At 44.2% G+C, this 144,179-nt stretch overlaps 2 protein-coding genes across 7 annotated transcripts; one reads left to right on the top strand and one right to left on the bottom strand.

The window, feature by feature from the left end:
• Positions 1–30,637: 30,637 nt before the first annotated feature.
• Positions 30,638–110,987, bottom strand: LOC147905786 (protein NPG1-like). 6 transcript variants are annotated; one of them, XM_087374603.1, is made up of 7 exons: positions 110,787–110,987; positions 110,578–110,717; positions 93,374–93,615; positions 85,050–85,302; positions 65,055–66,265; positions 46,078–46,225; positions 30,638–31,132 (listed from the first exon to the last, which is right to left on the bottom strand). In XM_087374603.1, exons 1-7 carry the CDS (start codon positions 110,855–110,857, stop codon positions 30,813–30,815), a joined length of 2,385 nt encoding a protein of 794 aa, XP_087230729.1. In that variant the 5' UTR covers positions 110,858–110,987; the 3' UTR covers positions 30,638–30,812. The 6 variants fall into 6 exon arrangements, with proteins under 6 accessions (XP_087230729.1, XP_087230738.1, XP_087230747.1 ...); XM_087374612.1 differs by having other exon boundaries at positions 85,050–85,299; XM_087374621.1 differs by having other exon boundaries at positions 110,578–110,858; positions 110,914–110,979.
• A 16,958-nt stretch (positions 110,988–127,945) lies between these two features.
• LOC147905785 (cyclin-L1-1-like) lies at positions 127,946–129,469 on the top strand. Its single transcript, XM_087374590.1, has 2 exons — positions 127,946–128,611; positions 129,054–129,469. The coding sequence occupies exons 1-2, from the start codon at positions 128,057–128,059 to the stop codon at positions 129,072–129,074; spliced, it is 576 nt and encodes a 191-aa protein (XP_087230716.1). The 5' UTR covers positions 127,946–128,056; the 3' UTR covers positions 129,075–129,469.
• Positions 129,470–144,179: the final 14,710 nt, after the last annotated feature.

Raw genomic sequence — 144,179 nt, 5'->3', positions numbered from 1 at the left:
TGGGGGATGCTAGAAACCCTAATTGTAGTAGCTTGAAAACCTCATGGGCTGGAATACAAAATAAAATATGAAACTATAGTGGAGGGTAACCCGGCCTGAATTGCGATGAGTTCCACTGAACGATCCTTTGAAATTGCTAGTAATTATGTAAGGATCCTTTCAAATTACTAGGATCCTTTCAAATTGCTAGGATCCTTTCAAATAAAATATGTAATTATATTATATGGTAAGTGGGGTTGATTTGCGATGAGATCAAGTGGAGGATCCTTCCAAATCGCTACTATCATTGCTCAAATGAAGGATTATTTGGATCATTGCCACCAAGAAAGTGGCAAGACTGCACTATGCAAGCAATTAGGAGCCTTGATAGGCTGATCGTAATCAAATCTGAAACCCTTGGGTCAAATCGCAGCAGTAGATTCTGGGCCTCTTGCTCAATTCATAGCAGTAGAAGGGTCTTGGTCTCTTGGGAACAATTTGTAGCAAAGTCGAGCACTGGGGGATGCTAGAAACCCTAATTGCAGCAGCTTGAAAACCTCATGGGCTGGAATACAAAATAAAATATGAAACTATAGTGGAGGGTAACCTGAACTATAGTGGAGGGTAACCCGGCCTGAATTGCGATGAGTTCCATTGAAGGATCCTTTGAAATTGCTAGTAATTATGTAAGGATCCTTTCAAATTGCTAGGATCCTTTCAAATTGCTAGGATCCTTTCAAATAAAATATGTAATTATATTATATGGTAAGTGGGGTTGATTTGCAATGAGATCAAGCGGAGGATCCTTCCAAATTGCTACTATCGTTGCTCAAATGAAGGATTATTTGGATCATTGCCACCAAGAAAGTGGCAAGACTGCACTATGCAAGCAATTAGGAGCCCTGATAGGCTGATCACAATTAAATCTGAAACCCTTGGGTCAAATCGTAGCAGTAGATTTTGGGCCTCTTGCTCAATTCGTAGCAGTAGAAGGGTCTTAGTCTCTTGGGAACAATTTGTAGCAAATTCGAGCACTGGGGGATGCTAGAAACCCTAATTACAGCAGCTTGAAGACCTCACGGGTTGGAATACAAAATAAAATATGAAACTATAGTGGAGGGTAACCTGAACTATAGTGGAGGGTAACCCGGCCTGAATTGCGATGAGTTCCACTGAAGGATCCTTTGAAATTGCTAGTGTACTGCCTCAAACGGAGGATTCCACCAACGCTAGTACAGAATCGCAATAACTAGAAGCCGTGGTAGGCTGATCGTAATCAAATATGAAACTCTTGGGTCAAATCATAGTAGATTTTGGGCCTCTTGATCAATTCAGAGCAGTGTCCTAGCTTCCTAGATCAAATTGCTACAAGTTTTGGAGCATTGGGCAATGCTGGAAACCCTAATTGGAATAACTTGGCAACCTTCTAGGGATGGAATACAAAAGAATAAAACACAAAATTATAGTATATGGTATCTCTTGCCGAATTGCAATGAGCTCAAGCGGAGGATACTTCAAAATCGTTAATGTCTTGGCTCAAACGGAGGACTCTTTGGATTGTTACTACCACAGAAAGTGGCTAGACTGTGCTCTGATACCACTAAAAACAAACTCCAAGCAGTGCAAAACTAACCCTGGGTTAAAATCGCACCAACAGAAGCCTTGGTAGGCTGCATCAAATCTGGAACCCCTGGGTCAAATCGCTGAAGATTCTGGGCCTCTTAATTGATTTGCAGTAGGATCCTAGTCTCTTGGATCAATTTGCTACAAGTTTTGGAGCATTAGAGGATGCTGAAAACCCTAATTAGCACCTATTTTATTAATTTTGGACTTTTTCTGTCGTTTTTGGAGAAGCCCAAAAATCCTTCCCAAATGAAAAGTTTACTTTGTGAAAATATCCTTCCCAAATCAAAACTTTACTTTCTGAAAATATTCTTCCCAAATCAAAAGTTCACTTTGTGGCACTATCATATTCACATAAAAATCTTGATTTTTCAATCTATACTTTTGCACCAACATGCAAGAATTTAAAATAATCCTATTTTAGAAATTCTAGCTATACCTAAGTTATTTGTTAATTTAATTATTTTTAATATTTTTCCTTGACGTGATAATTTATAAATCCATTTAAGGAGACTTAAATATTTCATGTAAATAACATTGTCACTCGCAATATGCACAAAATTTTTAAAACTTTTAATAAATAGAAAAAAGACATGATGCCATAAGACCAAGTTTTGTATTGAACCAAAGAATTATAATAGCAATTATAGCTATCATTATATGTTTACATTGAGAGACGTTGCTCTCAGCTGGAGTCTTTGTATGAAATGATATATATTGAACATATGTTTGCCTCAATTCGTGCCATCTGCATAATTTGACTCCCCATTGTCTTATTGCTCAATGTCACGATAGTCCCTTGCCAGGTGCCATCTGCATTAACTCCCACTTATCTTGCCAATCCTTGCCCCTTAGGTGCATTGACTCCCCATTGTCTTATTGCTCAATGTGACAGTCCCTTGCCAGGTGCCATCTGCATTAACTCCCTATTGTCTTGCCAAGCCTTGACCCTTGGGTGACATCCAATGCATATTTTGACTCTCATTTGACATAGGAGGTGATGACTCTGATTATAATTGTCAATTGGCTTCTTGCCTAGTATCCAAATAAAATCTTTCAATGGACTTCAATACAAAGCTTTAATCATGGACATTCTTCATTTGCATTGTCTCCTTCTACTTCCTCCATGGCGAGCATCCTTAAAAATTCGTGTATATGCAAAATACTTTGCTATGGTATTTTTATTTTTCCTTCTACCTCATATCCCATGCGCTTCTTTGATTTCTTTGCCCTTGAATGCCAAGACACTATGATTGTCTCCATCGAAACTTGTGAGACCGCTTCATCATTTGGGACCCACTCCATTATACAATTAGTATACAATGTGTTGTTATCCATATTCTCCTTCCTGCCCTTTGGCTCATACCGTATCGCTGTAAGTGTTGTAGCTCTCCCTTGGTCATCTCTTTGCACATCAACTACTTTTGCAACCCAAAACTTCACATTCTCATATTCATCATCCGATGGCCGAACCACAACAAAACAATCGACCTCTATATCTACTTGTGGCATAAACTCTCTCTTCTTCAGTCCACAATATGGATGTGGGAGTAATGATACAAATTCATTTTCAAAGAGTGGAGCTGGGCGCAAATCGTTATGAACATTTGGCCAAAAAATATTGCATTCTTCCTTGACATCCTTTGAGCCTCGCATTCTCTCAAGGTCCTTTATCAAATTTCGTGTCTTGTTAATTACAGTGGTAGTGTGTTCTCTCCAAGTAGGCTTCGAATCGGACATCTCTGGAGCATTTCCTCTTTGTATGTAATAAATGCTTTTAATCCTTCTATTTCATAGTTAGACCTCTCATTGAATTCTTGTATAGGAGCCCATGTTGGATACCTCTCCTTGCTGGGAATTAAAGTTAAGAGACTGTAAGGTTCTTCAAGTTCCCATTTTGTATCATGAGAATACTGTTACCATTGCATTACGGGTTTTTCATCTTTTAAAAAAAAACGAAAGTAGTGTGGATTGGTATGACCTGTCAATGCATCACCACCCATTTGTATGAAAGGTAGAATGAAGCTCTTCCAATCATACATTCTTTCGAGCCTCTCACATACTATACTTTCCTTACAACCACCAACTTGCCTGCCACATCTTCTTACCAAGTCATCTATTGTCTCCACATCTTGCATTTAAGCTGTTTTGAGACTGTGCTAAAAACTTGATCGATATCATCATGTGTATGCCCAACATACAAAAATCCACATTCGACCTCATTGAAGATTCGATGAGCAACTAGCATGGAGCAGAATGCAAACATGAGTACATTCTTATTTTCTCACCAGCAATTATCAGCTTGTATTCTCAAAGTCGGTGGTAGGTGTAAAGAATAAGGGAGAGAGATAGGAGACTCAAGTTCAGCTTTCTTCACAACACACAAAAGAGAGAGAGGACACAAGGTTGGAGGGTGAAGCCTTTCTTCACTTTTGCACACAACAACAATACAATAGAAGAGGGAAATACCCTATATGTCAAACCCTAGAATACGTGGTTCATATGTGAACCCAAACCAAAAACATACGTGGTAGTCTAACTACACCACGAGTACAACTAACATAGGCGGTGACATAAATGATAGTCATCCAAGAGATATATCGGGGGTAGAGCTTGATATCTCAACACTCCCCCTCAAGCTCAAATCCATCTCACGTACACCAAGCAAGCTCCTAAATCTGCGAAGCTTCTCGGTACCCAATGCCTTCGTAAAAATATCAGCCACCTGCTCCTCAGTGCTGACATAGACAAGATCAATCTCACCAGCTAGAACCTTCTCTCTCACAAAGTGATAATGCACCTTAATGTGCTTCGTTCTAGCATGATAAACTGGGTTATTAGCAAGCATGATGCTGCTAATGTTGTCACAATGAATGACAACTGCTGCATGAATTGTCTGTCCCATATCTGCAAGTAGCTTCCGTAACCAAGCTACCTCACATGCAGCCATTGCTGCACCCCTGTACTCAGCCTCTGTGCTCGACAAGGCAACTGTTGGCTGCTTCTTGCTGCTCCAACTGATGGCACCACTCCCAAGGGAAAACATAAAACCACTAGTAGATCTCCTGTCTGAGACACTACCAGCCCAGTCAGCATCTGTGTATCCATGTACCTGTAATGCACACCCAGCTTCATAAAACAGTCCATAATGCAATGTGGACTTCACATACCGCAGTATGCGCCTAGCCGCATCCAAATGTGGCTTCCTCGGTGCCTGCATAAACTGACTTACCAGCCCCACAGCATAGCTCAAATCTGGTCTGGTTATAGTCATGTAAATCAAGCTACCTACTATGCGCCTGTACATAGTAATATCTTCAAGAAGCTCACCTGTCTCTGCATTGAGCTTCACATTCTACTCCAATGGAACAGAAATAGGCTTACAGCCTGTCATCCCATATTTGGACAGCATGTCCAAACCGTATTGCCTTTGCAATAGCCATATCCCACTCGGGGATCTAATAACCTCAATGCCCAAGAAGTAACGCAGCTCTCCCAAATCCTTCATCTCAAATTTCTGCTTCAACAGCAGCTTCACTTCATTAATGTCTGCATCTGTAATAATCAAGTCATCAACATAGATGACTATAAGCACAATCCCTCTGTTTGTCTTTTTCACATAAAGTGAAAAATCTGAATTGGAAATCTGAAATCCAATAGTGACAAGATATTGCCCTATCTTGTCTGACCATGCCCTCAGCGCCTGTTTTAAGCCATACAAGGCTTTGCGCAACCTGCATACAAAATCGAGGTGTGAATTATCCTCATAACCTTCTGGCTGCATCATATAAGCCTCTTCCTGCAAATCACCATGCAAGAAGGCATTTTTCACATCCATCTGATGCAAAGACCATTCCTTTGCAGCAGCCATAGCAATTACTGCTCTCACGGTTGCCATCCTTGCAACTGGGCTGAAAGTTTCCTCATAGTCAATTCCATATGTCTGCGCAAAACCTTTGGCAACCAATCTTGCCTTGTACCTGCTAACAGACCCATCAGCATTGTGCTTTACTTTGTAAACCCACTTGTAGCCAATAGCCTTCTTATCATGAGGCAAAGGCATCAAATCCCAAGTGTGGTTTGCATCCAAGGCAGCCATCTCTTCATCCATAGCTGCTTCCCAATTTTTATGCCCTGCTGCATCCTCAAAACATGTGGGCTCTGGCTCCTCTAGAACCTTGACCATATAAGCATAGTGATGTGCTGTATACCCATCATATCTCAGCCTGTCAACTGGATACTTAATACGAGTGGACCTCCGTACAATTGGATCAGTTGCAGGAGTCTTTAAATCATGCCTGCTTTTCCTTGCACCAGGTGTAACAACAGACGGAATCCCAAGTTCCTCATCAAGGCTCATTTCAGAGCCGCTTGACTCTCCATCAACATGAGAGCTACCAGCAGACACATCAAACACTGGAGCATGGTCTACTTTTTCTTTTCCCTTATGTGATACCTGCACAACACTATCAGGACTGCCATGTGACGATTCACTAGATCTCAATCTCCCTGTCCATGCATTAGATCCACGAGTAGAGGACTCTCTGGGTCCACTCAAGGCTTGAGATTGCTGCTCTGGATTTATTGCAGCATTCCCATTTCCTGCATCTGCATCTCCTACCATAATAGTTGGTGCATACCAGCTGCTCATTTCATCAAAAACAACATCTCTGCTCACTTGCATTTTGCGGGTGGAAGGGTTATAACAGCGATACCCTTTCTGGTGCAGAGCATATCCAATAAAGATGCATTTTTCTGCCTTTGGATCCAGCTTTGTTCTCTTCTCATCAGGAACATGAACATAAGCTATGCAACCAAATACCTTCAAGTGAGAAATATCTGGTTTTTGGCCTGTATACATTTCTTCAGGCATCATGCCATGGACAGCTGCAGTGGGGGTTCTGTTCATAATATAAACAGCAGTTGCTACTGCTTCAGCCCAAAAATAATCAGGCATGTTTTTCTCATTTAGGATCGCCCGTCCTACTTCTGCAATATGCCTGTTCTTCCTTTCTGCAACCCCATTCTGCTGAGGGGTAGACCTGCATGAGTACTTCCTTTGAATTCCCTGTTCTTTCAGATATTCACAAAATTCTTCTGAAAAGTACTCTCCCCCTCCATCAGATCTTAGCACTTTAATATGCACACCTTTCTCTTTTTCAACCATGGCCTTAAAAGCCTTGAAATGGCTGAACACTTCACTTTTGTGCTTCATAAAATAAATCCACACCTTCCTAGTGTAGTCATCAATAAACGTCACATAATAATGGCATCCACCAATAGAAGCAGCTTTGGTTGTCCAAACATCTGAATGGATCACTTCCAAAGGTCTTCTGCTCACCTTAGCATTTTTGGGAAATGCATGTCTGGCCTGCTTACCCATTTGGCATGCTTCACATACCTTTTGCATTCCCTCAACTCTGAATTTAGGCAAACCTGCAACAATGTTTTTCGTTTGCATAGATTTCAGCCTTTGTATATTCACGTGCCCAATGCGCTTGTGCCATATCTCAATATCTGCAATGACACCTCTCCCATGCGCAAACATAGCAGCTTTCACCTCAGGCATATCAACATCCAAGGTGAACATTCTGCCATTTTTGTTGCCTTTTGCAACCAAGCGGCACTTATTTTTCAAGTCCTCAACAAAGCATCCATCAGGATTAAATCTAACCTGCAGACCTTGCTCAACCATCTGGCCAACTGAAACCAGGTTCTTAGTGATTTTTGGAACATGAAGTACATCTGCCAAGTACTTCGTTTTGCCATCCTGCATAGCCAATGGCACTTTACCAACCTGCGTAATTGGGTGCGCAGTATCATCACCTGTTTCAACATAACCTGGCTTATCCAAATTTCTAACATCATGAAACCACTCACCATGACTGGTCATGTGGTTAGAGGCACTTGAATCAACATACCAAACATCATTGCAAGCTGCAGCATCTCCTGACATGGAGTTAACCATATGCTGCATCACAAAAAGGTGCTCATTTCTGTCGTCACCATGCCCACTTGATGATGCATAGTTGCTTTGCTGCAACTTCCCACTTTTGATGTCATTCTGTTTTTTATAGCATGTATTCTCCTTGTGTCCAAGCTTTCCACAATAATAGCATTCTGTGCTGCTATTTACTTGCTGGTTCCTTTGCCATGAACCACGGCCTCTTTGGCTCCCTCTGCCTCTAGAACTACCACGTCCTCCTCCATAGGACTGGTTTTCCTGTTGTTGCTGTTGGTTCTGATTTCCTGCATGGCCACCAAAACGGCCTCTTCCTCTACCCCTGCCTCTAACTGTATTCGAGTAGATATGAGATGGGTGCTCCACTTTGGATTCAAGTCAATTCCACCTAGTTGAAGGTGTGTGCAAAGTATTATGCCCATCGGATATGCTTTGCATTGTCGATCAAGCATAAAACACAGTTTTTGCCTTAGTGTCATGCACAACCATAAAAAAACACGGTCCTAGGTGTGTTATTCAAACAAGTACTTAATGGATGGGGCCTCCACTTTGCACGTAAGTCCATTTCAACTAGGTTGAGGTGTGTGCAAAGTATTATCACCATCGGATATGCTTTGCATGGTCGATCACGCATCATACAACATTTTTCGTTAGTGATATGCACATCCGTAAAAAAACACACCCTTAGGTACGTTATCTGACCAAGTACTTATCGGATGGGTATGCCTCTTTGAGAATATTTCAATACCACCTAGGTTAAGGCATAGAAAAAAAAATTTTCCCATCGGATATGCTTTGCATGGTCGATCGAGCATTAAATACCATTTTTGCCTTAGTGTCATGCACATCCGGAAAAGAACACTCTACTAGGTGTGCTATCTGATCAGGTACTTATGCCATGGAAATGCCACTTTGCATGTAAGTCAATTCCACCTAGTTGAAGGTGTGTGAAAAGTATGGTGCCCATCGGATATGCTTTGCATTGTCGATCAAGCGTAAAATACCGTTTTTGCCTTAGTGTCATGCACAACCATAAAAAAACACGGTCCTAGGTGTGTTATTCAAACAAGTACTTCTCAAATAGGGACTCCACTTTACATGCAAGTCTCTTTCAACTAGATTGAGGTGCGTGCAAAGTATTGTGACCATCGGATATGCTTTGCATGGTCGGATAGGTGTGCCTCTTTGAGAACATTTCAATACCACCTAGGTTGAGGCGTAGGAAAAGTTTCGTGTCCATTGGATATCCTTTGCATGGTCGATCGAGCATTAAATACTATTTTTACTCTAGTGTCATGCACATCGGTAAAACAACACGTTGCTAGGTATGAAATCTAATCAAGTGCTTATGGGATGGGCGCACCACTTTGCATGTAAGTCAATTCCATCTAGTTGAAGGTTTTTGCAAAGTATTGTGCCCATCGGATATTCTTTGCATTGTCGATCAAGCATAAAACACGGTTTTTGCCTTAGTGTCATGCACAACTAAAAGAAAACATTGTCCTAGGTGTGTTATTCAAACAAGTACTTCTCAGATGGGAGCTCCACTTTGCACACAAGTCCATTTTAACTAGGTTGAGGTGCCTGCAAAGTACTGTCACCATTCGATATGCTTTGCATGGTCGATCATGCATTATACAACGTTTTTCCGATAGCTATATGTACATCCGCAAAAAAACATGCCCTTAGGTATGTTATCTGACCAAGTACTTATCAGATGGGTGTACCTCTTTGAGAATATTGTAATACCACCTATTTTTAGGTATAGGAAAATTATTATGCCCATCGGATATGCTTTGGATGGTCGATCGAGCATTAAATACCAATTTTTGCCTTAGTGTCATGCACATCCGTAAAAAAACACGCTGCTAGGTGTGTTATCCGATCAAGTACTTATGCGATGGGAATGCCACTTTGCATGTAAGTAAATTCCCTCTATTTGAAGGTGTGTGCAAAGTATTGTGTCCATCGGATATGCTTTACATTGTCGATCAAGCATAAAACGCCGTTTTTTGCCTTAGTGTCATGCACAACCATTTAAAAACACGGTCCTAGGTGTGTTATTCAAACAAGTACTTATCGGATGGGGGCTCCACTTTGCACGCAAGTCCCTTTCAACTAGGTTAAGGTGCGTGCAAAGTATTGTCACCATCAGATATCCTTTGCATGGTCGATCACGCATTATACAACGTTTTTCCTGTAGTGATATGCACATCCATAAAAAAACACGCCCTTAAGTATGTTATCTGATCAAGCACTTATGCGATGGGAATGGCACTTTGCATGTAAGTTAATTCCACCTATTTTAAGGTGTGTGCAAAGTACTATGCCCATCGGATATGCTTTACACCGTTTTTCCCCTAGTGATATGCACATCCGTAAAAAACACGCCCTTAGGTGTGTTATCTAACCAAGTACTTATCTGATCGGTGTGCCTCTTTGCCAACATGTCAATACCATCTAGGTTGAGTCATAGGAAAAGTATTGTGCCCATCGGATATCCTTTGCATTGTCGATCAAGCATTAAATACCATTTTTGCTCTAGTGTCACGCACATCCCTAAAAAAACACGCTGCTAAGTATGTTATACGATCAAGTACTTATGGGATGGACGCACCACTTTGCACGTAAGTTAATTCCACCTAGTTAAACATGTGTGCAAAGTATTGTGCCCATCGGACATGCTTTGCATTGATGATCAAGCATAAAACTCCATTTTTGTCTTAGTGTCATGCACCAACCATTAAAAAACACGGTCCTAGGTGTGTTATTTAAACAAGTACTTCTCAGATCGGGGCTCTACTTTGCACGAAAGTCTATTTCAACTAGGTTGAGGTGCGTGCAAAGTATTGTGACCATCAGATATTCTTTGCATGGTCGATCACGCATTATCCACCGTTTTTCCCGTAGTGATATGCACATCCACAAAAAAACACACCCTTAGGTTTGTTATTTGACCAAGTACTTATCGGATGGGTGTGCCTCTTTGAGAACATTTCAATACCACCTCGGTTGAGGCGTAGGAAAATTGTTATGCCCATCGGATATCCTTTGCATGGTCGATCGAGCATTAAATACTATTTTTGCTCTAGTGTCATGCACATCCATAAAACAACACACTGCTAGGTATGTTATCCGATCAAGTACTTATGGGATGGGTGCGCCACTTTGGATGTAAGTCAATTCCACCTAGTTGAAGGTGTGTGCAAAGTATTGTGCCCATCGGATATGCTTTGCATTGTCGATCAAGCATAAAACACCATTTTAGCCTTAGTGTCATGCACAAGCATAAAAAAACACAGTCCTAGGTGTGTTATTCAAACAAGTACTTATCAAATGGGGGCTCCACTTTTCACACAAGTCCGTTTCAACTAGGTTGAGGTGCGTGCAAAGTATTATCACCATTGGATATGCTTTGCATGGTCAATCACGGATTATACAAAATTTTTCCGGTAGTGATATGCACATCCGCAAAAAAACACGCCCTTAGGTATGTTATCTAACCATTTACTTATCGGATGGGTGTGCCTCTTTCAGAACATTTCAATACCACCTAGGTTAAGATGTAGGAAAAGTATTGTGCCCATATAATATGCTTTGCATGGTCCATTGAGCATTAAATACCATTTCTGTCTTAGTGTCATGCACATCCGTTAAAAAATATGCTGCTAGGTGTGTTATCCAATCAAGTACTTATGCGATGGGAATGCCAGTTTGCACGTAAGTCAATTCCACCTAGTTGAAGGTGTGTGCAAAGTATTGTGCCCATCGGATATGCTTTGCATTGTCGATCAAGCATACAACACCGTTTTTGCCTTAGTGTCATGCACAACCATAAAAAAACATAGTCCTAGGTTTGTTATTCAAACAAGTACTTCTCAGATAGGGGCTCCACTTTGCACGCAAGTTTGTTTCAACTAGGTTAAGGTCCTGCAGAGTATTGTGACCATAGGATATGCTTTGCATGGTCGATCACGCATTATCCACCGTTTTTTCCGTAGTGATATGCACATCCATAAAAAAGCACGCCCTTAGGTATGTAATTTGACCAAGTACTTATCGGATGGGTGTGCCTCTTTGAGAATATTTCAATAGCACCTAGGTTGAGGTGTAGGAAAAGTATTGTGCCCATCGGATATCCTTTACATGGTCGATCGAGCATTAAAAGCTATCTTCGCTCTAGTGTAATGCACATCCATAAAACAACACGCTGCTAGGTATGTTATCCGATCAAGTACTTATGGGATGGGCGCGCCACTTTACATGTAAGTCAATTTCACCTAGTTGAAGGTATGTGCAAAGTATTATGCCCATCGGATATGCTTTGCATTGTAGATCAAGCATAAAACACGGTTTTTGCCTTAGTGTCATGCACAACCATAAAAAAACATGGTCCTAGGTGTGTTATTCAAACAAGTACTTATCAGATGGGGGCTCCACTTTGCACGTAAGTCCCTTTCAACTAGGTTGAGGTGCTTGCAAAGTATTTTCACCATCGGATATGCTTTGCATGGTCGATCACACATTATACAACGTTTTTCCAGTAGTGATATGCACATCCGCAAAAAAACACGCCCTTAGGTATGTCATCTGACCAAGTACTTATCGGATGGGTGTGCCTCTTTGAAAACAATTCAATACCACCTAGGTTAAGGTGTAGGAAAAGTATTGTGCCCATCGGATATGCTTTGTATGGTCGATCGAGCATTAAATACCAATTTTTGCCTTAGTGTCATGCACATCCGTAAAAAAACATGCTGCTAGGTGTGTTATCCGATCAAGTACTTATGCGATGGGAATGCCACTTTTCATGTAAGTCAATTCCACCTAGTTGAAGGTGTGTGCAAAGTATTGTGCCCATCGGATATGCTTTGCATTGTCGATCAAGCATACAACACCGTTTTTTGCCTTAGTGTCATTCACAACCATAAAAGAACATGGTCCTAGGTGTGTTATTCAAACAAGTACTTATCGGATGGGGACTCCACTTTGCACGCAAGTCTGTTTTAACTAGGTTGAGGTTCGTGCAAAGTATTGTCAGCATCGGATATGCTTTGCATGGTCGATCAGGCATTATACAATGTTTTTCCTGTAGTGATATGCACATCCGCAAAAAAACACGCCCTTAGGTATGTTATTCGATCAAGTACTTATGCGATGGGAATGCCACTTTGCATGTAAGTCAATTCCACCTAGTTGAAGGTGTGTGCAAAGTATTGTGCCCATCGGATATGCTTTGCATTGTCGATCAAGCATAAAACACTGTTTTTGCCTTAGTGTCATGCACAACCATAAAAAAACACGGTCCTAGGTGTGTTATTCAAACAAGTACTTATCGGATGGGGACTCCACTTTGCACACAAGTCTGTTTCAACTAGGTTGAGGTGCGTGCAAAGTATTGTCAGCATTGGATATGCTTTGCATGGTCGATCACGCATTATACAACGTTTTTCCTGTAGTGATATGCACAACCGCAAAAAAACACGCCCTTAGGTATGTTATCTGACCAAGTACTTATCGGATGGGTGTGCCTCTTTGAGAACATTTCAATACCACCTAGGTTAAGGCTTAGGAAAAGTATTGTGCCCATCGGATATGCTTTGCATGGTCGATTGAGCATTAAATACCATTTTTGCTCTAGTGTCATGCACATCCGTAAAACAACACGCTGCTAGGTATGTAATCTAATCAAGTGCTTATGGGATGGGCGCGTCACTTTGCATGTAAGTCAATTCCATCTAGTTGAAGGTTTGTGCAAAGTATTGTGCCCATCGGATATCCTTTGCATTGTCGATCAAGCATAAAACACGGTTTTTGCCTGAGGATTACCAAAAAGCGAGCGAAGAAAAGCGAGCGAGGCCAAATAAGCGAGCGTGGACAAACAACAATGCAAGGTGTTATCTGTTTAATAACAACCACATCATATTCATCCAGGGCAGCCAATTACCACAATTTATGCTCCGAGAAAGCTTACCCACTCGCCTGCATCTTGGCTAGCATGTTTCCAAAAGTACATGTTCAAATCATGTTTCCTTTGTTGTGAAAAAGTAATGATAAAATAAAACATTGAATGCTTTCAATAATGAGAATAGTAACATATTACATTAACTGCTCTTCATGTTGTCAGAAGACACCTTTTTTCTAAAAGTTATTAACTCCATAGCACAAAAAGCATATGTCATACAAAAAAAAATTAATATAAAAATTTGATGCTTCAAAATATCTTCCAACCCTTGGAATGATTGTACAAAATGTTTTTTCGTGCATTGCCAAAACATGGAAGCACACCTATGTATATCATCCGCTTTCAAAGGAAATATAAAAAAGGGACATCTAGGCTGCCTACTAAATGCTTGATGGGTTTCGTCCACCTTCAAAAAATACAACTTAGTGCAGCTTCATGCAAGGAAGCACACCTACATATATTATCCGATTCTGAAGGAAATGCAAAAAAAGGGCATCCAAGCCATACACTAGATACCTGATGGGTTTCTTCTACCACCCAGAGCTTGAAACAATTCAACTTTTGTCAATGCAGCCTGATGCATAAACTGATGCACCATTTTAGTTAAGCCCAAGACAACAATAAACACGAAGTATATGTGCTTGCAAGGCATGTAGGGACTTTTTCTTGCTTCCCTTTCTGTGAAATCAAGGCATGTGCAACGTGGAAACTCTGAAATCAAGACACTATATGTTAGCCCCTTGGACATTGATCATGTTGTACGAACATGGAATACATGCACCTCATGTGGAATAATTATGTTCTCTCTCACCACCTCCCCATTTTCTGTAACTGCCTTGTGTATCCTTTCCTTGAAATCTTTATTCAACTTACTTCTCCATGAAACAAGCTTTCCATCACGATGAGAAGGGCGCACATGGCTAGGTGTATGGATCTGATGTGCATAAGGAGGTCCCATCACACCAATAGAATCATCACTATTAAATACAAACCCTGCCCTTACAAGGGCACCCCTCTCATCTACAGTCATTGATGTCCCACTTGCAACCTTCCATACACCTGGAGAGACCCCAGGAACACCTTGAATGGATTTATCCACATTCCATGTATGGGTGACAGAAGTATTACAAAACCATACAAACTGCTCTATCACTCCATGAGAATGTTGCCTTCTTCCCTTAAAACAAGGGGCTGGCACACCATAACTTGCACTTCTACCAAGTGAATTGATTAGTGCCCCACATCATCTCGGACTCTCTGCCAAGTAGCCAAAGCATGTGACAATGCTATGTGGTTCGGTTCTCCTGATCGCCCAATTGGCTTCATGAATATCTATCTCTCTACAAACCATGTCCTGTGATGGACTTTTAAAATCAATTTGTCTTCTTTTTCCTATCACTCTCCTTGTTGTCACTGTCATGTATTCTGGTCGATGACTATTATTTCCATGGACCGATGTTGAACATTTTGAGCCCCTCTTTCTTCTTATGCTCACCGGTTCTGTTATTGGCCTATTCATCTCAGGAGATTGTATCCCAGCCTCTTTAATCACTGTGTGTGATAAATCCACAAGCCTATTTCTGTCCCCTTTACCAGACCCACTACCATCAAGTATTTTTCGTCGGAGAGCATCCAAATTTGGTCCTGTACCCAAGTGTCTTCCATTCATAAAGGCATTGTAGTGGGCACTCTGAAGGACACTCATTGCAAGATCTACTGCACAAGCATCATACAATGTTATGTGTTTTGCATATCCATGTGCTGCTCTCATGCTAGAATGTTTTGTCTCTGAAAGGTTCACTGTAGGAACAAATCCAGAGTGCTCTTCTTGCCGCAAGAACATTCCTCCCCACTGGTTGACTCTAACATCCCACCAAGCAAGCCACGTATGCAATGTTGGTAGCTCACCCTCCTTCACATGAATCGGGGACCAATACAAATTCAATGTTTGTTTGCATTGGTCTGCAAAAGTTGAAGTTGTTGCCTCTCTCCACTTCCGACATAGAACTTTATTCTCCTCCTGAAATTGTGGCTTAATGCATCGTCTGGTGTGCTCAACCATGCTCATCTCCCAATGGAAAACATAAGTTCTTTTTCTACCATCCATCACATTTTCAGGTCCACCATTGTAAACAGTGCGGACAGCCAGCCAATTTGCTCCTGCTCCATCTGCCATGAATCCATGGAATTCAGGTTTTTTAAAACCATTCTTCTCCATTGTATTGTTCAGTAGCTCCCAGAATCAAACTTGAGCATGGTTATCCTCCACCTTGAATTCACATATTGCTATAGTTAATAGTTCCCTTATGAATGGGTCATACACATGAGCACCCATTGTTGACCATCCCCTCACTCGATGCACATGGTCAAAATGAACCCATTGTGATCCCAAGCTTCCACCAGGCCGCATGCGATTCACTAGATCAACTCCTGATCCTGGACCAATGGTCGACATTTTGAAGATATGTGGTTGTTGTTCATCTTGCAATTGTTCAGGAAATAGGATACTTTGTAGGTATGGATATTTGCATCTCCTCTTTAAATCAAGTATTGAATCCATTCCACCATCCCCTCCTCTAGCCTCACTTCTTGTGCTCTGCACCACTCTCTGAAGCCTCCTTCTGTGGGTAATTGGTGTAATGGTTTCAAGCACTTCTTCGAACTTTTGATCATCTAGCGGCTCCACAACAACCCCATCCTTTGCTAGCATCATCTCCATCACAAGGTCTTGTGCCACAGACACCTCGATATTTTTGCAAGAGGAATTTCCATTCAACCTAGCACGCATTGAAATGAGATCCTCTACTTGCATTTCCTTTGCTCGACTTCTACCTTTTTCAACTGGATGGTCATGGAAACCCACATGCACTGCGCATCTCGTTGTCTTCACTCGTTCATGGGGAAAGCAATAATATATAATAGCACTGCATAGGTAAACACACTCTGGTATTGCATCATAATGCTTGCACACAAGTGACCCCAAGGCTGGATCAATGGGACCAGGTAGAGGAGGTCTCCTAAGCTTTCCTTTCCATTGTGTATCATTTAAAATTCCCATTTGTTCAAGGAAAGGACAATCCAAATTACAACATCTCAAATAACCTGAACATCTACTCATTCTCACAACACCATTGAAGCAGTCTTGCGAACATGTGGAATATTTTGTCCAAACATGACCATCAGCATTCTGTTCCATTCCAGACATTAGTGAACCCTTAGGCATAGGTGGAAATTTGAAGACAATATATCCATCGTAAGTTAGAGGAAGCTCAGTAACCTTCTCCACCCGAATTGCAGATTTGAGCGCAACATGAAGAGAACTATTCAAAGGCATGCTCTCTATAAGTGAAACCACACTATTCAGTTCATGATTCATAAAGTCACCATGAGTACCTCTCTTATAGGACATGTGAACTCTTAAGGTTGATTGTTGGCCACCACTAATCTTGAACCCTTTCTGACCATCCTCTAAGTTCACCACTGGAAGTACAATGGCAAGCTCATCTATTCCGATTTCTTGATGCAGCTCAATGTCCTCGTTCTCAATGTGAAAGTGTTCCTTAAGCTCCACCAATGAAACCTCCAGGAAAGGAGTGTCAAAACGAATGGTCAATGATTCGTGTTCTCCAAAGCAAATGAAAACTGAGAAAGGCATGATTCAAATGCTAGAGCCAAGATGTAGCACTAGACGACACCAACCAAAGAACAAGAGAAAAGCTAGCTACACAAAGGGTCCGAAAGTAGGGAGGCAAAAGAAGAAATGGCATAGATGTGTTGGAGACCGAAGAGAATGGAGCAAAGAGAAGTGTTGAAAGAGCCACTGAGAGGGATTATGGGAGAGAAGCAAGTTCGTCTCTGTAAGTGTCAAATGCAAATGGATGTCACTATTAGCATCCAAGGTGGTCGTTTAACTGCAGGTCTTTATTGAACAATATGTGTTTATTTGTTTAGAATAATGGTAATCTTTGAACAAGATGCCTTCATGCATATAGTAACTTGAATGACGCCTCCATGCATTTCATTCAGTAAGGTATTGAATAAAAATGAATGAATAAAAAGAGAAGTAACTTTCAAATTTATATATTGGTATTGAAAGACTAAAATATCAAGAAAAAAATTAAAGATTTATAATTACTATATTTTACTAGCAATAGTTAGAATGAGTAGTATCTTCAAATCCATATGTAAAATGAAAACTATCGAAATGTGTTAGTTTACTTCACATTTGCATGAACGAGCAATATTACTATTTCCATCATGAGTCATTACATGGTGTTCTCCTCACTATTACAAGGTGTTAGTTATGCGGTCTTCTCCTACCGTCTAATAATGACCAGGCCTGCAAAATCCCTCAAAAATCGTTTCTCTAAAGGCTACGCCTGCAAAATCTGTCTAATAATGACCATCGCCTGCAAAATCATTACTACAAAATCGCGTGCAAAATCTGGAGATATTATGGCGTGGTGGGTTGGGTCAGATTCTATCTCTCTTTCTCTCCAGCCTTGAAGCGATTTTATCTCTCTTTCTCTCCAACCTTGAAGCTTCCCTCAAATGCTCCTCAAACTCCTCCAACACTCCCCACCCCCTTCCATTCTTGCCCTCTCATCTTCCCATAGTTCAAAAGTTTAGCGATGTCGACTCCTTCCTTTCCGAGGTGCTTGCCGTGACGTCGAGCTGCTTGTGGCTTTCAACAAACTTCAACGACATCAACCTCCTTGCGGCCTTCAACAAACATCAACGAGCAAAGAGCTTTTGAGGTAAGTACTCCTCTTTTCTCTTTTGAGGCAAGCGTAACGGTAAGAGTGCAAGCAAGAAAAAGATATGAAGCAAAGTGAGCCGAAAGAGATATGAAGCAAGGTGGCTCACTGTGGTGGCAGTTGGACTGCCTGGGGCAGCAAAAGAGCGAGCGCGCTCTTTTGCTGCCCCAGGCAGTCCAACTGCCACCACAGTGAGCCACCTTGCTTCATATCTCTTTCGGCTCACTTTGCTTCAAGTTAACGCGCTGCCTCTTTTGCTGCCCCAGGCAGTCCAAGAAGGAAGCTGGATAACCTTGCTCGTTGTGGTGGCAGTTGGACTGCCTGGGGCATTGCTGCCCCTGGCAGTTGGACTGCCTGGGGCATTGCTGCCCCAGGCAGTCCAGGAAGGAAGCTGGATAACCTTGCTCGCTGTGGTGGCAGTTGGACTGCCTGGGGCAGCAAAAGAGGCAGCATGTTAACTCGCTGCCTCTTTTGCTGCCCAAGGCAGTCCAGGAAGGAAGCTGGATAACCTTGCTCGCTGTGGTGGCAGTTGGATTGCCTGGGGCAGCAAAAGAGGCAGCGCGTCTCTTTTGCTGCCCCAGGCAGTCCAGGAAGGAAGTTGGATTGCCTTCCTTAGCAAGGTGGCTCGCTGTGGTTGCAGTCCGGAGCAAGGTGGCTCGCTACCCGCCTCTGTCCTCTTTCTCACTGAATACAACCTAATGAGTAACAACGAATCGATCGTGCAGTAATGAAATTTAGAACACAGGCGATCGTCGCGCTTCACTACAATGAACACGTGAAGCATGCTTCCAGCAATTCATCCGTGGGAAACTACCTTGCAATCTTCACAGACATCCTTGCGGAAAGAAGAGAATCTCTGGCCGATGGTGTAAAATGTTAGGAAAGGACTAGTACAAATACGTGCTAACAAATCGTTTTCAAAGCGAACGACGCAATCATAGCTGATGGCCAACAGAGCAATCGATGTCCCAGCTACATGTACATGAGTACGACTGGATGGGATAATGCAAAAGAGCAAAAGGGAAAAAAACCTTGAAATTTCTTCTAGTGCGGGGACAATACATGCTGACGATAATTAGGAGAGCATGTTCGTATAGATGCTTAGAAGAGAACGATAAGGAAGATGATCAATCACAGGCAGTCCAGAGCAAGGTGACTCGCTGTGGTGGCAGTTGGACTGCCTGGGGCAGCAAAAGAGGCAGCGCGTTAAGGAAGTTGGCCATCAGATATTCCAGTTGGCCCCAGGCAGTCCAGGAAGGAAGTAACCTTCCTCGAAACATCAGCCTCCCCTTCATGTGATCTTCGAATCCAGCTTTTGACCTGTAAGAAGGATGGAAGGTCCATGACTCGAAAAATGGGTGGAAGGCCAGGGATGGAGGTGATGAGACGCTGCTCGGAAAAGTCTGCGACAGGAGCACGAATGAAACTGCTCAAATTTGGAGGGAAAGATCCATATCAAAGATGTATTCCAAAAGCATCACAATTTCGATCCCAAAATGCAAAAGAAAGTCTGCGACAGGGGAACGAATGGCCAGAAAGATATACGTATATCAAGGATCTATATTTGCCAAAAGCATCACAATTTCGATCGCAAGATGCAAAAAGCGAGCAAATCAGGTACCGTGAATGGGGAGGTAGTCTTGGGAAGCGAGAAGGGGGATGTTGCAGTAGGCGGAGCAGCTGGAAGCAGCGGCGGTCCAGAGGGAAGCGGAGGGGAGGTTGAATTGGGCAGCGAGAGGATGAGTCCACGACAAGAGAGCATCAGAGAGGATACAGGAGACATGGGGAAGTAAGGAGAGGAGGACTTGGGAGAAACCATGGACGAGAAGCTCAGAAGCGAGCACGCGAGCGAGGGCAGATGAAGGGGAGGAGTTTTTGAGGATGGGCAACGAGTCAGGGATGAAGACGACGTTGAAGGGCAGATGGGGAGGGGGCTTGGGCAGAGTTGTGTTGGACCTTCCATCCTTCTTCCATGCTCCGGACTGCCACCACAGCGAGCCACCTTGCTCAGGAAGGCAGTCCAACTTCCTTCTTGGACTGCCTGGGGCAGCAAAAGAGGCAGCGCGTTAACGCGCTGCCTCTTTTGCTGCCCCAGGCAGTCCAGGAAGGAAGTTGGCCCCAGGCAGTCCAGAAGAAAGTAACCTTCCTCGAAACATCAGCCTCCCCTTCATGTGATCTTCGAATTGCTTTTCGTCGGGCGCCCTAGCCCATGGAGAGCTATTGACACGATAAGTTTGTAAGAGTAATATCCAATGCTAGTTCAGCTGCTGTGGCTTTCCTCGGTTTGGCAGCGAAAATGGAGTGTGTGTTACAACTAACAGCAGGTGTGTTTGGAGAGCTGCTTAAAATGACGATGCTAATCTTTAAGAGGGATTTATGAAATTTCAGAAATTGGAATGTAAACGTAGACCAACTTTGAACCATTACAGGGGATAATCTGTATCTAAGAGCGGCTTACAGGACATACTCTCATGGATTTATAGCATACTTGCGTTCAGGTTCATGAAATATATGAACCCATACGCTTAGTTTGTTTCTGATGGGAAGTATATACACGCATAATATTTTGCAATGCAATTACGAAGGGCTGATTTTTGAACCTTGCTGTTCTTCTTCTTCTGCAGGTCAGAAAGCTTTCGACAAGTTCGAGACCGATCCTTATTTTATTTCGGTAAGATTTGCGTTCAGCAATCGGTTTTTTGAGGGCTAATACCCTCTACATGATGAGGCAATTCAAACCTCTCTAACCTCACTTTCTCAATTCGAGCATAGTTGGTGAAGGGCATGTTTGGTGAGATGAGACGGCCGACGGGTTGGCCACTGGGAGAGCAAACTCGCTCGAGACGCTCACATGTTGATCGTCAAAGGGTTGTACCAGTAATTGTAAGTATATGCTATCGAAAGTGAAAAGGCGAGGGTTGTCACTTGCAGATCCAAGACTGGAGAAAAGCCGAACTCGTACAAAGCAGACTATTTCTCCCACAGTAGTCGTTGTTGCTGAGCACAGTAGTCTTTCCCAAAGCGCACTCCGTAATACACATCGTCTTCTCCAAGAAGCTGATAAACCCTGCACACAATGACGCTCGTAATCCCTCTGAACAAAACTAGAAAGAAAATGATAACCATTTTGAGCTTTGTGAAGGCGCTGAAGCAGCATTAGAGATCTTCTCGAAGCACCCACCTGAAGTTGAGGAACTGACCGACCAAGATGAGCAGCAAAGAATAGAATGGAGGCCAAGAGAGGGTGGACACAGGAAACAGAGCCGCAAATTGTCCAAGTTTAAGGAGGGTGGAGATGTGGGCCATACGATGGCAAGGATCGACGGAGGGGCCGCAGATTTGGGTCCAAGTCTGGGGGAAGTTCCAGAGGATACCCGTGAAGATGGGAAATCCAAGAAGGTGGATAGGGAGTTAGAATAAGAAAACTTTTGACGAGGGGCCTGTGATGCGGCCCGTCGTCACCTCTGAGCTAAGGCCGAGGCCGTGAGCGTTCAAGTGAGCCAACATGAGATCCAACCAATTAAAGCACCATTCAACAGCATGCAAGAAGAGATACAAACGAAAGCGAGGGGAGCAGCACGTTTGACAAGGTCGGCGGGATGGCCCCTGTCAGTGCGTTTGCCGAAAGGTAAAGCCTCTCCAGTGCATTCAGCAAGCCAAGCTCAGGCGGTATGATGCCAGAGAGCTGATTTAAGTGGAGATCAAACTGAAGTAGAGCAGAGCAGTTTGACAAGGTCGGCGGAATGTTCCCTACCAATAGATTTGCCGAAAGATCAAGCAGCTCCATCTTGCCCAAGAGTCTCAACTCGCTAGGGACCCGTCCTGTGAGATTGTTTTGAGAGAGATCGAGCGTTTGTAAAGCGCTGCAATTGGCGAGTTGAGGTGGAATGATACCAGTGAAACCGTTCATAGACAGATTGAGAGTGCGAAGGAATGGGAGTTGGGCAAGCGAGGGAGGGATGATGCCTTGAAGGGCAAGGTGGGAGAGGGAGAGACCGGTGACACGGTGATTTTGAGGGTGGCAAACGAGGCCAAACCAAGGTGGGCATGAAGAGTTGCGAGTTGAGGAGCAGGAGGAGGAGGTGTGATTGATGAGCCAGGTTGAGAGGCTGTGGGAGGGATCGAAAATGGAGTTCTTGAATTGAAGCAAAGTGCGAGCGTCTTGCTGTGTGGGCACGCAGCATAAGATGATATTATTCATGTGGAAGGGGCCGACTAAGAAGAAGAACATGAAGATGCACAAGGCATGAGGATTTTGCGTTTGCTTATCCTCGAGCTTGGTTAGTTTCCTTGCTCATAAAGCATCCGAGAGGTCGCCCTCGAAGCTCGAAGCGAGGGCAGGATGGCTCGGCAGATCTGTATTGCCCCCTTCTCTTCTTCTCTTCTCTCTTCTCTTCTTTTCTCTTTTCTTCTTCTTCTTCTTCTCTTCTTCTCCTCTTCTTCTCCTCTTTAAGATTCATAATTTTTCTTCTCTTCTTCTCCTCTCTTTCCACCACGTGTCCCTCTGCCCCTTCTAGTTTTTGATCCATGGGCATCACGGAGGGCATGGCAGATCCAAAACTGGATCTTGCTCAACTTGTTGCAGATCCAGGGTTGTCGCAAAGGAGGGGAAGAAGAGCCGAGACGAATCTGGAGACAGATTGATATTGAAGAAATTGAAGAATCTGACGTCTTCATTCCTTGCACGAATCTTTACTCAAAAGCTCAGCCTCGATCGCTCAGTAGCTGGTTCTCCTCTACCCTTCATCAAGTTTGGCGTCCTCTCCTCTAGCTTGCTGTGTCTTGTTACACAATTATAGAGGTTTGCTTTGGTCGTCTTTATGTTGCTCTTATTGGGAGGCTCTCCAGCGTGTTCATTTTGCGCAGTTTATATTTCTTGAAAGCTATTTACTGCTCTCTAGCATTTCTTGCGCTATCTTATCTCATGAGCATGCTGGCTGTGCATTGTCAAATCAGAGTGTCGAATTCTCTTGCATATGCGACCTACGTGCTTGTGCCTTCTCAGCTGCTTGCTCTCATCCTTGGTATAAATTCCTCCCGGTGCTACAAGCCTAGACAAGGACTATGCTGGCCATAGAAGTGGTTGCGGTTGTGCATTCTTTGGCACTCTCCATGCTTAACGCAAATCGGATCTAAGCTAGTGAGGTAGAGACAAGAGAGAAGTTGTGTCTTGTCTTAGCGATGTTTGATTTTCTCAAGTTTTACTTGTAATTGATTTGCTTTTGCATATAGGTGGAGAATCAATCTCGAGACTTGTGAAGCAATACGTGTTCCATCGATCACAGTCACCTGACATTTCCTTGGCCCCTGGCATCACACCTTTGTTTGCTTATACAGTTGGAGATTACATTGCAATGGGCAAAGACTTTGCTGACTCTAAAAGAAATGATAAGTATGCTATTTTGCATGAGTTTTTTATTACAGTGGCTAGTCGAGATCAGGACTACAAGAGGATGGGTAAGAAGGTGAAGTGGGCTTCAGATTTTATATTGCTTGATTTTCCATCTGGCTATCCACTTGATGAGAGAGGATCCACTCCTACTTGGAATGTCTTGCTCGAGGACCATGTGCGGCATGGGCTTGCAGTTGCATCAGCTTCTTTGTCTGATAGTGGTTGGTTGGCATGCATATGTCCTTTGGCAGGTAAGGCACAATACCACAATTGACATTTCACATTTTGTGTTTCCATTCTACTAGTTTTAAATAAAATTAATTGCTTGCAGGACAATGTATTGGTTGGATGGAACGGTTTGCATATGTCCAGGGCTTGGAGGTTGTCAGACGTGTGATCATTCATGACAAGTTTCCACATGGATTTTGTAGAGAACATGATAAAAGTGTTAAGGTAAGCTACCATTCCATGCATTCTATGTTTGCATTCCATGATGAATGTGTCTTTGACAACTGTCTCCTCATTAGTCCTATGCATGCTATGTTTGGAAGGATAAGTCCTATGCATGCTATGTTTGCCATCTTTCATGCTATAATGCTTGCTAGTTGAAGTCAGTATACTATACATGTTTTTCTCCATGTGGTTTCCAGATGCAATCTTCAGTATTAGCTCTAATACGTAGAGCAAAGAAGAATCCAACAGTTTTTTGGGAGGAGAGCTTTCCACTTTTCCAACAGCTTTTGATTGATCCCTGTGAAGATGTCTGGACTCATCACATACCTCCCTCTGCAAGGACAATTGTGCCGATGTCTTCTCAGCTAGCACGAGGTGGACTAGAGAGGAGTAGTTTTTTTGTAGGTTGCATTATGTCTCTTCTCTGTGTTCCTGGAGGGCTGGTTCTAGAGATGGGTTGTGATACAGCCCCTCTTATGCGTGCTTGTCAGGCCATTGGCAGGCCTTGTTTTTCATTTGATTCAGACAACGGTATTGTGGCTAGCATTGTTGAGCCACTTGTGGCAGATCATTCTGGAAAACGGATCAGGTCAGAGCATGATGAAGAGGGGAAGAAGAGAGAGTGGAACCTGTCACAAACCCCTTTGATGAGTAGTATGCTACTGGCCCTGAGTTTTTTTGTTAAATATTTTGAATGCTAAAATTGAGGACTTTGAAAGTGTTATTTAGCATCTTTATAATATGGTAGATAGTAAATATTTACGGGTGCCTTTGAATCAAAAAAGTACAAAATTTGATGCTTTGGATAGTGTTTGTAAGGCCTTGATCTAGCAATTGATTTTTTCTGCTTTTTGTTGGTACCAAATTGTCTTTTGTATAACGCATAAGGATGGCAAGTTCTTCTTATTGGAAATTATTTTCATTGTTCCACTTTGACTTACTTTCCTTTGAAATGTATGTTTTGTTGTAGTTTGTTACCATGCTATGCAGAAAAAATGGCAAGATTCATGACCGCTGACAAGAGATATGATGAGTGCCAATTAGATAAACCACATGCGCGCAACTACTTTCTTGATGATGAATGTCAGGGGGATTAGAAAATGGTTTAAAACACCATTTTGTTCATAGACTGATAATTGTTGAGGTGAACCATGGACACATTTGGAAAGTTTTGGTCTAGTGCATTTTGAAGGTGAAGTGGTATTTCAACAGTCATCTATGTTATGAGTTTGGTAATTAGTTTATGTTCTTCAAGTGAAAGATAGGGTGGATTGTAAGTCTGATTATTGGTATGCTTATTATGACAACATCTTGCTATAGTAAGTTTGGTTTCAAATTTGTTCTCATCGGAGGAATTGTAAAAAAATCGCTCGCTTCATTGGGCCCGCTCGCTTTTTCTCGCTCGCTCTATTGACTACCTCTTTTTGCCTTAGTGTCATGCACAACCAAAAAAAAACATGGTCCTAGGTGTGTTATTCAAACAAGTACTTCTCAGATGGGGGCTCCACTTTGCACGCAAGCCCATTTTAACTAGGTTGAGGTGCATGCAAAGTATTGTCACCATCCGATATGCTTTGCATGGTCGATCACGCATTATACAACGTTTTTCCGATAGTGATATGTACATCCGCAAAAAAAACACGCCCTTAGGTATGTTATCTGACCAAGTATTTATCAGATGGGTGTACCTCTTTGAGAACATTTTAATAACACCTATGTTAAGGTGTGGGAAAAGTATTGCGCCCATCGGATATGCTTTGGATGGTCGATTGAGCATTAAATACCAATTTTTGCCTTAGTGTCATGCACATCCGTAAAAAAACACGCTGCTAGGTGTGTTATCCGATCAAGTACTTATGCGATGGGAATGCCACTTTGCATGTAAGTCAATTCCCTCTATTGGAAGGTGTGTGCAAAGTATTGTGTCCATCGGATATGCTTTGCATTGTCGATCAAGCATAAAACACCGTTTTTTGCCTTAGTGTCATGCACTACCATAAAAAAACACGGTCCTAGGTGTGTTATTCAAACAAGTACTTATCGGATGGGGAGGTGTGAGTGGCTTTTGATTGTATGATTCAACCACTTGATTAGTTTGCAAGCAAGGTCCTGGCCTAGCTTGAGCTCATCACAATTAAGCTCGAGTTACCATATACTGTAATTTTGTATTGCATCCATTTGAGAATCCTTTGAAATCACTACTATCTTGGTTCAAATAGAGAATTATTTGGATCGTTGCAACCAAGTAAAGTGGCAAGATCGTGCTCTGATACTACTAAAAAAAAACTCCAGGCACTGCAAAGACAACCTTTGGTGTGAGATTACAGCAACAACTAGAAGCCCTAGTAGGTTGATCCCAATCAAATCTGGAACCACTGGACAAATCGTTGCAGATTCTAAGCCTCTTGATTAATTCGTAGCAGCGGGGTCTTCGCCTCCTGGAACAATTAATCCAAGAGTTCTAGTCTCTGAGAAAGATACCTCGATTTGAGCAATTGTTCAAGGAGATGATGCCTTAGCACGTTCCTTCTTCCCACAGAGAAAAAATTGGTCATAAATCTCCCTCAGTTTCTAAAGAATCTCCTAGGCAACATCATGCCTCTAGAACGCATTCCAAAGTTCCTGTTCAGCTCAAAGATATTCAAATTCAAAGAAAAGAGGAAGGACTCCAAAGCCTCATGGAAGACCAAGCAAAAAGCACCGACGGATATCTCCCAGCTCCAACCACCCTTCTTCTTCTTCTTCTTCTTCTTGTTCTTCTTCTTCCTACTCCTCTACATCCTGAGAGCATTCTTCTCATGGGCATAAAAGTAGAAAGACTAGAATAAGACGAAAGGACTTCAAAGTAGGCAAGTCCGTCAAATTCGCTACTTTTAACGAAAAGTATAGGGCAAGTGAGAAAGCTTTGGACTCCATCCGATAGTTTGAAATTGCTTTCCGGACAGGACACTATCATGAGAAATCACGATGGGGAGCTCTTCTAGTGGTGGATGAAGCAACCAAGAAGTGGAAAAGTTTTAAGAAGCGGTTTTTCGAGCAATTCTTGCCAAAAAAAATTTATGAAGATGTTCATACAACCTAGGAGAGTGTATCCATGACAACCACAAATACGTTCAAGATTTACAATTAGAAGTTCCTTTCAGCATACCTCCAACATACTCCCTTCAAGGAAATTTCAAAAAAGTCAAAGATGCAGAAGTACCAGTATTTGTTCCAATGTGAGCATTGAAAGCAAGACAAAGCTGTGAGATCTGATGCACTCAGCCCTAGTGGTTGAAGAAATGAAGAAAGATTTGCTACAGACAATGGCTGCCTCAAAAGACAAAGATGGAGACACCTTCAAAAGAAACATGACCATGACAGTTCAATGATGAAGGCAGCTCTAGTTTCAGAAGCCAAGGGGTCCATTGAAGCCTCATAAAGTAAAGTTGAAGTTTTCACCATGGAGGAGTCTCAGATATGTTGGGAAGAGCTTTAATCTAGAAGCTCGAGAACTTTTCCTCTCATGGGGTTAAATAAGAAACCAGAATTATGTGATCTTATTTGATCCAGGAGCTACATACAATTTCGCATAAAAAGACCTAGCTTTGAGGCTAGGAATCAAGACTGAAGAGTTGGGACCAGCTCTAGATGCAAAACGTGTTTTTGAAGGAAATCGACTTAAAGTAACTCCATTGATTGGAAAGCTCAGAATTCATATCCGGGACTATGTGGATCACGAGGAGTTCTATGTTTCACCCAACATGATGTCATTTTCAGTATGCCGTAGTTCCACAGAAAGGAAGTAAATCTTGACATCAAGGCAAGAACTTTACATTTCATGCACAGGAACAAGGAGCACAAGCTTTTGCCCAAAGGAAGAGGCATGACAATCCCAATTATATCTAGTATTTCTATTGCTAAATCAATAAAATCAGCTATTTCCGTGTACTTTGTTTCCGTACGAGAGAGAGAGAGAGAGAGAGAGAGAGGGTGAACCTCCAAGTGGAAGTGAATCCTGTTGAAAAATAAAAAATTTAGTTTCTTGATTCTTTCTAGGATTGTTTCTTAGATTCTCTTTCAGGAGAGCTTCCTCCTAAGTGACCGTAAGATCATATCATAGAGCTCATTCCAACAAGTGAGCCTCCGAATCAGTCACCTTATCGAGCAAGGGCAACACAGATTGAAGAAATCGTGGCACAGTACAAAATCTACTTTCTAAGGGACTCATCCGATCCAGTTCCTCTACTTTTTTCTCACCTGTGCTCCTCATTCAAAAGAAGGATGGCTCCTATCGCCCTCAACAAAATGACAGTCAAGAATAGGTTTCCAATCCCTCGCATAGACAATATATTGGACAAACTAAAAGGGGCCATGATCTTCAGCCGCAGTGATTTGAAATAAGGATCCATCCCACGATGTTCATAAGACAGCTTTCCAAACCACTTTTGGACAAAGTGAAAATGCCAATTCTACGGTATTAGATCTTATAAAGTGCTATGTGTCCAAACAAAAAGCTGAATGGAAAATGTATCTTCCTCTTGTGGTTTGCGTACAATAACACTATTCACAGCTCAACAAGAAAATCCCCATTTGAAGTTATTTATGAAAAGATGATTCTACCACCTATCCTCCTAACAAAGACCAAATATTTGCAACTAATTGGTGTGTTCGAGGCTTGGGCATAGGCTTTTTCTCAAGTTCAGGCAACAATTAAAAGATCTCAACAAAAGCGAAAGAAGGTTGTAGATAAGCAGAGGAGAGAGAGAGAGAGAGAGAGAGAGAGGAATGACCAAGGAGACTGGGCATTACTTAAGTTTGGAAGAGCACGTCTTTGGAAGATGAAGGGAAAAGAAAAGTATACCCTAAGTTCTCTCCTAGATATTATGGGCCCTTCCGAGTCATTGAGCCTAAAAATGAAGTCGCAAAACGCCTTGAGTTACCCGAGACCTAGAAGATTCACAATGCTTTTCATGTGAGCCTTCTCAAGAACTACCAAGGACCAAAGCCCACAAATCCAATTTAAGAAGAGACACTAGAGGTGGAAGAGATAAAGGAGATCCTCCAACAACAACAAATTGTCTATCACGCAGAAAAGAAAGGACCCAAAGGCAAGGTCACCCATTTGTCAAGTTTAAGAACTATTCGACACTTGATGGCGAGTGGGTAGATGAGGACTTGTTTACAAAATATCCTCAAGTTTTGCACTTTTTATTCAAATTGACTTCGATCAAAGAATGTTAACTTTGGTTAGCTAAGAATAAGTTTTATTGTTTTACTTTTGCTTTGCATTGGTAAAAGAGAACTGTGGGGACACTCACAAGCGACTAGGATTTGTCCAAGAATTACTAATGCATGCATTTTGCTAACCTTTAATGTGTGTAGGACTTGGAAGGGTACTAAAAGGCTCAAACATGATGGAACAAGTGGCGAAAAGCGGGTTTTATCTTTAGAAAAGCGAGTCTAGCCTACAGCTAGGCCAAGTCTATAAAAGAAGGGCCTCAAAGCTCCTAGATTCATTCAAGAGTTATACTCAACTTCACGCTCTTCACAAAGCCACTTGTACAAAGTTTATTTCTATTGCAATAAAGACCTTTGGGGCAGTCCATCCCTTACTTCTAGGCCCTAGTGTTGTGTATTGTCTTGATCTCTCTCTCCTAGTCGCCTTCTCTTGATATAAATCATTCTTTCTGTTCCTCCACGCCCTCCCTCTGTGGTGCGATTGATTTCAGCATGAGATTCCTCTCCAATTTGTATGTGTGAGCTGTCCACAGAGAGAACCTGTTGGGATTTGCATTCCAGCCCCAGAAGGTTGTCAAGCTGCTGCGATAAGGGTTTCCAGCATCCCCCAATGTTCCCGGAGGCCAAGACCCTGCTGCGAATTCATCAAGAGGTCCAGAATCTGCTGTGATTTGACCCAGGGGTTCCTAAAAAAAATTACAATCACCCTACCAGGTCTTCTAGTTGCTGAAATTTTATACCAGGGTTGGTTTTGAAGTGTTTGGAGTTTGTTTTTAGCATCTAAGCCATCTGGGCTTGTTGAACAACAAATTGGCAGACCAAACAAGCTGGTTGGCCTCATCAACCGACATTACTTCACATAATTTAGTTTACAGCTCTATCCTGGTTCCCTGGAACTTGAACAAGGGTATCTCTTGGTAGTCAATTTCGGAGAAATACAACCCACATTTGTATATGTCCTATGTGGCAGCTGGAGATCACATAATGGACACTCATGCCTCCAAAGGGCCCATATACCGACGACTACAATGCATGTGACAACGTGCTGGAACACAGTCTGCTATTATGTTCTACAGTGAACAATAAATCAACAACAAAAGGACCGGACTTTTGAATAAGCATTAACATGTTCACCTTACCCACAACAAAAGGACTAGAATTTTATTTCTCACCCAATATGTGGTTCAGATACTGGACTCGCTTCTATCCCACGCCCATAGATCAGGAGTTACAAAAGAAAAATGACAGTGCCATAAACTCAATATTTTGGACAAGAACCAAACATCTTGTCATAGCATATTTGAAAAGGGGATGATATATAGCCAACCATCCTAAAAAATTCCAATGTGCGTCAACTCAAGTAATTACATTGATGCAAAAAATAATGAGGCACAGGGAAGCCTATGTTGTTCTAACAAAGGCCTACTGCACCATTTCTTAACATGGGCAAGTGCAGGTACACTATGAAAGTGAGCTAAAGCTTTCCACAGGAGTTGACTGTTCCAGCATGAAAGCCGCTTGAAAACAATCTGCAGCATCAGAAGCCTTCCCTCCAATCTTGTGTACCATCCCTAGGTTGTACCAAGCAGTATGATTTGTTGGCTCCAGATGAAGCGCATCAGTCAAGAAACTTCTAGCAACAGGTAAGAAATTTCCACCACTTCGTCGATGTAATGCTCCTATTGAAACCTTGCTTGGAACATGGTCTGGGTCAACTGCAATTGCATTGTTATAAGCAACAGCAGCTTCCTTTACCTGGCCACGAGCTTCATGGAGAGCACCTGGTGGGAAAGAAAATAACAGTATCACAAAAAGGTATTATGCTCGAGTTTACTACAGAAAGGAATTAAACTCTGATTCATGAGTGAAGACCAGCCTCAAAATAGTAATCTCAAGTTTAAATGAGCACTCTATTGCCCAGTAAAAATGATGCTTTCAGATGGGAGACGAGGCACCCTTTCACGGTTAAACACACATGCATACATCCATCTCTCTCTCTCTCTCTCTCTCTCTCTATAAGGGCTATTGCTGCTTCCGACAGGCTGCCATATGGCCAGGCCTGTACCAAGCCCCCCCTAAGGGCTGCTGCTGCTCTGACTGCCTGCTGTACCAGGCCCCCATAAGGGCTGCTGCTGTCGACTGCCCAGGCCCCCCTTTAGGGGCTGATGCTATTGCGCAACGGGCCTCCAACACACATTGGAGCTTCCCTCCAACTTGGGCTGCGCAGCAAGCCCACAAGACACCCAGCCTCCTGAATCAAGAAAGACCTGCAATATCATCATTGGAGCTGTGAAAGACTAGCCAAATCTGAAGGAACAACAGGAGAAGTGACATGGGTATGCAGACTTCACACAAGCTCAGCATATTCAAATTTGAAATTTCAAATTTTGAATCCTGAAAGAGCGGCGAAAGAACCTGAGGTGAGTATTCAGATTTTCAGATCTTCAGAAGTTTGAAAATTCAGACTATACTACTATCACAGAGTCTATTCTAGCACAATATTCAAGAGGGGGAAACGCAGGGCTAAATGTCCAGTATGGATCGTTCACCTGACAGAAAAACAAAGGGAGAAAAGTACCATTTGGGCAAGCGCACAGAAAATAAGTGGGGAGCATGTCAAAACATGCATTGATCCCATGAGGGACATCTCCAAAATGCATGACGGTGATATTGAAAACTTACAGAAGATGCTTGGGGGCAGCAAAGGTAGATATTGATGGAAACACATTTATGATGACATCATGGAGTTCTCTAGACGGGGTGTCCTACTCTTAGGCGAATTCAATGCATATATAGTTGATAGGCAGGTGGGCTTGCTAGAATTTGAGATGGATTCTCTCAAAGTCCGAGAGATGGACCCACCAGATTTCAGAATAACGAGGCTCTCAGATGATGCACCACATGTGACAGGGTATGGGAGACACTTACTTGAGATGGGAACCATCCACGACCTGATTATATATAATGGCTTCCACAGATGGCCGTTATCCAGGGGACTTACCTGCTCCCCATATGGAGGTGGCAGTAGCACAGTGGACAAATTGTTGGGCTCTACAGCTTTTGTGAAGAGGGTACATGACCTCACAGTTCACCCCCTCCCACTCAGTGCAGACCACTCATACTTGTCCTTCAGTATCATGACCGCACTACCAAACATAGGGCATGATCCCTTGGCACCCCCCCAGATCCGAGTACACTTTGACCATGCTCTTGATGCAGTATACATGAGCCACCTGTAACACGAGCTAGCGACTCACTTCAGAGATGATGCAGACCTCACTCACTCTTCCGACACACTTGTTTCACTGGTTCAGGATGTAGCCATTAGATCCTTTCCCACGACCCACTCTACAGCACACCCCCCCACCGAGAAGATGCCACAAAACCCATGGTTTGATCATGAGTGCAGAGAGCTGACATCCCACCTCATGCAGGACTAGGCTTTGGGCCACATGACGAGATCGGAGGCACAACAGATCTCAAGGCATCTGACACGACGTAAGATTCCTTTCACATAGAATGGCTGAGGTAGTTCACTCTTTTCCAGGGGGAGATCCAACCATTGCATGGTAACTTCAGACTGAGGGGAATGTTGGGGTAAAGGCACATTGCCTACCCTTAATTAAAAGAATTAAAGATAGGACACCTATGACTATCTTAAGACAGTCATAGGGTAAACCTAATCCTAATAAAACATAAGTGAGTTTGTGGTGTGGCTCACTCTTCACTTCACACCCACACTAGTGTGTCTCTCTCTGACTCTCACTCTCTTGCTTCCTTCCTCCTCTCTTCCCCCTCTCAACTGGTATCAGAGCCATCGAGCTGTCTCTCACTCTCCCTCAACCTCACCCATACCGTACGGACGTACGGACAGTTCCGTACTGCCGTACGCCGTCCGTACGACTGTACGGACCAGGGCGATTTCGTACGGCGGCGCGTTTTCACGTGGATACGGCGGTCGCGGGCTGCAGGTCTTCTACGCGGTGCATTTTCGCGGTGTCACCTCTAGGTGTATCGCATTCGTACGGCAGATCTGCAGATTTTTGTCACGGGCGGAGCTGGTCGCTGATCGAAGATATTCGTGCACAAGAGCTGCTAGCTGCAGCTCGAGGCACCGCATCCAGCAGGCAGCCAGCTGCTTCATAGCAGCTGCTACTAGCTGCTAGGTCTTTGAGGAGAGCGTGGGCGTCGCCAGCCTGCTGCAGTACAGTAGCTCTTACATCAGCTGTACGGACTGTCCGTACAGTCGTACGGACAGCCGTACACAGGTACGGACGACAGACTGTCCCAGGTACGGACGACAGTCCGTCTGCAGATACACAGGGGTTGGCGTCGAACCAGCAGGGTACAGAAACAGCAGGACTTGGTTGTTTTTTGCTGCAAAGTCTCATTTTTTTTTTGGGGGGAAGCGCGTGCTGCAAGAAGGACAGCAGTACAGTAGGAGTTTCTATGCATTTACTGAGTGAAATTCTCAGTTTTGGGTGATCTTATCAAAGGGCTTTTGCCTGGATGTGTATGCAGTATATGCCTTGAGGCAGTGTGTAGCCAGGGAGCATACATTTGCTTTATTTCCGCAGTGCATTTGGTGACATTTGTTGCAGGTCACATTCTTTGTACGCACTTTGAAAATCTCAGTTGAGCCACGCTTGGTCAGGGCGCATCGAGTTTACTCGGTCCCTAACTGCCCATCGTTGACAGTGCTCAAAAGATTTTCTTCTTGGTGTCTGTACGTTGTGAGTTGTGTTGTTACCGAGTACACAGGGGCAGTCTATGCATTACACATTGTCAGGTACAAGTATCAGAGAGATTTCATTTTGCATGCTACCTCAGTGTTGAGGTGTTCTCCACTTGATTCAGGTGTCAGATCAAGGGGCTTTTGCCCAGACTTTGTTTGATAGCATTTGGGTTACCAACAGAGATCTTCAGATGCATTTTCTCCCCTTGGTATAAGGGTGATTGCTTGGGATTTATCCCATTTACTGTTGCAGGTTTTGTGACAGGCTGAAGGGTCATTTCCTGTTTTTGGGGTGTTTGTCAAGTGGTTTCTGCAATTTGAGTCAGTGACATACCTCATCTGAGGTGGGAGAAGTGATCAGTACAGCAGTGTTTACAGCAGTGTTGGTGGTTTTGTCAGATAATTATGCACTGTTAAGCTCTTGTTGAGCATCAGCAGCAGTCTGAAATTACTGTTTTTTTTATGCCTCCTTGAGCTCAGAACAGTTTGTCAGAAGGTACAGTATTTGCAGGGACATTTACTGTTTTGCTGCAGATTTTACTGACAGTAAAAACAGCACCTTTGAGAGTGCTTCTGGCTCTTGAATAGAGCAGGCTTTTCTGAGAAATCAGAACTTTTTATTCAGTCTTTTTTTTACTTCCAGGGAGTCAGGTACTTTCCTCATCTGATATGGCATCAGGAGGAGGTGATTCTTCAATTCTGAACATAAAGAAACTGGAAGGAGCACATAACTATGCATTATGGGCAGAACAGTGCTTGAATGTTCTTCTGTTAAAGAAGATTGCTAAGCCCATAAGGGTAAAGGGTGTCAAGCCATCTGATATGGCAGCTGATGACTGGGAAGAGCTTGATTTGTCCGCGAGGGCAGCTATCATGCTTACTATTTCAGACACTCTTGTGTTCAATGTACAGGCTGAAAAGACCTCTTATGGTCTATGGCAAAGACTAGAGGAATTATATGCCCAAAAGAGTTCAGCCAGTAAGGTCTATTGGTTGAAGAAGCTGGTTGATCTTCGCATGAAGGAAGGTACAGCTATGACCTCACACTTGAGTGAGTTCAATGCTATCTTTACACAGCTGATTGCACAGGGGTTGAACCTTGATGAGGAGTTCAAGGCTACTTTCTTGTTGTGTACTCTTCCTGAGAGTTGGGACACTTTCAAGACCACCCTGTCAAACTCAAATGCCACTCTTATTTATGCTGATATAGAGAGCTCTCTTCTTATGGAGGAGATGAGCAGGAAGAATAATGCGGGCAGCAAGTCTTCAAGTGCTTTGCAGGTACAGGACAGAGGCAGGACTCAGCAGAAGGGGAGATCTGCTAGTAAGTCCAAATCCCGTAGTCAGTCCCGTGGCAAAAAGGACATTGAATGCTTTTATTGTGGCAAGAAGGGACATGTGAAGTCTAAGTGCTTCAAGTTCATACGGGATCAGAAAGCCAAGAAGGCTGAAACAAAGGATGCAGGAAATGCAAGCAAAGGCAAAGGCAAGGCCAAGGCAGATGACTTGGATGCAGTGAATGTTGCAGCAAAGGACAGTGACAGTGACATACATGATGTTTTATGCTCTTCTGCTGTAATAGCACATGCTTTGGTTATTGATGGCCATGACATGCACACCTGGCTCTTGGATTCAGGTGCTTCTTTTCATGTTACACCTCATAGGGAGTGGTTTACTTCCTACACAGGTACTCATGGAGTTGTTCATCTTGGGAACAACTATGCATGTCAGGTTGCAGGGATTGGCAGTATACAGATAGTATTTCCTGATGGACAGTCATTTATGCTTGATGGTGTTCGCCATGTGCCGCAAATCAAGAAAAATCTGATTAGCACTGGCTTATTAGATGACAGTGGTTACCACACCACATTTGGGGATTCCAAATGGGTGATTACTGATGGCCAGACTGTAGTGGCTGAGGGTTTTAAGAGTGATACCTTGTACCCTCTTTATGTTTCCAGTGTGGGTAATCATGTTGTTGCCATAACCGAGCTGCCAAAGGTTTCATTGTGGCATAGCCGGTTGGGACACATGTCTGTTAAAGGATTGCAAGAACTGTCACGTTTGGGTTATCTGCCGCCTCTCTCTTTTTCAGATTTGCCTACTTGTGATCATTCTATTTTTGGCAAGCATTCTGTGACTCCTCATAAGAGGAGATCTCCCCAGAATAGAGCACCACTTGATCTAGTGCACACTGATTTGTGTGAGATGCCACAGTTATCACTAGGGGGTGCCAAATATTTTATTACTTTCATTGATGATGCCACACGTAAGGTGTGGGTCTATTTCTTGAAGCATAAGGGAGATGCCCTAGATGCTTTCAAGAGGTTTGTCGCTCAGGTTGAAAATCGGACAGGTCGTAGGCTGAAATGCCTCAGATCCGATAATGGGGGTGAGTATGTGTCACATGCTTTTGTGCAGTTTTGCCAAGCTAAGGGCATCAAACAGGAACTCACAGCCCCTCATAATGCATCTCAAAATGGTGCAAGTGAGCGGATGAATCGAACTATTCAGGAGAAGGTTCGATGTATGTTGTCTTATGCTGCATTACCCCATGGCTTTTAGCCAGAAGCCGTGCAAACAGCAGTTCACATTATTAACAGGTCACCAAATAAGGCTTTGGAGTTGAAAGTGCCAGAGGAGGTGTGGTCTGGCAAGCCACCCTCATATAAGCACTTACGGGTATTTGGCTGCGAGTGCTTTGCTCATGTACGCAAAGATCTACGCACCAAACTGGATCCAAAGTCTATCAGATGCATCTTTATGGGATATGGTGACGAAGGTGAAATGGGGTACAGGTTATGGGATCCCGTTAAACGGAAGATTATACGCAGCAATGATGTCATCTTTAAAGAAGATAGTGTACACAAGGAACCCGTGCAACCTGTGGAATACAGGAGGGTTATTTATGATGATGTTGGACAGCAAAGAATGCCCATTTATATGCAGCAGCAGCCTGCTGCAGATCACCCTGTTCAAGAGGGTATACAGGCTGGAAATCAGCCAAATAATTTTGCCAATGATGTACCACTGGATATGCCAGCAGATGGAGCTGTAGCACAGCCAGATATGGTGGTACAGCCACCTGTCATGCATGAAGAACAGGCTGGACAGCAGCCTAATCCGGAACATTTTGTTAGGAGGAGCTCCCGTGCACAACGGCCTCCTGCCAGGTTTGTTCCAGGAGCCAATAATGTGGCTGATTTTATCATGCTGACAGATTGTGGTGAGCCTTCCAGCTTCAAGGAAGCTATGGGAAGAGCAGAGAAAAAGAAGTGGGAGAAAGCAATGCAGTCAGAAATGGACTCCCTACTTCAGAATGATACATGGGACTTGGTGCAGTTACCTGCAGGCAGAAAGGTTTTGCCATGCAAGTGGGTTTACAAAGTCAAAGTGGATTCAAATGCTTTACCTCGGTATAAGGCCAGATTGGTTGCCAAGGGATTTAAGCAGGAGAAGGGCATTGACTTTGATGAGATTTTTTCCCCTGTAGTCAAGATGACTACTTTGAGAGCAGTGTTGGCTCTTGTTGCTCATGATGACATGGATTTATGTCAGATGGATGTGAAGACAGCTTTTCTTCACGGAGATCTCCATGATGAGATCTATATGAGTCAGCCAGAGGGATATGCTGTTAAAGGGAAAGAGCAGCTTGTGTGTAAGCTCAAAAGGAGCTTGTATGGACTCAAGCAGGCGCCAAGAGAATGGTACAAGAAGTTTGATGCCTTCATGCAGTCCCAAGGGTATCATCGGTGTGAGACAGATCATTGCTTATACACCAAACGGGCAAAAGATGGCAGTTTGATGCTACTCATTCTATATGTGGATGACATGCTTATTGCCAGTAAATCTCAGCATGAGATTTTGAAGAAACAACTGCATAAGTCTTTTGACATGAAAGACTTGGGTGATGCAAATCATATTCTTGGCATGCGTATTACTCGTGACAGGTCCAAGGGACTTTTGTTTCTGTCACAGAAAGAGTATATTGACAAAGTACTGCAGAGGTTTAAAATGGAGGGGGGAAAGTCCATTAGTACCCCGTTGCCTCCACATTTAAAACTCAGCAGTAAGGACAGCCCCAGATCAGATGATGATAAGGCTGAAATGGCCAAGGTTCCGTATGCATCTGCAGTTGGATCTTTGATGTATGCCATGGTTGCCACTCGTCCGGATATTGCTTTTGCGGTGGGAGTCATCAGCAGGTATATGGCAAATCCAGGCAAGCGGCATTGGGAAGCAGTGAAAGGTGTCTTGAGGTATCTCAAAGGTACCAAAGACTTGTGCATATGCTATGGTAGGAAGGATGCATTGGTGCATGGTTTTACAGATTCAGACTATGCAGGGAATGCAGATAACCGGAAGTCTACTACCGGTTATATTTTCACATTTGCAGGAGGTGCTATATCATGGGTGTCTCGGTTGCAGAAATGCGTTGCACTGTCAACCACAGAAGCTGAATATGTTGCAGCCACTGAGGCTTGCAAGGAAGCAATATGGCTTACTCGGCTGGTGGGAGATTTGGGCATTACAGGTGACATGCCAGTTTTGCATTGTGATAGTCAGAGTGCTATCATGTTGGCAAAGAATCCGGTCTTTCATCAGAAGACCAAGCACATAGAAGTGAAATATCATTTCATCAGGGAGGTGCTGGAAGACAAGCGTCTTGAGCTTGTGAAAGTACATACTGATGATAATCCTGCAGATTTGCTCACTAAGAGCTTGCCTACAGAGCGGTTTGCACATTGCCGCCACATCATGGGATTAGGATGAGACCATTCTTACTTTATGGTCTAGTATACAGTAACTGTATATTGCTGTAATTTTTATTCTTTTCTCCCCTTTAGGCACATTGGCCTTTAGGTGGGAGGTTGTTGGGGTAAAGGCACATTGCCTACCCTTAATTAAAAGAATTAAAGATAGGACACCTATGACTGTCTTAAGACAGTCATAGGGTAAACCTAATCCTAATAAAACATAAGTGAGTTTGTGGTGTGGCTCACTCTTCACTTCACACCCACACTAGTGTGTCTCTCTCTGACTCTCACTCTCTTGCTTCCTTCCTCCTCTCTTCCCCCTCTCAGGGAAGTCACCGATTCCCATCACAGATCCAGATAGATGGCACACATATGTGACATCACTGTATGATGCTCCAGCTCAGCCCCCACCAGATATGTCTTCCATCCCCAGGCCAGCCACCTGTATGTTGTTCACCACCTATAATGTGCAGGCAGCACTATGCCGGCTTCACGACCAGCGAGCCCAAGACCATAAGGGACTACGGACTGAGCACTTTGCACATGGGATGGACGTCTTGGCCCCCAATCCTTGCGCAACTGTTTAACCAAGCTGTTTGTCATGGGTTTCCCCCTGCCTGGAGCACTACCACCATTGTCCTGATACACAAATCAGCAGACCCCATGGATACTGGGAATTACCGCACACTCATGATGGACCACACATTGGCCATGATTTGTGATTCAATGTCGGAGAAAGAGATCAGCAACTTCACAAAGACACCTGGGCAGCAAGCTTTACAGCAAGCCGGGTTCAGGAGACAGCACTCTACTCTAGATCACATATTCACTCTACGGGCCATCATTGAGGAGGCGAGAGCCAGATCTCAAAAAGTCTACACTTGTTTCGTCGACTTTCAGAAGGCCTTTGATACTGACCCATGGGCTGGCTTGATCAAGAGGTTTCAGGAAATGTGGATTCCCGACATCATGATATGGGGGGTGATGAGTCTGTATGAGATAGTCAGAGGCAGAGTACGAGCCCCAAGAGGTCTATCTGATTGGGTGGAGAGTATGATTGGAGTGAAGCGGGGATGCCCCCTCTCACCAACACTCTTTGGGCTCTATATCGATGAGATCATTGCCTTCATTGCCTTCATTGACAACTTAGGAGGGGAGGGGTCACTACTTGATAAGCTAATGGTGCAGATATTGCTTTATGCCGATGACATAGTACTCATATCCTCCGCAGCAGCAGGTCTCCAAAAGCATCTACATGCCCTAAAGGTATTTTGTAGGGAGAGCTGCTTGTCAGACAACCTTGGAAGACCAAAGTTATGATTTTCAACACTTCATGGGCAGTGCTTCATCGACATAGTTTCAACTATCGAGATGAGCCCGTAGAGATTGCACAGTCCTACATACCCTGGAGCAATTTTCTCGGGCCCAGTCTTCAGGATTGGTCCACGCAGCTAGAGCTCAACTCACACGTTGGCAAGGGGCTCTAGCTCGTCTAGAGCGACAATGTTTTCAGGCACACTTCCAGGACCCTCATACAAAGGGATAGCTTTTTGATACACTCATGAGACCAACAGCCATGTATGCAGCACCCTTTTGGGGAGGTGACCTCTCAGCGATATACTGAAAGAGGTTTGAGCGACTACAGGTGATTATGGGCTCCTGGATGATCCGCAGTAAGCCCTCAGTCCCTCATATGATCATACAGGTAGAGTTCACTATCACACCTCTCTAGATTGATGCTATCTTCTAGACACTAACATATATTCACAGGATTTGGACTTCACCTAACTAGAGATTGCCGTGATTGGCATCACGACGACTTGCAGACCGTGGGGTCAGCACAGCTTGGTACACATGTATCTACAGATGGTTTGATAGCCAAGGGATCCAGATGGATCGTCTCCCACCATTTCAGTACAACCTAGATGCCCCATCTTCCCTTATCCCACGAGATGAGATCAACCGTATCATACCAATGGATCTACTACAGCTTCACACAACACGGACTTGGGGAGGGGACCAAGAGTTCCCCACCAAGATCCAGTTCTATCGAGACCCTTTCCTTCAGATCTCAAAGGATGGAGCGATCATTAGACATCTCACACTCCTTGAGGATTGCCATCGAGCAAATGAGAGTCTCATCCCACCAGCTGGTGATAGAGGCACGAAGAGCTGCCGTAAAATCAAGAGAGCAGCGAATATGCAAGCTTTGCACACTAGGGGAGGTGGAGACAGAGGAGCACTCTCTATATGTATGTCCAGCAAACTATGAGATTTGAGGACGGTACCACTGCCTATACCAAAAGGGACTGGGATTTGGACCACTCTCTCACTTGATCCATTTCCAATATCAAGACTGTGTCGGATGCACATGAGATGGCATACAGAGACTCTTATGAGACAGATTATGCAACCTATGGTCCTACCCGAACCAGAGATAGATGCATCCCAGAGACAGGTGACAGATTTAAATGTCTTTGAGTCAGCCCCATGACATAGCGGAGCTGAGGAGGACGAGATTGGTGAGATGAGGGCAGAGTGGACTAGTGGGAGGAGATGGCATGGAGCGGTAGAGCAAAGAGTAGCTAGACCGAGTAGTATGGATATCACGGCCTTTCTCACAAGCGAGCGCCAAAGCCGAGGGGTCACTCTTAACATGGCACGTTGGATACAAAGCTCTTGGTAACCACACCCCCCCTTGCAATTACGCGAGTCAACACGACAGACGCAGCTCCGAGATATCATCACATCTCACGGGAGAGCCACCATGGCACCTGGATATGCCTTTTGAGTATCTGAGTCTCCAATTATATTGTTTCTGAGTCGTATTTCCTTAGAGTTTTCCTTAGTACTCTGCAGGGGGCTTAGCGACCCCCTTGCATCAGCCCATAGCGGCTTGTATGAGTCACTTGTGATTGTACTTTGTTTCATAGGCCCGCGAGGCCTCTCTCTCTCTCTCTCTCTCTCTCTCTCTCTCTCTCTCTCTCTTACCCTTTGGTCCAACCCAAGTAGCTTCTCAGAGACGTACACAGGCAAAGACATCATCTTCTACACTGAGACACATGAGAGCCTAGAGAGAGGGCTGCCCACAGTGACAGGGTACATTTGAGAGTCAGCTCATAGGAAAGAACTGAGGAGAGATAGTGGAGTACGAGGCTCTGGAGGTGTGGCTTTCCTTTTCAAAACACACTTGAGACCACTCATATCTGTGGTACGAAGAGAGGAACATGTGCGTAATATGTGGATACGAGTACAGCTACTAGATGCCCGACCGATCTTCATTGCAATATGCTATTTCCCTCCAGACACGTCATCATACGCCCATGATGTCACTACAGGGAGACAGTCCTTATGGAACGATACATCATGATATCATAGAGTTCTCTATAGAAGGAGACATCCTCCTTCTAGGGGATTTCAATGCAAGGACGAGAGATAGGCAAGTGGGCTTACTTGACTTCACATATGAGAGAGACCCCCACATGATACCAGAGTTAGATGCAGCAGAGCTTGGAATTCAAAGACTTTCTACAAATACTTCACATGTGACAGCATATGGGCGACACCTGCTTGAGTTGGGAGATGTCCACGACCTCATCTACAATGGCCTTCAGAGATGGCCTCATCCAGGGGATTCACATGCTTTCCACATGGAGGCAGGACTAGCACAGTGGACTACCTACTAGGTCCATTGGCTTTTGTCTAACGGATACATGACCTCACTATACCCCCCCCCCCCCACTTGAGTCAATAAGAGGTCCTCTGCCCTGGGCAGTTCAAAGTAAGGGGGGATGACGAGTCAATAAGAGGTCAATAAGAGGTCCTCTACCCTGGGCAGTTCAGAGTAAAGGGGGATGACGAGTGATGGTTTGTCCTTGCCGGTCACAAGCTGACTAAGAAGTCAATATCACACGGGAGGTGTTGGATAGTTGGACTTGCTCTTTGCAGTATTGTGGTGGAGGGGGGATTGGTCTACTCTTGCATGTTGGGTCTCACACCTCTTTGCTCTAAAGGGGGGTGGAGATATCATAGTCAAAGAGTGTGTTAGTGTAGAGTACTAGGTGATCTAGTACTAGTTTATGTATGTTAGTCTTGTGTGAGTGCCACGTGTCATCATGGGACTTATCCCATATGCACTAGGTGCTAGAATGTGAGGGAATAGCCTACATAAGGCTTGTACTTCACTTGTCTTGTCATACTTCATGGATGAATAAAAGCCTTCTTCATGTCTTCATTGGAGCATTATTTTCTCACACCCTAACTCTCTCTCTCTCTCTCTCTCTCCTTCCACCATGTTTCTAACAAACTTGAGAGCAATTTACCTTTGACGGGGCACCAATGGCGATTGTTGCATCCTTTACATACTTAGGGGTTCTCTTCTCAAGCCTGATCTTCTCAATGCAACCAACCATGCTGGCTCGTTTAAGCAAAGGATATGCTGCACTAGCTAGACTCGAGCGTCAATGCTTTCACTCGCATTTCCAAGACCCTGGTACCTACTCTCTTCTCTTTGATTTGCTTGTCTGTCTAGCTGAAATGTACGACAGTCCCTTTTGGGAGCCAGACCTATCGGACACAAGTTGGCCAATAGAGAGACTACAGGATCTGCTCGGATGATCTGCAGCAAGCCATCGATCCCCCATCAAACCATACTAGCAGAGTTTGGTGGTACCCCTCTACAGCTCAATGCAGTCTTGCAAGTGGTTACTTAACTCCATAGAGTCACGGACTTTAGTATCACAATATCTAGACGGTGCCGATTGCCATGGCTAGCCTTGGCTTCATCTATGTCCTTGGAGGCAGAGGGAGATCAGAGAAGCTTGTACGGTCCGACACACAGATAGTTTGCAAGCCTGGGACTACAACTGGATAGGCTACTACCAATGCAATATAGCCTTGCAGCTCCATCCATTCTGGTCACCTACCATGAGGTGAGCCATGGTCATCAGAGAGGATCTATTGCAGCGCCACACATATAGGACTTGGCTAGCACCTACTAAGCTTTCAGTTGAGCTTAACTTCTATAGTGATCACTGCTTACAGACCTTAAGAGGAGGGGTTTACCCAACCGCTGGGCTACAACCAAATCCATATCCCACATGCATTGAGGATCTCGATCGAACAGTTTCTTCACATAGCCTATGGGTTGAGAGAGGCAAGAAGAGGGCATCCCACATGGGACAGATCTGCACTTACGTAATATGCAGGAGGCCGAGATAGAGAAGCACTCTGCATTCACATTCGCCATGTGCTATGAGATCCATGGACGGTATCACTATCTTTTCAGCAACGAATTTGGCCAACTCAAAGAGTTTCTGCCCCACCCTAATCAACATGTGGTGGTTTTTCTCCTCAAGGCCAGGAGATAAAGAGATCAGCTCATGCGAGTGCAAAGGAGAGCACAGAAGGGACCGTCAGAGCCCAGCCAGACGATGATCATGGACTTTTTCTCCGTCGACCTGAGCCAGCAATAGTAGAGGACCAGAGTGCCCGTATCTTCATACTCGACCTCAGGTAGACACTCACATGAGGACCGTAGACATTTCCTCGCTATTGTCTCACGTAAGGAGACAGATCATGGAAGTGACGGTAGCACTTTTCAAATGACAAGCTTTCTCTCGGAGGCTACAGAGAATGGAGTGCGGGCCCCAAACAATCTGTGCAGCAGCAAGCAATCACTGATTCTCTTCCTCGACGGCACCAACCCTCACTAGATCCATAGCCGCAGAAGTCAGACAAGCTCATTTTATCTACCCTCAAGTGACTGATGGAGTTGGTCCCACAGACAACATACACAGTAGACGATTTGTTGGCCGACAACCAGGGGCCTTCCATTGTTGCCCTTTACATTTTGGATTCTCTAGCACCAGCAACAGCAGCAACAGCGTGATGTATTTACTTTCTTGGTTTCTTGCTGCAAACACCAGCCTTTAGGGTAACGGTGCCTGTTTTTAGTGGCCCCACCCATTTGTCTTTACAAATCCGTCTTATGTTCTTTTGTCACCGTGCACACCCAGATCACCATTTCTATGTGCGTCTTCTAATGATCATGTTTGCTTGAAGTTGCCGCTTAGGGATTCTGTTGCAGAACTTCTTGCTTCAGATCTTCCTTCTTCAATCTTGAGTTATGGCTCAGATTTCCTTCAATCTGCCTACAAATGTTTTGCAGGTGTTCCTCTGCATAAATATAGGCTTTGTAGGATTTCCCTTACCTAGGATTTTCTATGTCTTCCATGCACACCCTTGTAGGGGATCTCCTCTCAATCTAAGGCTTTCAAGGGATCCTTCTAGGGGTTCCAAGAATTATGCTCAATGGTGCGTTACGCTTGCTAGAGACTGCCCAAACATTATTATCACGTCTAGCAAGCTATCAGTGTACTAATACCTTGAAAAAAACTGAGATGGGAGCCTTGTAGACAGAAGTACCCTCGACACACAAATACAAGTAGGATAGATGCACACAGGTGTGAATTGCTGTGGTGGAAATGCCAACACTTGCTAAATGATAGCATACGATTGGAAATGCAGGAACTTACTGCAAGCACATAATGAACCTCATCTCAGCAAAACCTAGCTGAGGCGAGGAGGTGAAAAGGCAGAGGGATAAGCTTACTGGTGCCTTCACACAAAAGCTAGGGTTTCAGCACCATCCTATGTGGAACACTGACATAGTGTGCCATATCAAAATGCATCAAGCATACACCATAGATGCAATAGCTGCACCTGATTGGCTGCCCTAAATTGAGTGACATGGTGAGTTCATGCTTGTGTGACACATGGCAAGGCCACATGAGATAGACCAATGGATTTCTGCCATGTGGCGGCCTCCATTCCCTTCATCCCTTATGGATGTATGTGGGGCCTTGACATATCATGTGGCCCCTTTAAAATCTCTAATCCTTGTCCATGACATAACATCATGGCCGTCCTAACCTACGACCTAAGGTCTACATACCACTCCTTTCACCTTTAATTAATCGTAACCCAAACTAACACCAAGGGTAATTTGGTGAACTGACTCCATAGTTCGTCAATTTTTCCCACAATCCAAGCAATTTTGTTTCCAGCAATCTTTCTCTCATTGCTTGTTTTGATTTAATCAACAATGTAAACAAAGTGGATTCAGCTCAGATTCTGGTATTACACGTAACCATCAACATAAGACTTTAAATCATAAACTAAACCAGAACCTTTCAATCAGTTTGAAATGTTAAACAAGCATATGAGAATATACCAACTGCATGCCATGTGGCAGCCGAATGAAGCTTCAATGCTTGAGCTTTCTCCAAGCATACTTCCGCATCATGCCACAAAGCTAAGCTCATGTAAATACCCGCCAAATCTTGCCAAACATCCACCTCTGACACTTTCACGTCCCTAACCTGGCAAAAGAAGTGAGGATTGAAACTCTCTCTCTCTCTCTCTCTCTCTCTCTCTCAAACCAAACCTTGAGGTACTTGTTTCCTTGTAATAAGATACAAGGGTTAGATCTTTTTAAATCAAAATAAGGCAAGCTTAATAAACATAAAAGAAATACTTATCTTTAAATGTCCCATAACATCTCAAAAGCCACTTTGCCCAAGGACAAGCTTCAACGAAGAGGTGGTGGTGACTTGAAACCTCTTTTCTTAAATTGTCTATCTCCTCACCATTATTTGTAGCGATCTAATCAAACGAGTTGGTTTACAATCAAACTGAAAACTGGAGCGAAAACTTGCTGAGAATACTTCGTGCTACGAATGCTCTCCCAAAGCTTGAGCAGGTCAAATCTCCCACAAAAGGGTTTTGCCACACCCAGGGCTGTCTTTGGGTGAATTCGACGAGCATATCGATGCTAGAAACTATGCGCCCAATCTTGGGATTTATGCTAGACATATGTACTTCATCTTTCAGCGCTTGATCTTTGAACACTTGCTCTCTCAGCACTTGAAGTACCTGCTGAACTCTCTCTTGCAGCAGGTTTATAAAAGTTACTTGCACTTGGGATCCTCATCAACATAGAAGTTGATGAAGCCACGCTCTGACACCACTATAACCAAACCTTAATATACTTGTAAATACTTTAGCAATAAAACCACTGCTATTATGACACTTTTGAGCAGATAGTAACACACAAAACAACTTCTAGAACGAGTCGCAATATGGCTCTACTCCTTGGAATAGCTTGTAGAGAATCCTGGGCACTCTTAGACCAAATCACAGCAGTGCTAGGCTCCTTGGAATCAATTCGCGGCAGCTCTGGGTGCTTTGGAGTCAATTAGCAGCATCTCTGGGAACCAGGTAGGGCTTGAAACCTCAATCGCAGCAAGTAGATGATCTTCTGGAAGGGCTGGGAACTGGATCGCTGCAACTGCACCTTTTCCAGGCACTTGTACGCGTCAGAGAGTCGAAGATATGATGCTGGAATGAATTGCAACTCAGCCTGGGAGGAGTAGAAGTGGCATCTGAGTCAGCTGCCGGTGAGGCTTAGGGAGAGGAGCTTGAGGAGATGAGAGCATCATGGATTAGCAGTGGGAGAGTCCACCATGATGCTACCAGACGAGGGACACACTCTCCACGTGCGACACGAATAGGGACCAGAGCACGCACGATTGAGGTTTGGTCTATCTCAGCCCTTCTTAGAGGTGACCGTCAAGCGCATCACACTTGACATAGCCCACCGGATCCAAAGATTGAGGAGGCCATGCCCTCCCCCACGTCGCGAGCATATACTCTTCTTGAATGCCATGAATCCACCCCTGGTATAATGGTAGAGATAGCAGACAAATTGCAAGCCCACATCTAGGCATCTCCAACCACATTTTCCTTCCCTTTTCTGTAAGGGAGAATCTGAGTGTCCTATGATCAGTTTTCACCTTAATTTTACTCCTATACAGATAGTGGTGTCATTTCTTGAAAGCATGCAAGATAGCCAACATCTCCTAATCGTAAACATGGTAATTAAGTTCTTTGGCATTAATTTATTGCTTTCAAATGCTATAACCCCGCGTTCCTGCCTCAGAACAGCCCCCAATCCTTTGCCACTGGCATCTGCCTCCACAATAAAAGGACGTGAAAAATCAATGTTAGAATTATAGATATAATTCAGCAGAGACCAATGTAACTTAATAAGCTAGTTAGGGGCACTTTTCCCTCTTTAAGAGGTTTTTCCCCCTAACCGCAGTTAATCCACTAACTATGGTTAGTGACTACTAAGGTTTTGTCACTAGGACAAAACCTTATCTCTCACTCTTTCAGTTGTAGCAACTAAGCTTTCAAGCTTTCAGCTCTCAGCTCTCTCTTGCTCTCTCTCTCTCTCCAAATCTTACATTTGGTATCAGAGCAGATCGTGCTCTTGGACCTGCTCTCTGCTCTTGGACTCTAGCTCCTGCGAGCTCCCTTTGCTGGCCGTACCTTCTATATGCTGCAGCTCGTCATCCCGTACAGTGCCGTACATTCCGTACAGGTCCGTATGGACCTGCTACTCCAGCTCGTACTTATCGTACCTGCGCATTCTGTACAACACGACTACAGCGCCGTACAGCACGTACTGCACAATCTGAGTTCGCCGTACGTACCTGCCGTACTTGCTTCCGTACCAATCGTACCTGCAATCTCATCGTCCGTACTAGCGCTCTATCTGTGCTATCAGCCTACGTCAACAGTACATCGTCGACCGTATGGCTGTACAGCTCGTCGCCGTACAACTTGCCGTCACCGTACATTCTGCAGCCCCGTCTGTACCTACGACCGTACAATCTGCTTGTCCGTACAATCAGTACCTGCTCATCCGCACGTGTGACAGATCTGTACCTGCTCATCTGTACTCTGTCGTACATCCGTACCTAGTCATCCGTACTCATTGTACCAACAGATCTGGTGGTATTTGTGCAGACAGTTGCAGTCTTTTGCAGTCATTTGGGTATTTTCGGGTTCATAGTTGCTTGTGAAGCAGACATTGCAGGCAGATTCAGAGGTTTAGCCCAAAAATTTGGGGCTTTCTGCTGAAATTGCAAAATTTGGGGCTTTCTGTGCTTTTGCCCCTTTCCAGTTGCAATTTCAACCTCGAAATTTGGGGCTTTCAGTTTTGCAGTACAATTTCTTGCAGAAATTTGGGGATTTTGTGATTACACTGCAATTTCGCAGTGAAATGTGGGGCTTTTGATCAATTTGCTCCTTTCTGGTTGCAATTTCAGGCCTATTTTGGGGCTTTTGTGTTGGGAGAGCAATTTTGGAGATTTCAGTTCATACTGCCTTTCTTGAAGTGTTTTGCAGCACTTTTGGCAGATTCTGGAGAGTTTTTGATGCTTGGACAGATTTCTGACAATGCAAGTGCAGAAATCTAAGTTGCATTTACAGCCAGTGCTTGGCTGTGTTTTTGGGAGTTGTGCATTTCATTCCCAGTAAGGGAATTCAGTTTTGTATCTGCTAAAATCTCTTTCTCAGATATGGCCCAGCAAAATCAGAATGATTTCCAGTTCGGTGGTCTTTCACAGGAAGACAAGTTGGATGGTACCAACTACTCCCTCTGGAGTTTTATGGTACGCAATATTCTGATTTCTCGCAATTTATGGGATTATGTGAATGGGGGTGAGATCCGACCAGCAAGTATAGCACCTAATACCCCTCCCCAGCAAGGAGGTGGAAGAGGTCATGCACAGGGTGCAGCTGCAGGACAAGTTGTTGGTGCAGCTATAGCCATACTCCATAGCAGAAGAGATGGGATTCACGCGATGCCTTAGCTTTGTCATGCATCTCTCTTTCAGTGAAAAGATTTATCATTCCGCATATCCGGTCGTGTAAGACCTCGAAGGCAGCGTGGGATATCTTAGAAAGCATGTATGCAGCCCGGAATGATGCAAGGGTATCTTTCTTGAAAAGAGAGTTAAGTAATACACATATGGAAGAGGGTGACTCCATGTCAGTCCACCTCACAAAGCTACAGGATCTCAGAGAGCAATTATTGAACATTGATGAGATTATTCCTGATTCAGAGATGATTACCACCACTCTGAATTCTTTCCTGAGTCTTATCTCAGCTTTCATACCTCGCTGAACTTATCATTGAGGGGGGGTGCAAATCCTCTCACTTTTCATGAGTTGATAGGACTTCTGCTTCAGGAAGAGCAGACCAGGAAAAACTTGGCTTCACGTGCAGGTGAACAAGCTATGCTCTCAAAGTTCAAGTCAAAAACAAAGGGACAGGCAAAGACATCAGTAAATCAGCCTTCCAGTGGGTCAGGACAGCCTTCACAAAAGGCTAAAAATGATGCAAGTAAGCCCAAGAAGAAGGGTTTTTGTCATTACTGCAAAAAGCCACGTCATCACATTGCAGAATGCAGGAAAAGGCTTGCAAAAGAGAAGAAAAACAGCTCCGGTATGGCTGTTTCAGATTCAGCTCCTCATGCATCTGACAGTGGGGATGCTGCAGCCAACTTTGTTAGACAGGTGCCTTTTTATCTTGCATTTCAGATTCTAGGCTGGCTGTTCCAGATGCTCAAGATAGTACAGCCACTTGTAATGATGATACATATGCCTTTTTGACTTGCAGTTATGATCCTTCCACGGATGCATCAGCTTTCAATGTCAATGAAACACTGAATACTTGGTATTTTGACAGCGGTGCCTCCAAACATATCACTTCTAGGAAGTGTCTCTTTACTTCCTTGCATCCACCTCCCGTTGGAAAAAAAGTCACTTGTGCCAACGACTCGTCATATTCAGTACGTGGTACAGGAGAAGTTGAGCTTACCGCCATTGATGGCTTAGTTTTCAGACTTTCAGATGTCTTATATGTGCCTGGTATCACCAAGAATCTCCTTTCAGTGTCCACTCTTAACAGGGCTGGATTTCAGGTCATCTTTGAAGATGACAAATGTGCTGTCCGAGACAGGGAAAATGATTATGCGTTGAGATTATCTGGTACTCTGCTGCGTGGGCTTTTTCAGCTTGATCTTTTTGAGAAAAGAGTAGCCCATGCTCTTGCAGTTTCTACTCCTACTGCTGCCATGCAGAATGCAGAGTTATGGCATGCCCGATATGGCCACATGCATTACAACAGCTTGATGACGCTTCAGAAGCACTATATGGTTGATGCATTGCCACCTCTTGAGATACCTCCTCCACATGCCTGTGAAGGGTGCATTTTAGGCAAGATGCATAGATTCCCCTTCAAAAAGAATGGTTCAGTTAAACCTGTCCGGAAATTACAGCTTATACACAGTGATGTCTGTGGTCCCATGAGGACTCCATCATTGGGTGGTCATCTCTACTTTGTTACTTTTATTGATGATTACTCCAATTTCACTTGGGTTTTTGGGCTGAAGTGCAAATCAGAAGTGTTCATGGTGTTTAAACACTTTTCAGCCATGGTTGAAAATGAAACCGGACTCAAGCTACAGACATTGCGCACAGATAGAGGTGGGGAATACTTATCTGCAGATTTTGATGCTTTTCTGAAAGGCAAGGGTATTGTGCATCAGCTCACAGTGAGGCTGACCCCTCAGCAAAATGGCAAAGCTGAGAGGAAAAATAGAACTCTTATGGAGATGGACAGATGTATGCTGAAAAGCAAACGCATGCCTCACAAATTCTGGCTTGAAGGTCTAATGTGTGCCAACTACATCTTAGATCGGGCTCCCACTAAGGCTTTGGAAACAAAAACTCCCTATGAGGTCTGGAATGGGAGAAAGCCTTCAGCCGATCATTTCCGAGTCTTTGGATGCCTTGCATATGCTCATGTGCCAGTTGAATTTCAGCATAAGTTGTCAGATAAGGCAAGTAAGTGCATATTTGTTGGGTACAGTGCAGAAAGCAAGGGGTACCGTCTCTATAATCTTGCTACACGCAAGATCATTGTCAGTAGAGATGTGATATTTGCAGAAAATTCAGCTCACACTCAGGCTGAATTTCATATGCCTTCTTCTTCAGACGATGTTTTTGAGGGATTGCTACCCATTGCCTTGGGTTCCCCTGCTGATATTTCTGATGCAAATCAGAATTTACAGCCACCTCCCGATGCTCCAGTTCAGCCACACGATGTCTTGCCACCTCCACAGGCAGTGGAATAGGTGGTTCAGCAAGAAATTGCAGACATACATGCAGCAAAAACAGTCCCAAACTGGCTGTTACAGACTCTCAGGGAGAGTAAGATTGATGCTCCATTACCTGGCAGGACTTGCAGTGCAGTATGGCACATGGAAGGTGCTAATTCAGTGGAATCAGCATATGCAAGTACTCTTCTCGATGAGGAGGAGCCTGCAACATTCGAAGAAGCAAAGGACAATGTGCATTGGATGAATGCCATGCACGATGAGTTGCAGTCCATTAAGAAAAATCAGACTTGGGATGTCGTAGACTTGCCACCAGGTAAACATGCCATTGGTACACGATGGGTTCTCAAGGTGAAACGGAAGCCAGATGGCTCCATTGACAGATACAAGGCAAGGCTGGTTGCTAAAGGCTATGCTCAGAAAAAGGGCATAGATTATGAGGAGACTTTTGCTCCTACATCCCGGATGACCACCATCCGATCTGTTATTGCAATAGCTGCACATTTTGAGTGGAATGTTCATCAGTTGGACATTAAAACAGCCTTCCTAAACGGAGACTTGTTGGAAGAGGTTTATGACAAACAACCTCCAGGCTTTGAAATTACAACAAATGCACTTCAGGTATGCTAGCTAAACAAAGCTTTGTATGGGCTGAAACAGGCCCCTCGTGCATAGTATGCCAAGATTCATGCCTTTTTGACCAGCAAGGGGCTGCACCATAGTCCCACTAAGAGCACCCTCTACATCAAGAAGGATGGGGGGGATATTTTAGTCATCATTCTTTATGTCGATGACTTACTGCTCACAGGGTCCAATGAAGATAATATTGCAGATTTCAAAGCTGATTTGCAGACCAACTTTGACATGTCAGATTTGGGGCTGCTTCACTTTTATTTGGGGATCCAGTTCTCTCAAGAGAGACGTGGCACTGTTATGTCTCAGTCTAAGTATGTGCAGAAACTCTTGGACAGATTTAGCATGCATGATTGTAAGCCCATAGCCACTCCCATGGAGCCGGGGCTGAAACTCACAATGCATGATGCAGGAGAATGAGTTGATGCCACATTTTACAATCAGGCTGTTGGATGCCTCATATATCTGTACAACACTAGACCTGATATTCAGTTTGCAGTATCTCAGGTGAGCAGGTATATGCACAGCCCAAAAACTATGCATTGGCAGGCAGTTAAGCGCATCTTCCGTTATTTGCAGGGCACGAAGTCTTTTCGCATGTTATTTCCCAGGGGGGTTGACTTGCAGATGCATGCCTACAGTGATTCAGATTGGGCTGGTGATTATGACACTAGGCAGTCCACTAGTGGCAATTATTTCTTTTTGGGTAAAGCTTGCATTTCCTGGCTGAGCAAGAAACAATCTACAGTGGCTACCTCATCATGTGAAGCTGAGTACAAGGCAGCTTTCACAGCAACAGTTGAATGTGTATGGCTGCGTCATCTATTTGCTGATCTTCATCTGTCATTGGAGGGTCCTTCTCCAATTCTCACTGATAGTCAAAGTGCCATTGCAGTGGCAAAGAATAAAGTGTTTCATGCTCGCACGAAGCACATTGAGGTTCGCTATCACTACGTCAGAGAGAAGTTGCATGCAAGTGAGATCAGTATGATCTTTGTGTCCACACATGACAATGTTGCAGATATTTTCACCAAAGCACTTCCACGTGAAAAGTTTGAGGCATTTCGCAGTGCCCTGAACTTTATCCGTTTGGTGACTAATCATCCTTGTACATGACATTGGCACTGCAGGGGGGTGTTAGAATTATAGATATAATTCAGCAGTGACCAATGTAACTTAATAAGCTAGTTAGGGGCACTTTTCCATCTTTAAGAGGTTTTTCCCCCTAACCGCAGTTAGTCCACTAACTATGGTTAGTGACTACTAAGGTTTTGTCACTAGGACAAAACCTTATCTCTCACTCTTTCAGTTGTACTCTTACACTCTTCTATTGCAACTAAGCTTTCAAGCTTTCAGCTCTCAGCTCACTCTCTTGCTCTCTCTCTCTCCAAATCTTACAATGAGGGCATACCAAGACACGTGCATGAGTGAGAGCAAATTTTAGGTCTTCAAAGCTGCCTTGTACTTCCTTTGACCACCGAAAAGCATCCTTCTTCAAGAGGTTAGTAAGAGGAGCTGCCAAATTTGCGAATAAAGCGCCTATAGAAGGAAGCAAGACCTAAAAACCCTCTCAACCGGGTGGGGTTTTGTGGTTGTGGCCAATCTTTGATGCATTTCACCTTTGCTGGATCCAGCCGAATGCCATTTTACAGGGATCTAAACAAGGCCACTATCAAGAAGAGGTTTCCAATCCCTAGGATAGATGACCTGTTGGATGAACTCAAGGGTGCTCAATTTTCCACGAAAATAGATTTGAGGTCTGGCTACCATCAAATCAAGGTGAAAGAAGAAGATGAGCACAAGACGGCCTTTTGCGCAAAACGGGGTTTGTATGAATTCAAGGTGATGCCTTTTGGATTGACTAATGCACTAGCCACCTTCCAGGCGCTGATGAACAAGATATTGCAATTCGCAGCCACTTCTTTTCAGATGCGTGCTGGTTTTCTTTGATGATATCCTCATTTACAGCAAGGATAGATAGGAGCACATTAAGCATGTGAAGCAGGTGTTGGAAATTTTGAGGATGCATCAGCTTTGTGCAAAAGCTAGCTAATCCACTTTTATGGCAAAGGAGGTTGAGTACCAGGGGCATATTGAATCCTTCTTTCTTCTTCACCAAAAGCACCGAGGAAGCGAAAGGAGAAGTGCTACGAGAGATGAAGTCCTTCTTAAGCAATTCCCGCACCTGTACTGCCACTTCCTCCCGCTCACCCATAGAAAGACGGTACGAGGCTTTGCTTATGGGCTTACTGCCAGGCTCTAGAACAATGGCATGATCCACATCCCTTTTGGGAGGCAACTGGGATGGCATATCAGCAAATACATAAGCAAACTTCGAGAGCAACTGCTGCATATCACAATCCTCAACGTGGGGAATGCTACCCCCTTGAGATACTAACACATTCAATGCATAGAAAGAAAGAAAGAAAGAAAGAAATTTTATTAGAGTCTTCGGAAGACCGATGGGTCTATGAGACTGAAAGAAAACCTGATACAAATCACAGTAAGGGTGAAGCTATTGAAACGAGCATCATCACCCATGCTGAATCCTAAGTCTGATCATACATAATCAAATACATCTGGACGTAACAATGAAAAGAAAAGGACTGGAGCGGAGCGGAATCCTCCGTATGTCATGTCCCCCTGGATGGTGCATAGCTGGTGATGGGACGGTGGTGCCCGTCAAGGGGTGCCGTGCGTCTCGGTCTCCTGGACGAGACTCGACGCAAGACCAGAGCCACCATGACTCCCGTGGGACGTATCCCGGGTCTAAACAATGACGGGAGGTCCCCCAGAGTGATCTGTGTCCCCTCCATGTCTCGTGTGTCGTGCTGCGATCGTCGGGTCGAGGTCTCTGTCACGTCGACGGCTAGAGACTGGACAATCAATGTCACTCAATAAGAAGAACTCTGTGATCCTGTTCTGAGAGGTGTCTGATGATGTGACCAAGCCTCGTCGCCTGAGTAAGTACTCTCTATGTCAGATTCCCTCGTGAATAAAGGCCGCGAGGCATCTCTGATCTGGGTAGGCGAGGAATCTGGAAAGGAGCCCGGAGCCGTCTCTGAAGAGGCAGTCGTAGCGACCTCAGATCTCGTAGTACACTGGGCACTTGAAAAGAAAATGCTCCTCCGACTCAACCTCCTGATAGTCGCACAGTATGCATAAGCGATGCTCCCTAGGAATCCCCTCTGCTCTGCCGCTCTCTATGCGGAGGCGGTGTGATGATACCCGAAACTGTCCGATGAAGATCCGTAGTGAGTGAGGCATATGAAGCTCAGTGTACCCCGGTGGTGTGATGAATCCCTCCTCCAAAATGCGAAGACAGTAATCTCTGTAGAAACTCAGCTTCACTGGAAGCTCCCTCGGCTCCAACCATGTCCTAAAGGTGTGTAGCTGCAGGAGATCCTCTCGAATGACCTAGTTGGTATGTGGCCCAATCGGGATGGTGGGTGGAAGTACCGAAGGGGCATCTAAACTGTACTGAAAAGAAGGTATCCTATCGATGTGGAACCCTAGTCTCACAAACCATCTGTGAGTCCGTGCATACCAGCATCGCTCGTCTCCCTCTGTTGCCAACCTCATGGAGGAATTGAGAGCCAACCATGGCAACCTCTGTCTCCCTGATGTGCAGTCCCCATATGATCTAACCCGGTGTAGATATGCGATGGTCTGAAAGGCTGCATCGAGCTGGAGTGGAGAAGCACCAAACTCGGCCTGAATGATGTGATGTGGTACAGACGGCTTCCCTTGGATCATCCGTGAGAGCATGAGGTTCTGCAAGCGCTCCACCCGTATCCACTCTATCTCTGACATGTCAGGCCCCCAACAAGGGCTGCCATACATACCAGCTGGTCGAACCAAGGAGTCAAAGAGAAGAGCCTTGGTCCGAGGGTCCTGGAAGTGGGAGTGAAAGCACTGTCTCTCTAGCCAAGCCAGTGAGGTGTATCCCTTGCTCAGTCTGGCCTGCATCGCTGGTCTCATCGTGAAGATCGGGCCGGAGAAGATGACCCCCAAGTAAGTGTATGAGGATACGATCTCAACTGGTGACCCACCCAAAGTAAAAGTAAACTGTTTCCGTTGCATGTTTACTCGAGAGGTGTTAAAGATCATGACCTTGGTCTTGCCAAGGTTGGCCTCCAAATCATGGGATAAACAAAAAGCCTGCAGTGCATCCAAGTGTCGCTGGAGCCCCTCGGGTGTGGACGACAAGAGTACCACGTCATCTGCATAAAGAAGAATCCTGATGATGATCCCGGCAAGTGAGCAACCGGTCCCTCCGAACGTCCCCATGAAAGTCTCAAGCTCATCGATATAGAGGCCAAACAGGATCGGTGATAAGGAACAACCCTGTTTCACCCCTATGGTACTCAAGATCTCATCTGTCCAACCTGCGCCTGTACGAACTCGGCCTGAGACTCTCTCATACAGTGCCATGACTGCCCAAATGATCTCATGATCAAATCCCAATGTCTGTAGGCGTGTGATAAGACGAGCTCGAGGTACTGTGTCAAAGGCTTTGCGGAAATCCACAAAGCAACAGTATACCCTCTCCTTCCGTGATCTGGCCTCCTCAATGACACTCCTGAGTGTGAGTATGTAATCCATAGTCCCATGGTCTCGACTGAAACCGGCCTGACCCTCTGCTCTGAGCCCTCTCATCTCTGCGAACAGGCTGACCAATGCATCCAATACAGCTCCATAGATCTTGGACATCACATGTCCAATCATGATAGTCCTGTAGTTACTCGGGTCCATGGGATCCCCTACCTTGTGGATGGGGGTGATGGTGTTGAGTGTCCAAGTGCGAGGGAAGCCAAGGCAAACAGCGTCATTGAATAGCTTTGCTAGGATCGGGGCTAACGTGTCGATCCCATATGCGATAAACTCAGTGCATAGCCCCTCCTGATCCTTAGCTCGGCCATTGTGCAGTTTCAATGTCGCGTCCTTGACTCCCCCTCTGGTGAACAACGTGCAAATGGTGGGACGAGGTGTGTGTATGAGGTCTGGAGTGGGCTAGTGTGGGACATCATATAGATGGTGTGCATACGTGTGCCAGACTCTCGTGTCGGTGAGGGGTGATGCGGACCTACGCTCAAGGAATCTCCGCCAAAAATCATTAGAGTTGCTGCTGTACAAGATGTGCAGCAGCTCCTCCTCATTTTGACGAAGAAAAGCCTGCTTCTTCCGACGTACGAGATGTCGGTACTTGTGTACCGTGTCTGGTGTGTTCGGGAGGTGACATCTGGTTTCAAGTCGGAGCTGTCGGCGATAAGCCTTGCACTCCGCATCGTACCAATTGTTGCAAGGTGAATAACCAAGAGGTGGTGGTCTAGTGGACCGTGTGGTGTGGGAAAAGATTTGGAGGGCAGCCTCGTGGAGTGTGCGACTAATCAGGGCAGCACGGTCCTCTATGAGTGGTATGTGATCGATGTAGGTTAGGAGTCTGTTTAGGCGTCCAGAGTAGGCCGGTGAGAGGTTGTGATCAAAGTGTATGTCGTGGTAGGTGTCGTGCTTCCTATGTGGTGTGTGGTGTGGCTAAGCATGGGGTGGCGATAGTGAAGAATAGGTATGGAGGGACTGGTGCTACGGTGAAGTCGGTGATACATGAAGTGAAGGTAGGGAATCCCATGATGTAATCTACTACACTAGTGCCCCCCCCGTGTGGGAAGCAAGTAAAACCACCTGAGGAGGGCCATAGGTCAATCCCGTTGTAGATGATGAGATCATGCATCCTGCCCAAATCAAGGAGCGCGTGTCCATATGGTGTAACAGGCCCATGTCGATCCGATGAGGTCCTAGTCATACCTGCTCCGTCTAGGTCCATGTCTGGAAGCATGATAGCGTCGTCTCGGAAGTCCAGGAGTGGTGCCTGTCGCGTACTCGTCCTGGCGTTGAAGTCCCCAACAAGGAGAACTTCCCCGTAGGCTGAAAGGTCTGGGATATCCTGATGTAAGGGTGCATATGGAGATGTCTCACCCTCTTCTCGTGCCACTCTGGCGAAGTGGGATGTGTCTGGCGAGAAGTAGCATATTGCTATGAAAAGGTCACGGGTGTCTGTGCGTCGGATCCGGATCCACATGAATCGGGAGTGTGCGTCCTTCCTCTCAATGGAGATGGCTCCAGCGAGGGAAGACCTATACAATACTACGACCCTGCCTGATCCTCGAACTCCTCCTGTATCCCTCGTCTCATCCCTAAAGGCTAACTCCCATGTGTAGCCACTGACTATCGGTAGTGGACGCTCTGGGCTCTAATGTGTCTCCGTGTAAAAGACTATGTCTCGTCCTGTATAAGACTTCGAGAAGTTTCCTGGGTCCGACCATAAGGTGCCATTACAGTTCCAAATGGTGCAGTCTAGGGTCTTGAAAACCTGAGTCTCATAGACCCCGTCCCCCTAGGGGGTACGGGTGGGAGCCCGACGAGTGCCGGTCAACAATCTACCATCTCAGACCACGGCCCATTTCCCCTCCTTGCAGGCAACATCCCGCTACTGCAGAAGAACTCGTCACTCCTCAATCTGTAGTGATGTCAAGTCCTCGTCCATGGACAAGGGGGGATGCTCTCGTAGAGAGGCTCGGCGTCGGAGTGTCGCTAGACGAGCATGTGAATCTCTAAAGCGAATGACTAAGGGCTGCTCTCGGTTGGGATCTCTCCCAACACGCCATGCTCCCTCTATGCCATGGTCGAGGACCCCCATCGTGGTGGTCACAAAGGTAATCGCCTCCTCCATGGGCGTCGTAGTGGTGTTAGTGCTGTCTCGCGTGATCCCTCGTATCCGGATGTTGAGGGCCTTTGAAGCCCTTTGCTGCTGTTCCTGTATGGCGACTAAAACGGTTGCCTTTGCAGGCTCCCGTTTTGCCACGTCCACCCATCTAGTCGTCTCTGCTATAGCCGACTGTATCGTGGCTATCTGTACCTCCATCTCCGTAACTGGGGTCCCTCCAGGCGCTGCTCTAAGGGTCCCAAGCTCCTCTCGAAGCTGTGTGATGTTGTGTCTGAGTCCGTGGATAGGGGTGCCCTGCTCGTGTATAATGCAGGCCTACTCCTGGGTGTATCGAGCCTGCTCCTGGGTGTAATGTGTCAGCTCTGCCTGACGGGCCCGAATGTTGTGTATCTCAGCCAATAGGGAGTCCCAAGCATCTGGCGGGGGCCTAAGATGTCCTGGTCCAGGTGGGAACTGGATCTCGAGAGGGGTTGGAATGAAGGTCGGCTGCTGAAGTTATACTGAGGGTGGGGACAATATGACCTGGGCGGGGGAGTGATATGTAGGAGTAGCCAGGTCGGACGAGGTGATGAAGGATGGCTGACTGAGAGGTAGAGGTGATACTAAGGGAAAGTACTGTGGAGCCGTGGCTGATGGGGCCAATGGTGAGGCTACTGGAGAGGAGACCTGTGATGATGATGCAAGAGAGGGGGAGGAGAGAGGTGGCGTAGATGATGAGGCGGATGATGGTGGTAACCATAGAGGTCGAGGATGTGGTAAGCGGCATAGGCTTTGGGTGGGCCCCTTTCTTCTCGGCCGCAGTGCTGTCCACTGTCAAACCGCTCCGGTTGCTGCGTTTGTTGAAGTCTTCCAGATTGAGTTGCTTTTGTGGTTTCGCCTTGTCACCGTTCCCCTTCCCCATCTCCACGCGTATGCAGATTTGGATCGAGGGGTCTCCCGCCTAGTCTCCTGTCCTCATCCCCCTGTTCCTTTCATTATGGGGGCAAAGAAGGGACCGTAGGAGATCAAAGATGCTCCCCCCCCCCCCCTTCTTCTTCTTCTTCTTCTTTTCCCCGGGGCGCGATTGGGGGGGGGGGGCGAGGGGTTAGCGGAGGGCGTAGCGGGGGGGGAAAAGCAAGGTAGCGGGGGGAGAGTAGCGAGAAGGGTAGCAGGGGGTGGCGAGGTAGCGTGGGGGTTAGCGGAGGGGGTAGCGGGGGGTAGGTAGCGGATGGGGTAGCGGGGGGTAGCAAATGGGGTTAGCGAGGGGGTAGCGGGGGGGTAGTAGGGGTAGCGGAGGGGGTAGCGGGGGGGGATAGCAGAGGTAGCGAGGAGTACGGAGGGGTTAGCGGAGGGGGTAGCACAGGGAGAGAGCAGGAAAAGAGCAGGTTAGCAGAGGTAGCGGGGGGGTAGTAGGGGTAGCGCAGGGGGTAGCACAGGGAGAGTATACAAAACAAAACTCGAAGAGAGAGAGAGAGAGAGAGAGAGAGAGAGGGCATACTCCTTGAGCTCTCTGGCCAACTGCCTTGCTGAAATGAATTGGAGATGTGCAGCTCACATCCATTTCAAGCCATTCTGTCACTCTGACAAATGTTCTTTTTGTGCCTGGAACTGAAGTCAACTTGATTTCAATTTCAGCAATTGCCACTTCAGGTTTCAGAGTGATTTTTGATGGCTACAGAAGCCTAGTTTATGATCTTCGTGATGACAATGCCATAGTTCTCACTGGCACTCTGCAAAAGGGGCTTTATCACCTTGATCATCACTCAGCTGCACTTTATATTAAAGCATTTGCAATTTCAGATTCACAGCTTGCTATAACTCATCTTTGGCATGAGAGAATGGGTCATCTCAATTAAAGAGCTCTTGCAAAGCTACATTCACAGCAGATGGCAAATGATGTACCTCAAACTCACACAGTTTCCAAACATGTGTGTGAGGGTTGTCTTTTGGGTAAGATGCATCGGTTTCCTTTTCAAAAAAATTGTCCAAAACTCTCACCAACGAAATTGCAGCTAGTACACAGTGATGTCTGTGGCCCAATGAGGACAAATGCCATTGGGGGGCATAAGTATTTCATGACTCTCATTGATGATTTCACAAGATATTGCTGGATATATCCTTTAAAAGCCAAATAGAAAGTTTTCTTATGCTTTCAAAGGTGGCTGAATATGGTTGAGAATGAATCAGGATGCAAGCTTGTCAACCTCAACACAGATAGGGGGGGAGAGTATATGTCTAAGGAGTTTGATGCATTTCTGTCTTCACGGGGCATTATTCACTCATGCACTACTCCTTACACTCCTCAGCAGAATCCTGTTTCTCAAAGGAAAAACATGTCCACAATGGAGATGGCCAGATCCATGCTTAAGGCCAAGTCTTTGCCCAATAAATTTTGGCTTGATGCAGTGATGTGTGCCAACTATGTGCTGAATAGATCACCTACACGGGCATTGAAGACCGTTACACCTTATGAAGCATGGAAAGGCAAGAAGCCTTCACTTTCACACATGAGATTTTTTGGGTCTCTTGCATATGTTCATGTACCATCTGAGCTGAGACATAAGCTTGATGATAAGGCAATCAAATGCATATTTATTGGTTACAGCCAGGAGAGCAAAGGGTATCGGTTATATCAACCAAATACTGGGAAGATTATTGTCAGTAGAGATGTAATCTTTGCTGAACATTCAGCTTCTCCTCTTGTAGACTGCAAAGCTAAGCCAGATGTTGACATGTTTGATGCCTTTGAATCTTGGTTACCTCTGCCATCCTCAGAAGAGGACTTTACTAGCAACATGAGCCTCCTGCAGGCCCTCCACCAAGCAATAATCAGCCACTACCCCATGCTGATTTGCAGGTTTCTCTTCCAGCCCAAAATGATCCCACTATTCATGACACAGTCACTAAAGAAAGAGCTAAAAATAGACAACAAAGGCAAGTTCCCAGATGGCTTCTTGATACATTGAGGGACAGAAAACAAGATCAGCCTTTTGCTGCCTGGACAACATCAGGGAATAGACAAATGCATGGTCACTTTCTTGAATTTGCACTCCTTGCTACAGCTTGCAATGAAGAGCCCTTGTGCCATAAACATGCTTTTGACGGCAAAGAGTGGATGGATGCAATGAGAGCTGAGTTACAATCCATTGCCAAAAATGACACATGGAAATTAGTAGATCTTCCTCCCGGCAAGCATGCCATTGGTACCCTGTGGGTCTACAAATTAAAAAGGAAATCTGATGGTAGCATAGATCGATACAAAGCCCGTCTTGTTGCAAAAGGGTATGCCCAACAACAAGGCATTGACTTTGAGGAGACCTTTGCTCCCACATCCCGGATTACTACTATTAGATATGCCATTGCCATTGCAGCCCATCATCATTGGCAAGTGCACCAACTTGACATCAAGACTGCTTTTCTTCATGGGGATATGCAGGAAGAAGTATATGTCACCCAACCTCCTGGCTTTGAGGTTGTAAATTCTGAAAATAAGGTATGCCGGCTTAGAAAAGCCCTTTATGGTTTGAAGCAGGCACCCAGGGCATGGTATGCCAAAATTCATGCACACTTACTATCCCTTGGTTTTCATAATAACCCCACAAAACCCACTCTTTATGTCCGTGGGAGTGGATCTGATTTTTTAGTGCTGATTTTATATGTGGATGATATGCTCATCACGGGCCCAGATACTTAGCAAATTGCAGCTTTCAAGGCTGATTTGCAGCAGATTTTTGACATGTCAGACATGGCACAGCTCCATTATTATTTGGGCATTCAGTTTGCTCATGTTGAGGGGGGTATCATGATGTCTCAGTCCAAGTATATTGGACAGCTCCTTGATCGTTTTCAGTTCGAGGATTGCAAGCCAATCTCTACTCCAGTGGACCCTGGCTTCAAATTCTCAGCTCATGATGGGAGCCCACCATGTGATATCACTCTTTATCAGCAGGCTGTTGGATGCCTTATTTATTTATGTCACGCCAAACCTGACTTACAGTATGCAGTATCTCAACTCAGCAGATTCATGCACATGCCCAGTTCACAGCATTGGCAGGCAGTGAAGAGAGTCTTCAGATATCTCAGAGGCACTCCGGATTAAGCTCTCTTCTATGGTGATCAGGGTTCACTTACCATGCATGCTTACACGGATAGTGATTGGGCAGGATGTGCAGATACCAAAGTGTCACATACTAGCAATTGTTTTTTGCTTGGCAATTCATGTATCTCTTGGCTCAGCAAGAAGCAACCAACAGTTGCCACATCTAGCTCTGAGGCTGAGTACAGGGCAGCTTTCACCGCTACAGTAGAGTGTGTCTGGCTTCGACAGTTACTTACAGATCTTGGTATTCACCAGACATCCTCCACTATGGTCTACACTGACAGCTAGAGTGCTTTGGCCATTGCGCTTAATCCAGTGTTTCATGCGCGTACCAAGCATATTGAAGTTCACTATCATTATGTTCGGGAGCGGTTGCAGCAGGAGACATAGAGTTGTCCTATCTTCCCACAGAGGACAACATAGTACATCTATTTACAAAGGCACTTCCTTGTCCCAAGTTCGAAGTCTTCAGCCAGGCTTTACACTTGGTTCCCTTTGTTACATGATCTAACATACCTTGTACATTCATAGGTGGCTATATCCTTTTGGATGAACATGTGCCACCATGATCAGAAAATACCAGATATTCTGCGACGTTTCTAGAATACTTCAGCCCATACCATGGAGGGGGGTTTGTAGGCCATCTTCTCCTAGTTCTAGTGATGCCCTATAGGCCCTGATATGTGCCTTGTAGGCATTGGTATAGGCACTTAGTTTATTGTGTGCCTTCTTTGCCACATAGGACACTTAGTCCTATGTGACACCTAGGACACTTAGTCCTAGGTCTAGGTACAAGTACTATGTACTTTTGTTTTTCACTCAATACTCAAGATTGACGTGACGGCTGTGACTCTTCGAATCTTTGTACCTTGCACTCTCTTTTCTCTCAACCGATCCTACAGCAATGAAGGGGGCAGGGGCAGAATTGGTGAAGGGCCGGAGATGCCAAAAAAGGGGAAGAGGATAAGGGAGAAGGAGAGAGATAGAGAGATAGGAGGGAAAGGGGTAGAGGGAGAGGAAGAGAGAGAAAAAGGGTGAGGGGAGAGAGATAGAGAGAGAGATTGGGAGAAAGACTGTAGGCAGCAAGTAGGAGGAAGGAGGTGGGAGTAGATAGGATTAGATGTCACATCAAAAGTGTACAAATAGGGGTGGATGGGGACTTATATAGTCCATCCACATTTCCTACCTAAGAGGCCTCTAAAGGGTCTCTAAATTGCCCCTTTTTCCCCTTCATTACATATCGTCTCCCAAACATTGTCCTCTAACGAGGGCTCTGACCATCGAGTCATAAATGAGGCCTCAAGAATGCCGTGCTTTTTTTAGCAGGCATCGATAGTTTCGACTCTTGATTCATGAGGTCAATAATGTGATGCAGCATGTCCTTCTCATCTGGTTTTCCTTCACCACCCCAAAATAGTATATCCACATATTGAAATGAATTACAAATCTCACACAAGTCCGATGATCCTTACAAAGTACAAACCCTTATGCTCATTAATATTCATTGTTTTGTGGATGTACCTATGGTTCAAATTGCCTATAAGCTTGAATATGCATATTAGCTATGTGAAGTCGCTCTAACCCAAAATACAGGACAGCAATAACCTATCACCATCTTGTCATTCAGGTTCTTCCACTGTGCTTCTACCTTTAAACATATTGCATAAGACACACCACACCACTATGAAGTAGGGTTATAGTGTTGTAGAAAAAAATGCAATCCACAGAAATAGATGTAGTCATACCTTTGACCTTGAAATACCAGCTCCAAAACTCTTTCTTTGAGCTTGTACCAACGCTAAAAGATACATGTATGTTTCAATGCCACGTCTCGACTCACCCTGTGCAATCTGCAACTTTGCTTTGGTGCGTAATAACTCCCCTTGATCCCACTTACCAGTCTCCTCTAGAGCAACATTCAGAACATTTTCTGCCTCAGAATATTGTTGCTGTGCTGAAAGTATCAGTCCCAGAAATCTCCAACCTTTCACTACGGAGCCACCAGTCAGGTCTAAAAATTTCTTGGCACAATCCAAGGCAGCAGTCACATTTCGCTGCTCAGCATACTCTGTCCCAAGATTAAAATACACTTCAGCATTGTCTCCATCCAGCGACATCGATTCTCTCAGTGCTTTCAGGGCTTCACTCTGATACCAGGTCCTTTGAGTGTTTGAACAAGCAGCCCTAACCTGCTTACCCATGGCAACTCCTAGAATATGGTAAGCAACACATTTCCTATCATGAGAGCCGTCCTTCATATTCTCTATGGCTCTCTGTGCATATTTGATACCATCACTGGCAGTATCACATTCTTCAGCAGACACCTTCGCAGCCAATAGAAGTACAGAGATATCATTTGGTCTCTCTAGAACATGTAGGGACTTTTTCAATAAATTTAATGCCATTTTCTTCTCGCCTGCTCCACTGTAACACAGAGCCAAGTTATACCAACGGTCAGGCCTGCTATATATTCCTGGCAAAACCTCTTCAAACTGCTTTGCTAAAACTGCAGTCTGTCCGCACAATGCCAAAGCAAAGGTCAAATGATCCATGACAGTGGAGTCCCAAGCGATCTTTCGCAGTGAAGTCTTTCTTAATAGAATCATCAACAAAAGGATAGCTTCTTCTAGATTATTTTTGGGAACAAATGAGCCTTCAACCTGGGAAGCTAAACTAGGTGCACCCGCTTCCACCCCACCATACAGAAGCAAAAGTGCAAATTCCTTTTGAATGCGTGCGCAGCAGTCTGGGTTTAAATTCCATTGATGTAGCAATGCACGCCTATATGCAGGCATTGCCTCATGATAAAGGCCCGCTTGTTTCCAAAGCTCTGGCAGTAATTCAACAGCATTGCTGATGGTATCCTGCAGCTTGCTCTCACCCAGAGCATCTGGCATGCCTTGAGGAAACACATATTCCACTGTGTCAAGTATACTTTTGCACTCTTGGGCTGCATCTGCAAGGACAGTGATACAGAAACTTTATATTATTAGTTAAGACTGTAAACTAAGGAATTGAACAGTAAGTGCATGTAAGAACATAATCTGACATCACCCCCCCCCCCAAAAAAAAAAACGATTGTCTGCCGTGTGTTCTCATTTTTGGCTTGGAGCTGCTGCTTCTCCTCGACTCCCTTGCTGCCCCCTCTCAGCCTCTTCCTGCCTGCCTCCCCACCCCTCTCTCCTCCCTCCCTTCAGCCCCCTCCCTGGCTCACCTCTCCCTCCTCCTTCAGCCCCTCCTTGCCTTCCTATACCCGCCCCTTCAGCCCCCTTCCCCCGCCCTCTACCCCCACATCTCAGCTCCCTCTCCCCCGCCCCCCACCCCTGCATCTCAGTCCCCCTCTCCCCCGCCCTATACCCCCGCATCTCAGCCCCCTCTCCCCCGCCCCAACCTCTACCCCCCGCCCCCTACCTCCGCCCCCTCTACCCCTACACCCGCCCCCTCGCCCCCTTCCCCTGCCCCCCTCCCCTGCCCCTTTCCCCTCCCTCCCTCACCTCCTCTCCCACTCCTTCAGCCCCTCTTCCTCTCCCCTCCCCTCCTCCTTCAGCACCCCCCCCCCCCCTTTTTTCCTTTTCAGCCTATACCTCCCCCCCTTCCTAGCCTCTCCCTCTACCTTCACCCTCACCCTCTCTCTCAGACTCTCCTTTGCCTTCACAGCAGCTTTATAGTCAGACGGAGCTCAACAGTGTTAGAGTCAGCCTTTCCACCCCGATTGACGATGGCTCTGCCTTCAACCAATCCTCGCCCGCTTCCACTGGCCGCGAAAACCATCACATTCTCAAAAGACGAGTTGCAACAGCTCAAAAAATATACAAAGCAGGAGAGCTTGACATCGCTCTTTGCTCGCATCCATGGGTCCCACCCTTCCAGGTTACAGGACAGGCACTGGATGCTCGCCGCTCTACTTGGAGACCTAGCAGGGCACCTCACAGATGTTTGTCTGCTTGGTCGAGGTTTCTTTCAAGTTGCTTTTTATTCCCCGCATGCAGCAGGTACAGTGCTTCAGGCCAGTCCTTTGGCATTGAGCTCCAGGAGGATTTTCTTGACACCCTTCTCGCTGGATTCTGACCCTGTGGAGGAGGATGGCCGAACATTTTCACTTTTTCTCAGATTCCCCGGTCTCCCTCAAGTATACCATCAACTCTTATCATCAATTGGAGCCGCTTTCGGGATGGTCACCAAGATCCCCCCCTCCCTATGATGCCTTCTTCAGCAGCAGAGGCAATCAGGACGGACGGGGTGCCACATGTTAGGGTCGTTGTCTCTAACCCTAAGATTACGGATGACCACATCACGCTCCAGCGTCCAAATGGCTCATTCTTTAGGCATAGCATTTTGCCAGAGATTGCCTAAGGAAGAGAAGAAAGAAACAGCCTCATAGCACCTCTAGATCTGCACTAACAAGAGCAAACGAGCCAAGCAGTAGCCAATAATACCTGGTTCACAATCACTACTCTAGATGCAAGGTCAAGTCTAACAGAACTCCAAAAAATGTGTTTCCTCCTGATGCTCTCCAACACAGGAGCAAACTGTTGTGCTGGAGAGATGCCCACGCCAACCTGGCATCCTAAGTACCTGATGGAAACACCCCTCTAAATCCAAGTGAATCCTATGTCAATCCCCCAATCTGGAGTGCCCTCATCACTAATCCAAAAGCCATTGGATTTGTTCTAATTAATATGGGCCCTTGCTACAATGCAAAACAAATCCAAGGCTGTCCTGAACGAGGTGAGTATCTGCGGTGTGGCATCCAAAAAAACAGCGTATCATCTGCCAACTAACTATCCAAAAGCTCATCCTCCTGCCTCAACGGAAGACTCAACCCTATAATACCAGCTTGAGCTCTAAGGTAATAGCTCATAGCTTCGGCCACAAATAAAAAGAGAAAGGTGGCTAAAGGGCATCCCTGATGGCTTCGGAGACCCTCATTCTCCCCACAGGGGAAGGAGGTCTCAATATTATTGATTCGAATTTGCAATGTATGGCCTTGCTCTGCAAATTTGTAGTGAGAGGAATGATGACTGGACAAGAACCTTGGAAAGATTTTTTCCTACGCAACATTCAGCCTTGTACACCTTCTCACCGGGGATTGGATGGACAGCTCGAGATGGATTTTTACTTCAGCCCATCTTAGATCTCCCTCTTCCCCTCTCATGGCTTCCATTCTGAAAGCTTGGGGCAGCTTCAAAGACACTCTTCAAAGAGTTACACCCTGCTCTCACGAAGAAATAGACAGGCAGCCAGTTATGTGGAATGAATCTATATTGGATGAGCATGGCAGATCACTAGGAGTCACATTATATGCATTGGTCTAGATGGGAGAGGGGACTTGCTTCCATTGTAGGTGCCTAGAAAGCTTTTAGACAGCTTCCAGAGGATCAGAGACTCTTATCAGTTGGCCACCTCAGAGAGAGTGCAATCAGGATGCAACAGATAGAGGCAGCCATACCAACAGAGTTAATAGATACAGATGACTTGCTGATCACATAGTACACTTGGTTGGGGGACGGGTGTTCCCTTACAGGTCATTGCCTTGCGGGATGCACATTATATGCAGTCGTCTAGATGGGAGAGGGGATCTGCTTCCACCTGGGAGAAGGGAGCTGCCCTAGAGACTCCACGGGTCTTTAGAAACCCACTATAGCGCTTATGCTTTGGCTTTAATGATGAAATAAGTGTTGCTTTGCTTGCTAAGTATGTCTTCCTTTTGTTTTTCATAAAAGTTTTTGTTTACTCTTTTTTCTCCTCTTTCATTTTCTCTTTTATTTTCAGTGTAGATTTTTTGTCTTTAAAACAACAAAACATCTACATTTGTATGATTGGACTTATTCTAGTCTTACAAAGGTATATTTTCGACAGCTTCCAGAGAATCAGATACTATTATCAGTTCGCCACCTCAGAGGGAGTGCAATCAGGATGCAGCAGATAGAGGCAGCCATACCAACAGAGTGGATAGATACAGATAACTTACTGATCACAAAGTCCACTCGGTTGGAAGCTTTCACGGGGACGGGTATCCCCTTACAGGTCATTGCCTTGCGGGATGCACATCAAGAGTATAGGATCACTTGAGAGAGAGAGTGCAGATAGCAAAACGTAGTACAAAACTTAGCCATCACGTCAACTAGGATTACAGGAAAATAAGAGAGGTACAAGGTACAAGTACCTAGACCTAGGACTAAATGTCCTAGGTGTCACATAGGACTAAGTGTCCTATGTGGCCTAAAAAGCACTAACACTATAAGTGCCTTTATTTATGCCTACAAGGCACATACCATGGCTTATAGGGCATCACTAGAACCACCAGGAGATGGCCTACAAACCCCCCTCCATGGGATGGGCTGAAGTACTTTGAAACATCTCAAAATACCTGGTATTTTCTCGTCATGGTGGCACATCTTCATCCAAAAGGATATAGCCACCTATGAATGTACAAGGGATGTCAGATCATGTAACAAAGGGAACCAAGTGTAAAGCCTGTCAAAAGACTTCCAACTTGGGACGAGGAAGTGCCTTTGTAAACATATCTGCTATGTTGTCCTCTGTGGGAAGATAGGATAACTCTATGTCTCCTGCTGACAACCGCTACCGAACATAATGATAGTGAACTTCAATATGCTTGGTACACGCATGAAACACTGGGTTACGCGAAATGGCCAAAGCACTCTGGCTGTCGGAGGATGTCTGGCGAATACCAAGATCTGTAAGTAGCTGTCGAAGCCAAACGCACTCTACTGTAGCGCTGAAAGCTGCCCTGTACTCAGCCTCACATCTAGATGTGGCAACTGTTGGTTGCTTCTTGCTGAGCCAAGAGATACATGAATTGCCAAGCAAAAAACAATTGCCAGTATGTGACACTCTGGTGTCGGAACATCCTGCCCAGTCACTATCCGTGTAAGCATGCATGGTAAGTGAACCCTGATCACCATAGAAAAGGGCTAAATCCTGAGTGCCTCTGAGATATCTGAAGACTCTCTTCATTGCCTGCCAATGCTGTGAACTGGGCATGTGCATGAATCTGCTAAGCTGAGATACTGCATACTGCAAGTTAGGTCTGGTGTGACATAAATAAATAAGGCATCCAACAGCCTGCTAATAAAGAGTGATATCACATGGTGGGCTCCCATCATGAGCTGAGGATTTGAAGCCAGGGTCCATTGGAGTACAGATTGGCTTGCAATCCTCAAACTGAAAACCATCAAGGAGCTGGCCAATACACTTGGACTGAGACATCATGATACCCCCCTCAACATGAGCAAACTGAACGCCCAAATAATAATGGAGCTGTCCCATGTCTGACATCTCAAAAATCTGCTGCAAATCAGCCTTGAAAGCTGCAATTTGCTGAGTATCTAGGCCTGTGATGAGCATATCATCCACCTATAAAATCAGCACTAAAAAATCAGATCCACTCCCACCGACATAAAGAGTGGGTTCTGTGGGACTATTCGAAAACCAAGGGATAGTAAGTGTGCATGAATTTTGGCATACCATGCCATGGGTGCCTGCTTCAAACCATAAAGGGCTTTTCTAAGCCGGCATACCTTATTTTCAGAATTAACAACCTCAAAGCCAGGAGGTTGTGTGACATAGACTTCTTCCTGCAAATCCCCATGAAGAAAAGCAGTCTTGATGTCAAGTTGGTGCACTTGCCAATGATGATGGGCTGCAATGGCAATGACACATCTAATGGTAGTAATCCTGGATGTGGGAGCAAATGTCTCCTCAAAGTCAATGCCTTGTTGTTGGGCATACCCTTTTGCAACAAGACGGGCTTTGTATCGATCTATGCTGCCATCAGATTTCCTTTTTAATTTGTAGACCCACCCGGTTCCAATGGCATGCTTACCTGGAGGGAGATCTACTTATTCCCATGTGTCTTTTTTAGCAATGGAATGTAACTCAGCTCTCATTGCATCCATCCACTCTTTGCTGTCAAAAGCATCTTTACGACACAGAGGTTCTTCATTGCTTGATGTGGCAAGGAGTGCAAACTCAAGAAATTGACCATGCTGCCTATTCCCTAATCTTGTCCAGGCAGCAAAAGGCTGATCTTGTTTGCTGTCCCTCAATGTATCAAGAAGCCATCTGCTAACTTGCCTTTGCTGTCTATTGACAGCTCTTTCTTCAATGACTGCATCATGAATAGTGGGATCATTTCGTGCCAAAGGAGAAACTTGCAAATCAGCATGAGGTAGTGGCTGATTATTGCTTCGTGGAGCGCCTGCAGGAGGCTCATGTTGCTGGTCAAAGCCCTCCTCTGAGGATGGCAGAGCTAACCAAGATTCAAAGGCATCAAACATGTCAACATCTGGCTTAGCTTTGCAGTCCACAAGAGGAGAAGCTGAATGTTCAGCAAAGATTACATCTCTACTGACAATAATCTTCCCAGTATTTGGTTGGTATAACCGATACCCTCTGCTCTCCTGGCTGTAACCAATAAATATGCATTTGATTGCCTTATCATCAAGCTTATGTCTCAACTGAGATGGTACATGAATATATGCAAGAGACCCAAAAACTCTCATGTGTGAAAGTGAAGGCTTCCTGCCTTTCCATGCTTCATAAGGTGTAACAGTCTTCAATGCCCGTGTAGGTGATCTATTCAGCACATAGTTGGCACACATCACTGCATCAAGCCAAAATTTATTGGGCAAAGACTTGGCCTTAAGCATGCATCTGGCCATCTCCATTGTGGACCTGTTTTTCCTTTCAGACACGGGGTTCTGCTGAGGAGTGTAAGGAGTAGTCATGAGTGAATGCATGAGTGAATAATGCCCCGTGAAGACAGAAATGCATCAAACTCCTTAGACATTTACTCTCCCCCCCTATCTGTGTTGAGGGTGACAAGCTTGCATCTTGATTCATTCTCAACCATATTCAGCCACTCCTGAAAGCATAAGAAAACTTTAGATTTGGCTTTTAAAGAATATATCCAGCAATATCTTGTGAAATCATCCATGAGAGGCATGAAATACTTATGCCCCCCAATGGCATTTGTCCTCATTGGGCCACAGACATCACTGTGCACTAGCTGCAATTTCCTTTGTGAGAGTTTTGGACAATTCGTGTGAAAAGGAAACCGATGCATCTTACCCAAAAGACAACCCTCACACACATGTTTGGAAACTGTGTGAGTTTGAGATACATCATTTGCCATCTGCTATGAATGTAGCTTTGCAAGAGCTCTATAATTGTAATGGCCCATTCTCTCATGCCAAAGATGAGTTTCAGCAAGCTGTGAATCTGAAATAGCCAATGCTTCAATAGAAAGTGCAGCTGAGTGATGATCAAGGTGATAAAGCCCCTTTTGCAAAGTGCCAGTGAGAACTATGGCATTGTCATCACGAAGATCATAAACTAGGCATCTGGACTCTGAAACCTGAAGTGGCAATTGCTGAAATGGAAATCAAGTTGACTTCAATTCCAAGCACAAAAAGAACATTTGTCAGAGTAACAGGATGGCTTGAAATGGATGTGAGCTGCACATCTCCAATTCCTTTTACAGCATATGAAGCACTATTAGCACATGTGACAGTCCCCCCTCGAGGTGCATCAGCTAAAGAATGAAACAACTATCTACAAGATGTGACATGCTTCGAAGCACCACTATCAAAGTACCACGACTGAGCATCATTAGCAATAAAGAATGCATCAGCTTTGGAGGGATCAAATGAGCAATGGACAGCCCATGCCCAATCATCCTAAAGAGCATGGGCTGTCCATTGCTCACGAAGATCATAAACTAGGCATCTGTAGCCATCAAAAACTAGGCATTGTCATCACGAAGACCATAAACTAGGCATCTGTAGCCATCAAAAATCACTCTGAAACCTGACGTGGCAATTGCTGAAATTGAAATCAAGTTGACTTCGGTTCCAAGCACAAAAAGAACATTTGTCAGAGTGACAGGATGGCTTGAAATGGATGTGAGCTGCACATCTTCAATTCCTTTTACAGCATATGAAGCATTATCACCACATGTGACAGTCCCCCCTCGAGGTGCATCAGCTAAAGAGTGAAACAACTGTCTGCAAGATGTCACATGCTTGGAAGCACCACTATCAAAGTACCAGGACTGTGCATCATTAGCAGTAAAGAGTGCATCAGCTTTGGAGGGATCAAATGAGCAATGGACAGCCCATGCCCAATCATCCTAAAGAGCATGTGCATGTGAAGCATCTTCTGGATCATGAGATTCAATAGCATGAGAGGCATTAACTGTCAATCCTGCTTTCTTTTTCTCCGAAGCAATGCGCTTCTTGCATTTTGAAATGTCATGTCCAGGCTTGCGACAATAGTTGCATCTTTTCTTCTTTGACTTATCTGCTGTATTTTTAGATGCATGGGAGGAATTGCAGCTGCTATGCGCAGATTTTGGCTTGCCCATAGGCTTAAAAGCCTTGCCTCTTCCTGTCTACTGTGAAGCAAATGCATAATCAGGAATAATGGCTTGTCTATTAGCTTTACTTTGCTCTTCCTGCAAAAGCAAAGTAACTAGCTGATCAAAAGAATAGTGGTCTGGATTACCCATGGCCACTAATCGAAGGGTTGTAGCGAACCCTTGATATGTATCTCGCAGTCCATTCAATGTGGGACTGACAAGCTGTGAATTTGGCACCACCTCATCAATGTTGGCAAGCTGTTCCATGAGGTCCTTGACCTTTGTCAGGTATGCATCCATACAGTCACCTTCATTAATGCTGACTTCCTGTAATTGCCTTCTCAAATATGCAACACGAGCTTCATTGCAAATCTGATAGAGAGAAGCCAATTTATCCCAAGCGTCCTTTGCTGTCCTGCAAGACCGGATGTGTGGAATAATGATTCTTTTGCATGATAAAGCAATACATGAATGTGCATTTGCATCTCTTGCATCCCATCTAGATTGTTCCTGAGTTGGACGAGCAGCTGCAGGAGTGCTAGAAGATGAGGCATCAGGAGTGCTAGAAGATGAGGCATCAGGAGGAGTACCCCCTCTAGAAGGACCACCAGTAGAGGCAACCACTGTAGCATTGGCTGGCCTCAGATCAGCCCCAGAAACAATATTCCACAAATGCTTTGCAGCAAGAATATGTTTCATGAGATAAGACCACATCGGATAGTTGGTGCCATCCAACTTATCATCTTCACGAAGAACGCCAAATAGATCTTGATTATTCCCAATCATAGCAAATGTGATACCCTGAAAGAGACCTGAAAACCCAAAAGCCTCAAGGCTATCACTGCAAAAAGCTGGCTGTCCAAAAAATGACAGCAAATATCTGCAAATATCTGACCCAAATCAAAGGGCAAATGCAGATCTGATCCAAATGTGACTGTGGCAGGCAATGTTCACTGCAAAAATAGCAAATCTGGCAAAAGCCCCAAATTTATTGAGGGCAAATAGGCCAAAAAGAGGGAAAATGCAAAAAAGCCCCAAATTTTGATGAAATTTTTGCAAATGTGACCCAATGTATGCAAATCTGCCTCAATGTCCTGCAAAAGTGACTCAATGTCCTGCAATCTCACCCAATGTACTGCAAACAAACAAGAGATTGTAGACCAAACTCCAAAGCCCCAATGTTCTTCCAAGAAATTGCAACCAAAGAAGGTGGAAAGAACTAGAAGCCCCAAGAACTGCCAATGTCCGTATTCACAGCCAATGCTAGCTAGTACGGATTCGGACACGCTGTACGAAGCACCGTACAGTGAATGTACGAAAGTACATTACAAAAAACAGGTACGATGCTTGTACGATGGCAGGTACTGAACATGTATTGTGCCTGTACAAAGTGCAACGTAGGTACGAAGCAAATCCAATGTACGGTATACAACGTAGGTACGATGTACGGAATCAGTGGCACGGCACGAAGAAGAGCGTACGACTATAGCAAGTACTGCGAGTGAGTACAACGACTGTACGGTGCATGCACGTAGTACAAAGAAGCACGAAGCGGAGCAGTACAGAACCGTACCGTTGTACGACGTAGATACAAGGGACGTACATAGTGCAATCAAAAACAGGTACGAAGCTGTACCGTACAACTGTACGAATGAAGGAGCGGGTGCAAGTGACGAATCTAAACGTGGCTCTGATACCACTGTAGGATCGCTTGAAAGAGAGAGTGCAGATAGCAAAACGTAGTACAAGACTTAGCCGTCACGTCAACTAGGAATATAGAAAATAAGAGAGGTACAAGGTACAAGTACCTAGACCTAGGACTAAATGTCCTAGGTGTCACATAGGACTAAGTGTCCTATGTGGCCTAAAAAGCACTAACACTATAAGTGCCTTTATTTATGCCTACAAGGCACATACCATGGCTTATAGGGCATCACTAGAACCACCAGGAGATGGCCTACAAAGAGACCCTTGTCTTTGATGTTCAATCGAAAGGCAGACTTCTCAGATCTTCAAATGATATTCTTTTGGAGGTTTTGCACGTTACATGGAGTGGGGCACGGACTCAAAGTGGTATCTTGATCCTGACCCTGTTCTCCTGGCACTTGGGTCTTGGAGACTATGGTTATATGGTGGTTCTCCCATTAAGTTCTTGCAATGGGACCCAGGGGAATGGATTGATGAAGGGCACCGAGAGAAGAGCATCCCCTTCTTTCATTACACAGTCAAAAATGCCAGGAGATTTCAGCTTAGCAGTAGAGGTTGGAGGCCCTCCAGAGCTCCTCATTGGGATAGTTTTCATATTTCTGCAAAGATGCAGAAAAACTTTTGGAGGAGGCTCTGGAAATCCCTCAGAAATAAAAGGATCACTCTCTTCTTTTGGCTTTCTATTCATGGAGGGATTGCAATGAACCTGTGGAGATCCAGGTTCAGTTATGACCCTACTTGTCCTCGATGCCACGCAACAGTTGAGTCATTTCAGCATTGCCTTTGGGAGTGCAGATAGGCGAGGACAATCTGGAAGGATGTTGCCAGGATTCTTTGCATATTTCATAAAACACCCTTTTCATGACCTCGAGATCAGTGACATAATTATCTCTTACTCGCCCTCAAGTGTTTTTCGAGGGACATGACTTAGACTCATCCCTCATTATACGACGACACTTTGTGGAGTCATGCTCTCTCCAAGATGTTCCTTTCACTCCTTTCAGAGCTGCTTATGCCTCGGTAAACACAGCTTGGGAGTTTTTGGCTAGCATTGCAACTTGGTATATTTGGTGGGCTAGACATACGGAAGCGATGGAGGGTTCACAAGTTCACCCTTTCCAGTCTATGGCAAGTATATGGACTGATACTATACACACACTGATGGCCATCTAGGCGAGCATGCAGGGATCCTCTAGAGTAGCTAAAGCCAGGAGAGATTTTTTTTAAAGAGTTTGGAGAGGATCTCCGTTCTTCTCTGAGTCTTCTTCAGGGTTGAGGTGGCATTTTCAGCCTACACCTTGGATTTTTGTTAGCTCTTTTTGAGCTGTTTTTTCTCTCATGCATGACATGATGTACTCCTACATTTGAGCTTGCTCTTGCGGCTTTCATTCATACTTAATGAAGTAATCTTTTTTTTTTTGGGGGGGGGGGGGGGGGGGTACATCATGTATCTTAATACATATGTTTAATCCATGTTGCAGTTGAATTTCTATTTATCCAATATTATCACTACACTCACCAAATACACCAACATGTCTTCTTTGAGAAGCGTTACCTTCATCCTGATAACTTCAAGCAGGAGAAGCTGCCAAACTTTCAGAAAACTAATTCCAACTGCTTACCTCTTGCTTTTTTAAAACCATAATTATGACGATCTGAGATCTAGCTATGTGAAGGTATGAAGTGACACCTACAAAAAGCTGCAAGATATGTTGGATTCACGAGAAAATAAGAGGTACATCACTGCTCAATTCTTAAGAAAAGTCAGTTCATCAGGTGGTAGAGCATCAACAAATCCAAATAAAAAGGAGAGAAAATATAACATGTGGGAGGTCGCACAAAAATCCAAGTGTAAAGATTATCTTCGATTAACAAAATTGTGTCTTAGAAATATGATACATGATATGTTATTTCCCACTGTCTTCAACAAAAGAGATGTCATCCCTCAACCAGCTTCAACCTAAATGTCTTTATAATTGCTCTTTATCACCCGCTCATTTAAAGTCTGAGTCCTACTCAGTACTTTCATCTTTGCTGCATTCTGTCAACTTCAAAGCTTTCAAGTTGACGTATTGTCTTTCCTGTAAGTCGAGTTCAATATCGTGAAGAATCCTGTAAGGGATGTAGAAATCCTTGTGCATAGTCTTTTGATGTGGAAAAATCAAGACAGTACATCAGGTGGGAGAGCCAACATAGGTGGTCTTGATCTTGACCTAACTCCATATAAAAAACAATAAGGCGACATGCAATGTCAGCTTTTCAAAAGCCTCTTGATATGCTGCAATCTTACATATAACTTCGTGTTATAGTGATGTGTTGTTTTATGGTGGTTCCACGAGATGATATTGCCCCTGGTAAACATCCTTCATACCGCATACACACCTGGTTCAATTTCCAACTCCGATACAAGAATATATATCAACGACTCCTCCCAAAGCATACACATCTGGTTTAGATTTCCAACCACGGTACAAAAGAAGACATCTGTTAAGGATAGATTTTTGGACAACACAGTCCACTGAGACTTACGTGATGTGTTGGATAAACAGAGTCCACCTAAAGCAAGCTGGCTCCTATTGCACCATTTGTGCTCTGGTTGTCAGCTTCATAAAAAGCTCTAGCCCCTCTCCAATCTCAGATAGCATCACGTTAGCAAAAAAACTATAATCATTGAATATAATGCACTCGTAAATTGAAACAGTACACACATGACTTTCATTCTAGCTTTTGCACCAACTTCTGCAAGGCCTATATATTCTATATAAGATTCCTTGCTTTGCGAAATGGAGTAGTAGGGAGTGGAGATTACAAGGTATCAAGAGTTCTTAGGTGTAGACCCTTTCACAAATTGGTTAGCTTTGTAGCTACTAGTTAGAACCAACCTTCTGAGTCTTAGGCATGACCTTTTCTTAATTTAGGTTGGAATCCACCACCCGACCAGCCTGCAGACTGGTGACCTAATGTGCTGCTCTTGTCTGGCCCATTGTAGGAGCAATACTGCTGTGTTCATGAAACTTGATTCTGCACTGCCCCAACCTGCCTGGGTGACCCGCCTGCTCCTGCAGCTCCCAAAGTGCTTCTATCAAATGCGCCTTTTGCTGTAGACTGCTGCGCAACCTCTGCTGCTTGCAGACATTAGATACCTCTGCACACCTCCAAACATCTCCACTCTGGTCCTGGATGCTGCACAGAACTCCAGCAATGCTTGCTGCCCTCCAACCTGCCCATCACAGCTCCATCTGGCTGTCCTTGCAGGCTTTCTTCTGCTCCAGGCTGATGCTGCTCCACTTACAGCCATCTGGCACCTTTTCAAGCAGTCCTTGCTGCCCACATGGCAGCTAGCATGCTGTCCATGTGGCAGCCCTGCCCGTGGATGCCCACATGGCTTCTCTGACTCCCTCTTGGATGCTCTCCTCATTTGGGGACTCACAGATGCCGAGCTAACCTACATAACTTCAACACCCCCTCTCACCGACCAATTGTGGGCCAATTCCCACCTTGATGTAGATGCTCCGCTGGCTCCCATGGAGAAGCCCTCGGGAATAAGGTGGAGTAGACCTTGTTCATGGGCCTTTCAACCCGCAGCTCCTGCTGCTCCAAGTCTGCGGTCCCGTGCAATCCAACCGCCCTGGTACACAGGAACAATCCTGGCAGTACCACAAGTCCATGGCACCACCATCTTGACTCACAAACCCATCAGTGATCTTGAGCAATCCTGGTACAACCATCATCCAGCTGTCCCCCTCATAGACTAAGGACAGCCTGGAGCTTTCCAAGTACCACACTCCCGAGTTCTGTTTCAACCCATCTTCTCTCAGACAGTATCTGCAGCCAAGTAACCATCCTGAGCAATGAGACCCTAGTGGCTGAACCACATAGATCTCTTAGCCCAAGTGTATCTCCAGAAAACCTCAACCATGAGCTCCAGATGATCTCTCAAGTAGGTGATCTACCACCAAGGCTTCAACTGGCTCATCAAGTTCACAAGATAGGTGCTTGCTATAGCCAACGCTCCCCACAGTGGAAGCTTAGCAAAGAGATAGTGCCCAAGAATCATACAATCGTAACATCAGTCTCATTGACCCATTGGTCTTCCATACACTATAATAAACTTTCTTTCTTTCTTTCTTTCTTTCTCTACGCTAGTACACACTCCGGAAAAAAGTGTAGCATAAACCATCCACATCTATAGTCAACACGCTCAAATGGCCCAATTGTTTGAATTAGAGCTTCTATACTGTTGAATAATAACAGAATTCTTAGAGTTCTAATCTTCCAACTTTCTTGTATCTGAGGTGTTTAGGTACGCACCCTACAGGGAAGTTTTGGCTTCTAGAGCTCTCATTAAGCCATGTGTCACAATCTTAAGCGTTCACTTTCAAAAGATCCAATGGTGCTTTATTTTGGGATGATTGCTTTTGAAAAACCACTTGGCCTATAGAACCAGATCTAATTGTGCTCCAAGGGCTTACCTTCGTTGCCTTGAGCTCAAGATCTAATCTAGGGATAGATTAAGAGCAATCCTCCTCCTCCATCACCTTCCTCATGCTCCTCGCCTCCTCCACATTACCACTCAAAATCACAAGGAAAGCACTGATGGTAGTAGAATTGATCCCTCATCAGCAAGATTTGATGCTACTCCAGCACTTCGTATCTAGGAAAGATATCCCCACTCCTTCCACGAACTGGCCAAAGGACTAGCGGCAGAGAATGTGGCATTGATGCTGTCTTGTACACCACCAACGAAACCACAAGGTTTTTGCAATCATAGCACCCCGAAAACACCTTCAAGGTATTCCCTTTCAAAAAATTGTCAAGAGGCGTAGTTTAGCCTATTGCTGAGAGGGGAGCGATGGAGGGGCACGCTGGGAGCTAGGTTGCTGCTTTTGAAGGAAGTTCCACAATTTCCCTCTAGCTTCGAATCATACGCATGATCTTTCAAAATCGCATCTTGGGAAGAAATGGAGTGCATGAAGTCACTGCTTTCAAGCTGAAAGTTAATGCCTCTCGCTTCTGCAACTTCCATGAATCATGTTTTTCAAGTTGGCTATGGATCATGAACAACTTGACCTATACAACCTTCGAGTGACAAACATTGCTTCTATCTTGCTGTCAGCAAAGGCCTATGGATCATGCACGTCAACTCATGAGCATGGCATCATTCACGTTGAGTGTCGAGGTAAAGGACAATATCTTCTCTTTTGCAATGAAATGGCCTACTCTCACTGTCTGAGATTTAAGCTGCTCCATTCTCCATTACCAATAAGTGGCAACGATAGCAAGAAATGGTGCACAGTGCAAGGGATGGAAATATATACCTAGATGAATCCAAGAACATTCCCAAACTCATCCTCTAAAAACACAACATAGTGTAGTTTCAATCTCACGATAGTCACTCATAAGATTGAAAACCATAAACTTCATCACGCATAGCAGGGACTAGCTACTATGACATCCCCATTGACGTCATCAGGGACCAACAGTGGGGGTGTAGACCATAGTATAAAAATAGGCTCTCACACTAACAAATCCAAACACCCACACATACTTGAGCATCCATTTATCATGCTTATCATGCTGCGACAACAAAATGGAAAGAGTGGACAATAGAATTATGGGCTATGGCGTGAATGCGAGGATGGTGAAGCTGATGTGACTGACTGAACGTGAAATTTGAGGATCGATCCTCCGTTTCGGAAGTTTGGTAAGTAGAGCTAAACAGAATTGACCACCCTGTGAAAGGACTTTTGAATTCAAGAAGGATCCCTGCCTAGCTCGCACTGGAGTCGTGAGAGATGCAAACATGTTACAAGGGCAACCGATTGCTCTTTGAATGGAAGAACTGGTGGACATAGTTTTGCAACCCAAACTTCACAAGGAGATGAGAACAAAAAGAGAAAAGAGAAGAGAGAGAGAGAGGCTTCAGTTTGCTTTACGAATCATAGTCAAGTAGGCTAATAGCTAAGATCATATACATATCTTCAATTAACTCGCTACCAAGTCTATATAGCTATTCACTTATACTCACTATCAAGAGAACTGTTGCTATTCCAAGCATGAAGAAGATCAATCTCCTGCCACTTTTTGTTTGCCTCCACGTTCCGATCGTAGTCTTTGGGCTCTTTCTATTCAAAACCACTCCAAGTGTGCTTCAGGAGGGAGAGAGCTCAAGGAAAAATCTTTTCCAGTTCCACTAATACCTATGAGAGCAAAATCCTATCTTGTCTCAGTTACTTGAATATACACACACTTTATAGCTCATTCATGTCGCATGATCAGCGCTTTAACTATCACGTCGCAAGGATTTGTTGCCACCTTGAGCTCGATGTATGAAGTGCTCTGTTTTGCAAACAAGCCGGGACATAGCCTTCCTCTGTCAGAACAACCACCACGAGCTACCTGAGCAGTGTATATCTAGATGAATCTAGGCACATGTGCCCAAACTCATGCTCTAAAAACACAACGTTTTGCAGTTTCAATCTCATGATAGTCACTCATAAGGTTGAAAACCATAAACTCCATCACAATAGCAAGGACTAGCTACTATGACATCCCCATTGACGTCATCAGCAACCAACAATGGGTGTAGACCAGAGTAAAAACATATTCTCTCACACATACAAATCCACACACCCACACATATTTGAGCATCCATTTATCTTAAGTCTTCGTACTAAGTTTCTGTCGGCACTCCGGAGGTGAAGGGTAGACTCAAGCTAGCACGACACGAAAAGGCTAATCAAAAAGTCGTCCAAAATCTCTTCATTCAAGCTATAACTCCTTGTAAAGACTAAACGATTTCATTTTAGTCTCTCCGTGCAACTAAATCTAGCTGATGGGGCAGCTGACCACTTCAAATAGAAAGAATTATCGCAATACCAGCAAGCCGCAACATGGACAAAAACTTGACGAGGTGAAATTTGCACGTCCGCTAATACGGCAAAGCATATATCTCGATAAATCTAGAAACATGCCCAAACTCATCCTCTAAAAACACAACACAGTGCAGTTTCAATCTCATGATAGTCATTCATAAGGTTGAAAACCATAAACTCCACCATGCATAGCACGGACTAGCTACTATGACATCCCCATCGACGTCATCAACGACCAAGATTGGGTGTAGACCATAGTATAAACGTATGCTCTCACACATACAAATCCACACACCCACACATACTTGAGCACCCATTTATACAAAGTCTTTGTACTGAGTTTTGGTCTGCACTCCGGAGGTGAGAGCAGACTCAGACATGACGAAGGCTAGCACTAAAGGAGAAGGCTAATCAAAAGGTATCTATATGAGTGTTTAAACAATTTGAATTAGTGCGGTCGGTCATTTTAGCTTGACAAATCACAAGCATGAGCAGAAGCAAACCCATTGTGCTTTCAACATGCTGGATTTCTTTGCAAGAATAGCGAATATCCCTATTTGCCTCAGAAACGCGTGCTAGGAGTGAGACTCCTGTAATTCTACAAGAGAGGAGAGGTGTTGACATCGCTGATTTGTTTAGTCTTCAATCGCCTCACCTCATGTTCAGGCAACCAATGTAGCCTCTTCTCCAAGAGGCAAGTGCTGAATACTACTTCAGTGTGGCTTCCAAATCCTTGCGACCAGCCAGTTCGGTTGTGAGCATCACCAAGCAATTGCATAATGTTGCAAGATTGTTGAAACTATCTCCTAAGTCCAAAAGAGATCAAAGTGACTAGAGCATGCAAGATATTGATTTTCAGACTTGCAATACAGATACAACTATTGGCATTCAAGTAATATAATTGTATCTTATCCGTTCACAAGATTTATTCGTGATGCTAATATTCTCTATGTTCTCAATCTCTGATGCCCAAGGCCCATTCCCTCGGATTATAATTCTTGGGGAATAAGCGTGCCAACTCCCCACCCACAATATGTATGGTTATAACAATTATATTATGTATTATAATAGAAATATTTTTAATTGCTTCCTTGCCTTAGATATCTTTACTTCAATCTAAATTCTTACAACATTCCTCTATGTTGATGCATGTTCTCGATGCAAGGGAAGATTCGTGAATCAACAGCAGAGATAGCCAAGTCGGATGCAAGATCGAAGGGTGGTCCAATTCGTATGGTTATAGTCCATGTCACAATATTATATAGGTATTTGTATTAAATTATAATCAGAAGATTTTTACATGAAGCAGTTATTATCTCTTTTCTTTCTCATGTTTATGCTTTGTTGATGGATATATACCTTTGTAAGACTAGAATAAGTCCAATAAAAGAGAAGAAAAAAGAGGTAAACAAAAACTTTTATAAAAAACAAAAGGAAGACATACTTAGCAAGCAAAGCAACACTTATGTCGTCATTAATGCCCAAGCATAAGCCGCTATACTGGGTTTCTAAAGACCCACGGAGTCTCTTGGGCTTTGTTGATGGAGTCTAGTCTTTTACTTAGTCCAAAGGTGGCCTACCCAACCTAGTTATATATTCTTGTGTAGATTATCTAGCCACTACACTTCTAAGCATTCATAAAAATTTTGCATTTGGCATATTAACATCCTGCTTTATAATGTGACAAAGACCTAATCATGTAAACCATATACCTAGATGAATCCGGGAACATTCCCAAACTCATCCCTAAAAACACAACATAGTGCAGTTTCAATCTCATGATAGTCACTCACAAGGTTGAAAACCATAAACTCCATCATGCATAGCAGGGACTAGCTACTATGACATCCCCACTAACGTCATCAGCGCCCAACAGTGGGTGTAGACCATAGTATAAAAATATGCTCTCACACATACAAATCCACACACCCACACATACTTGAGCATCCATTTATACAAAGTCTTCGTGCTGAGTTTCTGTTGGCACTCCGGAGGTGAAGGGCAGACTCAGCCATGACGAAGGCTAGCACGAAAGGAGAAACCCCGACCATGATAAACCATGATTACAAACCCCGACATCTGCCCCATAGTTTTATATACAAGGTACCCCCCCAAAAAAAGCCAAATTAGTCCTTGGGAACCACAAAATTTCAAATTGGGCATGCCATCCCCAAGCTGTACTACCATGCTACATTACATAGTTGTTTAAATGTAGCTTAACAATCAGACATTATTGTTCAGGGCAACAGGTCACAGCAGTAATACATGGCAAAGACCATAGATGGCAATTATTCGGACACCCTTGCTTCTCAAAAACCTTCCCTACATTGCAACTTTGCTGCACCTTTGTAATGCTCTGTTATTTAACAAGTCTGGGACTTTTGCATTACACATGCATATAGTCACGCAGATCTGTTAACTCTGAACTCAGGGGCTTGACATCTACGATGTACTTTGAGCATCGCTAATGCACAAACTTCACTACCCTTTTCTGTTAGCAGAATCCCAACACTTCAGGAAGATCCACAGTAAGACCTTTCATGACTGTAAGCCACATTTATATTATTGTATTGCCTTGTGCCACCAATCCTCTTGTTAGATGGCATTATTGAAGAGTCCAAACAGATAAGACAATGACACAATGTTTCACTCAAAAAGAAAAGATTAAAACAGACGTGCTAGTTTTATGTGAAAATGCAACAATGCTTATAAAACAGCATCATACTCAGTACACAATAAATCCAGTAAAACTTCCATCTCTACTAATTGCATACCTATCAAGCGGCCCAGCTTCTGCAATGATTTAGCTTTTAGGTAAATAGCCTCAAGAAGCAGACTGGCTGCATGTAGAGATAATGGCTGCGTAAGGTCATACTTTGATCTGCCTTTCCGATGATACCCCTTGCTTGTGATGGAAGATTTCATACGAAATTTCACAGTGCTGATATCTATCCCATCAAAAACTTGCAATGCTGCTTCCACATTACCCCTCTGGTACTCAAGTCTTCCTAGAAGGGCTCGAGCCTCCTGTACAGATAACATCTCAGAAACTTTTCTATTTTATTATGGTGATAAATATAGAAAAAACCTTCTCTGTGTTTGTTACAACAAAATGCCAAAAAAATTGCACAGACGTTTTTCATGCTGTAATATAAAGAAGAAACCATAAGCCAATAAACATCCAAGGTTGGATTATCCTTGGATAAAAATATTCTCCTCTCCAATTACTGGTAGCTTAGATGTCCTTGGAAAGCTCCAATACTTATCATCTTGGTTTAAAGGCCTGCTTATTTCCCCTTGATATTAAGGTTAATAAAGCTACCTTATGTCACAAAAATTGATCCTTTGACTTTACTGATTGACCTTAAGATGGTCCTCTAGCATAACAATAGGATTTATGCTTGCAGATTCATGTACTAGCTGGGTTGGATAGAATCTACTGCACATTTGACTTTACTGATTGACCTTAAGATGGTCCTCTAGAGTAGCAATAGGACTTAAGCTTGCAAATTCGTGTACTGGCGGGGTTGGATAGAATCTATATCTACAGCCCCATCCTCACAAATCAATCCACTATTTAAAATAACATGTATTCCGTACTATAACCCTATTCATTCACTCTGTGGCCTCCCTCCTACAAGAGTAAGGCCAACTTTAAGGTAACTTTTAACCGTATCACTGATCAATTAAAATAGGATTCTCAAAATCTCTCATCAGCAAATGCAATCCTCAATCTACTTTAATTTTTGGAGCCAATTAGCTCTGCAAGTAGAGGAGCCCCTTAGTGCTTGATGCACATAGGAGGGACAAGACAACGTATAGAGGAGATATGAGATAGATATTCTTTAGGCTTGGCGAGAGGGTCTACGACAAGCACCAAAGAACTCCCCTACACCTTAAACAGGATAGTTCTTCTGATTGGAGTCTCCCTTCTTAGTAAGAAAAGCTACGTTCATGTTCTCATGTGTAACCAAGCATCTGGGTTTCGGAAGATTTCAGAATCTCTTGGGTGAACTCAATGCTTACTAAGCTATAAAATCCCAACCCAAACCAAAAAAACTAAGACAACGAAAAAGGAAGCTAACAAAGAAGACACAGAGAGAGAGAGAGAGAGAGAGAGAGAGAGAGAGAGAGAGAGAAGAGGGAGGGAGGGAGGGTGAGAGAAAAAAAGAAAATTCAAAAAATCTTTAGAAGACTAAAGGCTCTATGAGACTAAAAAACCACATACAATGAGCTGAATGGGTGGAGCCTCTATGCAGGCATTTACACCCCAAGACAAGTGCAACATAAACATTAAAGCTGGCGCAGATGAGTCAAGTCCACACAAGGAAGCATTGATGAACAGGGCTGTGACAGTATAAAACTGTGATAGAGCACTGGCAACAACTAGTGTAATGTGGTGTGACGTGGTCTCTTAGCTGGGCCCTAGGGAGACAGCGTAGCCGAGGCCTAGAGCAAGAGATATGACAGACCCGTCCACATGTGAATCTAGCTCGATCTCGTCTATGTGCCTTGAGCAGCTGGTCTATGTGTCATATGACCTCATGAATGAAAGTCGCCAAACATCTCTGATTTGAGAGCAAGAGTGGCCCTCAAAAGACAATGGCAACGACCTTGGATCTGAAAGTACATAGGGCATCTGAAAGCAAAGTGCTCCTCTAGATAATGTGTAGCCTTCTCTGATATTGTAAGCAGTGATCCCTATAGAAGCCGAGCTTCACTCAAAGCTCCTAGGGGCTAACCAAGTCTTTAATGTGTGTAGCTATACAAGACCCTCCTGGATAAACTAGTTAGCCTCGTGATAAGTGAGAACAGAATGGGACCTCAAGGCTATACTGAAAGGCGGGTAATCTATCCATGTGAAGCCCCAGACTCTCAAACCATCTGTATGTATGTGCGTACCAACATCACTAATCGCCCTCAAGTGTAGAGGTCATGAATGAGAATAAGGCCATGCATGTTAACTTGCGTCGGCCTAAGGTCAATGAGCCATAATCCCTAACTCAATAGAGGTATGTGATCACCTGACTCGATAGAGGTCTATGTAGTATGTTGTCAAGCTGTAGTGGAGATGCCCCAAACTCAACCGGAATCCGTGACAATAAGAAAACCAGAAGCCTCTGTACTAGGACCCAATCCACCTCTGATAAATCATCCTCCCAACAAGGGCTGCCATACATGCCCATCGGGTGAACCAAGGAGGAGGGAATTGAGGAGAGATAGTGGGGTACGAAGCTCTGGGGACGTGGCTTCCCTTTTTAAAACACACCTGAGACCACTCATATATGTGGTACGAAGAGAGAAGCATGCATGCCATGTGAGGATACAAGTCCAGCTACCAGATGCCCGACCGATCTTCATTGCAGTGTGCTACTTCCACCCAAACACGTCATCATATGCACGCGAGGCCACTACAAAGGCACACAGCCCATATGAGTCGATACATGACATTCTCGGGGACTTCAATGCAAGGACAGGAGATAAACAAGTGGGCCTGCTAGACTTTGCATATGAGAGAGATCCCCACAGGTTCCGGAGCTAGATGCAGCAGAGCTCGAGATACTAAGACACTCCGCGGATGCCCCACATGTGACAGGATACGGGAGACATTTACTTGAGTTGGGGCAGTCCATGACCTCATCATCTATAATGATCTTCAGAGATGGCCATCATCTGGAAGACTCACTTGTTTCCCACATGGCGGTGGAACAAGTACAGTGGACTACCTACTGGGCCCATTAGCCTTTGCCTCACAGATACACAACCTCACTATACCCCCTCCCCCACTCGGAGCTGACCACTCATACCTAGCCTTCAGTATCTCTGCTACTACGCCATCCACGAGGAGAGCTCCTCCCACGCCTGTCCATACCCAAATCCACTTTGACCGTGTCCTCGACCCAGTGTCAATCAGCTAGAGAGCTTCCAGCCCTACTTGGAGATGATATAGACCTTGTCAAAGAGGCCTGGGGATCCTAGAAATGAGAGTGAAAGCATCGCCACTCAAGTATAGCAAGTGGGGTGTCTCCCCTACTCCATGGGGTACCTCCATCACTCGTCGAATTGTGAAAATTGGGCCATAGAAAAGAGCCCCTTAAGTATGTGTAGGATGCAACGACCTCCACCAATAATCTATCCAATGTGAGCTGCTCTCTGTGCATGGCTGCCCAGGATGTGTTGAAGATCAAAACCAAGGTGGACCTTCAAATCATGTGTCTCGCAAAAGATATGGCATGTATCCAAGTGTTGCTCAAGACCCTCAACTAAGGAGGAGAGTAACATGACATTTTCTACATACAAGAGAAACTAAATCAAGGAGTCGGCGAGAGAGCAGCCTAACCCCCCCTAGTGTCCTAATGAAGGTCTCAAGCTCGACGTTGTAGAGGCCAAACAGGGTTGTTGATAGCGGATAACCTTGTTTGATCCCAATAGTGCTTCTGATCTCCTCTGTCCATCCTGTAGCAGTCTGAACCCTACCTGAGACCCTCTCATAGAGTGTTACGACTGCCCAAATGGTCTCCTAACCATACCAAATCCTGCAAGCATGTGATGAGGCAAGCTCTCAGCATTGTATCAAAAGCCTTACCAAAATTCACAAAGCAAATAAAACCTCACTCTCTATTCCCTGGCCTCCTCAATGACACCTCTAAGTGTGAGGATGTGATCCAGAGTCAATAAACCACTCGGAAGCCTACCTACCCATTGGCTCTCAGTCCCATGAGCTCTGCAAACTGGCTAGCATGCGTGTCAACATTGATGCATAGATCTTGGCAATGGGGAAACCAGTGCAATCCACTTCATTGACAAGCTTTGAAGATCATGGCATAGTACTTATTCCATATGCACTATATTCATAACGTAGTCCCTCGTGATCCTTCACCCAGCCTTTATGGAGCTTCAACGCTGCATGTTTGACGCAACTAGCGATAAGCAATGTGTAAGAGATGGTTGGTGAGAAATGTCTTACGCTGTGTGCGCATAAGAGTGCCAAGTGTGATGTCCTTAGAGTTGTTACTAAACTAGATATTTATAAGCATTTTATTTAGCAAATGAAAGCATGCTTCTTTCGACGAACAAAGCCGCAATACTAGCGTATCATCTCTACCTTACTCGGAGGGTGATACTTGGTCTCAATCTGAGTTGGTGGCATGAAGCCTTACACTCATCATCGTACCAACTATTGCAAGGTACTGAGCCAAGGGGTGGCGGGTGAGTAGAGAGGATGCTCTGTGCAAAAGTGTGCAATGCGGCCTCGTGGAGGGAGCAAGTGATTAGAGCGGCTCAATCTTCTAGGATCGGGATGCCCTCAAGATCTATGAGTAATGTGAAAAGGCATGCTGAGTACACAGAGGAGAGGCTATAATCAAAGTGGATGTCATGATAGAAGTGTGTGGACGGTGTCATGGTGTTTGCCGTATGGCAAGGAATGGATATACTAAAAAAAAGACAAGTGTGGTCAGCTCCTCATGGTGGTGGAGAGATAGAGAAGTCGGTGATATGCGGGGCGAAGGTAGGGAATCCCATGAGGTAGTTAACGACACTAGAGCCCCTCCCCCGTGTAGAAAGCAAGTGAATCCACCCTTGGAGCGCCATCGGTCCAGACCATTATAATGACCAGGTCATGTATCCTACCTATGTCCAAGAAAGTGTGCCGTTAAGATGTGACTAGCACTCACCTGTCCGCAGATACTCCGGATATCCTTGTCTCATCTGGCAAAAGAAAAGACTCATCTCAAAGATCTAGAAGTGATACCTGACATATACATGTCCTTGTGTTGAAGTCCCGAACAAGGAGGACTTAAGAAATCCATGATGTCCGAATGAAGAGCTGCATACGATGAAGTTCAACCTCCTCATGTAGATCTCTGGCACTGTATAAGGTCTCAGAAGGGAAGTAGCATACTACAATGAAGAGGTCATGTCGTGAAGTCCGCATTCCTTAATGGAACCCTGGAGGAGGAGGTATACGTAGAGCAGCCACCGTGCTTTCAATATAAAGGGTCCCCATTAAAAGTTTGCAGGTTGAAGAAGGCATTATACGGGCTGAAACAGGCCCCCAGAGCTCTGATACCATGTTAGAAAATAGGAGGGAATGAATCACTCAAACCTCCACCCAAGATCTCTCCAACTCTTACACACTCAACTCAGATAGATGATCACATATGCAAGTAACACACACTCAGAAATAAATGTAGACGGAGAGAGAGAGAGTATATTCATCCACCGGATGGTGGGCAAAAAAATAGCTCCAAGGGAGCAGTACAAAACATAGCAGAATACAAGAGAAAACTGATGGACTCTCTCTCTCACAACCTGCCCCCGATCTGAGTGCTGAACACAGCCTTGGAGAGGGGCTTTCAGTTTCGCACTGGATGCTGGGCTGAATGGAGAAGTGGGCCTTTTATAGGCTCTGCCCAGGCCCCTTCAGATGACCGACCAGCAGGGTCGGTACCTTGTCTGGTGGCCGACCACATGGGCCTCATAAACTGACCAAGGTTGGCCTCATAAACCGACCAAGGTTGGCCCTAGTCGGTGGCCCTGGTTGGGCCGACTTGTCCAGCCACAGGCCCTTATATAAGGTCGCCCTGGGTGGCCAGTCAGTGCTGCTCCTGGTGCCTCCATGTGAGGCCTAGAGCCCCTTTTATTCCTGCTGTTGCAGATTGCGACCAGTCCGTGTGCTGGTCGCCTATATTTGCCATGGTATCCTTCCTCCGGTTCTGGCCTGAGTCTCTCTGCCAGCCCTCCTACCTCTCACTGCCCCTTGTCCCCTCAAATCGGGGGCTCACTGGTGGGCACAATGAGAATCTAACACCCCCCCTCAATGTCACAACTGTGGGCGAATCCCCATTCGTCTGATGAGGTGCTCCATCTGTTCTCGAGGGAGTGCCTTCGTGAAAAGGTCGGACAAGTTGTCGGCGGTCGGGTGGTACATGAGCTCGATCATGTCGTCGATGATGAGTTCTCGAACAAAGTGGTAATGAACTTCAATGTTCTTGGTCCGCGCATGGTACACTGGATTCTTGGCAATGGCTATGCAACTCTGATTGTCACACATCAGCACTGTTGCGGTCTCCTAACACACGTCCATGTCCTCCAGAATCCACCTCAACCACAGTGTCTCACAAGCTGCTGTGTACTCTGCCTCTGTAGATGAAAGGGCTATTGTGGGTATTGCTTCTTACTTGCATCTAGTGCCATCTCTTGGGTATTACTTCCATCTCTTGGCTGAGTAAGAAGCAATACCCAAAGTGGCCCTTTCATCTACAGAGGCAAAGTACAGAGCCGCGTGTACAGCAGCTTGTGAGACACTGTGGTTGAGGTGGATTCTGGAGGACATGGACGTGTGTCAGGAGACCACAACAGTGCTGATGTGCGACAATCAGAGTTGCATAGCCATTGCCAAGAATCCAGTGTACCATGCGCGGACCAAGAACATTGAAGTTCATTACCACTTTGTTCGAGAACTCATCATCGACGACATGATCGAGCTCATGTACCGCCCGACCGCCGACAACTTGTCCGACCTTTTCACGAAAACACTCCCTCGAGAACAGATGGAGCACCTCATCAGACGAATGGGGATTCGCCCACAGTTGTGACATTGAGAGGGGGTGTTAGATTCTCACTGTGCCCACCAATGAGCCCCCGATTTGAGGGGACAAGGGGCAGTGAGAGGTAGGAGGGCTGGCAGAGAGACTCAGGCCAGAACCGGAGGAAGGATACCATGGCAAATATAGGCGACCAGCACACGGGCTGGTCGCAATCTGCAACAGCAGGAATAAAAGGGGCTCTAGGCCTCACATGGAGGCACTAGGAGCAGCACTGACTGGCCACCCACGGCGACCTTATATAAGGGCCTGTGGCTGGACAAGTCGGCCCAACCAAGGCCAACCCTGGTCGGTTTATGAGGCCCATGTGGTCGGCCACCAGACAGGGTACCGACCCTGCTGGTCGGTCATCTGAAGGGGCCTGGGCAGAGCCTATAAAAGGCTCACTTCTCCATTCAGCCCAGCATCCAGTGCGAAACTGAAAGCCCCTCTCCAAGGCTGTGTTCAGCACTCAGATCTAGGGCAGTTTGTGAGAGAGAGAGTCCATCAGTTTTCTCCAGCACTCTGCTGTGTTTTGTACTGCTCCCTCGGAGCTATTTTTCTGCCCACCATCCGGTGGATGAATATACTCTCTCTCTCTCCGTCTACATTTATTTCTGAGTGTGTGTTACTTGCATCTGTGATCATCTATCTGAGTTGAGTGTGTAAGAGTTGGAGAGATCTTGGGTGGAGGTTTGAGTGATTCATTTCCTCCTATTTTCTAACACAACCACACGTGATCTTAGAAGTACTGGCATGCATACACTGTAGATTCACACACCTATTCCAAAGTTAGACAGGTTTGCACAGACAAGGACACACACAGCAGAGGGAAGACTTGCTTTAGCATATTTGCCCATAAAGGATGACCACTTTAAAGTCATTTTTTAGACTTGCGTCGACTCGTTGACCTTCTTTTTCCCCTCGGGCTATATTTAAGCAATTTCATTAAAATGTTTGATGCAATAGTTCCAACAATCCCCAAGGGTAACACACAAAACCCAACATGTTAACTCCAATTGTTAGAAAAAATCTTGACTAATCATCAACATTCATGTCGCAATCCCATCACTCAACACAATTACACATTCTAGACTCAATACCCTCAATAAGTTCATCAACTAAGAATGTAATTGGAACACATCAATAACCTCGATTGAAGGTCAATATCATGGCATAAGGGCCTTTAAAGTCATTGCTTTATCCACATCCTTTTGGCATCACTTTCGCTCAATGTAACTTGCGCATTTATGCATTAGGTTAGATGATATCTAATCCAACTCCAAGTCTGCAATATTGGAACCAGCATTTTTAATCTTCAAACACTAACGGTGCCCATTTCAACTTGGACAACAAGTTCAAAAATGAGCGAAGAAGTATACACTATACTCCATGAAAACTGAAGAAATCATAATCTCTCAACTCCATATGAAGGTCTTAGTTTAAAATTTTATTAGTAGCAACCAGTTTTCTTGACTTTGTCTCACAAGACCCCAAAAAAAAAAAGTTACCTCAAAGTTGAGCGATAAAGCCTCACGAAGAGAAGATTCTGCCTCTTCAATATTGCCTTCATCAAGTTTTGCCTCACCCTCAATAGTCTTTGCTGACAAGCCACTAGCTGCCATTTCTTCAGCTGCCATGACATACACTGGATCTTGATCACCTTTAAACTGCTCACTTGAGCAAGTGCATATCATCTTTAATCCCATCTTGTTATGCAACCTCCTATTGCAAGGTCCACTAGCCACATGACCTACACAAATAACAACACAATTAGATACACTTAAGTGGATTTTGTTGCATATACCATTGTAAGTCTCTATTGCATATACCACTGTATATCAGAATAAAAGGGGGAGGAGGGAAAGATCGTAGGAAGATGGCATATAACAGCTTACATGCAAAATATGGAAATTACAAGAATTATCGAGAACGTTTAAGGTACGAGTCCAAAGCAAACATTTGAGCTCATGGAATCATGAACCTCTGAGAACCAATTTTAAAGTACCAACTCTCGTATAGTCCCATTCTGTAAAAAAGCTATCTGTGTATTCCGCCCTTGCTAGCCCCTTCCATTACAAAGAAGCTCATATGGCAGTATCCTCAATTCCCACCGTCAACCGGCTCTCGTTAGTCCCATTCTGTAAAAAAATTATGTGTGTATTCCGCCCTTGCTAGCCCCTTCTGCTACAAAGAAGCTTATATGGCAGCATCCTCAATTCCCACTGTCAACTGGATCTCCTTTTTCCACAAGGGCTACTTGACACTGGGTTCCAGTTTGAGGCAAGCTTACTGTTTAGGGGTATACTTGTCTATCCAGACCTAGAACTGGTGTTCTTCATCCCTTGGTACCATGGGTTCATTGTTGATGACATGGACTCAACAAAATCAAACATGCCTAGATTTCGGATCACACAATGCTTTTCAAGCCTCCCATAGAATTGTCAATTGGAGCATGCTGCAACATAGTCTTGGAGACGCTTGCAACAAGGGCTTTAATACTCACCAACAATGGAGTACCAAATATATGACTAATCGTTGATGATCAGACTCTCTCTCAAAGAACATGATGCTAGACCCTGAGTGGGAGTATGTTCCATGAGCACATGGAGGTATCAGGTTTACACACTGTCTACACTATAGGGAGGTGGGCTACATAGCCAACTTCCTTGTTTCTCCAACTGTCCTACCACAGTAAAGGGGGGATGACAAAGGCTGCTAATATAACAGACCTATGCTTTTCCTTGACTGCATTTATGGATCATTATTGGATATCCTATTTTCATTACTTTTCTTATCATCAGATGTTTATTGACCATACCTGTGAGTTTTCTTTGTCCGAGTTCTTGTGACAAGACTTCACACCCCGGTTGGTTATCTTCTACGAATCTTGTGCACATACTTATTTACAATTCGGAGCATGCTCTTATCATGGCTGATCACCATGTATGTTATCTTTGACATAGCTCTTGTCACCTTCAGCATGACCATAATATTTTTAGTGCTATCTTCGGCACAGCTATGACACCTTCAGTGAGTCCATGACACCTTCAATGTGTCCATGTCCCCTTCAGTGTGTGACTCTATCACCTTGAGTATGATTTATCATCTTCAGTATGCTTTACCATCTTCGGTATGGTTTACTTTTGTTGCCTTCAATATTACACCATCTATAGTAGTTACAAGTCGTTTGACTATTTCCTGCAAGAGAGCCCAGCTAGTAAACCCAAAATCAGTAGCACGTTTCCTATACCCCCTAATTGAAAAACAGAAAGCCCTAAAAGCTGAGAAACTCAAACAAAGCAGGTTTAAAAATCTCTAGAAATTTTAAAAACGATTTCTGCCTTAATATTTTATTAGTTATTCTAGATTAAAATAGTATTTAATATTTAGTTTAGTCTTTGAATTAGATCTTTTACTAATTTTTTCCTGAGACCCCGCTACCCATTGGAGCAGTTAGGTAAACAAATAGGCCTACAATACTAGGTTTGCTAGGCTCACAAGGCAACTTAGAATTGACCCAAACTGAAACCATCTTTTAGATCTCAATGTGGCCCGACTAAATGAAGTGTTAATCCTAACACTGAAAGATTATGGGTTTTGAAGATCACACTTCCACCTCATGGTTAAGCAATACATTGATCTTGATCTTCCCTCATTAAGCCAAGCATCATTCCCCAACACACTAAGGCTCACCCCCAAAGCCAGTTTGAAGGTGTCAAGAATAAACCATGGGTACGATAGACCCAACAGGCATTAGGAAATCCTTGTGGATGTGCAAAGCATCATCAGTCTCATACAGCATGTTGATAATATTAATATCAGGTGGAGGGTGATCCAGTCATATTCTTGCTTCTCCTCTTCCCCTTGCTGCACTGCTGCACCCTTGCTTCCGAAACCCTATATTCACATCTAGGAAGTCCCAACCTAGATTGTGATTCATCTCGCAGCAGTTTGGGACAATTTTGAACCTGGCCAAGCCTGCAAACAGTGTTTCTACAGCAAAGGAGGAGGCTGGAGATCCATTTGCAGCCGCAGGATTCTTACCAGATACTCTCCTAACCTGACGATGCTGAAATACTCCTCAAACTCTGCTTCAGCCTGCTGTTTTCATAGTTTCCACACGCTGGACAAGCCAAGAGGTAAGTGCGATTGCAGATTCGACCTATTCTGAGTTGCAATTTATTTTCAAGCTGCTTCCTCAGTCCAAGATTTCGTTTTTCATCTTTGGCCACTTCTGAAAGTGGCCTTACTTGCTTCTAGCTTTCTTTCTCTGAATACTGGGAATTCTGGTTATGTTTGGCTTGGGAACATTGATTTCTAGGGATTTCCTAATTAGAATTTCTAACACTGCTGATTTCTTCCTGAGATTGGGCTCTTCTTGGAGGATTTTAGGCCTCTCTTGTCACATGCACCCTTACACTTGGGTGCAAGGTGACACATTGGCTACATCGACAAGTGCATTATAGTTCCCAGAAAGGAGATTTTGTCGTATGTTGTGACCCCTTATCCAGGGACAGTCAGGCACAAGCTACGTAGGTCAGTCCATCAGCCTTCAATCAAGTCAGTAGTCAGTTCTTGTTCACTAGTACCCACTGGAGAACAGTAGGTTAAGTGTTTCCATCTTATAGTTTAGGTCTTAGCCTAGGTTAGGAGTCCCTTTAGGGTCCCCAAAGGCTGGACAGGTAAGCAGGGAAGGCAGCCTGCAAAGGCCGCCCAAACACTCCCCTGGCAAATGAGCCAGGGAGGGCTTTTTATAGGCTGATTGTAGGCCAGCCAGTCTGTAAAACAGACTGAGTCTATAATACAAACTGAGTCAGTCTGTTTACAGACTGGGTTGGCTCAGTCCAGGCCAGTTCTTGTTCACTAGTACCCACTGGAGAGTGTTACGCTCTAGCCGAGGTAGCATGACCTCGGAAGAATCAGTCGACATTTCCCTTATAGGATCTATCTTTGTAATATATGTGTTTGCGCTTTATGTAAATGATCGGGAGGGATTAATGTCAAGGTCCTAGGTGAGGGCTGATAGCACCGGACTAGATAGATCTGAGACCAGGGGCCTAGTGCAAAGAATGTGCCTAGGGGCAAGGAATTAAATGCATCCCAAGAGAGGGGTGAAATGTTGCATTAGAAAGGCCCTATATGGATGACATGTGGCATCTAGATCTATCTAGGGAATTGGGGTGTCAAGGCTAGTGAGAAAAGTGGAGAATTGATGATTTACGTGATTTTGAGATTGCTCTCTCTCTCTCGCAGTGAGCTTTGGCAGTTTGGCTGGGTGGTTAAGAGAGGTGCTACTCCCGTGATCAGTAGTTGTGGCTAGGGAGAGAAATCTGTGATATTTGGTATCAGAGCCCACGGTTGGGAAGCAGAGAAAGAGGTGACGCTGGTCGTTACGTGGGCAGCGATTCACGTGAAGACTCGCGTGGGTTCGTGAAGGACTTGTGTGCCCGTCGTTCCAGCGTTACGTGGGCAGCGATTCACGTGAAGACTCGCGTGGGCTCGTGAAGGACTTGTGCCCGTCGTTCGGGGTAGTGGTTGGAGCTGTCGATGAACGGAAAGCCAATGGGGACAGGTCTTACGTAATAGGTGATACGTAATAGGTGATAGCCATCGAAAGGGCGCTGAGCTATGAACGACGTAGGCAGTCGATGATGGACGATGGACCAACGGAAGACCTGGATGGGATACGCCGTTGACTCGACGAGATAATAGAGGAAGAGCGCAGGGGGGTTTCGTTGAGTTTGACCTCCATGCGATGAATTACGATAACGTGACGACGAGGAGTCTAGTGCAGCCCTCCCGCGCTGGGCACAGTTGATCGTTTCTCTGGTGCGCATACAGTCAGCGTAGGGATGAGTCGTTAGAACTGCCAACAGGCCGTACATGCAGGCTGCGACACATTCCAACCAGGAGAAAAAAAAAGGGGTTGCATCAGTGCAGGCAGATCATTCGTGGAGGCTACAGTTTTCGGGGACTCGGATTGCGTGGAGTTTCCAGGGAGCATCGAATTTTCCTTCACTATAAAATTTCAGTCTGATTATACAGTTTGTTGTTTTAGTATAGAGCAATTTACGGTTACTATACTTGTGTGTATGCATGCGTGCTCCGGTCAGAATCAGTTTGCAGAAAGTTCCCTAGTATAGGGAAAAGCGCTGTTTGGGTTATGCATGTATCAAATGCCTGGTCAGTGTGCATAAGGGATTGCAGGAATTCCCTAGTATAGGGAATAGGGTTCAGAGTGTCAGTACCCTGAATTGTGTCAGCTTTTGATTACAGTGTTCTAGGGGTGTTTAAAAAAAAAAAAAAAAGAACCCCCAAAACAAAACGCCTACTGAACTAAATGGAAGCAGAAGAAGGGGCTTCCAGGAGGGACCCTGGTGAATCAGGAGTCCGGCCGACCCAGCAGGGATCGCGCCCAGTAGCTCATACGTTATCTGGCAGGATTGCATTGCTGGAAGATGCCTTGCAACAGTTGTTAGCACAGCAGTTACAAGCCAATGCAGGGCAGTCCGAACTTAGGAGAGCACTCCAGAGTATGTCTGCCAGACCTTCTCGAGAGGAGAAGGGAAAGGCTCCGATGGAACCGGAGTCTAGTGTCCATACGGTCGAGCCTAGGAAGGCTAAAGTGCCAATTATTGCTAATTACAGGCCGGAAAAGTATTCTGGTCGGATGAACGACCGTAGCTCCGATGTCATTGAGACCTGGCTACACAAATGGGACGAGGCGTTCGCCATTTGTGAGATCAGAAATGACATCAAAAAGATCCGCGAGGCCACCCATATGTTTAGTGAGGCGGCGGATCGGTGGTGGATTAAACAACAAAAAGATGGTATAGCATCCACTACCTGGGAGGGGTTTAAAAGAGAGTTCAGGAAACACTTCTTACCTCCTGACGAGGCATCCCGAGCTTGGGATCAATATAGGAACCTGCGTCAGAGAAATTTATCAGTGGCAGAATACACTGATAAGTTTCGAGAGAGTGTAATGAAGGTTGACGAACCCCTGCCTCAATCAATCCAAGTGAAAGATTTCATATTTGGATTGAATGACCGAATAAAAATGGAAGTTCGGGCTAAGTACGCGAACACGCTAGATGATGCAATAGCTATAGCCTTGAACTACGAGGATGCCAAGGGCAGCAAGCCAAGTGGGTTTGCACAGGTCGGAACCCAGTATGGGTATCCGAAGAAATCTGGGTTTAAGAAGAAGTGGACTAGTAAAGGGAGTGGTTCGCAGCCGAGTGGTCAATTGAACTGATCCCGGGAGCAGAACCTGTAAATAGACCTCCCTATAGAATGAGCTTTACTGAAGAAGCGGAGGTGCGTAAGCAACTGGAAGAATACCTCAAGTTGGGGCAGATTCAACCAAGTTTCTCACCTTTTGCTTCACCAGTGATATTAAAGAGGAAAAAGGATGATACGTTTCGCCTCTGTATAGATTACAGAGCATTAAATAATATCACTATCAAGCACAGGTATCCGATGGCTCGGATTGATGATTTGCTAGATGCATTACATGGAGCCGTGATTTTCAGCAAGATAGATCTTAAGTGCGGCTATCATCAGATCCGGATTAGAGCCGAGGATGTGCATAAAACCGCTTTTAGAAGCAGGTTTGGTCATTATGAGTTTTTGGTAATGCCCTTCGGACTTACCAATGCTCCAGCGACCTTCGTCATGCTTATGAACGATTTACTACGTCCGTATATCGGAAAGTTCGTAGTACATTTTATTGACGATATCTTGATATTCAGTAAAAGTGTTACTGAGCATTGTGAACACTTAAGGATAGTGTTCAGTACTTTGAGGAAAGCCAGTCTTTACGTGAATAAAAAGAAAACTATACTGTGTATGGTTAAGCTTGAGTACTTAGGGTTCATAATTACTCCACAGGGGGTAGAAATGGATCCGAAGAAAGTGGCTGCGATACTAACTTGGCCAATCCCTCAGAGTCTGACCGCGTTGCGATCATTCTTGGGATTTGTCCAGTTTTATAGAAGGCATATCAAAGGATATTCCGGAATAGTATCGCCATTGACTGATCTGACCTCAGATAGAGTACCTTTTGTTTGGGGACAGAATCAACAAGAAAGTTTTAACACCATAAAACAAGCTGTGGTCTCAGGACCGGTGTTAAAAATAGTTGATCCCCAGAAACCGTTGTTCCTAGAAACCGATGCAAGTGGCATTGCGGTAGGAGCAGTCCTCCTTCAAGAGGGGAGGCCAGTAGCCTTTGAAAGCAAGAAGCTTTCTCCCTCTCAAAGGAATTGGCCAACTCATGAATTGGAGTTGTATGCTGTTATCCATGCTTTGAAAACATGGAGGCATTATCTGTATGGTTCAGAGTTTTATGTGGATGTGGATCATGATACTCTGAAACATTTCTGTAAACAGCCTGACTTGAGGGGCCGCCAAGCTAGGTGGGCAGAGCTCATGCAGGAGTTTAATCTAACGATTCGGTACCGAAGAGGAAAAGACAATAAGGTAGCTGATGCGTTGTCTCGCATTATGCACAACCTGAGCTTCACGGTATTAGAGAGTGCTCTAATGGCCGAGATCAGAGAAACTCAGAAGGTGGACGAGTTTGTCCAGAGCTTATGGCCTAAAGCTCATGTATTAAAACCCGGGGAAAATGAAAAGGATGACCTGGCATCCAGAAAAGGCCAAACTTATGCAAGATATACCATAAGGGATGGTATGCTAGTTAGAAATGGCAAGGTCGTAGTACCTGGTCAGAATGATCTCAGGCAGAGAGTCATTCGACAATGCCATGATAGCCCGTGTGCGGGACATCCAGGAGTCGAGAAGACATATGATCTCGTGAAGCGAGATTTCTTTTGGCCAAAGATGAAAAAGCATATTCATGAATATGTGACACGGTGTTTCTCGTGTCAGGTAAGTAAGGCCGAGCGGGTGAAGCCACCCGGACTTTTACAGCCCTTGGAAATACCACTAAGTAAGTGGGAGAGCATTTCCATGGATTTTGTTGTAGGGCTACCTGCAACGCAAGGAGGGTATAACTCTATCCTTGTGGTGGTTGATCGTCTAACCAAGATGGCTCACTTCATTCCAACTAGAGAGTCTATTAGTGCCCCGCAAGTAGCGGATTTGTTTATTAAACATATATTCCGTCTGCATGGATTGCCTAGATCCATAGTGTCAGACAGAGATGTCAGGTTTACCGGTCATTTTTGGACAGCGGTATTTGAGACACTAAGGACTGAGTTGGGAATGAGTAGTGGGGATCATCCTGAGACGGATGGTCAGACGGAGAGAGTCAACCAGACTTTAGAGGATATGCTGAGAGCATATGTATCATTGAGGCAACATACATGGGACAAGTGGTTGCCATTGTTGGAGTTTGCCTACAATGATAGGAAACATTCATCTACTGGGTTCAGTCCGTTTGAGCTGACCTATGGTTATAGACCAGCCAATCCAACTATAGTTGGAGTACCTCAGAAAGTGCCTAGTGCCGCGAACTTTGTAGTTCAGATGCGGGAGATGCTAGCACTTGCGAGAGCTAACATCCGCCAGGCTATGGATAGAGCCAAGGTATATGCGGATGAAAATCGGTCTATAAGAGTATTTGAAGAAGGAGAAAAAGTTTTCCTCAGAATTCCTTCGCACTCGAAGTCGTTGACTTCAGGAGAGTGTGCTAAGTTATCACCTCGATACTGTGGGCCGTGGTTAATTCTGAAAAGAATAGGCAGTGTAGCCTATAAATTAGAATTACCACAGGGGTGTAAGGTGCACCCGGTTTTTCATGTTTCACGTTTAAAGAAATTTTTACATACTGGTGACTCACTAATCGAAGGTGTGGTTTTGTTTCAGGAGATAGAGGATATTGCAAGGCGCAAACCAACAAGAATCCTGGACCGAGGAACAATGCAAATACGAAATCGGAAGATACCCACGGTGTTGGTTGCATGGCATGGTCAGCCTCTATCCGAAGCTACCTGGGAGTCCGTATATCAGTTGCGGAGAGTGTTCCCAGACTTTATCATCGAGGACGCTGATGTCTGAAGAGGGAAGGAATGTTACGCTCTAGCCGAGGTAGCATGACCTCGGAAGAATCAGTCGACATTTCCCTTATAGGATCTATCTTTGTAATATATGTGTTTGCGCTTTATGTAAATGATCGGGAGGGATTAATGTCAAGGTCCTAGGTGAGGGCTGATAGCACCGGACTAGATAGATCTGAGACCAGGGGCCTAGTGCAAAGAATGTGCCTAGGGGCAAGGAATTAAATGCATCCCAAGAGAGGGGTGAAATGTTGCATTAGAAAGGCCCTATATGGATGACATGTGGCATCTAGATCTATCTAGGGAATTGGGGTGTCAAGGCTAGTGAGAAAAGTGGAGAATTGATGATTTACGTGATTTTGAGATTGCTCTCTCTCTCTCGCAGTGAGCTTTGGCAGTTTGGCTGGGTGGTTAAGAGAGGTGCTACTCCCGTGATCAGTAGTTGTGGCTAGGGAGAGAAATCTGTGATAGAGAGCAGTAGGTTAAGTGTTTCCATCTTATAGTTTAGGTCTTAGCCTAGGTTAGGAGTCCCTTTAGGGTCCCCAAAGGCTGGACAGGTAAGCAGGGAAGGCAGCCTGCAAAGGCTGCCCAAAAACTCCCCTGGCAAATGAGCAAGGGAGGGCTTTTTATAGGCTGGTTGTAGGCCAGCCAGTCTGTCAAACAGACTGAGTCAGTCTGTTTACAGACTGGGTTGGCTCAGTCCAGCCCTATAAAAGGGCCCCTTGGCTGCCCTATTTTCTCATTCAGTTTGCTCCTGCCTTCAGTCCTCCTACAGCTCCACTTCAGCCTCCTGTGCAGCCCCTGAGATCCTCAGATCTGGCCCTGCTCTAGCCTCAGTCCCTTGGCCATCAGTTCAGCCTGATCTGAAGGTGACCACGCAGCACAACAGTCGGAGGTTTGGACCAACAAACAGAGAGAGGTTTGGACACTGTTTCCGCAGCTTTCTCAGCTCTCTTTTACAGTTTACACAGCTCACTCTCAGCTCTATATTTCCGTCATCTCTCAGTTCTCTCATAGGATCTATCACTTCTAGCTTTTCACTCTCTCACTCACGTAGTAACCCTGCATTCCGCTAGACAGCACAAGCCTCTTCCTTGCCTTGCAGAAGCGTCCTACATCGTCAGTGTGGACAGCATCAAGGTCTCGGTATTGGTCGGCATTGCCTCTCAAGTCTTTGGGTCTGCTATACGTGTGCACAATGAGCTCTTCAGAAGCGTGTTCCGTGCCCTCTTGAGGAAAGGTCACCTCCCCATCTGTAAGCCCCCATATGAGGAGAGCATGGGGGAGGGAGACATAGGGCAGGATATGCCCAAGAGAAAAGGAAGAGAGGGGGCTGCCACATGGACAGCACCTCACATCAAAGAGAGTAAGGTACCTGGAGCGGCCCAGCATGGCTGCAACAGAAAGCGCCTATAGAAGGAGCAGATGGCGGGGAGAGCAAACCCTAGATCTTACCTGGCAGGAAGCAGATCTGGAGCAGCAGCATGGCTTGATAATCCAGGAGCAAAGGTGCCTATGTGGCGAGCTGTTTGGCAGGGTCTGTTGGCAGGCACATGACCTGCAACAAGGGCCTGGAAATCGCGCAAGATGGCAAGGAAAGGGAGGGGCTGCAGTGTGCAGCACCCTGCCCTTTAAAGGGCCAAGGATCTGACTGGTCAGCCAGCCTGGCTGGGATATGAGGCCCAGCACACAGCCCCAAAAATAGGGGGATGCAGAGGGGGCCAGCCAGTCGGCTGGCACACACATTAAAAGGGGGGCTGGGCCCCACTTATAGGCAGTTTTTAGGGCCTGCCCCAGTCGGCTATGGGCCAGACTGAGTCAACCATAAGGGGGCAGGCCAGTCGGCTGTTACAAGGGCCTTGAGGCCTATATAAAGAGCCCTTTGGAGGGGCATAAGTCATTCGGCAGTGCAGCTTCCAGCAGAGCAGAAAGGAGCAGCAAAGCACCATCCTTGGGGCCTACATCCAGAAGCTGAAGGAGTGCTCCTTGCTGCAGACTTGCTGCAGACTTCGCTGTCTTCTAGAGCAGCAAGGAGCTGAGGTCAAAGGACGGAGAGTCTACATATGCTCGAGGTGGAGCACGTGGGCTCAAGTCTACAGATATCCAGCAGATAGTAGAAGCACATGGTGATAAGATCAAAGGACCACGCTACTTTGGATTTGTATTGTGTCCATAGCTTTGGACGGGAATATACATTCTTTTGGTAACTTCTATATCTGCCTGCATCATTGTCTATTGATGAAACTGCACATCTATGTGATGCACATAAGTTTAAGAAGTTTGTGATTCCACTCCCCACACACACAGTGTGAGCTCTTGGGCTATTCTATCAGTCTTTCGCTGTGTGTACCCTCTGTTGGTCCATTTCTAACCTAGTATCACAGCCCAAATAAAGCACATGCTTTAGAGTCAACTTGCCCAATACCTTTCACGGTATATGATGCATTATTGGCACATGTGACACTGCCCCCCCAAGATGTAAGCTCCAATGAGCTGAATAACATCCTACAGGACGTGATGTGCTTGCTAGCACCACTATCAAAGAACCAAGCATCACGAACATCTGAAACTGCCATACAAGCATCATGGAATCAGGATTATACTGACATCAATGCTAGTCTTGTGCAAAATTAGCGGCGGACTCATGTCCATCTTGTGCTGCACTAGAAGAACCAGATAATGCAAGACCAGACTCTTTCTTTTTCTTTTCAGATGCTATGCACTTCCTGCATTCAGAAATATCATACCCAGGTTTCCTGCAATATCTCTTCTTCTTTTTGTTATCCCCTGAAGAAGAGGCACCATGTGAATCATCAACATGGGAATGAGAGGGTTTTCCAGCTGAAACCTTGCCTTTACCTTTGTGTTTGTGATGGGCAGGCAGCAAATGCTTGATCACTAGCCATAGAAGCATTGCGATTCACATGACTTTGATCCTCCTGAAGAAGAACCAGATAATGCAAGACCAGACTCTTTCTTTTTCTTTTCAGATGCTATGCACTTCCTGCATTCAGAAATATCATACCCAGGTTTCCTGCAATAATTACATCTCTTCTTCTTTTTGTTATCCCCTGAAGAAGAGGCACCATGTGAATCATCAGCATGGGAATGAGAGGGTTTTCCAGCTGAAACCTTGCCTTTACCTTTGTGTTTGTGATGGGCAGCAAATGCTTGATCACTAGCCATAGAAGCATTGCGATTCACATGACTTTGATCCTCCTGAAGAAGAAGAGCAACCAGCTGGTCAAATGAGAAATGATTGGCATCACCCCCTGCAACCAACCTCAATGTAGTAGCAAAGCCTTGATATGAATCAGGCAACTCATCAAGGGTATTAGAAACAAGCTGAGAATCACGCATAATCTCATCAATGTTGGCCAACTGCTCTTTCAAATCCTTTACATTAGTGAGATAAGCATCCATATTACCACCCTCATCAAGCTTCAAATCTTTCAACAACTTGCGGAGATAGGCAACCCTCGCCTCATTCCGCTCCTAATACAAAGATGCAAGCTGATCCCATGCTTGCTTAGCTGTCTTCCAAGACCGAATATGAGGGATAATAACCCGTTTCACTAAAAGAGCAATCAAGGCATGTGCTTTGGCATCACGACCATCCCACTGAATTTGCTCCTGTGAAGGAGGCAAAGCACCTGGAGCAGGAGATGCAGATGTCCTAGCAGTAGCATTACAACCATCACCTGAAGACCCATCACCTAAAGAAGCAAAGGCTATAGATGTAGCACCAATAACAATGCGTGCAGGCTTGGCCTCAGAACCTGAAACAATATGCCATAGATTCTTGGCAACCAAAACATGTCCCATCATGTACGACCACATGGGTTAATTGGTGCCATCAAGCTTGTCATCAGTTCCAATCGTCCCAAACAAATCATCTTTGCTACCAGACATGGTGCTGAAATACAAGACAAATGCACCAACTGGCAAAGCAAATGAGAGAAAGGCAACCTCTCAGAATCAAGTCACAAAAATCTGCCCAAGCTTCAAAGCTAATGCCTGCAAGAGACTCTGCTGTCCCAAGGTGTACCCGTTGCAAGAAAAATCCCCAAAGGCAACACGAGGCCTTTCCAAAATGCAAATGAAGCAGAAATTGGAAAGAGCCAATGCAACAACGGCTTACCCAATGATGTAGCCCGAAAGGACAGCAGTGTAAGGCTCTGAATGCGAGCAAAAGAGGACTGGAAATGAGAATTACAGCAAAAGAAAGTGCTCCCACGAGGAGGAGAGCACTTAGAAATGGAGAGAAAGAGATCCAATGCTGGAGAACTTGCAACCCGAGACAAAGGGATGCCAAATGAGGAAGAATGGGCTCAAGGAGTGAACTGGATCCAGATCACTTCAACGCGCTCCAAAGGGCTTCAACAGCCGGCACGCAGCTCGAGGCAGCAAGAAAACTGCTCCAAATAGCTTCAACAGCTGGCACGCAGATCGAGGCATCTCCCAAACACTGGCACGCTTTCCAAGATGCAAGAAACCTTCGAAATGGCTGTCACAAACCTCGAGGAAGACCCATACAGCAGTAAATACTAACACAGCAGTTCCGTACAGCAATTATGGGCCTGTACAGTAGCCGTACTGCATTAAATGCAGCCCTGACATGTCCGTGCAGTAGTTAATGAGGCACTGACAGGTCCGTACAGCAGCAGGACAGCAATAAATGCAGGCGAAAAACGTCCATACAGTCTGTACAAGGTGTACGAATGGCCATACAGGTGTACAGATGGCCGTACAAGCAGGAATAAATGCCGTACTGCTGTACAGATTCACTTATGAGGCAGCTGCAGCTCCGAAATGCTCCGAAATAGGTCTTCCTTTGTAGCAAGCACTCCAAATTGCAAGCCTCCTGCGACAGAAATGCTTGGAGAAGCCACAAATGCTCACAGGTGTGTACAAGACCAGCAAACCAGCAAGAAACAGGCTGCCAAAGAGCTCCCAATGGCTCCAAAAGGGCTCCGGGTGACTGGAAATGGCTAGAGGGTGGATGCCTAACCTGCTCTGATACCACTATTGGGTGTAGGAAGCAATGGAAGCTCAAAAATGGAAGCAAGAACGAGAAAAACGAGATGCTGTAATAGATTGCTGCAAAACTGAAGTGTGGAGGCTCAAGGGAGAACCAACATAACAAAACCCTAGGGATAACTGCCCTAACTGGACTAAGTGTCCTAACTGGACTAGATGGTACATAAACTAACTGACTATAACTAGGCCTACAAGGCACATACCAAGGTATAAGTGGCATCTACGGATAGCCCATGAGATGGCCTACAGGGCCATGATTCCATATGGGTTGTCGTCGACAGCTTGACAAAGGTGGCTAGATTTCTACCTACTCGATCAACCATTACAACAAGTCAATTGGCTCACTAGTTCGTTGACCAATGGTTTCGTATGTATGGGTTGCCTGCTAACATAGTCAATGATAAGGATTCTAAGCTTACGAGTGAATTCTGGACACTTGTTTTTGACAAGTCGGATACCACTCTTAGTTTGAATTCCTATGAACATGCCCAGAGTGATGGCCAAACAGAAGTTGTAAATCAACTTCTGTACGATATGCTTTGGGCATATGTTTCCAAGAGGCAATCTTCATGGGAAGAATACTTACCATGGTTGAATTTGCTTATAATAGTGTAAAGCATTCAAGTACTGGTAGAAGTCCCTTAGTCTAATAGAAGTGCCCAAGATAGAGATGCTAATAGAAATCGTTCACCTCAACATTTCTCTTTTGGAACAATGGTATATTTACTGGACAGGTTAGGAAAGTATCCCCCATATACTATGGTCCATTCAAGATTATCCGAAGAATTGGCCAAGTTGGATATGAACTGGAATTGCCTCCCCATGTAAGAATGACAAAGGCTAGCACTGACGGAGAAGGCTAATCAAAACGTAGTCCACATGCTCTTCATTCAAACTACAATTGCTTTTGAAGACTATATGATTTCATTTTAGTCTCTCCCAAACGAGCATCCAAGCCAAAAAATGCTTCGATTGTCTAGCTGATGGGGCAAGTTGCGACACACCAGTTCAGATAGAAAGAATTTCTCGCAATATGGACGAAAACTTCACAAGGTGAAATTTACATGTCTGCTAATACGGCAAAAGCATATATCTAGATGAATCTAGGAACATGCCCAAACTCATCCTCTTAAAAAACAGCACATAGTGCAATCTCAATCTCATGATAGTCACTCATAAGGTTGAAAACCATAAACTACATCACGAATAATAGGGACTAGCTACTATGACATCCCACTGACATCATCAGCGTCCAACAAAAGTATTGGACCTAAGATATGACCGTATGTTAATTTTGCATTGCCTTTCCATTGGACCATAGCAAGCGACTGTTGAGGCAAAGGCAGGTTTCCACTGGACGCTGCTTAGGCCAGCACTAAGCCAAACTCCTAAACAAAGGAAAAGGCAAATATTGTCAAACGTGTGAGATCGACAAGGGCCATTTGCCGCTGCAGGTACACACAGAGACAACACACGTTGCAAATTGGAGGTGCATACTGTGCACGTGCTATAGTTTGTTGTGGCCATCATATTGGTGGAATCAAGAGAAGTTTCCCGATAGAGCAGCTCCAATTGACGTAGCTCAATGGATAGTAGATAGGTATGCATTTTCTCAGATGAGACACAATGATTGATTCAATGTCGATTTTAATGATCAAAATATGGTTCACAGCTATGATCGTGAGGAACAAGCATGCAGGGAATGGGAGCATTAACCAAGAAACAATAATCCAGAAAAGTTGAGCAAGCATCTCAGATTTTGACACTTGAGGAAATGAAGAAAACAGCCATAATGGAACATCATGTATCGCTTCCAAAGCCACTTTTTGAAGCCAACAATTGGAAATGATGTGCTGTTGGACAACCTTCCGCTCTGCATATCATCAAGCCCATGAGAGATCTGTACTGGCTGAATTGTGAAATCTGTTGCAGACTCCCTTCCATAGGCTTGCAGCACCTGCTCCTGCTCCATGAGCTGCCTCACTTCCATTTGTTTGCTGCACCTGCTATTAGAGCTGCTTTTCTCCTCCATGAGCTTTCTCTAGAGAATTAAAAAAATCAGCATATTGATCTTGCAGGTTTTAGCCGAAGCTCTTGCTGAGCTGAAAGCACAGCCGATTGGGAATAGGGGGTGAAGAACTGGCTGCAACAGTGCCGGCTATTGATATGCTCTTTTGGTAACGCTTTGAATGGTGTCTTTCATTATCCAATTCAATGTCTTGCATCAATATATCATTGTGTCATGGCATGGTTTTTTATTCCAATACAAATCACGAGTTTGCTGGAAATGGAGGATTATGAATCTAGCAAATATGCAGGATGAAACTTACTGTGATCTAGAGACAGCGATTATGAGGCCAAACTCGATGAGGTACGGTTGTGAGTCATAATCTATGCAGAAACATTTGAAGTAAGTTTATAAGTTCCTATGCAAGACATTGAAGTTATTTCTTTATTTTACTCCAGGACAATGATCAGGAGTGAGCATCCCTTTTGCGGATGGTTGTATGCCAACGTACCATCACGATTATCTTGCATGTCATGGGTTTTAGACAGCAGCTCATGGGTAATGGCACGTCATCCATCGTGGGTCACATCATTGACTCCATGAAAAGCATATTAATGCTCATCTCTTACACCAATAAAAGGGAGATTGCAGAATACTGCGTCAAGCATCGATCTCGTGTCTAGTGGGAAGGCTTTGCCATGGATGAGATTTGTTCAAGGTTGTCTCATTCCATGATGGAATGGCTTGTGTGCGACCATGCTCCACTTGTTGAGAAGATGGAAACAAACTTTCGATCATCAATTCCTGCCGTGCAGCATATAGCTATACGTATGTATAGGCTAGGCAGGGGGAATAGTTAAGTTTCGAGTTCTGAGCAGCTAGCTAGGTCCACAATACGTAGATGCACAAGGGACCACAGCAGCCAAAGGACAACATGGTCTGACAAATTGGGATACCACAGACAGAAAGGGAAGCTAAGTTTTGTGACCAATGTCATGTGTTTCATGCCAAGACTAAGCACCTGATACCCTCGGTGCTTGTCGAGAAGTTCCCTTAGGCCTCCATCAAATCCAAGTACACTCAACCATGAGTAGAAGGTAACCTCCTTTCCTTTATCACCTGGCTTGGGCTGTTCACTGTTTTCTTGCAAATCGCTGTTTTTCCTGTTTTCTCTGCCTGTGTACCATCAGTTTCGTCTCATTTTCTATTCTGCACATCAAAGCCTGGTAGACTTTTTCCTAGTCTGCATTTCTCACAACCTTGCATTTGAAGGACTTTGAATTGAGCTCCACCGAGCTCTAGAGCCAAGCCAGATTCGTCAGTGTTTACATCGCTACTCTAGCCCAACGAAAACAAAAAAAAACTTTCAGCTTCCCCTCTACTCAGCGATTGAATACTGTTGGGTGTCTCGGCATTTACATTCCTTTGTCTCTCCCACTATGAACCAGACGTAGCCACACAGATCCGCGCCCCTTTTTTCCTCGCATACCCAGTACGCATCGAGACATCGCTTTCGCACAAGTTAGAGTCCAATGCGCGACGCGATCATAGCAAGCCATCACTCTAGCGCGAGTTTCAGAACAGAGCGCTGCGCAATCGCGGAAAAGTTGGAGAAGAGCAAAAGGAAAATGAAGGGTACCGCCGTTGAGCCGGAAGCAGGGTGATGTTAGGCTTCGACGAGGCAGAGGACGAAGGTACGGCCTGCGTGATGGTCGATGGGGAGCAGTCGGAGGATTGGCAAAGATTTGACCAAAAGCCGGTCTCGACACAGTAGAGAGGTCTGTTTATTAAAGTTAACAAATTTGCTTCTCTCATGTCATGGAGGGGCCAAAAGGGGAAATAAGGTGGGCTGGAACACTTACATTCTGCAAGAGAGCACCTGAGGATGAATTCTGCCACTCTACAAAGAGCAGACACATTCTGCCTGGATTAGGCTTCTAGACCAAATTTACATGAGATGGGTAAGGGGTGACACTTGAATTCTCTACTCTCGGATGGGTAGGAGGGGACACTTGAATTCTCCAAAACAGTAGGAGAGGATCAACAAGGGTGCATTTATCCACAAAAGCCGCGCCACTCCTTATGAGGCTCATGAGGCTCTGTTGGATTAAGGCTCCTTCCAAAAGAAATTTAAGGACGATTTTCGCATCCACTTAGTAGAAAAAACTGAAGGTGACTTCAAAGCGGTTCGCCTCTACTTAACCCTCAGAGACCCACTTATCATCGTCACTGACAATGGCCTCTGTGTCTTTATTAATTCATTCGTCGCTCACTCACTATACTTTCAAGTTCCTTTTTTCTTTCATGGAGCACATAACTTCTAACTTAAAATAGAACTTGGATCCTAGCGTTTAATCAAATTTTCCTAAAGGGAAAAAAAAAAGAATTTTTTAAAAAAAAGAACATGAGACACGACACAAGGTCCATCAGGACTCAATCCTCCCTGCAAATGTCGAGGGTGTTCCTTGGTGATGTACAAAGATTTGCGCCTTTTGGGAATTGAAGCCGAACAAATACATGAATAAGGCTATGCTCACAAAAGCTCATAACTTGTCCATGGGCTTAAATAATCTTGTGCCATGGACTACAACCATATGAAATGTCATCCTTAGATCTTACACCAACTTGGCTATCTCTACTACTGATTTCAAATCTTACCTCATGTCAAGAACATGCATCGAAAGAGAGAAATGTTGTAAGAATTCATATTGAAGCAACATCAAGAATATTAGAGTCGAATAGTATTGCAAAAAAGTCTTGCATATAGATAGGACACTAGCATATTACTTGAACATCAATAGTCGTATTCGTATTGCAATTTGAGAAATCAATATCGTGCACATGCTAGTCATATAGGTTTCTTTCGCTTCCCGCAAGCATGAAAAAATACATTCAAAATAGAATGTTAAAAATGGATGAAGGTAGAAGAAGAAGCTTTCTCAGTAAAAAGAATGACAAACAATATGCAAAGAATGAGAATAAACAATAGCTAATACCTAGGATGGAAGGAACAGTGGGTTGGACAAGATAGCCACTGCACATTATCGATATGTAAGTTTGCGAGATAACTAGCAGAAGTAGCTTTTTCGACTGTATATAGTTTTGTAAAATAGCTTTTTTGGCTCATCAAAGATGTGTTTATTCAACTGTGGTCGATTTGAGACCCATAAATTATTGTTGAGGTTTTGTTCACTAATTGCATATGATTTTCTTCCATGAGATTTTTTAGTTGCAGTTGCTTTTGAGAAGTTTCTAGCATATTACTTAGCACAAAAGTTGGATAGAACACACGTGCGATTTGTTCTATGAAACTTTGGAGGCTACATGCTTCAGTATAGTATATTACCAGTATAAACATTATTTGCTTTGGATTTAGTTAGAAGTACGCCATGACCATTTCAAGGTCGGTCATTGTAAAAGTTTGGTGTCAAACCAAACAAAGCCTCTTTAAATTTATTTTTAAAAAACTTTCAATGGGTCACCTTTGCAGTTTTAAATGGATCACTTTGTTGCCCTTCTAAAAGCCCTGCATAGTTTAGAAAAATAAAAGAAAATAACCAAAATAATGAAGGTTTTATGAATGATATCTCGTAGGCCAGTAGTTCCATGCGAAGTTTTGATGGTAACTTTTCCCTTTTTTTTATTTCTTTAAATAAATCTTGTAAACGATAATCTTTTCACCAACAGACATGAAGCTTGTTTGGCAGGTATAAAGCCCGTTTGGTGGGCATAAAGCTCTTTCAACAAGCAAACAAAAGTTTTTAGCAAAAAAGTAATTCAGCTTTTTTTTATTTGGCAAAAAAGGAATAGCCACTTGGAAAATAGGTTTTTTTTAAAGGCAGACCGGCTTTTCTGGCAAACGATAATCTTTTCACCGGTAGGCATAAAGCCCTTTCAACAGGCAAACCGGCTTTTTTTCAAGCGATCCGGCTTTTCTAGCAAACGGCTTTTTTTTCTTAAGGCAAACCGGCTTTTTTGGCAAACGACTTTTTGGATAGAAAATTTTTTTGTCCTAGCCAACAGCTTCAATAGCAAACTCATCCCCAACTACGTGCAAAAAGCCCTTTTTGACAAAAGAGCAAAAGATACGTTGCAAATGAAAAATTCATATCACTGAAAGAGAGACTCACCGAGATACTGGCTGGAGGTACAAAGGAAGTTGCAATGCCTTCACGACCAACTTCAAAGGAAACTGCAATACCTTCGCGACCAACCTTTTTGTTTTTTTGGGCCTTCGCGATCGACTACTACTTCCATTTGATTCTAGAGAGATGACTGAGAGTATTGCTAGGGTCACTATTGCCTCAAGAAGCAACCACAGAGATGATGTATCATGATGCAACACATTATCAACTTCCATAATATGGGCGATAGAATGAATTGCACATTTGACTTGCTATTGGAGCTCAAAAAATACTTCCAACAGCTTGGCCCTTGTTTAAATGGAGACCACCTATTAGGACTACTAGGACTTTTAAGTCGAAGAGAATTCTACATAAGTGGGACAATTGCAGTCTTCGCCATGTGCGCGTCTCTTTAAGAGGTTACAAGACACAGTTTTTGATCATTTGTTGGTCTTGTATTACGATGCTCTCGAGAGCTTTTTCTATTTGTATTGTGCAGCGCACAACTCAGCATACACTATAAAAGGTTGGCCATGCAATGGGATCTTCGGATCGTCGTATCTCTCTAGTTTAATCAATACAAGCTGGAAGCTAGGTGCATGGGTCATCGCTATTTGAATGATTGATGGGAAATCCGAAACTCCATCGAAGGTTGATGAAAAAACTCTTGATCACGCACACGTCACTCCAGCTGCACCAGTGATATAACTCCAATTATACAACTCAAACTGAAGGTAATTTAGATTCGGGGAACTACTATTTGTGCAAACAAAGATAACATACAAGGACACGATGCTGGATAACTTCATGAAAGGGTTCGAGAAGCTGGTGAGACTCAATCACTTCTCCACACATTCTCTCCTTGCTACGTGCCTTCCAAGCTTCAGTCAAAATTTAGATGCCTTCCAAGTTCCAAGCTGTTGAGGGCGAGGCAAATTTTTGTTTATGTGAGCTCGAACACGCATTGTTAGATCTGTGTAAGGCCTAGAACTCCTAGCGAGAACCTTCGCCATAGCTAGGTTTAAGAAGACATTGCTAGAAGTTCATGTCATCCAGACCAACTGAAAATGCAGACAACAACATGGGCGAAGTCATTGTAAGACACGAGAGCAATATCAATACTGTGAGCTCTCTCGTAGCTAACAGAATGCGACCTCGGCATGTTGTCCACTCAGAGATATAGCCTAGGACGTTTGAATTTTTGAAGAGTAGAGCCCAAACCTCAAACATTGAACTTTCACAAAGAATACTCGATGCAAATTGGGAGGAATTTGTAAGCCTCAACTCTCATGTCTATGGCACCTCTGTTATACCTCCATACCTCCATTTTGCAATGGGGTGGAGTTCAAGGCAATCATAAAGCATGACACTCACCTCTGCTATCTCCATTCCGCATGACAGACCACCATTAATTGTGGATCCAGTTGCCCATCCTACCTTAGGGGCTTAGCACATGGGAAGAAATAGGATGGGAATGGGAAAAGGTGGTCCCATGCATATTTCTATCCTATTCCTATCCCATCATGTACTAACAAAAAAAGAACTAGGGATGGGTTTAGGAGAAAGAGGACACATGCCATCATTTCATGTGTTTAAGAGGTGGGGACCACGTGAGGACAAGGACACATGTCATCCTTCCATGTTTTTGAATCCCTAGAAAAGAGGAACCCATTCTAGCTGCCAGGGTCTAGAGGCCATGGTCTAGGATGGGAGAAAAAGTGGCTACTCCCATTCTAAATCCATCCTAGACCACTTGGCGTAGGATGGGAGTAACGATGACAAAAAGATTCCTATCCTAAACCCATGCTAGCCCCATCCATGTGCTAAGGCCCTTAGCATATGGCCTGCAATTTTCCCATTTTACCTCCTCAAACCTCCGAAATGGGGATGAATGTGGCCGAGCTCTTAGGTATCAATCATCTTCCTCGCTGCACAATCACGTTCTCCGCTGGCCTTCTTTTACTCTTAGCTTCATCATCATCCTCGGGACCTTCTACAAGGGCCTTGTTCATGGGAGGCCTGACTTGACCACTCGCTTGGAGCCTGAAAGAGTGGGTAGAACTTTGGCAGGGCCAACAGACCCAAGGCTTTTGGGGGGAGGCAGAGTGCTAAAGAGAGACATTCTGGCGCTCTCCGACAGGTTCAATTGCATAGGAGGTGCCACCCCCCGGGACTGTACTCGTGATTTATTCCTTCGATGCAGTCAAGCGGGGCTAGCTTGAGCACCTCGCCAGAAGGGTGGATTTCCCAGATTCAATTGCTCCGCAGGCACCAAATTTTCCTCCATGTCTCACCACCAGATTGAGATCGCCGAGGGAGGGCCTTGAAACGTTTGTACTCCAACTCATAACGACACCTTGCACAACGATTGTGTGCTCACAGACATATTTACTAGGTCCCCTTTCAATGAATGCTTGCATCTCCAATTCCTGGACGTCCTGCAATAACTTTTTAAAGCGGTGTACCGAAACTTGAGCTTCAATTATTGCATAGGATCCTGAATGGTTCCAAAGGTTACCAGTACAGTGAAACTGATGGTGGAGGTAAGTGTGATGTTGAGAAAGAGTCAAGCCACGAGAATAGAGCAAGTGAAGACAATGGGCATTATCCAGGAAAGAATCGTGGTGTAATTTTGCTTATGTATTGTGTCGGGGAGCCACTTCAATTCGACATCTCACTTGTGCTGGAGGAAAGCGTGAAACTTTTCCTCCCATACTTGCAATTTGATGATTTTGATTACCATGAGGATTTCACTGGTCGCTCGCAGTCTCTCATCTTTGAGTTTGCATGTATTTTTGTTGAGATTGTTGCATCGATATGATGAGCGATGTAAGGCAAAGGATGACTGCTACAGCAAGGATCACAACAGGAATTACAGCAACGCCAACGATTGCGAAGAGGATGACCAGTGCTGCCAAAATAGTTAAAGGCACCAGCCAGCTCCAATGCAGAAACCAGGCAAATTTGCAGAGGCGATAGGTGCCCCTTGTGCTATGCTCGGACCTGCCATGGCTAGACATAGACGTCCCCTTGCGATAGATGGTGGCCATCATGGTAGACTGCACTTTGGCTCCTAAGATCCTCACACCAAAGTACCAAAGCCTCTGGGCCAGATTTTCGACCACCTTGATGACGAACAGGGAAGCCATGAGGATGATACCTTGATGTGGGATGTGAGCGGGGCATTGCAAGAGAGACAGTCAATCCAGGTGCATAATCGATACCTTTACCAACAAGCTGATCGGTTACTCCAAGCTCTGCACCGTCGCCATTCTCCACCACTGAGCGCAACTCCTCTTTGTGTGCCGAGTCCAAGTGCTCAAACATTGCTTGGCCAGAAACCAGCAAATCATTGTGTGCACCTGTCTGCTTGATTTTCCCATCTTGCATCACTTGTGTCAAGCCAAATACATCGACGCATTATGAAACCGAATTGAGTATTGCGTATTGGGTCGTGATGCTTGAAGAGAGAGTTCCATCTCTTCCGTGTTTCTTCATCAATCAAGTTGAAGCTTTTGACCATGTCTCTTACCAAAGCTTGTCAGGTTTGAAATCGTCCAGCCTGAAAGAAACTCACACGTCCGTGAATGGAAACGGACAGAACCGTGGTAAAGCAACTCACCAAAATTCTGTCCATTGACGATAGAATTTATGTTTGATGCGTGACCAAAACAAATGTCTGCTTCCATGATATAATCATGCCCGAATGAATTGAGCTTCATTAGTAAAATGGAAGCTACATCATTTTGCTGGGTCTGCATGCAATATGTAAAGACTAGTCACATGAAGTCACTGAAATTCGTACATAAAAAAGAACAGAAACTGTTTGTGCATCAACTACGCTAAGTGGATCGTCCAAGAGGTAGATATCTACGTCATTGTCTATCGCCCTGGCCAACTGAATTAGCCACTTCTGACCGCCACTCAAACTGATTCCTCTCTCCCTAACCTCTCTGAGGTCTCCGTGGCTCAAAATTCTCATATCATCGTCTAGTGCACAAGCGCGCAATGTATTTCTGAAGCACATCATGTCCAACGGTTTCCCAAATAGTATGTTGTCTCGGACTCTCATGCTTTGAATCTATGGTGTTTGAGATGCATGTGCGACACTGCCATACAACTGTAGCTGCGACAGCGGAATAAAGGAAAACGTATGTAAGGCTCGCACAACTACAAATTTGCATTGTTCTTTTAGTCTGAGATGATAAAGCTGCCACAAGAGACATTGTACGAACATTGACGACTTATAGTGCCAAAGAGATGGGGAAGGGACAGAAACTAGAGAATCATTTGAGAGCTTGGGACGAGGAAGGGAAGAGCGAGGGAGGGGAGGAGAGGGCTCGAAAGGGTAATTGTGAGGAATACCAGAGGGATCGGCAGAGCCATAGCTTGTGAGCAAGGACTCCGCAGAAGATGCACGCTAATACCACTGTCTTTCAGAATCATGTAAGCCATAAAGCCAATTATAGGAGAATGCAACGGATGAACGCCACATGGAATTTCAAAAAATCCCTTTAAAAACAACGAATAGTCACAAAACTTTGCCCTGAGTGCGTCTCTAGGAGAGCCACTCCTAACAAAATAGAAATGGGTTGCCTGGCCACATACTCCCAGAGCAACTCTACAGGGAGCAAATAGAGATGGCTCAGAGGGGAGAGGTGAATCCTATAGAGTGTAGGAGAGGATGAATTCGACAACTCTACGGAGAGCAGACTAAGATGGGTGAGAGGCCACATGCTACATGGCAAACAAAGTTGGGTCAAAGGAGAGAACGAGAGGATGAATTATGCAAGTCTACAAAGAGTAAATAGAGATGGGTCAGAGGGGATAGTTGAATTCTACGTAGAGCAAGAAAGGATCACAACTCTCACTCTGTGCATGATCCACCATAGAGATCTTTTCAAAATCCATGCAAATGTCCCATCTGAGTAGGAAACCATGGAGGTGGAATGGAGAGTTGGGGTAGAGGAGGGACGGTGGGGCGCGGAAGAGGGGTAGGGGGCAAGGACGAGGAGGGGGTGGAAAGGGGGGGGCCGGCCCTTTGATTTCAGTAGCCTACCTCTAATTTGATCTAGCTACCTCCATCCACCTCCGATTTTCAGTAGCCTACCTCTATTCCAAATGCATGTGATCAACCTCCATCGCACCACGCATGGGTTGTTTCTCCCTTGGAAGAGCATATTTTGGACATTTTTCCCTTGGTGCATGACACAAGAATCCAAATGAAATGGGAGAGAGCTATAAAGAAATGTTACATCATTAGTAGAGAAGCATCACATCAATGGTGTAGAGCATGGAGTGTTATTTCCCACAATCCCCCCTATTTCTCACACATTTCCAATGGTATGTTTTGCACAGCATAACAATAGGCAGTCTTACCCAAAGACCTTTTGTGGGTCAATGAGATAAACTGTCCTAAAGTGACAATCTAGGTTACTTTAGGGGTCGTTGGAAAGCCACCCAAAGGCTCTGTGAGATGGAATATCATGAACGTGGCAAATTAGGACCTTTCAGAATACTTTAGGGCTCATGGAAACCGCCTCTAATATGGATCAGGAGACATTGTCATCCCAAACAGATGAATTGAGATGCTTTAGAACACTTTAGAGACATTGTTATGCTAAGAATTCAGAAGGAGCTATGACCTCTTACACCATTTCCATAAGAGGATTGCTATCCTCTTACACCATTTGCATAAGAGGATTGGCATCCAACTCTTGATTGTTTATCTTAATCTACCTGGTTGCTATAGGTCATTGAAAAGAATTACAAGCTGTTGAAGCTATTGCCCCTACTTGAGCTCCCTCCTCACTAGCTATCGTCTCCCTACATCTCCTCCATCGTGCATCCCTCCTTACTCCTTTGCTCTGCAGCCATGTGCCCACTGCATCCATCGATCCATTCCCCTCCTTTTTCCCTGCATGGCTACTCCATCCTTTTCCTTGTTGGTGTTCTACTTTGCCTGCTAGTTCTACCCTTTTGAAGCTATTTTTGCCATCGCTAGCCCTGGGAGGCTGTGTTCAAGCTCACCACCTTGGTTCCAACCTATGCACATGTTTTTCATCTCCTCTCCTTGTGACACTTGTTGGTTGCAAGTTGTTCCTAAGGTCTCGGGATGTAAACAGTGGTTTTGGGCAATTTTCTCTTACTCCATTCTCTAGTGTTTACATGTTTTGGAGGCTCTTGCTATTTTTTGCAACTCCTCTCTTGGCCCCCCCCCCCCCCTCCCTTTTTGGGGATGTAATAGTAGCTTTACGTGGATTATGCAAGGGCACACATTGAGATATTTAGGTTGTCAAGTGGGCATTGATATTTCAATAGGGCAGCAGATTGTCCCAGTGCTAGAGAGTGTGAGGCTCAAGCTACTATTACAACCCAAAAAAGGGTGGACATTGAAATTTCAGTAGGGCAGCAGATTGTCCCAGTGCTAGAGAGAGTGAGGCACAAGCTTGTGTACTGGAGCTCAGCTAAACTCTCTCTAGTAGGCTGGGTCTTGTGGGTCCTCTTGGCTATAGTGGGGCTATATCATCCCGCTACTATTGTCACGGAGGTTGTGTGGATCAGCTCAAGCACCTAGTGGCTTTTTATCGGCAGGTTTGGATGGTACGAGTAGAGCCAAGGTCGCTTGACAGACAATGATCCTACCTCACGCGCAAGGAAGGCATTATTCATCCTAAGATGTAGAGTAGGGCCCTTTTGGGCAAGCTAGTGGTACACGGTCTTACCCTAGGCTCTGAGCCCTAGAAGCTCTTGCTATAGTGAGGGCTTCTCAAGAACACCCCACGTACAGGAAGTCTGTGGCAGTATTCCCACAAGTGGATGTTTTTAGAGGCTCCCCTCATAGGCCCACTAACAAGGAGCCTTCACAGGTTTTGGCGGTGTTTGTTTGGAGGCATTTGGGCTAGTCCAACATGCTAGAGGAGTTTAAGAGGCATATGGCATGTAGAGGTTTTGGACCAAGAGGGACTCATACTAAGGTAGTGGGCATACATCAGTTGGAGCCAGTGGGAGAGTGACCCAGCTAGGTCTTTTGGGCCTTGGAGATGCCTCTCGCAAAGGTAAAGGCACAAGGGTAGGCACTCTCTTATCTGAGTGGGGCGGGCACTAGGATGGTGGGAGATTGACATGACTACTTGAGAGGCATGATGGGAAGGACTACACAGTGTCTCAAAACCCATGGCTAGTATGGACAATTTTTAAGGATGGATGTGCCCCTCAGGTTAAAAATTGTGTAGTAGTCCCTTGGCTCCTACTGATATAGACTTTATAAAGCGGGGCTTGGACGCCTTCTTTAGCCTGAGACGAAAAGGGGGGACCTTGGGGTTGATGAGGTTTTGGACTCACTCAAGTGGCAGAGGATTAGGGTAGTGGGCCTCTTGGGCAAGGATTGGACTATTGATCCAATTTATTCTCGACAAGGCAAAAGGTAGTGTGGTCACAACTTTGGTAATGGGATGTCCAGCCTCTTTGTGAGATTCAGCGGGATTTGGGTGTGGTTTTGTCCCATACGAGTAGGGTAGTCAAACAGTGTAGAGGAGAAGCACTTCTTCTCATATATGACTTGCATAGGCTGACGTCTTTAGCCAGAGGTAGTAGGATGCACCCTCTCAAGAGACCATCATTGGGTGGAGCATGAGATTACCAAGAGGTTACCTCTCAATTTTGGTCATGTTTATGGACTTGTCACCCCACAGGTCACAGAAGATCTTCTACTTCTTTTTTATAGTGGCACATTCAGGCTTGCCCATGGCCCTTGGCTAGAGTAGATGCGACTAGATGGTGGTTGTCACTGTTGCATAGACTGAGTTTTGGAGATGACCCTACATTGTCTCTAGGGTGCCTAACAATGTAGAGGACCTGGACAAGTGCCCTCCAAATTGTGGCCAGTATGGAGACGATGTAGCGAGACTTCACTTGGAAGATGGCTACATGGTTGATAAACGGGGTCATGCCTTCTCCATTGATCCAACCTCTCTAGCCTACAGGATCCAGGGTCAACAGGTATTCAGAATAGAGGCACAACATGCGATGGTCCTTCCCATTCACACTCTTAAAGTTTGCATTCGTCAGAGGATAGTGTTTGGGAGATGGTAAGAGCTTGCCCGCATGGTTGCAGACTTGGTAGGGCATCTGCACATCTAAGGGGATGTGTCACATCACACTTAAAACCCACCGTCAGCTAAAAATCCTTTACATAGAGTGATGCCAAATGGTGCCAATTTCCTTTTTGCCAATGCCATGTTCTTCACACGATTGATCACGAGGGGTGCAATTGAGGAAGATGAATGTAGTTGGCCAAGGTGTCTTGCTCTTTCTGGTCCGTGATCCCAAGGTTGCCGTCCTCTAAAGCCAAGTCATATGATTGAATCCCTCAGGGAGTGAGGGTTGATTTGCTCCAATGAATCCTTGTCTTTTTTGGCTTCTATTAATTGATTTGGTACACTCGTGTTTCTTGCAATCTTGTGATCACATTTGCTGCAATATGTGCAAAAAACCAAGCATCAACTTGATGCCTACTCATGTTGGTTGCATGCTACTATTTTCACAATCCACAGTCATTCTTTTGATCACCATCCTCCCTACAAAAGAAACATGTAGTATTGGCATTCTTGGGTTTATTTGTTTGATAGGGCATGTGCCCTCCCTTTCTACCTAGTGGATCTGAGTGGTTCCTTCGCTCTTTTTGAACCCACACTCCAGCTATGTGGCCGGAATGATTGTAGATATTGTTGTATCATCTTGCTGAGATTTGTTGCTTGTATGCCCATCCACTCTACACTTAGTGCACTTTTCTAGAGCTCCTCTTATTCCATATCTTCGAGAGACGTTTTTAGCTCCTCCTTTTTTGTCTTTAATGTAGCTATTTTGAGAATTAGCTCTTTTTATTTTGCTTTCTATCATGGAAAACCACCATTTTCTTCTTTTGGGATCAATGATGACCCCCTTTTCAATCGCAATTGCTTTGTATAGCAATTTTTCATGCGTCCTTGTCTCCATATTCCTCAACTTTATACAATTTGTTAGGAGCAACATGCTAACGGAGCCATAACGCAAGAAGCAAAATGCATAAAATACACAATAAAGAAAACACATAGAATGGAAGAGAAAGAGAGACACTCATGAATGTGGTTCACCCAATGTGGGCTACATCCATGGAGAAATAGCTAGTCCTATGCTTTTCTTATCCCAACAAGTGAAGATACAAGATACAAGAAGTATATCCACTGCTCTCATGCTATATGAGCCACACCCTTGTTTTACAAATTTGACATGCACAAATTTTCTTTTATTTTTGGCTTCAGGGGTCCATCTTCACATCCTGGAAAGTGATTCTCCTCATTTTCACATCCCTCATGGGTGTCTTATGCATCTTCTTCTCATTGAGACCACATCATGGCTTCATATGATCTTCTTTGCTTCTAGATCCCAGATATGATAGCCCATCTCTCCACTTTCACCATAACCTAGAAAGATGCATTTCTTAGACTTAGGATCTAGCTTCTTCCGAAGCTCCTTTGGCACATGTGCATAGGCCTCACACTCGAATATACGCAAATGAGAGTAAGAGGGCTTCTTGCCACTCCATGCCTCTTTAGGAATACCACCATCAAGAGCTAAAAGATAGGGGTTTTCAAACCTTTGAAATGCAATGGAACAGACGGTTTCGAAAACAGTGGTCCCAATCATCGGGTCCAATACATGGATTGAAAAATGTTTTAGCAAACCGATTTGTTTGTAAACGCCACAGACGTACGAATGATGAGCATCATAGAAGTTTAGGACCTCCTAAGTCCACCAAAACTGATGGATCTGCGAATGGTTGCTTCAAACTTGAGATCCAACACACTGGCAAAAAAAACGTTGAAGTAGAGACAATGATTCAGAAATCCAACGAAATGATATCAAATTCAAGAATGCAGGGTCTTTTGAGCTCCTAAAGTGCAATGGATACCAAAAGCAAGCAATGGTTGCCTCTGCAAGTCATTTTGGACTCTTAGTCATGTCGAAAGGAACATGGGAATCATTAAAAAACGTCTATTTGTTCCAAAATCACCTGCAGGCTTGCAAAAACCACTCAAAAAAACCAAAACAACTTTTCCAAAGGTTCCTTCTAGGTCTCTACACACCAGGATGCAGGTAAAGTCACCCACAGAGCTTCTCCTTCCTTCCACAGAGTTGTAGCAGTAGACTTCAAGCTCTAGGCATGCACACGGGCTCAGCTAGTAGACCACCCACAAGCATCAGATAAACCACACGGGCTTTGATACCAATTGAGAGTGCTCTCAATGGAAGCGAAACGGAAGAGGGTGAGAGAGAGGAAGAGCCAGAAGAGAGCCACACAAGTTTTGGTGGATGCACGACACCCTAATCTTCTATGTCATCCACATATTTATGTGTTTGAGTATTGTACATAACTGGGATTAATGCACAGTGGCCTTTAACCCACACAAGTTGCTCCATAAAGCTCTTGAACTAAATCATATATTTACCAGCCTCCATAACTACAACATATTCTACTTCTATTCTAGAAGGCAATCTCCTCCGATATCTTACTTGCCATTTTCTCTCGAGCACATTTATAGCTTGCATGTAAGCATGTCATCAACATACAATAACAAGATCACGTATGTGCCATTGTCTAGACTAGACATAGTATAATGCTTGCATGCATCTCTCTTTCATCGAAGCGTCTCGAGATTTTTGTTCAGGATGTCATAAATGAATACGTGCGATTGGAATTTAGTGAAGCCCTTTCCCTTTCCCCCCAACTTTTTACCCTTGATAGCTGCTCTTCCACACCCAAGAGGTTTGCAAGTAGAATGTGGATGCGTCAAAGCAGAGCAAAAGTTGCTATTTTCTAGCACTGCTAGCAAGGGTAGACTTGGGGACAGGATGGACGAAAGGCTAGAAGGGTTGGATGAAAAGCAAAGCGAGTAAGCAACGAGGATAATGCAAACAGTGTCATGGTGCAACCAAGAGTGAGCCCAACCAAGACATCATTATAACAACAAGAGAACCTTACCTTTCAGATTGGAGCTTGGTGTAAAGAAAAGCGACTCTTCAAGCGAAGACCACGAAAACCATGAAGGAAAGGTTGGACCTCAAAGCTTCAATGAAAAGCTACTTTATCGTGCTTTGAAAAAAGCTCTTCCAAGCTAATTGTAGGCTCAATCTAACAATGCTATATGGTTGAATACAAATTTAGCATTTTGCAAAATGCTCTACTACTGGCCAAATAAAGATGCAACTAGTAGGAGCGTGAGAAGTGGCATTGCAACTGCAGGTGCACGGTCCTTGTTACGGTAGGTAGCCTATGGGGAATTTTGGGTTTCTTGGCCTCTCCTTGAGCCACGTGTCCTAATATAAGCCTTGGATTCAATTTTGAACAACGCTTGATGAAAAGCGTGCTTTTGGATGAAAAATCTCTTGATGGAAGGCATGAGCCCTTTTGAAGGCCTCTAAATCTATATATTTCGCAAACTTCAACTCTTTGGATCATCTAGCTGATGTTGGCTCTGCCGTCCTCTCTTTCCAACATCGCTCATATCGAGAAACCGCTTCGCAGAGGTAGAGACAGGATTCCCACGGCAAATGACAGAAGAAATCATGATAATAATTTGGTCGATGTTCGAGTTGGAATATAGATACACTCATTGAGATCTAGGTAATATATCATTCTCTTACATATTCGCGATACTCAATCTCGGCACTAATATTATTGGCGATTACAACCTCAGCCCACGAGGAAGGGCCTATTCCCTCAAATTATAACTATTTGGGGAAGGAAGCGCGCCGCCTCCCCACCCATACTATGTGTGGTTATATAAAATAGATACATATATATATATATATATATATGTATATATATATATATATATATATATATATATATATATATATACATATATATATATATATGTATGTATGTATGTATGTATGTATGTATGTATGTATGTATTATGTGTTTTCCATTTCAAGTTTTGTGTTTTCTTTTGCTTTTGCATATTCTAAATTCTTCATTTTCTTGTGTGCTGAGGTGTTCGCAAGAAGGGAACACTTAAACACATACGCCATTTGGTTGGGGTTGTTATTGTCAGCTTAGTTTATAGTCAGGTCTTTTTCAAACACCGGCTTGTCATCCTTTCTTCATTGTTAATTTATAATCAACATATTACCGCACCCTAGTTTACTTTCAGCATTGTCAAATAAAAACTATGAATTTGAAACTATGAATATGATCCTCTTTTACTTTCAGCAATCTTATGTATCTTATGAAGTTAGATATTGTCAAATAAAAAGTATGTATTTGAAAGTATAAAGAAGTTGAATATGACGAATTCGAAAGAAGTCTTTTGCTAGTTCCCAATTCGGCCATTGTTGCTTTAATTCGAAAATAACATGTAATAGGGGCCCTCTGAGTAGCAACTTGCAAGCAAATCAAATTCAGAATGGCACTGAAAGAGAATTAGCACAATGGACATGCATACCTCTCTAAATCGTGAGTCAGCCTAGAATCAGCTTTTGCAGAAACTAGTTACGAATCCCCTTGCCCTTACAACCGTAATTTTTGTAGCATGCATGCCTCACTAAATCACTAGTGAACTTGAGGAGGCCATCGGCGAGGCTATTCTTACCAAATTAATTCCTGTGTGGTGAAATTCCACTTGCCAATTAATGTTTTAAATTTGGAGCTAAAAGGAGGCCAAAAACCCATGCCTTTACTTATTGTAGAGTCTTAGGTTGATTTTTGACTACCATCTTGAAAATTGACTAGCCAATTAGCATTAACTATGCCTCTTGGCTCCTAAGTCTCTGGGGCCTCTGCAAGCTCACGTGTGTAAGCATTGCCTACGCTCTACTCTGACTTTTGAAAAAAGTGTCCCTTGCTACATGGTTTTTAGCCCCCCTCTCTCTCTCTCTCATGCATATATTTTGTGAAATCTCTCACTCTCACTCACTCTCTCTCTCTCTCTCTCTCACACACACACACACACACACACATACACTCTTCTTTGTTAGCGAAATAAACAACACTGAAACTTTCCAATGGTTCTACGCATGGCTTCCATCGTGGGTGCTGCAAAACAATCATCCATTCATTGCTTGCGTTAAGTAGAACCTAAAAGGACCTCCCCATGAGGTTGCCAAGGCTGAAATTTCAGGATTGGAATGTTGAAGGTAGCATACGTTTCCATGAAAGCTTTGCAAGTGATATTAATGGCTCCTAATCGCTCCTACAATCGAAATCTATCAATTAATTACTCCCATCCGCCTCCCCCTTTAATTAGCACATTAACCTAATCTTACAACCCTCCAAAATAATCTAAATCTACGCCTCTTGCGCCATTGTCGTCTTGTGCCTCTCGTCTGCACCACCTCTCAACCTCTTACGCCTCACTCCACCCTCCTCCGCCTCTCCCTCCCTCCCTCCCTTGCCCACTCCACCCTCCTGCACCTCTCCCTCCCTTCTCCCTCCCTACCTCCCTCCCTCGCCGTCCCAACCTCCTTCTTACGCTCACTCCACCCTCCTGCGGCTTTCACTCCACCTTCCTGCGCCTCTCCCTCCCCCTCCCCCTCCATCCGCTCCCTCCCTCCCCCCCCCCTCACCTGCACTCCCGCTCAGCCCCCCTCGCCTCACCATCTTCCAGCACTCTTCCTCCCTCTCCACCGCTCTCTCTCCCACTCTTCCTCACTCTTCCACTCCACTCTCTATTCCCCTTTCCACAGCTCTTCGTGTCTACTGCTCACACATATCACTTTCCCCCCATCTATATAATCGCTCGGAACGTTCTGGAATGAAATTTCTAGAATGAACATTCTGGAACCTCTAGTTCTGCCTTACTTTAATTCACGTGTCGTTAATTTTATGAGCTTATCTTAGCTTAATTCGTTTTGCGCGGCTGCCCTCGCCACACTAATTAATTGAATTTCCCTTTTTTCCTCGCTGGGGTCCCTATTGGCGCTTGATGAGGTTTGACATCGTTTTTGCAAATTGGTGGATGAATAGAGTGGAAGGTGGATTCTTTTAGCCAATCCCCATGCTTGGGCATTGCAATGCTCTGCTAGCAAGCTCTGCTTGTTGGGTTGGCTTTGGAGGGATGAGGTGACTAGCATGGGGCCTTGTAATAGGGCTGGGCTAGCCTTGCTAGCACATGTGGAGAAGCCCTCTAAGGCAATGCTCAAGTACTCGTTCTTCTGTTTGTTTTTTTTTGCGTTGTATTGAAATTGAATGTCCCAAGTTGTCCTCGAGGCTTGAACTCAGGACTTGAACCACTTGGTCTAAACGGTAAGTACGCGCTTGGTGATTGACTAAAGCAACCGACCAAAAGCGACGTGCTTTTCCCTTTTCTCACAGAAAACTAGCAATGCAACCTCTTTGAGATCTATTTCTCATAGAAAACTAGCAATGCAACCTCTTGCAGATCACAAAGCTTCCGTCCGTCTACCAGGGGCCGGAGACTCGGAGTAAGAGGGCCTCCCCGCGTTGCCTCTAATGCTGCAATCACTAGCAGGATGCTGCCCAGCCAGCATTTCCGAAAATGCAGCCGCCCGCAGGTTGATTGTGCTCTTCAAGGCTTCTTTAATGCAGCTTACTGATGCTTGCAGGTTGTCACAGCCAATCCCATAGCCAGTGGAGTTTTTGGGCCAATGAGAAGCGTTGGGCATTGCAAGGCTGAGCCAGAGTCCTGAAATTTCAAGATACTGAGCTAGAGCTGCAATGCCAGCGTAGCATTCTCACCCAGCCCTAGCCCTCCATGAGTCGGGCTGAGACAGCCACACTAACTAGCATGCGACTCTAAGCTTGTTGACTGAGTCAAGCAACCGAGTCACCGCCGACCAAAAGCAACGTGCTTTTCCCTTTTTCTCACGAAAACCTAATCCCCTGCTCTTCTTATCGCCATAGCCCCCGTCTTCAGAGCTCATTCTTCCTCCCTCCTTTCTCCTTCTTCCCTCCTCAGAGCTCACGCTTCCCCTTCCTCCATCGCCATAGCCATGCTCGACTCCGGCCCTGGCTCCTTCTTCCTTTCCCCCTCCCTCCTCTCCCTCACCCCCTCCTCCTCCCTTCATTCCATCCCCCTCTCCTCCCAGCTCTCCCTCCGCTTCTACTCCTGTGAACTCATCCAGGAGGCCGGCATCCTCCTTCGCCTCCCCCAGGTCGTCATGGCCACCGCCCAAGTCCTCCTCCAGCGCTTCTTCTGCAAACGCTCCTTCCACGACTTCGACTGCCGTAGCATCGCCGCTAGCTGCCTCTGGCTCTCCATGAAGCTCGAGGAATCCGGAGCCTCCAACCGTGGCGAGAAGCCCTCCCTCCTTACCGACCTCGTTATGGTGTTCGGTCGGATCCGCTGCCGCAGAGATGGCGACGAACCTTTGGCTCCTCGCTCCGACCTGTTCAGGCACCGCAAGGAGGAACTGCTGAGGCTGGAGAGCCAGATCCTCGTCGAGTTGGGCTTCGTCTGCCATGTCGAGCACCCGCACAAGTTCTTGGTCAGCTACCTTAATGGCCTGAAAGCCTCTCCGGAGCTCGTTCAAGAGTCTTGGAATCTGGTAAATGATAGCTTGCGTACGACTCTCTGTGTGACCTTTCCTAGTAACGTGATTGCCTGCGGTGTCATATACGCTGCTGCTCGTAGGCTTGGTGTACCGCTTCCAGAGAATCCGCCTTGGTGGTTGCTTTTTGACGTGACCCTCGAGCAGATCCTTGAGGTTTGCAAGACACTCGCCCATCTTTATAGGCAGCCCAAAGCTCAATACATCGAAGTTAGGGATTGTGCCCCTTCGCAACCCTCTGAAATAGCTAATATCTCTGAGGCCTCTCCTGTGGGAGCAGTAGAGATGGCTAAGCCTGTTGCTGATGACAATGAAATCGCTGAGCCTTCTCAGGATATAAGGCGATCCTTGGATGGACGTGAATGTAAAAAAAATCTCTCTCTTCTGTCTCCCGGATCTGCGTCCAAATTAATCAGTTCATGTCTCCTGAATGCTTCAGGGTCAAAGGGAGTGCTTTTAGGTGGCATTGTATTCGCGCACCAGGAATTTCAGTTTGAAGCGACAAAGAAAGATGTCCGTCCAGACCAAGGGGTGCAGGACAAACGAGATTCAAAGTCTTCGGACGACAAGGCCGAAAGGAGACGCAGCGTGTACGACGGCTTCCACAGACGCGCTCATGTTTCAAGGAAAAGGGATCACGAAGACGTGCATAGGGAAAGCCGGTGGAGCGCTGAGCACAAACATAGAAGAAGGGAAAACGATTCTTCTGTCTACTATAGACGCGTGGACAGATGTTCGTCCAGGTATAACGATCGAAGAAAGCATTATGACAGGCAGCGTTGTGAGTTTATCAGAGGCTGATCTTAGGTCTTGTATCAATATGTAAATTATGGAAAGTCAGCAGCAGCCTGTGTTTGCAGTGAGCCATATGAAAATCAACTTTTTTTCCCCCGAAGATCACATGTTCCATTTTTCTAAACCCGCTTGGAAGAAAGCTGCCACTTAGCAATTCACAAGCAGTCCACAAAGTCGCTGACAATCTGGTATTTTCCTCATTTTTAAACTGTAGAGATTATGACTGAATAAATTTGAAGTTCAAGCGGCCAAATCTCACCTGAATACTCTTTTTTGGGGCGGTTCCATTCCTTTATTTGGCTTTTAGCTCCTTTTATATGCATTAGGGTTGGATTAACTATCAATTCAGGAGGATCGACACGGACTTTAGGGTGGTGGAGTTGCACCCAGAGAGGAGCTTTTACTGTGATAGATATGTACATCAGCAGGGTGGTTCGGCATTGTTTGCCAGCAACTTTTTTGAGACAAGGATTGGTTGTATGAAGCAGTAAGGGTTATCATGCGTCTTTGTAGTTTTTCTATGCAATGAATTATATAGAATCAAACTTTGTCTCTGTGGTTCCATTTCTCTCCCTCTCGAGTTTATGTCAATGTATTTTGCCCATCATCAGCAGGCCAGTATTTCAAACCTGTTGTATAGGTGCTGGAGGTGGATTATAGGCTTTGGTTTGTAAGTATCTGTAATTTTCTTTCAGAACTGTTCTTTAATTTATCTGTTCTACTATCCCTTTTAGTTGTATGGGCATTAACTGTCAACCTACATGATGCACTGGGTGTGTACATAAGCAGATTGTTCAGCTTTCTTCCATGTAGACTTGCAGTCTGCTAGCTCCTGTTTGGAGACGCCAGCTTGCTGATTAGGGTCTGATAGACAATGGCAACCTTCTGTTTCTAAGTAGTGTGGAGTTTTTGAAAGCCATTTAGCTCTGTCTGTTATGCATGCCACGCAGTTCACTCTTACAACCCCTTTACCATGTATGGATTGGCCTGTAGTTATTGATGCCATGGGATGCTCTTTTCCTCAGTCTCTTATACTGCGGTTTTGAGATTAAATGTTTTTTGCTGTCATATTTCATACTTGTGAGGAGGTATATTATGTCAAGTACCATATTCAATGTAGAGTGGGTATTGTTGGGATATCTCAAGGTGTATGCCTCAGGCACACCTTATGTTTCTATGTGTGAGTGCTAGAGGCACAGTTAGGTGCCCACAAGCACAGTTAGGTGGTGGAAAAGCCACATAGGATGATTGAGTGAATCTAGGAGCAGATTGAGGAGATGATTGTGGAGCTTTGAAGTCATCAGTGATGTCAGTGAGCATGTATGAGGTGCCTACTTAAGGACCTCACTCTTCTTCATTCTACAACTAAGTAATGCAAGTACTCTGATTTTGTGTCCACTCTATTCTTTCCTTTCAGTGTTTCAACATGGTATCAGAGCCATTTGATCCTCCTTGAGCCCATTTCTGCCACATCATCATCATCATCTTCTTCTTCTTCTTCACCATCTTACCCCCTTCTCCAAAAATTTTGCTTGAGCTTGTTCTCCTTCCATCCTCAACCATTTCCCACGCCCTTTCTGTTGGAGATTCCTCTGGTTTGGGCGAACTTCGGGCTGGAAGGAATTGACAAAATACACGCGCTGCTCGTCGCCATTGCAGAAAAGTCGTTGAAATCCTCTACTGCAAGTTCTCTGCACCTGCTCTGTCTTTTCCTAATTCCTTCTAGGGCAAGCTTCTCCATACCTAGAGCTACCTTGTGCTGAAATCTGAGCAGCAATGGCTGCATATTGAAGGAGAAAACAGAGAAAAACCAGTCGACTTTGTTCATGAAGGTGAAGGCGACCTGACGCATATTTTCGCCTCTTCTTCCCAGAGGATCTACTGTGGTATACCAGCTTTCTTTTGCCTCAGAAAGCCCTCTTTCTTTTGCTTTGAAGAGTGTGATATGAGCCCTCCAAGTTCAGCTCTCTAGTTTTGACAGTTTTTGACATACTTTTGAAAAAGATGCTACATAAAATGCTACTCTAGCATTTTTGGTCTTTTGAAGTTTTCAATAACTTCACTACAAGTGTTGCTTCAGTTTTGTTTTGACTTGCTAGACTTGGATGTGATTGGAAAGTGTTTATTTCATTCACTCCTATGAAGCATGCAAAAGTTTTTTGCCTTGTAAGAGAGAAGACACTACCCAATACCTGGGTTAGAGCCTCTCATGGCTTGTTCATGCAAAATATGTGAAAAGCCAAAACATAAAACAATATCTTGTTATGCTACAAAGGATGAAAATGCCAACCTGACTTCCTTGATGAAGATTGCCAAAACAATGGTTGCCAAAAAGGAAGCAAATACAGAGATCTACCCTCATGGCACTTTTATTTGACTCCAAGTACAAGAAAAAGATGAAGCTCAGATACCTAAGATATGCTTCTCTACACAACTATGGAGATGACAAGATAATTGTTCTCATGAAGGATACGACTTTCAGATCCACTTGTTCTATCATAGTACCATCTTATAAGGCACTAGACACTGCCCATGTGGTAAGACCTTGCCTTGACATGGATATTTTGCCTCCACAAGATGAGGCATCCTTTGAAGATTATGCATTTTAAATCATCTCTATGTATGCTCCAGATCACTCTTTTTATGTCAAGGTACTCAGCCTGGATAGTCCTCCAAAATGAATGAAAATAAATTATTGTGTGTTGTGTGTTTTGTAAACACCTCTGGTCACCTTATGATGTAGGCCATGTGTATGTTCTGTTCCATGGTACCTCCTGCAGACATTGTGTGCATGTACATGCAGGGGAGATAACCATTGGAAAGTTTGTTTGTATCCCTTTCAGTTTACCTTACACCCAAGGAAACCCTTGCTAGCATGAGAACCTAGCCATAGATTTATCCTTGACCACCATGAGATGGCATGAGAAACTATGAGACTAGATGTATCCTTGACATAGCCTGAGGCATTTCCTTGAGGGGGGGTTTGTTGGGATATCTCAAGGTGTATGCCTCAGGCACACCTTATGTTTCTATGTGTGAGTGCTAGAGGCACAGTTAGGTGCCCACAAGCACAGTTAGGTGGCGGAAAAGCCACATGGGATGATTGAGTGAATCTAGGAGCAGATTGAGGAGATGATTGTGGAGCTTTGAAGTCATCAGTGATGTCAGTGAGCATGTATGAGGTGCCTACTTAAGGACCTCACTCTTCTTCATTCTACAACTAAGTAATGCAAGTACTCTGATTTTGTGTCCACTCTACTCTTTCCTTTCAGTGTTTCAACAGGTATGCTCCTTGATGTTAGAACTTTGTCAGTCCTGATCATTCAGCTAAGTGTTTTTTAAAAAGAATTTGGGATATTTTTGCATTTTCTTGTTGAAAGCTACATCTCTGAATATGCTTTTGGGCCCTAGATGTTTTAAATAAGAGAGAGAGAGAGAGAGAGAGAGAGAGAGATTCTAGTTTTTTGGAAGTTTTTGTTTCTTGACTTGCTTGTTTATTTTTGCTATGGTCACCTCTATCGTTTCTTCTTTATTTCTTGTTTTCATTCTCTTTTGTTTATTTGACATATTTTAGTCAGCATTGGGTTTTGCCCAAGAGACTTCGTGGGTCTTTAGAAACCTAGTATAGTTGCTTATGCTTGGGCATTGATGACGACATAAGTGTTGCTTTGCTTGCCAAGTATGTCTGTCTTTTGTTTTTCATAAAAGTTTTTGTTTAACTCTTTTTTATTCTCTTTCATTCTCTTTTATTTTCTTTGTAGATTTTTGATCTTTAGAACAACAAAAATTCTAAATTTTTATGATTGGACTTATTCTAGTCTTACAAAGGTATATATATGCTGAAAAGGTGGATATGTAGGTGCCCAATACAATAGGTTTGAGGCTACCTCAGCCCTATTGTGGAGGATTGGGGAGTTGCAATATATAGCCTAGTACTTGTATTCCAAATTAACAGCTGCACTTTTCAAGTGCTGGGTGGCTCTATGTGGTGACTTGCAATATATAGCCTAGTATAGAATTTGTATTCCAAATTAACAGCTGCACTTTTCAAGTGCTGGGTGGCTCTATGTGGTGACTTGCATGGGGTTAAGATGCCGACGATTGATTGTCGAGTCACTCATGCTTTTCGGGTTGCACTAGGACTTATTAATGGGACTTATTAATGCATCATGAATGACTTGTTTGGCATTTTTCTCTTAGAATACTTACATTGAAGATTTGAGGATTGCATTTTTGGAGTGCTTCTAGGAAATGCTATAAGCCATCATGGGGATTGTGGTCGACCTCAACAAAGTTTAGTTTGTCGAGTAGCTTTTGGCTCCTAGGAATGTCTAGTAGCTTTGGAGTTTCCTCAATGGAGTGGGACATTACCAAACGTTCATTCTTGATTATGAATCTCAAACTTTTGCCCTTGGTTAAGATCTTGAAAAAGGATTATAGCTACAAATGGAATCCAAACATGGATGTGCATTTGAAAAAGTAAAGCAAAATTCAAATTAATTCTTATCACTCCGAACGACACTCCTAACTATAACAAATAATTTTGTTTTTTCTTAGTCATCTTTCAGGCACTCACACTACAAGAGGACAAGTTGAACCACCGTAGTCTTTTGTAGTTAAATCTTGCTTTCCACATAGACCTAGTACACTTGAGCTAAGAGATAATGTTTGCCATATAAAAACCTAGGTGCCATATTCTAAGAAAAAAAATGGGCGATCTTCATGGAGAATGAGGTGCTTTGCCTGATGCTCAGCAAGCTTAAGCCCTCTAACTACCTCAATGAAGGAAACTCACTATTGAAAGAAGACTTATTCCAAATCAGCATGATTCCAAAATGGTATGCAGTTTTTAGGTCCTACTGTTAGATAGGCACCATATCCCAAGGTAGTGACTATTGTTAAAAGTGCAAGGTAATTTTCTAGTTGCTGAATTAGGAAGGCATTGTATTACAAGGGAATTCTAGAAGGCTTGAAAGGTACTTGTAGGAGGTCATTCCCTTCTAGAAAGCTTGAAAGGTACTTGTAGTAGGAGTTCAATGACTCCAATTGTGAAGGTATTTCACTAAACAAATGAGGTCTAGGAATGTTCTTCTAGTCAAACTTGCGAGGACAAGTACTTGTGAGCATTGCCTTCTATATTTAATGTAAAGTTTTACTTTAAAAAAAAAAAAAAAAGGTTGTGGTAGAAAAAAAATGGATGTCTTTGTATGAGTATGTGAATATATGCAATATGAAAGTATTGTTTACATACCAATACCATGTAATTGTTATAGAAACAGGGTTGATTGTTGAAGCCATGTAAGATGAAAAACTATGGCTGTGTTTCTTAGGGAAATAGAATTTGTGATAGTGTTTTAAAGGTTGGAAATATGCACGTGTTGTCGAGCCCTATGTTTTCTCGTCAGATCTTATTTTTCAGAATTTGGAAAAGGACAAAGGAATATTGTAATGGGTAAAAGTATGTTAAGAATGTGTAGAACTAGATATTTATTTTATTGGTACCTGAGATGTTGAGTTCTAGGAGAGGTCTTCGAAGCGTTGAGAATGTATGGCTGGATCTCTGGAATGGATAGGGAATTTGGTCAGATGCATGGTTTGCTGGTGTTAGTTGTAGCCAAATGCCCTAGTTATTGTTCATGACATAAATGTATTTAATTTTAAGAAGGATGTAATCGTGCATGACATAAACATTATCAATTTTCTAGAGTCTTTGTTATGGTATTGCATATTGATTTTATTGATTGGTGAATAGTAAGGAACTTACACTGAAGGGATGAGTTGTGGGATATGTGTCGGTATGTGATAGGCAAGGTAAATTGGAACATGGTCAATCCAATATGCCATTGTGGTGCTAGATATGCTGTCTTGTAAATGTGCATTTGTCCATATATGATCTAATTGTGAGTTATAAACCGTTAATGATTGTTTCAATGTGAGCTTCATGCTAAAGTTGTCCATGAGCATTTGTTATTTTGATTGTTCTGGATTGGAGGCTAGCATGTCTGTGTTAAAGTCACCAAGCACGATTCTTGGACATGGTGGTGGGGAGAGCATCAACACATCTTGCAGTTCATGTAGATATGTATCAGTGTTTGCTCTTGGAGAGCGATATGTCGAAATGTTAAATATTGAATTTCTTGTACAAGGGTTGATGTGTGCTGCAATGAATTCATTTTCATTTGTGTTTTATGTGTTGTTTGTTGTTATTGCTTTATATTGCGATCGATCAAAGTAGAGGGATGAATCATGGGTTCTTGTCTCTTGCAAACAGAGTATATCAGAGACTTGTAAGTTGAAATTGTGGTTGATGTCTTCATAATGTGAAGGTAAAGATCTTGTGTTCAACGATTGGAGAATCAAGTGTGTGTCTTTAAATTGGCAGATTTGGAATAGCTAAGTTCCATGCTCTTTCTATGGATAGTCTTGTCATTTCTTTTTGGACCTTTGGATCAAAGTTGAAATTTGTGTGTGATAGTGGCTTCAGTAAGTATAATTGATCTTTGCGGCGTACACGTGATAGTGTTGTGTATGTTAGGCCATGTTTTGTTGAACTCGTTGGATCAAATGCAAGACTATCTAATGTCATGCTTTGGGAGCGATGTATTGTTCTAGCAGTTGCAGGTTGTGTTGGGAATTTTGTTCTTGTTATTGTGGTGCTTGTTTTGGCCAATTTGGATGTCCCTTGTTATTGGTCGAATCGGCGTCTATTGTTTTTGTATATTATCTACGTACAAGTGCTTGTTTTTTGAGCGTGTTACCTCACCTTCTTTTTGGTTGTGAAATTTGATCCAATAATTGGACCTTTATTGTCAATGTTTGTTTCTTTGAAAAGACCATCAACACCGTTTACAAGTCTATCGTTAATGTTGTAGTTCCCAGTGCATAGTTCTATGGTTGTTTCTATTTTGAACTATAATGTTTAGTGCAAACCAACTGTTTTCTGAGGATTATTAGGTAGGAAAAAATATTTAGGGCACGTGCCTGTGTGTGTATCTGTTGCATGAAATGTGAATAGATATCTTGCTGTTTTGTTGAGGATCATATCATTGTGGTGTTTGGTTGATTTGACGTAATAGAACAAGTGACGAATTGTTAAGTTAGGTGGGAGAGGCTTACAACAAGTGCTGTTTATGTTGATGTCGTTATCTGTTTGCATTGTTGTTTTGAACCTGTTCAACATGCTTACAAACTCTGGATCTTCTTGTCGCATAGGCTTTGTCAATTGGTACAATCTTGCCAAAACTGTGCAGGTTGGAGAGCTGATGTTTCGTGAAATGTCCATTTGTCTCTTATAGGAGGGATTTGGCATAGGTTACCAACCAAAATAACATCGAGGTCACCAAATGGTAGATGTTGAACATGCATGATGTCACACAATCTTTGATCAATGAATGTGAACATTCTACTACCCACAAGAGAAATTGCATCAATTACTATTGCTTTGAGCCCATTGTAAGCCTTGGTTAGCATGTCTAGTTTATTGCTTGCAATGGAAGGCTCTCGTTTTGTAAGTGCAAGTGTGTTAAGTTCTTATAATTAACAGGAATCCCTAAAGATGCATGAATTGTGCTTCTGTCTATGTGGGCATGCAGCTTTACCAGTGTAAGCAGTTTTTAGTACTTTCAATTTCAATGGATCAATGCCTAGTTCTTTGTTGTAGATTCTAGTTAGTTGCACTAAGCTTAGGATAGTACTTTTTCTTGTTCCTGCGCCTCCGGTGATGAAAATATGCAATGGAATGGCAGGGCTCGTTCTTTTTCTGTACATTATGTCGTATAAAATTAGCCTTTGTTCTTCGTTTAAGCCTTGAATTTGATGATGATGTTCTAGTGATGATAACATGACATGCTTTAGCTGAATTGTTTCAAACATTGGTTGGTTTGTCTTCTCTTGTCTTGTAACTATGTTTGTGGCAATGGTGTTTATGTCAGGAGTGGGATCATAGTTCATTACGTTGATTGTTGTCGCTGGTTCTAGTAGTGCCGCTCCTCGAAAAGCTTCTATCCATAGTGTGTTGTGTGATTAAGTTGCTAGTTCATGAGCTCTTTGCTCTTATCTCATTCCATTTTATGCTGTTGCTAGTATAGGTTATTTGCACGTTGCATATGAACTTACTTGGAGTTTCTTTAATTTGCGATATATCTTTTGAAAGTATCATACCACGTTTCATTTTGTTTTTTTATATTGTCTTCCTTTTTGCGAAAAGGTATGTACATAAGTATTTGTTGCCTGTAGTAATTTGTCGGATCACAGATTTTTTATAATGCACGTATCGAATGATCTGTGGCTCCTTTCTTTTTCAAAAGTGTTTGTGAGCATGATGTTACTTTAGATAGAGACAAGTTCTCAATGAAGGCTAGTCGACAAATGTACCTGTCAATTAAAGATGGACAAATGACATCAATGGAATCATTTGGCAAGGTTTGCAGTACCATGGGTGGTTTCAACAAAAGCACGGTCTTCTGATGGCGTTTTATTGATGAACTGGCATGGTCTGGATGAATGGTACATTGGAAGTAATAGAACTATATACATTGCTTGTTGTGCCGACATTTGCTACATGTTCAAAAAAGCACTTTCCATTTTTTGAATCTGAGTTGCTGGATCAGTTTGGTCTAGATGACATTGTGTCATTATTTCATGTAGTTCTTTTGTGATTGTGTTATCAACTTTAGTGATGTACGATGAATAGTAGCTTACCGTTGCGTAAGGGTCTAGTATGAATTGTGCATCCGTGTTTGCTTGCCAAAGAGGCAGTGCATGTTTGTTGAAGCAATTTGTCCATATGCTGTGTAGCGGTCTTTTCAAAAAAAGGGTGGGTCTCCGTAAGCTACTTCGAAGGCATTTTATATATTGCTCTTCATCCAAGTTAAGCTCTTCTAAGAACTGTAGCAATGTTCAGTCATCTAAACTTGAGACAGAGTTTAATGCTTGGTATATTTCTTGTAATGTTTTCATTACTTCTTTGCAATGATTTTTTAGTGGTGTAAGAATTGTTGTTTTGTTCATTGGTGGTAAAGGATAATGAAATCGACATGTTTGTTGCTCCTTTTTTTGCAACTGTAAGTGTGATGATGTTTTTGGATGTCACAAATAATAGGGTCCAATAGTGTTTCATCACAAGATATGTATTTGTCTACAAACTCTGTCACTTTATCATTTGTTGTGTTGTTGTAGTATGGAGCGTTTGTTGTCCAAAGGAGTAGGGGCTCATGAAGGCTTCCTCGATTTTGGGCTTCTGTGACTGAGAAAAAATCATCTACCTGTCCAAACATCATATCGTACGTTTTCAAAAGTGTTCTCAGTGCTTGCGTCCGATGATTGTAATAGCGTGCACATGTTACAGGGTCATTTCGTATAAGCTCATGCACATAAATTTCTCTTGTGTCATGCCCATGTTCCCGAATCATTAGTTTTCTTAGAGCAATTTGTAAAGGGGCCCATCTACTCTCTGCGCTTGTGGTCACGAAAAATGTTGGAGGCCCTAGCTGTATGATCATTGCAAACACCTGTTTGTGCAGGTGTTCCAGATAGTTTGGTCTTCACTTGGAGCTATTGCTAGTACTTGAGTTCATTGTCAAAGATAGCATGCGAACTCATAAAACCATGCAAAAGCATGTTTATGTATATTTTAGTTGTGTTACTTTTGTGCACATCGATACAGTTCTCTATATTTTCAATGTTGGTGTCCTCGTCTGTAACTATTGAAATATTGAATGTGGTAGCCTTGCTACGTTTGCTTCTTTGTAAATAGGCTTGTCAATCAAGATACGTAGAGCTTTCATAACATGGTTAGGACGCACGATTCCTGCAGTGTATGGATTTTTGTACTGGAGACGTCTTTTTATTGCAACAATAATTGTTGTTCCATCATCTAGTTGGCGTGGCAAAACGGATTATACATTATCTATGTTCTTTGGTACATTGATGATGCTTCCTTTCATGATGCATTGCCCATATTCAGAGTATTGTCGTATCTATGTGAAAGTTGCACATGGTTATATCAAGCGTTCTTCGAGCTAGTTTAAACTTGATATCTCTTTGATAGATGTATTTAATTCCATTTTAGTTGGATCAATATATCGTGCAATTTTGTCTTTGTTAATGTCTTGCAAGCAAGCTTTGCATACATTTGCATTGTCAACAAAGTTGAGCCGATGCTTCACGCAAGAACGTTATTACAGTTTCGCTTGCTTCTGTTACTTGCTGAAGGAAAAATAGCCTATGACAACAGTAGCATGCGTATGTAGGAGTATCTACAATAGCATGCTTAAAGCATGTACAACCTTCGACTTGTAGCATTGAAAGAAGCTTTTCATCGTTGTGTAATGACCATGGACTATGAGAATAGTGGGTGCTCCTGTTCCTTGTTCTCTTTTTCTCATTCAAGGCTGGTGGGGAAATACTTTCCCGTGTGCATTTCGAATGTTTTTTTGACACTTGAATGCTGAAATTCTTCATTGTAGTATCATCACTTTGTTCTTGCAGCATGTTTTGTTGGCTTTTTTTCGTAAGATTCGTATGTGCGCAACGACTTGCGTACTATTCCATTCATTGGCCTCTCCTTGTTTTATAAATTGCTCTGCAATTGTTTTGTCATTACTGCATTTGTTTCTGTCCATTATTTCATGAAGCGAGTCATTGTTCTCAATTGTCCACTTTTTGCATTTTCTTTTTGTATTTAACATTGTGTTTATGATGTCGCCATGATCTTGCATTGCTAGAGGAATTGATTTCATTTTAATTTCAATGTTGTTTATCTCTTGAGTTTCTTTGACTAGATCAAGACTCATAGTTATTCGACGTTCATATTTGGTATAGATAGTTGGTATACATTCTTCTGTACATGGGTACTGATCGAGAGTAGGCAAAATTGGCTCAAGTGTTGTGTATGACCAGGTCTATCATCGTATGCTATTTGCACAGGAGGCATTTGAAAGTGACTGCCATGTTAATGTTATTATGATACGAGTAACCATACAGTAATAGGTCTGAGTAGTAATCTGATGCCCACTGGATTGAAAAGTGATCACCCCATAGGCCGCCTTGTTCAGCTGGTAAAGCCATTTGATAGAGATACTCGCTTGGTGTTTGGACATTATGAAGACTTTGTAAAAACTCCGGTGCAAGGGCGCATGATAAACAAGATAGTGCCATGTTATCCCGTTGTTCAAGCTTTTGCATAAAATGTTGCATTATATAACGTAAGGTCATGGATGTTAGACTCTGTTCTATGCAATATGAAATAGAATTAATTAGACAATTACTAGTTATGAATGGATAATTGAAAATTCGTGTGCAACGTTGACTTAATAAGACATTGTCAAGTGAAATTAATTGTTGCACAGGTCTAGATAGTACTTTTTTTTACTTTGTCATTGTTTTTTGTGATATCCTAATGGTACAATATTATATAAAAGTATTGCACGACTAGCTTTATTGCAATTGAAACAGTACAGTAACTCCACACCATGTGCAAAAACCTATAATATTATTTACAACAGCAGCTGAAGAAAAAAAGTGATAGGAGTGTTGCTGCAAACAAGGTCATATGTACAACTGTCTAGTTGCCTGTTTTTGCCTTTCCTTTTTTTTTGATCCTCTGGCTAAGATGAGTGTAGTTTCATGGAATTGTTTGGCAAGAACTGAGTACTAGATCTGTTCTATATCATTGAAACTAGTAATGCACATAGACGCATTGACATGAAATTCACCAAATTTCTTTATCATGGATATCTTTTGGCGGAATGCAACCTCATCTTGCAGAAAGTAGGTAACTATGTCTTCATCGATTTGCATAAAAGCAGGGAGCCATGGTTCATGTACAGTGATATTGACAATCTCTCCGTCTAGAGCTAAGACTTGGCCATGGATTTGTGCAACATGTACAGGGTCAACTTTCTTTTTGCAACGTTCGCAGAAAAAGGACTCTTGTGCCACTTTAATTAATGATGCCATGTTATTGCATTCCACGCAGGTATTGAAGTATGGTGCTCCAGTTTTTTTTTTTCCCAAGAAAGAGACTTTTATTAAGTAAGAGAAAAACCCGCGAGAGCAAGCTCAAAGCGGAATAGATCATGAAATCATGAGGAAAAATAAAAAACCCCCTCAGAGTAAGGTGGAAAACAACCAAGACTGAGGCTGAAAGTGCCACCTCAACCCTGTAGTAGTCTCAGAGAAGAAAGGAGAATCCTTCCATTCCCTGAAGAAAGAACCCCTCCTAGCTGGCTGCACGGGAGTCTCCCTGCATACCCGTCCATACGGCCATCAAAGTATGTATGGTGTCTGTCTAGATACTAGCCAATGTGTGTGAGGGATGAACCTGAGTACCCTCCAAAGCCTCTATGCATCTGGTTCTCCAGATATGCTAGGATGCTATGCTCGCTAGAATCTCCCAAGAAGTATCCACAGAGGCATGTACAACTGTAAAAGAAAGGTGTGGTACCACATCCAATGAACAGGACTCAGTCTGATGACGTCAAACCGAAATGGCCCGAGAGGAGTCAAATCTCTCATAGAATATCTGAGGCCCTATAAGAGAAAGCCAAGCCACTGAGCCCCATGTCATATGGGGAGTGGGCAAAGTGACTGAAAATCCTGGCTACCCCCATCCAAATCATCCAAATCATCCCATAAGCAATGCTGAATAATCTCTGAAATAGAGAGGTAGCGAGGGCAAGTAGGGTCGGCTCCGAACCTAGACCTCCAAAGGTTCACTGCAATCCCACTATAGATAGAGAGCCAAAAGAAGATAGTGATCTTTTTATTCCTGTGGGATTTCCAGAGTCTCCTCTAGAAGCACCTCTGCAGATCCGCAGTGATATCAAATGTCTCCCAATGAGGAACTCTGGAAGGTCTCCAACCTCTACTACTGAGCTGAAATCTCCTAGCATTACTGACCGTGTAACGAAAGAAGGGGATGCTCTTCTCTCGATGCCCTGCGTCAATCCACTCCCACTCTCCGGGGTCCCACTGCAAATATCTGATGGGAACTCCCCCATAGAGCCAGAGCCTCCAAGACCCGGTGGAGAGTAGCCGGGGGTCTGGGTCTAGGAACCACTCTGAATCTGATCCCTGCACCAAAAGACCTACAACCCTGATAGGCTGAAAAGCAGACTCAAGCAAGATGTCCTCTGTGGACTTGAGCAATCTGCCACCATCATGGACACTAAAAACTAAAGCATCCTCCTGTGCATCTCGAAAGGCCAAAACCTGAAGCGGAACACTGCCTCTCATAAAAGTACCTGCCCAAGTAGAGGAAGTGAGTGGCATATCATCTGTGTCTACCCAAACCTCTGGAAGGGCTGCCTCAATCTGCAAGATCCTCCCTGCACTCCCTCTGAGATGTCCTGTCAACCTTGATTTGGTCTCCTCTGGAAGCCTGTGGAAAGCCTTCCAAGACCCCAAAGATGATGCAAGTCCCCTCTCCCACCTGGACCACTGCATGTAGAGTGAGGCACCCAGTGGTCTGCCATGATCATCTCAAATATTGTGATTCCACATGATGGGTTGCCTATCAATCTCTTCGCGAGAGGAAGGAGGAATCCTCTAAAGAGTGCTTCTGAAACTGGCCCAAGCTTTTAGAATGGCAACCATGAGAGGGGACGAAGGTGATCTGAGGTGTGCTGTGGTGAAGATCCACCTAACACTGCTCATCCAGTCTCCTCCTGAAGAAGGTGTGCACCTCTGTATGCTGCTAATAAGAAAGTCCTTCCACGGTTCCTGCCCTGGCATAAGTCCCCGCACCACCATCTTGCAAAGTAAAGCTCTGCACTGTAAATCTGGATCGATAATATTGAGACCCCCTTCCTGTGTAGGGAGGATGAGGGTCTCCCAAGCCACTTTGGCTAAGGCATCTGCTGTGCCATCAAGCCCACTCCAAAGAAAGTTTCTGATCGGTCTTTTGAGTTGAATGATGTAGTCCCTAGAATGGCACCAGCATGAACAAACAAACCAGGCCATGGCCAAGAGGACCTGGTTGACCACCACAACTCTAGAGGCAAGATCCAACTTTGCTGAGCTCCAAAAAAGAAGCTTCCTCTTGATGCTCTCCAAAACGGGAGCAAACTGCTGCGTGGAAGAAATATCCAAGCCGACCTGGTAGCCCAAATACCTAATAGGCACACCCCTCTGAACCCAAGTGAATCCTATGTCAAGCCCCCAAACTGGAGTGTCCTCATCACTGATCCAAAAGCCATTGGATTTATGCATGCTCCAGTATTTTCAAAGATGAATTCTCCAATGATCTATTGACATAAAAAGTTCAAAATTTTCAATTTATTTTTAAATTGTGTATGCATTTCAAAGTAGAGGTGAAGTGCAAGAAAAAATGAAAAAGCACGTTACCTCTTTTACAAAGCTTTTTTCTGATTTACGGAACGTAGCTACATCTGCTAGCTTCTTGACATCTTCCTCATACGTTACAGGAAATGTGAAAGAGTAGTATGTGAATAGCAGTTTCTTTGTTGTCGTTGCATCGTTTGTGAGCCCTACATTTTTGACAACATATGCTATTGTGTGACCACTGGGCAACTCCTCAAGCATACTTTTTTTAACATCTTCAAAGTCCTCCCAAAAAGCAAGCTGTAGTACAAGTAAGAAAGTAGTTACATTGAACCGAACTAGAAGCATGAGCAAGGTAATGGTTGTTGACATTTGTCAGTTTTATATGATGAATAGTACTTACTGTTGTCATATCCGCGAACGTAGTTCCGTCATCAACTTTCAGATAGTGTTGCTTTGTGTATTGCCCTTTGATGTATCTTGCATC

The sequence above is a fragment of the Dipteris shenzhenensis genome, chromosome 1 (assembly GCF_047967505.1).
Source record: "Dipteris shenzhenensis isolate YYH24624 ecotype China chromosome 1, Dip_SZ_1.0, whole genome shotgun sequence".
Lineage (NCBI taxonomy): Eukaryota > Viridiplantae > Streptophyta > Polypodiopsida > Gleicheniales > Dipteridaceae > Dipteris > Dipteris shenzhenensis.
The sequence above is the reverse complement of the archived record's forward strand: the minus strand, read 5'-3'. Positions and strand labels throughout refer to the sequence as shown.

What these genes read in the sequence shown, in the direction of transcription:
- LOC147905786 (XM_087374603.1), bottom strand. Translation starts at nt 110,857, where the DNA reads ATGTGTCTGCTCTTTGTAGAGTGGCAGAATTCATCCTCAGGTGCTCTC. An exon ending in CTGGTATTTCAAGGTCAAAG is followed by an intron (nt 46,226 to 65,054) that starts GTATGACTACAT and finishes TTCTTTTGCCAG; the next exon opens with GTTAGGGACGTGAAAGTGTC. An exon ending in TGCCACATGGCATGCAGTTG is followed by an intron (nt 31,133 to 46,077) that starts GTATATTCTCAT and finishes CTTTCCCACCAG; the next exon opens with GTGCTCTCCATGAAGCTCGT.
- LOC147905785 (XM_087374590.1), top strand. Translation starts at nt 128,057, where the DNA reads ATGCTCGACTCCGGCCCTGGCTCCTTCTTCCTTTCCCCCTCCCTCCTC. An exon ending in TTCAAGAGTCTTGGAATCTG is followed by an intron (nt 128,612 to 129,053) that starts GTAAATGATAGC and finishes TGAATGCTTCAG; the next exon opens with GGTCAAAGGGAGTGCTTTTA.